Below are 144179 nucleotides of genomic sequence, written 5' to 3'. Positions count from 1 at the left end.
CGCCAAGTGTGAAAAATAGGTGTAAATTTAACACTAAAACAATAATGATCATGCTCTCTCTCTCTCTCTCTCTCTCTCTCTCTCTCTCTCTCTTCATTTTTCTTAGTACTTTCACGAAGGGGTAGCCAATATATTACTTTGTTTAGGACAGACTGCGAAGGAAGACTGGAATGGACTTAGAAATTATCTAGCGGATTTTCCATGGCAGTCTTTCGTCTCCACTGACATCAGTTCAACCCAGTCCCACAACACTGACTTAAAACAAGATGGTATAGAATTGTTCATACCTGTCAACAATTTACTAAAAGATCAGATTCCCCAAAATGGTTCGACAGCAATTGTGCTAGAGCAACGACCCAAGAGTCTGTAGCATATGATTCTTATTTAAAGGCGAAAACTACTGAATCCTTCAGTCACTGTGTAAGTGCTAGAAACCACGCAAAAACAGTAATAAATCTCTCCAACTCAAACTTCCTTCACAACAAAGCATCCAAACTATTAAATAATCGTAATGCCAATGAATGTTCTGGTTGACTCTCAGTTCTTTCACTAGTAACTTTAACAAATCATCACCCATTCCCCCACTAAAATCTTCAAACGTAAAAACTGTAAGTAACCCAGCTGGAAAAGCTAACATGTTCATCAATACGTTTGTCAGAATTCTTCCTTTAAGGAAGTCCAGTCAGACCGTTCCTGGACTAGCACTTGACTCTCCCGAAATTGCTCCAGTAAAGGCAGACTAGATACAGAAACTCTGTCGTAGACAATTTACCAGCCAATTAATTTACAGGTCCAGAAGGAATTTTTCCAATAGTTTGGGAAAAGTGTTTCCCAGAACTTGTTCCTGTTCTAGCTAAATTATTCAGACTATGCATACGAACTTTTTCATTCCCTAATTCTTGTAATGAAACCAAAACCCACCCTATTCCAAAGAAAGGGAGTTTGATCCCTCTGAGTACAGGCCAATAGCTATTACATCTTCGCTTGGTAAGTATTTCAGATTGTAACTGCACGTTGTTAAACATCTTGAATCCAACAACTTGACTAGTGACCAACAGTATGGTTTTTGCCACGAAAGATCCACTGTTGACATACTCAACCATCATTCAATGGACCATCATGGAGAACCCCATGGAATAGCCCTTTGATATTTCTAAAGCTTTTGACAGAGTGTGGCACTGTTCCCTGCTATCCAAACTTCCTTACTAAGGCCTATCATCTTTTGTCCCACTGATTTCGTCATATTTCAGCAACAGAAAGATAAAAGTAAAGGTAGATGATGTATATTCGAATTTTCACTAAATTAATGCCGGCATGCCATAAGGATCACTCGTGGCTCCAACCCTGTTGTTCATTCATATTAATGATGTCTTGTCTGTCACCCATAATCCCATTCACTCACATGCAGATGACTCAACGCCTCACAGTTCCTTCACAGTTAAACACCTCTTCACAAAGTCTGATATATCTAATTCCCAATTCAGCACAACAGTCTCCTTAAATCAAGACATTCAAGACCAGTGCATGAGGGCAAAATAACATTGTCTCATTTAATGCTAGAAAAAACAAATATAATCAATTTACTAACAGACAGGTATTGCGTGATTCCTATATTACCTACAATGAAACCAATATTCCTGTCTCTAAAAGTATTGAAATTCTCGGTGTTTCGCTTAACGATACCCTCAGTTGGGCCTCTCACGTTAGATCACTTACTAAAACCGCCTCGGAGAAACTTGGACTGTTGTGCCGAATCCGTATAACTTTTTCACTGACGAGCAGTTAGCTATAATTTCCAAGTCATGTGAGCTCTCAGCTGGAATAATGCTAGCCCTTGTGGAGTAGATGTGGAGAGGTTGCATTAAAACGACTGGACAAAACTGTGAACAGAGCTATAAGAATAAATTAATAACTTAGCAATTATAAATGAACTACCTCTCCTACAAGTATGACAGAATGTTGCCTCCTTTCCATTATGTTACAGATGCTTTCATGGCATATGCTCAGACGAAGTTGCGTCCAAAGTGACACCTCTCCACGCCTTTCCCCGTCCTACACGGGAATCTGGTAACGCTCATTACGTGACTGTCATACTGTCATATTACTGTAGAACTACTGACTATAAGAATTCCATTTTTACCCAGAGCTTCTTCTCTTTGGAACTCGCTTCCCCAGAGTAGTTTCCTCCAAAGCTTCAACCTAAAGCAGTTCATGTCCAGCTGTTACAGATTTTTTATGAGCAGAGGACACCTATAATTCTGATGCGCAGATTTTTTTGATTTAATTTGTTTCTCCTTGCTCTGTCCATCGTCAGTAAAAAAAAAAAAAAATACATCCGAGCCTCGCTGAACAAGAGCAGGCGTTGTTTTTATTGCGTCCCCCTCCCCCGCTGTGTGTGTGTGTGTGTGTAAGAGAAGGAAGAGGAGGAAGTGTTATGTAATGAGGCGTATTGTTTGCGATCTCACTCTCTCTTTCTCTCTCTCTCTCTCTCTCTCTCTCTCTCTTCTTTTTTGTCTTCTTAGTGTGATATAAAAAATAAACGGTAGGACACTAGTCTTGTTAACAGAGTTAGGGAAATAACCTAGGAATTAGTTGAAGAACAGGGGAGTTTCAGAAAGGGAAGAAGTTGTGTAGATCAGATATTCATCCTAAGGTGCTTAGTGGCAAAGTTTCTAGAGAAGGAATAGAAGTTGTATGCGGCCTTCAAAGATTTGGAGAAAGCATTTGACAGAGTGGATAGACAAGGAATGTGGAAAATATTAAAAATGTACGGAGTAAATGGGAAGTTGTTGAATGCCGTGAAGAGTATGTATGAAGGTGCTAAGGCTGCAGTGCGTGTGGATGGTGAACTGAGTGAATTTTTGTGTCTGAATGTTGGAGTGAAACAGGGATGTGTCATGTCTCCATGGTTGGAATAAAAGAGAAACAAGGTAAGGGCAGTAGGTGTTCGAGCGGCCCTAATGAGAGAGGGCAGCATTTGGAAACTTCCTGTTCTGTTGTTTGCAGATGATACTGTGTTGTTAAGTGAATGTGAAGCGGAACTGCAAGGCTTGATGAATCAGTTTGGGAGAGTATGCAAGAAATGGAATCTAAAGGTGAATGTACAGAAGGGTAGAGTTGTGGTCTTCGAGAGAAATGAAGTCACTGAATGCACTATGAGGCTGGATGATGAGGAAATGAAAAATGTGAGTGTGTTTAAGTACTTGGGTAATGCGATGAGTAAGGAGAGAAGTTTAGAGGATGAAATGCTTGAAAGGGTACAGCAGGGAGAAAGGTTACTGGTTCATTGAAAGCAGTGGTAAGAAATAGGAAAGTGAGCATGGATGTACAAAAGTCGTTGCATGATAGTATTGTGATACTCGCTCTAAAGTATGGAAACGAAGCTTGGACCTTGTTGGAAGGACACAAGTCAAGAGTGAGAGCAGTGGAAATTAGTTATTTGAGAGAAGAATGTGGAGTTGTATGGAGAGACAGACTGACAAATGGACGTGAAGGAGCGTTGTGATGTGGTTGTGGATGTGAAAGTCAGGAGAAATATACTGAGGTGGTTTGGCAATTTGGAGAGGATGGAGAGTGAGAGATTAAAGAGAAGAGTCTGTGTGAGTGAGGTGGAAGGGAGGAGAGGGAGAGGGAGACCGAGGATGAGATGAAGGGATGGAGGGGAGAGGTATATGAGGGAGAGGGGTGCAAGTTGGGGGGGGGGGCATTGAAATGGCAGGAGACAGGGCGACATGGAGGCGATTTGTTTGTGGCCACCCCTCACGTGATTAGGGAAGTTGGCTAAAGACAGATAGTTTTCATATCAAGGATTTTAAAAGTTACGGTCGTAATATTAAAACTTAATTCCCAAAAGTGTGGATAACTCCTTTTTTTTTTTTCCGATCATTTCTCAGACATGTGATGGGATGCAATACTTATAAATCCTCTGTATCATAGCTAACTACACCATAATGTGGGATGCAAGCTGATCACATCCAACAATTGCAGGTATTCCATAAATGACCATCAAAACTCCGGGGCTTCCTTACACTCTCGCACACTCAGTTTCAACAGCACAGTCCTTCCAGCAGAACATACTTAAACTACAGACACATAGGCCAGTATTTTGCGTCGGATAAGGAAGCTCCCTAACACCTCTTCCTTACCATTTTCTTTTCTCTTTTTTCGGACGAGGGATATGGCTGGTTAATATCCTTTTGCACGTTATTTATGCAGAGCATGGCGATGTTTGAAGGATTTATATAACACAATCAGGGGCGTCATTTTAATTTTCCTTGGGGGGGGGATAGGCTATCTAGGAGGCCCCTCTACTCCCACCTCCCCACATGGGTGGGATGGCGAGAGAGCATTTTCAAGCCACATGCAAATCTATATTTAGTGAATGAAAGCAGTAAACAAATATATATATATATATATATATATATATATATATATATATATATATATATATATATATATATATACACTTATTTATTTATTAAACCAATTGCTAATGGATATTCTAGCATTAGCAGTACTTCTGTGTGAAGTTGATTATGTAATTTAAAGTACATGGTAAAGTACATATCAATTGCATTATAATTATGCTAATGACCATGGATAATGGACAAAATAGCAATTAAAACATTTGTATTGGTGAAGGCTTAAACTGACTTCATTCTTATTGCCTAATGAAAATATAATGAATATAAAACTGAGAATGAAAAGTGTAAACTTGAAATTGATTTAAAAATGGAAAGCTTTTAGATTACTAGCCCCAAGAACATCATGAACCATATAAAGTAATGCGAAAAAGTAAGCTCTACACCAAGAGGTGGGAGAAATAAAATGATGGTTTTTAAATTTGGAAGAGGCTCAGGTAAGAAGAGTATATTAATTTCAGAATTCATTAGAGGAAATTGAAAACTAAACTACGTATATTTATTGCATTGAAAAATGAATAAACTACTGCAACAGTGGATATCTCCGTGATCTCTGCTTTGCAAAGTTATCAACCAGGTGTTAAAGTTAAGTTTTTTAACAAGTTCCTTTTCTGAGGCCATAAGTAGCAAGTCACTTAAGCGAACATTTCTCATTGAGCTTCTTAGATATGTCTTGACTAAGCAAAGTACTGAAAAAAGTCGTTCATTGCCTGCAGTAGTTACTGGAAGGGTGATAAGAATTTTGAAAATTTTCACTATTTCTGAAAATGCACAATCTAATGGTTTGAGTTCATATAATTTAAACAGATTCTTTGGCTTGCCACTCTTACTTAGAAAATGTCTTTTTGCGACAGATATTTGGGAAACTAGAAGAATTTCATCTATGTATATATCTTTGTAAGACTGTACTATAATAGGAAGCTTCTCATATTCTAGAAAGTCTCTGGAATTGCAATCAAGTGCATTCATTGCTTCTTTAGGAGCATGTTTTGTGTGAAGCGAATATCAAGCTCTGAGAGATATGTATCTAATATATCAAAATAGGTTCTTTTGATTTCAGTCTTTGGAGCAATACAAGTATTCACCTCATTTCTCCCTAGAGCTGAATCATTTAAGAAACTCTTTAGTCTTGATGATACCTTCTGAATTCTCTTAGGTCTGCCCAACTGATCTGAATTGTCCAAGTTTGTATCAGTCTCATATGTTGAAGCAAAATCTTTAGCTCTGTCAAAAGTATCAGAGAAAGCCTCGTCCTTTCTCAAGACCTGCAATTCTTTAATAGTTGACTGTATGAGAGAGCAAGCTTCAGATAGTAAAGCTTCCATTGCATGAAGCTGATATGACAGACTATTGGTAACTCTAAGGACTTGTTCAATGTAGATACAGTACGAGCCTGAAAGACGCTAACTTTTTGTACAGTCCATTTGCTTCTGTTTCAGCTTCTGAATCAGAACCCTCTATAACTGTATTAAGCACTGATAGCTAACTTCCATAGCGAAGCTTAACCTTCAATATTGACATATAAAATACTAGTAAGACCATCTACTTATAGCAGGTCTTTCTAGTGTCAAAACCTGAAGATCTTCTGCTTTCTGTGCCTCTATGAAAAGTTGGTTCCCTGTGTTACTGTTAGTAACAAATGTGTAAAGTGTGTTAATAACTGAAAAAGAAATGAAGAAAGGCCACTGGTATTCTTTATGCAGTCGCCCTATACTAATTTCAGCCTGTGTGTATGGCAATGTATGTATACTGCTTGGGGAATTTTATCCCGTAGTCTTGCTTGAATCCCGCTAAAGCATCCACTCTTTACACCAGCACCATCATAACACTGAGCCACACACTTATACCAAATTAAACCAGATTGTTCTATCTCTTTATATATTAAACCAGCTAAACTTGCAGCATCAACCTTTTCCATGTGATAGGTTCCAACGACACGTTCTTTCACAATACCCTCACTAAAGTACCGCACAAGAATAGCCATCTGTTCCTTTTTCGACAAGTCTTTCATCAACCATAACTGAAAAGTACTTGGCTTCTTGTGCTTCAGCACAAACTGTGTACTTGATATGTCTTCCAACAAATGATGGCAACTCATTCTGGTACTGAGGATTTGTGTGTTGGCCATATCATTTTTCTAACTTTGTTTTAGAGAGGGATTTGATTCAACAATTAGGTGAAGAATTTCTACAAAATATCCTGAATTTAATGTATCACCACCCTCATTATGTCCACGAGAAGACACGTCTTGCCTTCCCAGTAATGCAGTGATTTTTAAAAGTAACTTTACATGTTCCCTGTTGTCCTCAATTTCTTGTTGCCTAGCTGAAGATAGAGAAGATGCTACAGACTGAGTGGACCTTGACTGAATATCCTTGAAATTAGACCAAGCTATTATACTACTAATGTGTCTTTCATTTCCCTGATGTTGTTTGAGAAGGGTACTGATGTCTTTCCATTTCCCTGTTCCAGCATCAATAAACGGTCTCCTACCTAGTCCTTCCTCCTTACGAACAGATGCTCCAGCAAAGTGCCTATATGGAAAGCACTAATACGCATCTTGCGAGACCGAGTGTTCTAACCATGAAAATCCATGTACATGGATGGGGTAATAAAAGAGGTACAAGGTAGGGTAGTGGATGTTGGAGTGGCCCTGGTGAGAGAGGATAGTGTTTGGAAACTCCCTGTACTGTTGTTTGCAGATGATACTGTGTTGTTGAGTGAAGACGAAGGGGAGCTGCAAGGCTTGGTGGATGAGTTTGAGAGAGTGTGTAAGAAACGGAATCTAAAGGTGAATGTAGGGAAGAGTAAAGTGATGGTCTTTGAGAGAGGTGAAGTTAGTGAATGTACAGCGAGGTTGGATGGTGAGGAATTGGAAAATGTGAGTACGTTTAAGTACTTGGGTAGTGTGATGAGTAAGGATGGAGGTTTGGAGGGTGAAGTACATGAAAGGGTACAGCAGGGAAGAAAGGTTGCTGGTTCTTTGAAAGCAGTGATAAGAAACAGGGAAGTGAGCATGGAAGTGAAAAAGTTACTACATGACAGTATTGTGATACCAACTCTAACGTACGGAAGTGAAGCTTGGACATTGTTGGAAGGACACAAGTCAAGAGTGAGAGCAGTGGAAATGAGTTATTTAAGAGGAGCCTGTGGAGTCACGTGGAGAGACAGGCTGACGAATGAGGATATAAAGGAGCGTTGTGGTGTGGATGTGGATGTGATAGGAAGCGTTATGAGGAACACACTGAGGTGGTTTGGCCATTTGGAGAGGATGGAGGGTGAAAGACTGACGAAGAGAGTGTATGTGAGTGAGGTGGAGGGGGGAAGAGGGAGGGGGATGCCGAGGATGAGATGGAGGGATGGGGTGGAGAGGTATATGAGAGAGGGGGGTGTGAGTTGGGAGCAGGGCAGTGAAATGGCGGGGGACAGGGCGACTTGGAGGCGATTTGTTTGTGGCCACCCCAAACGGGATTGAGGCGTCTGGCAATAGATAGATAGATAGATAGGAACTTCTAAATTTCCTATTATTCTAATTGCTTGGGTAGTTTGGCAATTTTTTTTGACTGGGTTTATCATAGGGGGACTTAGATAAATCAACTACTTGAGTCGCTGGAATTTGTGATGTGGATGGACTGTCTTTTGTATCTTTTTGATCTTGGTTCAGTACAACAGTATGTGCTAATGTGACTTCTGCTTCATCAACAGGAATCAAATCTGAGTCTTGACTAGCGAATGATGTAGTGGCTGAGTCAGTATTGTTAGTTACTTTACTGGTTGAAGAACTTGAAGCTCTGCAGGCATCATCATCCTATAAAGTGGAAACACACCACACACACAGACACAGACACACACACACACACACACACACACACACATATTTCACTCAAAACGTTTTGAGGCCAAACACAAATTATTTTTTATTTCACGGTGTTAACCTTATATTTTTTTCATTAATTGTGGTTGATATGGAGGCCCCCTCAGAAAGCTTGGGGGGGGGGCGAGCGCCCCTCGCTGCCCCCCCAAATGACGCCCCTGAACACAATACAGTACTGTAAGGTGTAATAAGTAAAGTACATCGCTTAAGAAAAGGTGTTAGGAAGCCTTCTTCCCCAACAAGAATACGGACCATAGACATGACTAAAACTTTACCAAGTAGCCATTTCTCGGCTGGTAATAAAATCTATCGCAATAGGTGAGTCAGCATTCTGTACGATTAGGTGTCATTTGTTAAACCTATCAGTTCGAGGATGTCGTGCTGCCGTCAAACGATTTTGTTCAGCTTAGGGGAGATTTTTTGAACTGGATGGGTTACAAATTGCCTTCCTTAACCCTGTCACTGCACAAGGTCTCTCCTAAGCTGGCTAATGTCATTTAATTGTACCTGGAATAAAATGAAAGTGATCCTCGTGTTAAGGGGGTCAAGTATGTAACAACTCAGCTCTTGAACAAGCACTTAACACTCTCATCATCAAAACATTCTAATAACCTATTGCAACTAACAACTGACAATTTTATTCGCTTGAGAGTGAGTAAAGGAGCTCGAGAAGGCAACACTTTTTCGCCTTAACTTGGCCCAGATTTTCATCCTTTTGCAGTCTAGTTCATGTAGTTCAATGGCAGGATATGATACTACCACGGCTCTGTCTTCTTTCCATAGCACTTCTTCAAGACTAGTAGCGCTGTCTAGTGTTAATCTACTGCAGTAACCCGGCATTGAAAATGGGTAGATGGTGATTTTAAACGAAGAGTGAAATTAACATTATTCTCTAGACACGTTTCTAGTAATTTTCATCTAATCAGACGCCAGACGATTTAATTGAGTGAGTGAGCGTATGTATGCGCCAACGCAAGATAGTGCAAGCAGAGAGAAAGAAGAGTTCTGGACAAAATTATGGAAGGGTACATAGAAAAGTTTGAAAGGACTGAGAGAGTGTTTTTGATTGGAGATATGAATGGAAAACTAGAGAATGTGAAGGTGGATGGAGTAGTTGGAAAGTGGGATGTGCCTGCAGAAGTGGATGAGAATGGCAGTGTTCTAGAAGACATTTGTGCATGGTGGGGGGTTGGTAATAGTCAACCCTCTCTAGAGACACAAAATGATCAACAGGTATACGTGGCGAGTGACGAGAAAGGTGAGTGGTGAACTGAATGAACGGAGGCAATGATTAATTATGTGTGTTTGGATAATGGAGTGAGGTGTGTAATGGATGCAAGAGCTGCAAGAGCATACAGAGGTCGGGGAAGTGGACTTTCTGGTGGTGAAAGTCAAGGTTCATGTGAAATGGAGGAGTAGGAGAAGGGAAGGACAGGAGGTAGTAGTCTATACAAGGAGGGTACAAAGGTTGCAAGAGGATGGAAAAAAGGCAAAATATAAGAGAGACGTCAAGGAACGATTGGGTAAATATGTTCTGGAGCAGATGGGGACGTGGAAGTTGTGTGCAAGATATTCACAGAAGAAATCTGTGCAGCATGTGAGGTGGTGTGTGGGGTGCATTGAAAGGAAGACGAAAGGGGGTACAAGGAAAGGCATAGTTGAATAAAGAGGTGAGACAGGCTGTGGAGCAAAAGAAGAAAGCATTTAGTGAGTGGATGAGAAACAGGGGAGTTAGAACAGGCACTAAAACTCTTTCATGCAAACCTCTCGTAGCTGCTTCATTCAGACCTCAGACCTCTCCTTTTAATTAAGGTCTTTCATAGCACCAGCCACTTTCCTTCCCTATGCCACTCCACTTTCCATTTCTTTTGTACATTTACCTCTCATTTCTATCACTGCACCCAATTCAGTCTCTCCATTCACTGTAATATCACACTGGGAATCACATCATCTCTCACCTTCCATCACTTAACTAATTTCTGCACGGCACTCACAGACATATATCTACAAAACTCAGCACCAGTCAAACAAGCGTTTGTCTGCTAACTGAAAGCAGCACTACATCATCTGCATACATAAGATGTGAGATGCTCCATCCTTCACTGTTCATTACCAACGCCATCCCTCTCTCCATTACTTGCGTTTTTACCTCTCATGAGACAGTATGTATGTGTGTATGTATAGATAGATAGACTGATAGATAGACAGTTGGATTGATGGATAGGTAGATACATAGAGAGATATGGATGCATCGCACAGTCTTGCCTCACACCAGCACTATCTTGAGCCATTCGCTTAGACGCACACCTACCACTATGCACGCTTCACCAGCTGCGTAGAATCTCTTAACGACACTCAGCAGCTAACCATCTATACTATACATACGCAGAGTCTTCCACAATCCTTTACTGTTTACCTTGTCGTGCTCTTTTTCCAGATCTATAAATGCCATAAATACCTTATAGTTCTTCTAACAAGTCTTCTCCACTATCTGTCTCATTGAAAATATTTGATCCACGCATCTTCTACCACTCCTAAAGTCACCCTGTTCGTCATTCACTAGGCGCTCTGATTTATATATCTTACATTTCCTTTGATAAAGTCTTCCATATACGGTACTTTTCCTACAAAACTCAGTAGATTAATGCCATGATAATTTTTGCACTCACTTCGCCAGCCTTTTTTATCGTACAGGGGTACAATCACTGCCTTTTTCTACTCCGCTGGTACAGTTTCACTCATCCAGTTATTCCCACATATCTCAACAAACACTTCATTCCACTCTCTCCACTACACTTAATTACCTCCGCCAAGGAGGCTATATTTTACCCAGCGTTGGTTGGTTTGTGCATGAACGGATTTTTTTAAATATTGTGGAAGGATGGGCCATGGTCCAAGGAAGAAAGGATTAAATTTTGGGTCGGATCCGGAGTATGCCGCAGAATATCTCCAAAAGCTCTCAAGAAAGAATTAATTTAATTTGGGGGGAAATCCGGACCCGGATCCGGATCCTCGATTTCTCAAAAAGTTATGAACAGATTTTGACGATATTTTGTGGAAGGGTGTGCCATGGGCAAAGGATGAAATGATTAGATTTGTGAGGGTGGATCTGGATCCGAATCCAGGGTATCCCGCATAATATCTCCAAAAGTTCTCAATGAATTTCGATGAAATTTTGTAGAAAGGTAGGCCATGGACCAAGAAAGAACTGACAAAATTTGGGGGCAGTTCCGGATTAGGATCCGGATCCTACTGTATGTCCACGGAACCGGATCCGGATCCTTTTTAAAGGCAATGGCATTGGCGGAGGTATGCGCTGTCTGAGCGCTTTCTAGTTATCTCTGCAAACACACCATCAAACCTTATCTGTTTCCCAGTTTCTCAGCCACTTCACAGCATTCTTTACTTTTGCCAGTGGTACATTTCCTGGCACAACATTCCTTCTCTGCACACCACCAAAATCAGTCATGTCACAGCCGCCCTGCTCTCACTGTTCACATTCACCAACCTTTCGAAATATTCTTTCCATCTTTTCCTTACTTCAGTTAAACTTAATAGTATTCTTCCACTTACATCCTCACACTTTCACAGTCCTTTCCACTTTCAATTCTACATTTTCGCACCTCTTTCCAGAACTATTTCCTATTTTCAGAATAATTTTCATTCATTTTTCTTCCAAGATCCGCATTTTCCGCCTTCTTTTTCCACTTTATTAGTCTCGTCGCCTGTTTCCTACCTTCCATGTACAGTACTCTCTTCTTTCAGTTGAGTCCCATTCCTGCATTTTCTTATTTTCTTCCACTGCTCTTTCAAAAGTGCATAAAATCGTCAATTTTCACCCGATTTACTCCAAATCTGATATGTGACATCTTTGACTAGATATCCTGTTGTGTTTATATATCAGAGCTAAAATGACTCCGGGGACGGGTTTGCTGTGCCTTGGCGCCGCTTCTTGTTTTTATTTTCTTCTTCGTCTTCTTCATCTTCTTCTCTGTCATTATTTCTATTATTATTATTATTATTATTATTATTATTATAGTCATTTTATTACTTTATTTATTATTTTATTTTATTTATTAACTTTGCTGTCGAAATAACTAAGGCAATGGAATATTCTGCACTTGCCTTGTCTTCCTGCAAAAACGAATACTTGTTACAACAGGGAGCTGTGAAAGTGTATGACGTGCTGCTGCTACATCAGGACTAGTTGTTCACTTCCCATACTCAAAGCAAAAATTCTGGCTGCCTATATCGGTAGGCCTATTTTTGTCACACCCATAGGCTGGCCAAATATAGTGTTTGTCACTAACTGTGTCACTCCCTGCCCACCTCACTCACTTGCTGAGTTACTGCATTTTCTTGAAGGGGTACAGGCCTTATGGGATGAGTGTCAAGGAAGCAAAATTATTCAATATGGTACACCTCTCCCCCGGCTAGGTTTCAGGCAGAGTGGGACCCCCGAGGTCCCCTCCCCCCCAAGGGGACGGCCCTCTGGCACCGCACCCAAAGCCATTAGACACGGTCAGTTTTTTACCTAAGAACACGAATTTTTGCACGACCTTAGAGCTTCGCTCGTGCCAGTTTATAAGCATGCTTGAATCCCAAGAACCGTCCCCCATTGGGGGTGGCGGCCCCTATTGGCCAAAATTGTTTTGAACGGTCAAAGTTTTTAACTGAAGAACATGATATTTTGAATATTTTAGATGTTCACCCCAGCCACATTTTAGGGAGGTGAAACCAGTGAAAGTCGCCCCACGCGGGGAAGGGGGCGACCTTTGGGGGTTCTGGCAAGGCTATTATGAACAGCCATTGTTTTTAAGCTAGGAACATGAAATTTTTAATAAAGGTAGGTGTTTACCCCGACCATGTTTTTGGGTGACTCGTGATGACCACCCGCCACGGACAGGGTGGCGGCCCCTAAGGCGAAGAACGCCATAGTTTTTTTTTTTTTTTTTTTTTTTTTTTTTACCTATGAACATCAAAAATCTTATAATGGTAGATCTCTATTGGGGCCACGTTTTAGACAGGGTGAAATCCCAAATGCCACTCCCATTGGGGACGGTATCAGGGGATTCTGACCAAAGCCTTTATGTACGGCTGTGAACTTTAACCTACGGAATATGAAATTTTGCACACTGGCAGACGTTCACTCCGACCACGTTTTATGTAAGGTGGGAGCCCCAGTGGCCACCCCACATTAGGGGGACTGACGCCAGGTGGACAACGCCACGGTTTTTACCTAAACACACGAAATTTTGCGCAGTACCGGAGCTTCACCGGACCAGAGATTATAGGGAGGGGGATCCCCGGGGCTTGCTTCTCCGCCTCCCCCATAATTTTTTATTTATTTCCCCTTACAATATTGCAAGGGTGGGTGCAGCTATCAAAGGTGTCTTTTGTCGTGTTTCAGTTACAGCGTGACGTACAAATTCCAGGCTTCTTGTACACCACGTCCTTGCATCTCTCTCTCTCTCCGAGAACGATACATTACGGTTACCATCAGTGTGAAGTAAAATTTGAGTTAGTGTGTGAGAGAGAGAGAGAGAGAGAGAGAGAGAGAGAGAGAGAGAGAGAGAGAGAGAGAGAGAGAGAGGCAGGACTGAAAAACAACTGTAGGTAGCGGTACGTATTTTTTCTCCTGTGGCAATTTGTGAGAGGTGAAGAGGAAAGGAGATGAGAGAATAAGGGAAAGAGTGCGTGAAAAGAGGAGGAGAATCTGAAGGAGGGAAGGAGAGCGGAGGGAAGCTGGAAAGAAGAGATGTATACATGCAAAGGAAGGGAAGTAAGAAACGGAGAAGGTAAAAAGGGAAGAAAAGAGGGAGAGGAATTTGAAGGGGAAAACGAGTGGGGAAAAAAGTTTAAAAGCATCGAAGGAAAAGCTGAGGACGTCATTTATATCTTGTTCATGCTACCTATATGATTTTTTCCCGCCAGTGCATGAAACTTTTTGAAACTGAGGCGTTGAATACCACCTTCACTTCAGCGGGTCTGCCAGAATTAAACATCTAATCTGACGGCGCACATACAGTATATTTATCTCTTTGTTTTTATTCTAGCTACCTCCCTCCAGACGACTGTATTCAACACAGGAAAGACCTCTTGTACTGAAGAGAATGGTAACGACTACATCTAACCTTTCTAGTTCGAAAAATCTGTCAAACAAAATAAAACCGTCTGGAGATAGGAAGAATATACTAAAACTATTCATCACTGGAGTGAATGGGTATAAAGAGGGAAGACTACGTAGACTGTGATGAGGAGTCATGGATGGAGCGACGGGAGGGAGAGAACGATACATAGAAACACTAGCAGCCAACAAGGATGAATGACAAAAATATGTCATATTGTGAATGCTTAACCTCGTCACTTCGAGGGGTTCGTCCAAACTTGACTGTAAGTGTCTGGTAGCAGCAAGAATATAGGGAAGAGTTATTGCACTAAATGACTTAACTCCCTCAATCCGATGACGTGCTTTGTGCTTTATTCTTGGTGTCTGCAGACTGCCGTATTCACATTACGATACACTTTTCCAAGTAAAAGGATGAGATTACAGCATTCACTAACCCCTTACCATGTAGGGCGCTCTCTAAACCATCAGAATTGTCATGTAGCATCTCTCTCTCTCTCTCTCTCTCTCTAGCCTATGGAAAGAGAGAGAGTACTGATATGTAAAAAAAAAAAAAAAAAAAAAAAAAAAGGAAAATTTAGGAGACATTCACGAAGAGAGAAGAAAACTCAAGCAGTTAAAGAGGAGGCCAGAACAAGGACATTAGAGGGAGGAAAGATGGCTGACCCAATTCACACACTACTGTAGACACAACGTTGAGGCTCCTGTGACTTACTCGAGTAAACAATATCGACAGTTTAGCTGGAATGGCATACAACCAAAAGAGGACTAGGCAACTGGTGACGGTATTACAGTGTCACGGTTTGGGCAACTCTAATACTCTGCTCCATCTAACGCTTGACAGGTTTGTTAAGCTGAGAGTTATTGTTTTTGATGCTGATTAACCCCAGTATTTCATGCCAAGCAGACTCATCAACGGCAGGCAAGCAATCGTCCCTACAGGGCCGTCCCGTGCAGTGATCCAACGTTCCCCTGCGGCTGACTGAGTCTCGCCACGGCAAGGCACAAGGAAAGTGTGGGGGTTTGGTTCCTGGATGGACGCCGCATTTGTGTCTCTCCACCCAGTTAACAGGGGCACTACAACAAACTCCACTTCTCCCCGTAATTTGGTTATAGGGTTAGGAACCAGAGTTATAAATGGTTGCCTTGGTTACAGGAAACCATTAAGCTTGTAAGTCAGTGTAAAGTTGCTTGAAGTGGAAAGAAGAGTGATAAAAAGTGTCAGGAAGGAAAGGGAGAAGTATGTAGAGAAAGCAGACACAGAGACAGAACGTGAGAGAGAAAGGATGAAATAGGCAGCACTGCATCAAGTAAGTGGATAATGGTCGCCACCATCTACCACCTTAAGCTGAGAGTGAATCACAGAAGCCGAAATGTTGACAACTGCATAAAGGAAAATATAATGGAAAGAAAGAAATGAATAACAGGAAAATAACAATTAATTATGATGAAACTGGAAAGTGGAACAAGGAAATTTTATTTAGTCTAATACGTGAGAATAATTTAACAAAAGAAAAAAAGGAATATCAAAAACTAGTAAAAAAAAAAAAAAAAAAAAAAAGGCAGCCGAAAGCTATTCAGATCTGAACATCCGAATCAATTTTGCCCTGATTTCAATGCGGTCGTAAGAGGTAAGCGAATCTTCAGAATTCACAAAGAAGGATCACTTCCAAAACTGGAAGGCTTGAATGATTAGTGATGGATATTCAGTCTGTTTCAGATGACAATGCTCATCGCTTCCAAACTCATTTAACTTTGCATAAAACTTTCGCCCATTTGTCTTGAATGCTGAGTTGTGGCAAGAGAAAAGCACTCGATGTGACACACGAAAAAGTGCCGTGGAAAAAATGTAGAGCTTATTTCGTGTGTCCACATGAAAAAAGCTGTAATAGGAAGAAACTATGAAACAAATTAAAGTGAAATGAGTACACTTGTGTGTTTTCTTTTTCCCATGTCTGGATCCTGATCGATGCTTTGAAATACAGTGGTTGAGAAAGTGAGTTAAACATTTCACTGTGAAGGTTGAGCTTTGGTAGCTTATTTCAGCTCCTTTAATCCTGGGACTTTTTAAGAACGTAATTTCTAGTCGAATTAAACATTGTAGACCAATAGATATTTTGTAGTAAAAGGATGAATGAAGTACTTCTATCCCCTCCCGAACGAAAATTAGCCCTTTAAAACAAATATATGCTCGTAAAATTATTTGGGGGTAACAAGAATAGGTTGAAAAATGCGCCATTGGATTGAAGAGAGAGAGAGAGAGAGTCCTCATGACGATGACGAATGATGACAGTGATGGTGATGATGAGAGGTGATGATAATGATGATTCGTATTCAGACTACCTAATCTTTTCCTTAGTCACTTTCTCTTCAGAGGTAATTATCAACCATTACGATAAGTATATTAAATACGTACTGTAATAGGTTGAGGAAATTGGGGAACAGAGCGTGACAGCATCAGGCGTCATTATAGTCACGCCAATTACCTCGGGAGAAAATATGTTGGTTGGTCCTTTGACATCAACGTAATGGAAAGAAAATCACATTTGCAAGCTGTTAGGAAGCGTACAGCGGAACACTCTAACGCACGTGTAACTCCCACAACGGTTCAAGCATTACTGACTGCCTCTGCGCCGCAGCCGCTGCAAGGAGTGGACTAGTGTGGTGGTAGGGGGAGTGCGGTGGAAGGGGAGTGGGATGGTGGGGGAGTAGGGAGTGCAGTATAGAGAGGTAGTAGGGTGGAGTGTGGTAGGGATGAAGGAGGGGTAGTAGTGGTGGTGGTGTGTGGTGGGGTATGTGGACTGGTGGTAGGGGAGGTGGATGGTGGTGGTGGGGTGGAGTGTGGTGGGGGAGTGGGATGTGTGGTGGGGATAGGGTACAATGTTAGGCAGTAGGTAGTGGTGGCAGGATGGAGTATGGTTGGGGAGTGGGATGTGGGTGGGGTGGTGGTTGTAGAGTGAAGTGTACCAGAGAGTGGGATGTGGGTGGGGTGGTCATGGCGGTGATGGTAGTGGTGAGGAAATGGGATGTGAAATGGTGGTGAGTGGGAAGAGTGTAGTTGTGACAGCAGCAGTATTCTTAAAAATAATCCCTTCCCTAAATTTCCCCTTCCCGTCGAAGGAGTTCGGTATCCAAACAGATTCGCTTTCCTAAAAAGAAGAAAAAAAGTCCAAGTTTCGAGAGGGAATCGATCGTCCTTTCCTTAAAAAAAAAAAAAAAAAAAAAAAAAAAAAAAAAGCCAGGTTACGAGGGAATCGAATGTAAAATATATGCTCCAGAGTCCCACCACAGTTCCATTGGACGGAGAAATACCATTTCCGTCTCTGGAGAAGTGATCCACTCCCATCCTGGGCTGCTTGTAATTTGAATGCATTTTGAAATAAAGGGTGAGAAGTATTTGTGGAAATTTGTGTGTGTTCGTACCTAATTGTACTTACCTAATTGTATCTTTACAGGAATGAGTCAAGCTCGTACTGTTCCGTGTAGTAAACCATTTTTATCATACATATCCTTAAATCTATGAATAGTTTTGGCACACACTATTTCATTCGGTTGTGCATTCCACTGATCAATTGCCCTATTTGGGAAACTGAATTTCCTTACGTCTTTATCGCCCCTCTTTTTGTGTAGTTTTTTGCAGTGTCCTCTTGCTGATTCTCCCCCATAGGTTATATATTATGACTATTTTCTCAATCCTGAGATGCATTTATATAGCATAATCATGTCTCCTCTTTTCCTTCACTCCTGTAGTGTTGGTAGATTTAATTTTTCTAGTCTTTCTTAGTAGCTTAGATCCCTTAAGCTTGGTACCCATCTTGCAGCTACCCTTTGTACTTTTTCAGTCTTATCAACGTGTTTTTTTAGATGAGGATATCCAGACTTCTGATGCATACTCCAGGGTTGGTCTGATGAATGATGTTATTATCTTTCTCAGCATGTCTTCATTTGTATATGTGAATGCTATTCTCATATTAGCAAGCAGTGTATACATGTTACGTGTGTGTGTGTAATTCACCGGGTCGGTCAGGATCACTTGATGGTCGTGATCATCAGCTTTTACCCTCCCGGAAGGGAGCTGAGAGCTCATATAGTCCGATCTAAGGGCAAGGCTGTGACCTTCACACACGCACACACCCGTCCCCTTGCTCAAGGGGGACAGTAACCACCCACTTCGTCAGTGAAACTTTTCGCAACCTGAGCGAGGCGCGAACTCCCGTCTACCAGATGGCAAGCGAGAACGCTACCACTGAGCCAGCGAGCGGTGTGTGTGTGTGTGTGTGTGTGTGTGTGTGTGTGTGTGTGTGTGTGTGTGTGTGTGTGTGTGTGTGTGTGTGTGTGTGTGTGTGTGTGTGTGTGTGTGTGTGTGTGTGTGTGTGTGTGTGTGTTCTTACCTAATTGTTCTTACCTAACTGTATCTTTACAGGAATGAGTCAAGCTCGTACTGTCTCGTGTATTAAACCATTTTTATCATACATATCCTTGAATGTATGAATAGTTTTGGCACACACTGCTTCATTTGGTAGTACATTCCACTGATCAATTGCCCTATTTGGGAAACTGAATTTCCTTGTCTTTATCGCCTCTCTTTTTATGCAGTTTTTTGCAGTGTCCTCTTGCTGATGCTTCCCCATATGATATATATTCATTTATGTCTATTTTCTCTTTCCCTGAGATGCATTTATATAGCATAATCATGTCTCCCCTTCTCCTTCTCTCCTGCAGCGTTGGTAGATTCAGTCTTTCCAGTCTTTCTCCACAGCTTAGATCCCTTAAGCTTGGTACCCATCTTGTGGCTGCCCTTTGTACTTTTTCGATTTTATCTTTTTTTTTATTTTTTTTTGAGATGAGGATTCCAGACTACTGGTGCATACTCCAGGGTTGGTTTGATGAATGATGTCATTATCTTTCTCTGCGTATCTTCATTTATATATGTGAATGCTATTCTCATATTAGCAAGCAATGTATATATGTTACGTACTTTCTCACTGATGTGATCATCTGGAGATAGTCTGTTACTGATAATTGCTCCTAGGTCCTTCTCCCTTTCTGATATGTGTAGGGTCTTCCTAACTTATAATCCCAATTTGGTATCTTCTCACTTTTACCAAATTTCGTTACATGACACTTATCCACATTAAAATCCATTTGTCATTTATTGCTCCATTCATGAAGCTTGTTCAACTTCTCTTGCAGCTCTTTGCAAGAATCTGTGTTAGTAATTATCCTTTGAATTTTTGCATCATCCGCAAACATATTCAGATAGCTTCCATTTCCAATGTTACTGTCTATGTCATTTATATATACGAAAAACATAATTGGTGCCAGCCACTGTACGTCCCTCAGCTGTTTCCCCCTGCAGCACTGTAATGACGGCCATTCTACATGTTGGGGAAGGAACGGCCACAGGACATACCGGGGTGGGAACGGCCACTGTACGTCCCTCAGCTGTTTCCCCCTGCAGCACTGCGACGACAGCCATTCTACATGTCGGGGAAGGAACGGCCATTGTACATCCTTCTGCTGCAGCTACATCTGGAGCCTGCCTCGGTGTGACGGCCACTGTATGCACACCGACAGGCAAAGGCAGGAAGAGTGGAACTACGACAACAGCCACTGTACCCATCGTGGAGGGAACAACCACTGTACATCTATCATCCACCTCCTCCTACTTGAGTAGCACCGTGGTAATAGCCACAGGATGTACCGGGAAGGGAACGGCCACTGTACGTCCCTCAGCTACTTCCCATCGGGCAGGCAGACCTCCGACGATGGCCACTATATGCACCGGGGAGGGAACAGCCACGTACGTCCCTCATCTGCCTCTTCCTCCTTCGGAAGCAGCCCCGCGGCGACGGCCACTGTATGCGCCAGGGAAGGAATGTCCACTGTACGTCCTTCTGCTGCTAGCCTAAGGGCCTGTGGATCCGCAACGACAGCCACTGTACGTGGTGGGGAAGGGACGGCCACTGTACGCCCTTCGTCCACAGTCCCGAGGGTTCTCCCGGAGAAGATCCCTTGCGCAGCCCGCTCTCCACCCTGCAGCTGTGTGGGGCGCCCTTCTGTCTCTCCCTCCAGGTGTGGTTCCCCAGAGGTGCCGCCATTCTGGGAGTGATGGTGAGGTCCTGTCACTGAAAGTGGGGTCCATGCCCTCCAGCCTGCCCCTGGATGACGCCGGGTCCTGACGGACGCCCCACGGGTGAGTTGCAACAGTCAACCCCTGATGGCACCCCAACCTAGAGGCGACCGCAGTCCCAGGCCTCCCAGGGCCAGCCCTTGGACCCCAGGGCGGGACCGCTTTGGCCCCACCCACCGTTGGCCCTCCACCAGAAGTAAGAAGTGGCAGGCCCGACTCCTGACACTGTTTGGACCCAGCCCCAAGGGCGCCTCACCAGGTCGACGCCCCGACAGGAAAGGGCCTCCCTGCACCCCAGACCAGACATGTGCCCGGGCTGTGACGTCCCTGAGAGCTGTCCCGTGCCTTCTTTAGGAGGGCTCACCAGTAGGACTCTCTCCAACCCCGGGGCGCCTCCTCCAATGAGCCCAGACTTCGGCAGCCCAGTGACCACGCAGCAAGACCCCAGTGTCGTGTTAGAGACTCAACAGTAACAGTGTCTGTATGTGTTACAGAAACTGTGAGACAGGAACACCACTCCTAAAGTGTCTCTACCCCAGTCTACTCAGAGTGCTGTGTTAGTACATAAGTTCCCAGGACCAGAGCAATACCCTGTATACTAGTGTGTGGCGATACCCAAGTGCAAAGAGACCAGTATACCACGCAGAGCCCGTTGGACCGAGTATATGAACAATGTCACCACACCTATGTGATATTCTCTTGTGTAGCAACTCAGGTGTAAGCACAGTGTCTACAGCAGGGGTTCTTAACCTGGGATCCATGAAGGTCAGAATAATTTAGTGATACTGCGTGATGCCTTTTGGCTTTCAACCAAGCTAAATATTTGTCTGAGAACTACCGAAAAATCGCTTAGTCAGGTAACACAATCGTCATCATCGTCAGGTTTTGACTTCTATAATGGTTTTCCATTGAAAGGAATTAAAGAAAATGTACCCTGCCACTACTTATACCGCTGGCAGCGTTTCTGGAGGCCCATGTTTACCATTGAAAGGAGCACCTCACGTCTGTCCATCCTGAAAATACATCGGACAATGTTGATCTTCTTCGTGCGAAGAAGGCTCCATTTGAGAAAGCTGGAACTTTACCAAAATTTGAATTTGCCCCAACACAAAAGCCTTTTGAAGCATCCTACAAGGCTGCTTATTGCACTGCCGATGACACATACGATTAGAGAAACCTTGGTAAAGCCATGTGCCCTTTAAAATGGTTGAGCTGTTTTGTGGCTTTGAGCAGAGGAAGAATATTGAAGCAGTGCCTTTGTCAAGTGACGTCATTCTTTCCAGAACTGTTGACATTTGTTGTATTATTTTGAAGCAAGTAATGGAGAAATTGGCATCTACGCCATTTCCGTTCAGCATGCAACTGGATGAAACTACTGATGACTCTCAGTGCAGCCAGCTCCTGGTTTTCATCCGCTGTATGCATGCTGATGTCATCAATGAAGAATTTCTATTTTGTGAGCCCCTTTTGGAAACTACAAAGGCCATCGACATCGTAGAAATGGCGAATAGTTTCTTTGCCAAGCAATACTTTGACTGGAAGAAAAATCTTGGTACACTGCGCACACGGAGCACCTGCAATGTTTGGCAACACATCTGGTTTTGCTGCTTTGGTGAAAAAAGAAGCTCCTCAGGTCGTTGTGACCCTCTGTTTTTTTTTTTTTTTTTTTTTTTTTACATCGGCATGCGTTGGCACCAAAGACTCTGCTAACAATCCTGAACGAAGTCTTGTCGACTGACTTGAAAGTCGTTAACTTCATCAGAACCAGGGTTCCAAACCACCGTGTTTTCAAGAGGTTTTGTCGAGAAATGGGAGCAGAATATGAAGTTCTTCTCTACCACACAGAAGTTCGCTGGCTTTCCAGAGGACAAATCTTGAAGCGCTTGATTGAACTTCGGGCAAAAGTTTCACTTTTTTTGAGAGAAAAGAATGCCCACTCTCAGAACAGTTTGACAGGGAGGAGTTCATTCATGGCTTAGCTTACTTGGCATATAATGGCCATATGAATGGGGTGAATCATTCCATTCAAGGCCCTGCAGTCACCATTATGAATATATATATATATATATATATATATATATAAATATATATATATATATATATATATATATATATATAAACTCATTATTAGGACTAAACTGCTGTTATATTTGGCGCTTTCCACGAACGAGTTTTGAAAACATTGTCTACGATTGCATTGGATTGCATGAACAGCGGCATGAGTTGATTGTTTGGTGCTGATTTTAAAATTCCCCCATAAATTTGGGCAATCTGTTGATTACTGTGATGGTTGTCAACATATTCAATATATGCTCAAGTAAAAGTTGTCAACGATTTGAAAGCTTTCATAAAGGAAATATATGGAGTCAACTTGAAAGCGCTGGTGTCAGCTGGCCTGTCATGAGTTTGAATCGGCGCCAGTAGATATCCGCGTTAAGATTTTGACGAAAATTTATTCAGAGCAACATTTTCTGTTTCAAATGTACTATAACAAGAAAACAAGTTACGTATTATAAAGACTAAATTGTTTTTATAGTTAACGCTTTCGACGAACTATTTTTGAAAACATTGTTTCCGATTGCATGAACAGCGGCATGAGTTGATTGTCTGGTGCTGATTTTAAAATTCCCCCCAAATTTTGGCACTCAGATGATTACTGCCATGGTTTTCATATTATTTTATATATGGTCAACTACAAGTGAAGTCAATAGTGAGAAAGTTATCATAAAGGTTGTATACGGAGTCAAGTAGGAAGCAATCGGCCAACATAGAGGGCGCTGGTGTCAGTCAGCTGGTCTGTCATATGACTGAGTTTGATTGGTCGCCAGTAGAGATACGGGTCAAGATTTTGACCAATCAAAACTTTGCTTATTTTATCACGTAATTATGCCATATTGTGATTGGGGAGCTTTTATCAGAACTCTTCTGTCAGTAAGTCGCGAACTTGGCCGAGCAGCGGAGTTTTGTCGGGAATATCAACAGGTTGCTGCAGGGAGAGAGGGGTGAAACAGATATAGCTTTGTGTGAAAGGTAAGGTTTGGAGTGAGTTTATTGCATTTAAGTCCGATCGCACAATATTAAATGTTTCTTTGACTATACAAGTGTATATTTATAGTTGTTTATGTTTATTAGAACTATTTGCAACGTAAGATACTGTAGTATTGTAAAGGGATCATCTTAGCGTATTGTTATGGTTTCAGCCAAAACAGAATTACGAGATATTTATCCGTTTTTCAGTATTTTAGACACTTCTATGGTATATTCGTCGCAAACTATTTTTATTTTACTCCTGAAGATTAGGTGAGATTCTGGTTATCTTCAAGAGTTAGATATTATTTTACGGCGAAAATGTCAGAAGAAAAGTGTCAGAAATGTCTAAAAACCGAGAAAACATCAAAATCTCGTAATTCTGTTCTTGTTAGAAACTATAATTTTATCCACCTTAGTTCAACTTAACCTGTTCCATGCCAGAGCTTTTGTTGGCTTTTTGGTCCTCCGTGCCAAGGGTTTGGGAATCTGTGTGACCCTCCAGTCTGGCTATTTTCATTTTCATTTTTTGTTTTCTGTGAATAGACCTGATAGCTGGTTAAAGTAAGCTATGTGATAGTAAAAGTGCTCACCTTGGCTGTTTTCTGCACAAAAGGAGGTGTTATAGTCCAGCACGCACACCCAGATTTGCATCAGATGGCTATTCTCAGATAACTTCAGCGGCTGATGTGGATAGTTAGTCCGTTTTGGTGTGGAGTGGGTTGATACATGAAGTACTTGTAGTAGGAAGACTCAACCTGGTGTACGTAATGCGGCTACAGTTGAACCTGAGATGATGGGAAGTTGGGACTTTGTGTTAATTGTCTATCTATCAGTCTACTGCCAGACGCCTCAATCCCGTTTGGGGTGGCCACAAACAAATCGCCTCCACGTCGCCTTGTACCCTGCCATTTCACTGCCCTGCTCCCAACTCACACCCCCCTTTCTCATATACCTCTCCACCCCATCCCTCCATCTCTTCCTCGGCCACCACCTTACTCATACACACTCTTCGTCAGTCTTTCACCCTCCATCCCCTCCACATGGCCAAACCACCTCAGTGTGTTCCTCATAACGCTTCCTATCATATCCACGCCACAACGCTCCTTTATATCCTCATTCGTCAGCCTGTCTCTCCATGTGACTCCACAGGCTCCTCTTAAATAACCCATTTCCACTGCTCTCACTCTTGACTTGTGTCCTTCTAACAAAGTCCAAGCTTCACTTCCATACGTTAGAGTTGGTATCACAATACTGTCATGTAGTAACTTTTTCACTTCCATGCTCACTTCCCTGTTTCTTATCACTGCTTTCAAAGAACCAGCAACCTTTCTTCCCTGCTGTACCCTTTCAAGCACTTCACCCTCCAAACCTCCATCCTTACTCATCACACTACCCAAGTACAGTACTTAAACGTACTCACATTTTCCAATTCCTCACCATCCAACCTCGCTGTACATTCACTGACTTCACCTCTCTCAAAGACCATCACTTTACTCTTCCCTACATTCACCTTTAGATTCCGTTTCTTACACACTCTCCCAAACTCATCCACCAAGCCTTGCAGCTCCCCTTCGTCTTCACTCAACAACACAGTATCATCTACAAACAACAGTACAGGGAGTTTCCAAACACTATCCTCTTTCACAAGGGCCACTCCAACATCCACTACCCTACCTTGTACCTCTTTTATTACCCCATCCATGTACAGATTGAACAACCATGGAGACATGACACATCCCTGTTTCAGCCCAACCTTCAAAGAGAAAAATTCACTTAGTTCACCATCCACACGCACTGCAGCCGTAGCACCATCATACAGACTCTTCACAGCATTCAACAACTTTCATGCCAGGGAGAAGTACTATAGACGCCATATTTGCTTTGAGAATGGTGATGGGGAAGTACAGAGAAGGTCAGAAGGAGTTGCATTGTGTGTTTATATACTTGGAGAAGGCTTATGATAGGGTACCGAGAGGGAAGCTGTGGTACTGTATGAGAAAATCAGGAGTGGCAGAGAAGTACGTGAGGGTGGTGAAGGACATGTACGACGATGGTGTAACAGCAGTGAGATGTTCAGTTGGAATGACTGAGGGTTTCAAGGTGGAGGTGGGATTGCATCAAGGATCGACTTTGAGCCCCTTCTTGTTTGCAATGGTGATAGACAGGTTGACAGATGAGATTAGACAGGAGCCACCGTGGACAATGATGTTTGGAGACGATATTGTGATATGTAGTGAGAGCCAGGAAGAAGCTGAGGCAGAGCTTGAGAGAGGGAGATATGCACTGGAGAGAAGGGGAATTAAGTAAGCAGAAGCAAGACTCAGTACATGTGTGTAAATGAGAGAGATGACAGGGGAACTGTGACGCTGCAAGATGTAGAAGTGGCGAAGGTAGATGGATTCAGATACTTGGGGTCAACTGTACAAAGTAATGGAGAGTGTGGTAGAGAGGTAAAAAAGAGAGTGCAGGCAGGATGGAGTGGGTGGAGAAAGGTGACAGGAGTGATCTGTGACAGAAGGGTCTCTGCAGAAATGAAAGGGAAAGTTTATAAGACCGTAGTAAGGCCAGCCATGTTGTACGGAATGGAAACAGTACCACTGACAAAAAGACAGGAGGCACAGTTGGAGGTAGCAGAATTGAAGATGTTGCGTTTTTCACTAGGAGTGACGTGGTTGGACAAAAGTAGAAATGAACATATTAGAGGGACAGCACACGTGTCAGTTTGGGGACAAAACTAGAGAGGTGAGACTGAGATGGTTTGGACATGTGTGGAGGATGAATGAGGAGTATGTCGGGAGGAGGATGCTGGAAATGGAGTTACCAGGCAGGAGAAAGAGAGGAAGGTTTATGGGTGAAGTGAAAGAGGACATGTGGGTGGTAGGTGTAAGAGAAGAAGATGCAGAAGACAGAGTAAAATGGAGACGGGTGATCCGCTGTGGCGACCCCTATGGAGAGAGCCGAAAGAAGATATATGTATGTATGTATGTATGTATATATATATATATATATATATATATATATATATGAAGAAGATCAAGTTGGGAAAGGCCCCAGGAATTGATGGAGTGTGGTGAAATGCTGAGGTGTGGGAGTGAGATTGTTGTGGAGCGCATATGGAAATTGTGTAGACTGGCTTGGGAAGAGGGAAGGGTTCCAGAGGACAGGAAATCAGGTATAATTGTTTCTTTATACGAAGGAAAGGGGGAGAGAGAAGTATGTGGTAACCATAGGGGTATTTGCCTTCTTAGTGTGACTGGTAAAATATTTGGTAGAATACTCATTGATAGGGTTAGGCATATGACAGAGGAGCTAGTTGGAGAAGAACAAGGGGGATTTTGGAAGGGAAAAGGGTGTGTAGATCAGATATTTGTTCTAAGATTTTTAGTGGAGAAGTATCTAGAGAAGGGAAAGAAAATGTATGCTTCCTTCATAGACTTGGAGAAAGCTTATGACAGAATAGATAGGCAAGGTACTGTATGTGGAAGGTATTAAGAATATATGGAGTGGAGGGGAAATTGTTGAGTGCTGTGAAGAGTATTGACGAAGGAGCTAGGGCTACGGTGCAAGTGGATGGTGAGCTGAGTGAGTTCTTTTATCTCAATGTGGGTCTGAAACAGGGTTGTGTGATGTCTCCATGGCTGTTTAATATGTACAATACATGGATGGGGTTGTAAAGGAGGTGCAAGGTAGGGCAGTGGATGTGGGGGTGGCTCTGATGAATGAGGGTGAGATTTGGAAGATTCCGGTGTTGCTGTTTGCTGATGATACAGCATTGTTGATTGAAGATGAATGGGAGTTGCAAGGTTTGGTGAATGAATTTGGGACAGTGTGTAGGAGGAGGAAGCTGAAAGTTAATGTAAACAAAAGTAAAGTTATGGTGTTTGAGAGGAATGAAGTCACAGAATGTACAGTAAAGTTGGATGGTGAGGATATGGAGAACGTGAGTGCATTCAAGTACTTGGGTAGTGTGATGAGTAAGGATGGAACTTTGGGGGATGAAGTGCGTGAAAGGGTACAGCAGGGAAGGAAGGTTGTTGGTTCACTGAAAATAATGATGAGGAATAGGGAGGTGAGTATGGAAGTTAAGAAGTCACTGCATGATAGTATTGTGATCCCTACCCCGACGTATGGAAGCGAGGCGTGGACCCTGCAAGAGGGGAACAAGTCAAGAGTGAGAGCAGTAGAAATGAGTTACCTGAGAAGAGCATGTGGAGTGACATGGAGGGACAGGTTGACAAATGAAGAAGTGAAGGAACGTTGTGGGGTGGATGTGGATGTGGTTGAGAAGATTAGGAGAAATACACTGAGGTGGTTTGGACATGTGGAGAGAATGGAGAATAAAGACTGATTAAGAGGGTGTATGTAGGTGAGGTGGAGGGAGGGAGAGGGAGGGGTAGACCGAGGATGAGGTGGAGGGATGGAGTTGAGAGGTATATGAGGGAGGGATGGGTGACAGAGCGACTTGGAGGCATTTTTTGTCTGCAGCCACCCTTTGTGGGATTAGGGCATCGGGCTGTAGATAGATAGATATATTTGTATATATATTTCTACACAGGTAATATAACAAATCCCTGTCTTTACTTGAGCTGATGAGAAAGAAAAAACTAACAAATCAAAACTCACTAAATTTGAAAGCAGGGTAGGGCCTGGTTGCTTTTAAGAATGGTAGGCATATGCCGGCAAGAGGTGCAGCATCTTCACCACTTCAAGTTTGGACGATGCTTCAAACACTCAAACAGACATTCCACTCGTAATTCAGACTCACTCACCAAACAGACCCACAAATCTGCATACATGTGCTCATCAGCTCGAAACTCTGATCCTGGTTCAACTGAGTGTGTACTGACTTAATCCTGACACAGACTGGTCCCATAGATGCCGAATAATTGGACTTTTACTGTACATGTGCAGTGGGAAAGGCAGAACCAGATGCACGGGAGGAACCATGTGTTATATATGAGTGCTATGTTTCTATTACAGGTATTTTTTTCACCAGTGGTGTCATAGAAGAATAGGTGTTTGTAGAGATTAGAGCTGACTGTAGAATGCCCCAAAGTAACAGAATCAGTTATTTACCAAAAATTTTTGCCAGAGATCATTGTTATTCGTGAAGAAATAAATTTCCAAAAAAGATAAAAGGGGACCTACAAAGCAAATGAAAATATTGCGAAGTGAACGTATTCATTGCTTGAAACATGGGCTTCAGATTATTCATTGTTCCCCAAGATTAGTTCCCCCCAAACCTCAACCCACAACAGTTTGTTAAAAGTTTTTTATTAACAGAGGACACCTGTAATCAGGTGTATGGGATTTTTTTATTCTTTGTTCTTCTTTCCTCTGTTCATTATCAATAGAGAGAGAGAGAGAGAGAGAGAGAAACCTTGAATTATCACTGATTTATATACTCACTGTGAAATGGAAAAGTATTCAAAGCCAGTCCACAGGAAGACAATCTTTGTTTAGACATATGCATTGTATGTCCCAACCATAGCCCCTCACATATGCATCTTCCAACAGGTACAATATACAGTAAGGAGGAGCCAGGATGGGGTCAATCTTCAGGAGTGAAGAAATGGCCCTCTGCCAGCTCTTTCTCTCCAGTGAGGCAGCATACAACTGCATCTCAGAGCTGGGAGAGATTGGGCTGGTACAGTTCAGGGATGTGAGTAGTCTGTTAATATTGTATTTTACAAAATATTTTTTGCAATAGCTATATATACTTCAGGTAAAGTATGGTGCAGTACTTGGTAAACAGAGTTTGTTCTTTTTCATTCTAATTTTGGTTAGAGTTTGTATATTACAGTATACTCTGTCTGTTTTCCTTGCTTGGTTGGTGGAAAATATAATGGTATAACAACAGATACAGTAGAATGGGGATGGAAAGGAGAGCCATAGCATGAGATGGAGAAAGGCAGAGCTTTAGTACAATTGATGAGCCATATTTTATTCTCTAAAAGTTTTTATGTCAGCTCCAAGTGTCTTGGAACAACTACTTTCACCTACTTATTTCAGCTTTGGCCTAATAGTAAGTAGTTTTTTTATTTTTTTAATTGTTTTTGAAAAATTGCCAAGTAGAAGTGAAGATTGCCTCAGCTGTTAGTATTGTATATCATTTTATTCTTGACTCTTCTTAATATTAACTTTAGCTCTAAACGTTTTAATTTCAGCTGTAGTTCTAGAATTTTTCGGTGTAGTACCAGTACTTTGCTAACCTACAATTGACTATTCAAAAAATTCAGCATGAATCCTGCCACTGACTATTTGCCGATTCTAAATCAGTAAATTGTTGATCATGGCTAGATGGGAGAATAATCTTATGGCCCCCTCCCCTCATTTATGCAGTATCAACAAAAACTCTTCACTGTTCTGTTATTCCATCTAAGTACATTCAGTCTTTTCAGAATGTTTAAAGAGGAATCCATCCTCTTCCAATGTGCCTGACATTCACTGATGGCAGGTTTTGAGTACAAAGAGGAAGGGCGTATCAGCTCCCAGCTCCTGAACATTTAAATTGCATTTGTATTCATTCCATAATTCTCTTGGATATACAGGATACTTCATGTAACTCAAACTGGTATTCTCCATGCAGTTGAATCCAGATGTCAATGCTTTTCAACGCAAGTTTGTTCATGAAGTACGACGTTGTGATGAGATGGAACGCAAGCTGCGGTACTTAGAGAAAGAGGTTGAGAAAGATAACCTGCCCATCCTTGACACTGGGGAGAACCCTGAAGCACCGCAGCCACGTGAGATGATTGACCTTGAGGTATGGCAAGTCTCAGGATTAGTTTAGTAAAGTAGAGAGGGAGGTTAGTGTTGCTAAGAGTGAAGTAAATTAAGGAAGCACTATTTTTTCTTTTTCTTTTCTTTCTTTTCCTTTTTTTTTTTTTTTTTTTAAATAGAAGATGAACAGAGGAAGGAAATACAAATAAAATAGAATTCTATATAGCAGATTACATGTGTCCTTTGGTCATAAAAAAATTTGTAACAGTTGGATTTGAACTGCTGTAGGTTGAAGTTTGGGGGAAACTAATCTGGGGAAGTGAGTTCCAAAGAGAAGCAGTTCTGGGAATAAATAAATTCTGAAGTTCTGCAATATGGCAGTGTGACAGTCAAGTCACGAGCACTACCAATGCCAATGTAGCAAAGGGAAAGGCATGGAGAGGTGGCACAATGGATACAATTTCGTTTGAAATTGCCATAAAAATATCTGTAAAATAATGCAACGGAGGCAATATTCCATCTTACATGTAGGGGGGTAGTTCATTTGTAGTTGCCAGGTTATTAAATATTCTTATAGCTTTCTGAATTTTGTCCAGTTGTTTTAGTGCAACCTCTCCACATCCAACCCACATGGTTGAGCAATATTTGAGCTGAGAGCACATATGACTCTTGTAAGTATCTAACTGCTCATCAGTGAAGAAGTAACAGATTCTATACAATAATCCAAGTTTCTTTGAAACAGTTTGCAGCATTTGTAGCAAGTGATCAAACATGAGAAGTCCAATTCAGGGTATTATTAAATGAAACCCGGAAAATTTCAGTACTTTTAGAGATAGGAATGTTGGTTGCATTGAAGATAATACTTCTTGACAAGAATTCCAGTTTAAAGAAAAAAATGGGTGTCCCGGGGCAATAATGTGGCATTGATTTCACTTAGATTTTCATTTTGCTTTTAGACGTACAGTTTTTCTGAACTCACTACCCTCTCAACTAATATACTATAGAAGTAGGTGTGTGTGTGTGTGTGTGTGTGTGTGTGTGTGTGTGTGTGTTTGTGTGTGTGTATTTTGGGCAGCCGAAACTACATACTGTATTCAAATTGCACCAAAATTGTCACAAAAATTGCAAAAAATTCACTGATATGGAAAAACTTGGTCCCATCACAATTGAAAAACTTTTACTATATTTAATGAGCGATCACATTTTGACCAAAAAATGCTGCTCCTGAAGCCCGGCATAGGATCTCCGTAGAATTTTTTGCCCACAGGTACAGCTATAGTACCATATTTTGTGGGGTGGAAGACGAACTTTTTTTTGTCTCAAAATCACCTTCAAATATCCCATTGCGTCCTGGAGGCGAGCCTAAGACCTTGGCTCCATTTAGAAGAATCACTTATACAGAGGATCATCTCACTGTTTGGCAATCATGTATTTTTTTTAGTATAAACACCTTTGATTTATTGTAAAAAGTTACATTCACTTGTGTATATACTCAGATTTTATGATTAGAAACTCCCAGGCTCAAGAAAAAATTTGGGGTTTGTTTACAACTGGCCATGTGACGGTCTGGGGGTTTAGCGGTATAGCAGTTTAGCAATTTAGCATCGAGCATACACCCCACTTTAGCAGGCTAACATGATCACTGGTGAACTCCCTGCTAACCTTCTGAAATGCAGTCATGATCACTTTCCTTGCCATCCACTCAGTAACTAGTAAGGGAATCATACTGGAGATGATGGCTAGCATGACATTTGAGTCATTGTAACAGACGTCTGTCTCATATGGAAATTCAATAACCCTTGTTTGGCTGGCTTCTCTTACTGATATTTTGTTTCATTCGGCACAAGAATATAATACAGTACCCTCGCGTCCAGCATGGTAATATTGTCATGCATGGGTCATGTGTTGGACCAAAAATATGTTGGACTAACAATAGAGCTTATGGGGAAAAATGAATTATGTCAGCAACCCTCGGAAAAGTCACCCTACATACCTGCCATATACCTATACATGTATTGGTACTGTTGTAATTTTAATAAATGGTACTGTGCTATGAATGATAACTAACCTTTTAGGATAGTGTTGGTGGGCTTGCTGGGAATGGAAGGTGGTATCCAAGGCTGTAGGTAGTCCTACTGGGTCCCCGGAGGATGGCTGCTGGCGTCACTAGCTGGTAATGGCTGTTGCTCCTCCTCAACCTCCCTCATAAATCCTTCGAAATCAAACCTCCCTCATAAATCCTTCGAAATCATACTCAGAATCACTATCTTCGTCCATTAATCCTCGGCAAAGTGCATGCTTCTCACACTGTTGCCAGAGCCCCATCTCGTGCCTGTGGAAAGTGATCGCTGTCGCTGACTCGGTAGAGAATAAGGAGAAGCAACTTTGTTTATAAACTGGTACGCACGCCGATGAGAAGGGTTTCAACACGATTGATATTTATTCTAAAATATTAATATGTATTCAGTGTCAGGCTAAATGTTCAATGCTGTGGTACAATACATTCTCTATCGAGTCGCCTGGGTTTTGGTCACACTGTTTTGCCCGTATCCTCGGCAGGAATCCATCCAGATGAATTCCAAATGCCCGTGGTATCGTCGGCAATTTTACCACGTTACCGTTCCGATTTACCATCGTATCCTCGGCAAACCTGGTATGAAGTGCCGTGTGATAGCCTTCGGCTGGCAGGATCTTGTCTTAAGATTTTTATTATGATCACGTTGGCTTCATTCATGTCGTAGGCCTTGGCAATGTCAACTTTCCTCTCCCCTTTCTTCTTCCTCTCGATGCATTCTAGCTTGGTGGCCTGAGGGAGTGCCGACGCTTCTTGGGGCTGGTCACTCTCATCTTAAATATTAGGACCAACTTGCCTAGCCCCAGGCTGCTACACTTCTCATGGGGCAACATAAGATTGGATGATGGATGGATGAATGGATGCTTACTCAGTGTTGTGAACTTGCAGAATCCATTTCCGATGGAGTGTATTTTTTAAAATGATTAACAGTAAGGGATGAGTTGTTTCATTGTGCTTAAGTTAAGTAAGTTGTAAAATGAGAATTAATTGTTGCATTTCATTTAAAACTTCTTTGTCTATACATCTCCCTTCAACAGGCAACATTTGAGAAGCTAGAGAATGAGCTTCGTGAGGTAAATGCTAATGCAGAAACTTTGCGCCGTAATGCCTTGGAGCTGACTGAGCTGAAGCATGTCCTTCAGACCACACAGCTCTTCTTTGAAGAGGTTAGTGTCATGTCATCCCCTCTTGTCTCTCCTGATGTCTCCCTTCCTTCTTATACCCAGATCATTCTAGCCCTCAGCATGAAGAATAGTCTCTTGGACTGCCCCTGATTTCACAGCTTTTTTATATTAAAGTTTTCATTTCTTTCAGGAGCATATTGCTACTTTTGTGTATTTGATAGTTGATTTAATATTGCAAATAATAGTTTCCTGCAAGATGTAAGCACCATGTTCTGAATATTAAACTGGGCTTGATAATTAATATAATATTTGTAGTCACCACTCTTAACTGATTTTCAGGAAGTTAAGGGGCATTAAAATTAGAGAAGAAACTTAAATTTCTTTGGGAGAATTAGAGTTGGGATGTATGCTTACTATTTTAAGAAATTTTTTAATGCACCATATACTACTGTAATTGCACATTGCGGTTAGTTTGTATAGTAGTATTTAACCTACGTGATATATAAATGCTTGCCTTTTATAGTCTTTCAACTCATTGATTATTAAATGAAGTATAGAGTATTGTCCTGTTTTATATGTAATCATTAACCCATTCATGCTTTGTCTTAACGTTTGTATTTTGCTTTTATACCTTTGTAGTTTTGTCCTTTTTGTTTTTGTTTTGTCATATATGCTTTGTGCTGATCAGTACAGTAGTTAGATAATGTAGATGCTGATTGCTTTGTGTTTAGATATGCATAGATATGTTGTGGCATTTTATTATTTTGTGTGCTTGTGTTGTATGTGGATAAGTGACATCAGATGAAAGAATGGGTAATACACACTTTAGATGATATGGATGTGACTGCAGTGCTTGAGAATGATGTAGGAGAAAAATGAATTGCAAGGTTTTGTGTGTTTTCCATGAAGAATATCTTCAAGTTCCTTTCTTTACTTTATTTTCAGAATCTTATTTTTAAAGTAATATACAGATTCTCCACTTCTGCAGTTAGAATGGTTTTCCATGTTTTGTAGTATGTGCTAATGCTGCATCTGTTGATGGTAAAGTCAATTGAACAAGTTGTACTTGAGATATCTACAACAGTAGGCAGATTAAGAATTTGATATTAAGTCAACAAAGACTGTAACAACAAGTAGGTGAAGACTGGTCTGTAGATGAGTTTTGAATCATGATGTTGATGCATGGTGACAAGCTTGCTCAAAAACTAATGGAGTAGAGAGGCATACTAGACATCTGTTTTAGTTTAGAATATTCAGTAGGCTGAACCATTTGGCATTGTCATGTGCTCAACACAGGCACTTGAATATAAAGCTTCAGTTGTATAAACCAATCAGCCATCAGTACTGTAGCGTGTCTCCTATATGGCAACATGGGGAAGTGATGAAGCTTATAAAAATGGACATAAGGTTTTGGGAGATGGTGGATATTGGAAGGGATCAGTTGCTCCTTGGACACACCATCATTTGTGTCAGCGAATCATGTTAATGTAATGTTTGTATTCGATCAAGCTGACAGAAAGGCTAACAGCACTACATTGGTGATACTTTTATTTTTTTTTTCTTGATACCACCAGTTTATTTTTTTCAACCTTGGTGAGACTTTTCAAACTAGGAAGGTTAAATAAGTTACAGCCTTCATTAATCCATTCCATACATTAGATCTTTCCTAACTTGAGTAAAATTTTCATGAGGTTGCATGAATAAATGATGGCATAGTGAAGAGGTTATTGAGGAAAATGTTGTTCATGCACCATTTTATCTGTACAGATTTTAGTTTTCATGTTCACTTTGGATTATCATGGACAACTAAGGTGCTGGAAAGAGAGTGTCAGTAATCAGTAGTCGATCCCAGATTGTCTAGAGGGGCACCAACTTGTCTCCCCACCACTACCATCACCTTTTCACCCCTTCACATATCATCTGTCTGTCACCAGCCACCAGACAACCTAATACTGTACATAAAGCTCTATTTGCAGCATGTTATTATTAGTAATACTGTAAATACACAAGAAATTGGAATACAGTACTCAGAAATGTTTAGACTCAGTTTTTTAATGCGTAGGCTAACGTATTTTTTGGTTTGACTTATAGTTGGAGGTGCCCACCATGCACTTATTCGATATAGTGATAATCTACACTGAATGATGACTAAGTGATAACTTGACCATGGAAAACAGTTACTAAACTGGATGGTAAATGCAGTATAGAGCCAACAAATCCATACCAGGTGGTCTGGTGGTTAAAACATTTCACTTAGATGTTGTCCATATGATTGTAAATGTAGGTTTAAATCCATTTGATGGATGGGGTTTATGGCTCGCATAATCCTGCTCAGGGAATAGTGACTAGCCTCTCTCATCATTAATGTGTGAACAGTACAGCATATCAGTGGTCCCCTTCACCTCTTATCAGGGAATAAGGAATTGGATTGTGGATGGATGGATGGATAAATGAACAAAAGATGCTGACAACAAATACGGCATTACCACATTCACAAAATGTGGACAGTACCTGTAACTGCAGAAGAGGTAGTTATACATGTATCTGGGAATTTTTCTATAGCATGGTTCAGATTTATAACTACAAGCAGTTTTGTACAGATTGCCTAACTGAAATTTTAATTAAGGAAGTATTTTGCTATGATGGCCTGCATTCTGTCTGTGTCTCTTCTGCCATCTATGAAGGGCGTTTAGAATTCATTGAGGAGGGTAGTTTATGGTACAGTACCTTTCTATATTTATTTGAACCATACTCTATATTACATCTCTCCACTCCAAGTAAATGGGGGAATTTGGGTAGGATGATGAAGATAAAGTCCTTTTTTTTTTTTTCTATAGAATATTCAGCTTTTATTTTTTGTTCTATCTGTGGTCTTACATGCCTTGCTTTGCTTTACTTTTGTTTCTTAATCCTAGACTGATTCAGAGTATGTTACATACAATAGGCTGTAACTGATGAAATACTGGTATTGACATATACTCATTTTATGCATAATGCCTTCATTGGTACAGTATATTGTTCTAGTAATCATGTTAATACCTGTAAAGGCTGTGTAGTACAATACATATGATGTATTTACTGGGAAGGAAAAGCAAGAGGCTTGAAAGAAAATACTGTATAAGAAAAAAGTAAAGGTTTGGTACCAGAGAGACAGTGGAAATAACAGGGAACAGTATTACAGAATGATAAAGGAGTCTTTGGGATTGATTATTCTTAATGTAGAGACTATATATTGAGACATGGTTAGGATGAAGAATAGTTTAGACCTATTATTACCAGACATAAAAAGCTGAAATTACCTGTTATGGTAGGAAATGGGAGAAAAGGCTGACAGCACAAGAAGCAGCATGTAAATAAGAAGTCAGTAGTCAGAACTGCAGTAAATAAACTCTTATTTGGAAAGACAGCAGGAGAGTATGGTATAACTATGGAAATGCTTGACCCCTTAAGCCTGGCTTTGTCTTTAAAATTTTATTCTAGCCAACTCCTGGCAGTTATATTTGGTTTAAGACATCCTAGGGTTGGAGGGATTAAAGTAGGGATGTGGTAGATGGTAAGCAACATTCATAGAATATATCAGGTGGTATGAGAGAGAGGATAATGTAAAGGTGGAAGCAGACATCAAAATGTGCTTAGCTCTGTGACTTAGGCCTTTTAATTTGTGGTGTGTTGTTCACCTGCTATCCTGGGACACAGGGCTACTTCATCATCCAGGTTGCCACAGTTACCCTCTGTAAGTGTTACCCAAGGTAGTGTATACATTTTACCTACCAGCCCACAAGGGGTGGATGGAAACTTGAGTCAAGTGGCATCATCTGCTTGCACGAAGACACAGCCTTATGGCTACTCAGCCACAGCAGGGGTTGTACTGGAATTATGGAAGAGAGCACTTACTGTACCATAAATATAAAGGGAAAGACATCAGAAAAAGAGTTGTAGAAGAACTGTATACAACAGAGTAACCATGGAAATAGTGCAGATGGTTACTGCTGATAATACACCTGTACGTATACAGTACTGTATATGAATAATATCGAGTGAAGTGAGTAATGAAGTATTTGTACCTTTCATAGGAAAATGGGATGTAGAACAGCAAGATAGGTTGGTATATTAGTTGACTATCATAGACACAGTTGTAGTTTCCAAGATGCATCACTTGCTTATTTCTTCCTTTAAAGACCCTGTCAAAAGCTTCCTGAGCCAACTAGTTGGAGCTGAAGGTAAGCAAGACTGTAGGAGAGCAGTAAGCATATGCACTCATCACCCATTTGTATTATTCCTCATACTGCTCTGTATTGTGGTCATTACTGATATTATTTCTCTTGTCTCTGATACTTTCATAGTGCATTAAAATATATAACACATGAATGCACTTGTTCATACTTAAGTATGCACACTTTTTTAAGTATGCTGTGTATACCTTTCATTGTTGTACTGAATCGTTTTGTTTTCGTGTCATTTTTAATCCCTAAAAGACGGGTGTCTGCATACGAGGGGTGGGGGTACTAGGGTACTAGGGCCAAAAAGATGGTTGTCTGCATATGCTGTCCTGCCCCCACCCCCCCTACCACCACACCTACACACCACCTTCCACCATCTCCACCCCCACCCTCCCACCATCTCCACCCCCACCCTCCCACCACTGCCCCCACCCTCCCACCACTGCCCCCACCCTCCCACTCCCGAACCCCCACAGCCTCCCCAACTCCCTCCACAGCCTCCCAACCCTCTCCACTACCTCCTACCACCCATAACCCCCACCTTCCCACCAACCCCAACTTTCCCACCCCAACCCCCCACCATCCATCCCCCACACCCCCCATCCTCCCACTATCCCATAACCACCTCCACTCCCCCACAATCCCCCTATCCCCCAACCACCCCCACTCCCCGACAATCCCCCAACCACCCCCACTGCCTGTCCTCCATCCCTACCCCCCACTACCTACCCCCACCACCCCTAATGCCCTACTCACTAGCCCCCCTCCCACCCACCCCATACCCTTACCCCCCAAACTGCCCCCACCTCCAAAACCATCCTACCCCTCCAACCTCCACCACCACCCCCACCCCTCCAACCTCCACCCCCACCCCCACCCCTCTACCTATCACCCCTCCCCCCTATCCACCCCCTACCCCCCTATCCACCCCCACCCTACCCCCCATACTTACCCACCACCCTATCCCCCATACTCACCCCCCACCCTACCCCCATGCCCACCCTCCACTCTACTCCCCATGCCCACCCTCCACCTCCCCAAACCACCCAGCCCTCCCCCCTACACCACTCCACAACCCCCCCCACCCTTCCCACCCCCACCCCCCACAAACCCCCTGCTGTATTGTACCTGCTGATTATGCCTGCCCTGAGCGTATGTCAAAACATTCCAGTACCCGTCTTTTAGAGGTTAAAGGATCCAACATGCTTGTATGCACCGGCCCTGGTCACCTGATGGTGGCTTTCCATGTTGCTGAATCTCTGGCAGCTTTCCTTTTCAGTCCCTTATCTCTAAGGTCACACTTAATGACCTTGTCCCAGGTCTTTTTCGGTTGACCTCTCGCAGCCCAACCACTAACATTAACACTTCTCACTTTCTACATCCATTTATCATCCCCCACTCTCTCCACATGCCCAAACCATTTCAATCTACTTCTTCTCACAGAACCAATACACTCAGTCCCATCCTACCTCTCAACTCCTCCATCATAAACCTATGCCCCCAGGCCTTGCACTCAAGGACGTACCGCACATCCACTTAACCATTGTTCTTTCTGTACTTTTGAGCTTGTGAATAGCCTTCTCCTTTACTGCCCAGGTCTCACTACCACACAGCATTACACTTCTGATGCGTGCTGCGTACAAAGGTCCCATAGCACGGAGGGAAAGCCCTCTCATTGTCAGGAGAGGCAACATTTCCCTGAACTTCTTCCAGCCACTCCTCATTCTTGCCACAGAGCTAGCTCCAGCCCCACCTCCAGCACATAACATGTTTCCCAAATAACAAAACTTCCACACACTCAAGAAACTCACAAACAAGATCGGTCCTTTCACGCCTGACAATCTTCACATGCTTTCCTCGACACACTGTACACATGAAATCAGCATTATCTTGCAGTCTGCCTTTTAATACCACTACATCTCTTATGCACCCACTTATCACAAACACTGCACAAGTTTAAATTACTTCTCATGCCTTTGTGGCAAATTGCACAAGGCCACTCTCCCTCCTCTTTGACAGTACTGCCACCAGCCCTAGATACCATCACATCTGTTTTATCTTTATATACTCTTAAGCCCTTGTGCCCCATACGATCTCCCCACTTCCTGAATCTTTCCTCTGCCTCCCTTTCATTCTCTGCAGTCAACACCAGATCACCAGCATGCAGCATCTCCCACCTGAATTCATTTCTGAAGTCATGTGAGAGGGCTTCAGGTACCATGATATGCAACAAGGGGCTCAAATTTGACCCCTGATGCACACCAACAATCACGGAAACTCATCACGCAAATCTCCATTCACCCTTACCCGGGTGTGAGCACCCTCATACTTAGCCATAACCACCCTAACCAACCACTTCTTGATCCCAAGCTTTCTCATTGCCCACTTCACCACCTCCCTAGGGACTTTGTCAGAGGCCTTCTCCAAATCAACAAAAACAAATTGCAGATTCGTTTTCTTTCCTATATATTTTTCCAGAATCTGTTGAACAATGAATATGGCATCTGTGGTCACTTTGCCTGGCATAGACCCAAATTGCATCTTATCAATATTCACTCATTCTGTAATCATACCTTCCAGAACTCTCTCCATTACCTTCATTATCTGGTCCAAAAGCCTTTTGCCTCTAATTTCCTCTTCCAGGGCATCACCCTTCCCCTTGTTCACATTTACAGTTACACTTTTCAGCCATTCATCTGGGTCAGTACACTCATATATAATCATATTTATCAGGTCATTAACTAACCTCATTCCTATATCACCTGAGGCTTTCAGCATTTCAACAGTCAACCTAGACTCACCTCCTGCCTTTCCCACCTTCATCTTGCCTATTGCCCTGCTCACATTAGCAGCATGAATCAAAGGCCAAGGGCAAACACTGGATCTGGTGGCTCCAAACCTTCCCTGTTCCAGTCAAACTTTTCATTTATCATCCATTTGTAATGCAGTCTCCAGGCATCTTAAATATCCCCACTGTTCACCACTATCTTTCCTTCATCATTCTTCACACACTGCTCACTTGTGATATCCCTGTTTTCCCTCTTCATGTGATTTGCCACCTTAAATATCATATACATTCTTTCCACACTATTTACGTTATCTAGTACAAGTCTCTGTGACCCAGGTTTTGTCCTGTAAACCTCTCTTCTAGCCCAGTGTATAGCACCCAAGTATTCCCCTTTGTTAACACCCCTTTTCCATTCCCAGAAAAACCTTATTTTCTCCTAAACTGCAACTTCAACACCCTCATCCTGCCACCTGGTTACTTTATGTCTTGGGAGTGCTCCTTGTCCATACTGAATTTGTAACTCTCAGGAGATTGTTCTTGAGAGCTCTGTACTGTTCATTAACACTTCTGTCAGTGTCTCCCTGTTCAACCACCACTCTACTCATTTTGCATTAGAAGGCATCCCTTACTGCTTGGTTTTTCAACGTCCACATTTTCCTTCTTGGTGCATAGGTCCTCTTTTTCATCACCAGCTCCTTAAGCATCACGTCACATGTCAGTAACTTTTGTTGCACACACTCCTTGCTCCCAGTTACAGTACTTTAACATCCCTCACCAACCTCCTGTCAGCCCTCTTGACCAGGAAATAGTCTATCTGGCTTCTATTTCCCCCAGACTTGTATGTTATCACCCTACTCTCTCATTTCCTAGAATGTGTGTTGCACACAATCATTTTCATTGCCTCCCCAAACTCAAGTATCCTTTCTCCTTCCTCATTCCTTGTACCATATGCACATCTCCCATGTACCACTTCATATCCTTGAGCTGCGTCACCTACATGATAAGTCCCCACCCAAAACTGCAGTTTCATCATCCCCCATACCACTTACCACATGTATGAAGTCATCCCAGAATCTGTCTTCTTCTAAATCATCCAGTCTAGCCTGTGGAGCATAAGTCTATATAATAAAAAATGTGACCCCACCAAAAATTTTCACCACTATTATCCTTTCACTCTCTATACATTCATAACATATTTCACCAATTTCTCCTTAACCCTAGATCACCACCCTGGAAAATAGTACCGTACCACTACCCATGGTAATGATCTTATACACACTTAGGAAATTAAATAAAATTATATGCGTTGAATAGATCTTAAGTTTATTATTTTTAACAAAAACTACAATCGTTTCTTTAAAGAATAATGAGAAAGTTGAACAAAAATTTGAAAATTTGAACAATAGAAAAAAATATTTAAAAATATGTAAAAAGCAAAAAAAAAAAAAAAAAAGTATTCCTCTCTCTCTCTTGTGTCGTCTAACCTAAACCCCTTTTTATGGGATGCCAGTGTTGATCACTTATAGTCTCTTTCACACCTGAAAAATGTAGTTTATTCCTGGGGGGAAAAAAAAAAAATGTGTAACAGTAACACGATAACTTCCTAACAGGAACACCACCCTTGGTCAATATGTTGACCAATAGCACTAGAAATAAACGTTAATGAATGGAGCCAGACGAACGCAACTCACACGAGTAGGAGGCATCTAGCACTTAACACTGCTGGGAGAAGGAGGCTGTACGCCTGTGCATTCGCCAGCACAGTCGCACTGCGTACTGCAAATCAAGATCATTACCAAGGGTGGTGGGGTAGAGTTAACGAACACACCCACACCACCATATCCATCTGCCCTACCCTATCAAAATATCTTGTATCAACAGTCCCTCCCAGCAATCATTTTGGCTGATCCTCCTCTGTGTCTAACTTCCTGCACACATCCAACGTCTAACCACCTCCTACTCAGTGCCTCAACCACTTACATTCCATGATGCCACTCTGATCCCCCTTGAGTGATTTAGTTTCCTAAGGCTTGCGTGATTTTTCTACTTTTTTGCCATAATCGGTATGAAATAATGGGGAGAGACAGACCCCACCCACCCGCACAGTCCCAAGTCTAGGCATGGGACGTGGGACCAATAGCCCACCAGCCGTGACCAATGGTTGTGTCAGTGACCTTGGTGCATCGTGCCAGGAGAGCTACAGGGACACCCTCTAAGCGTGCCTTGGCACTGTAGCTGCCCTGCCATTATTCACCCACTGATAGGGCAGCTTCTTAGGGGGCTACTCCTAGGTTTGGGCCCCACTAAAACATGAAAAAATACTACCTCTTTGACAGCTGTAAATATGTACATCTGTTGGTGCATTTAACACCACAAAAAACAACTAAAAAACAACAGTTTTATCATGTAAGTGAAAAAATTTGTAACGAACATTATTTCATTAAAAGTTGGTATTTTGATGTCAATCAGTTTTGCATAAATAGCATTACAGTACTTACGCAGATTTACCGAGGCCATCTGTGAAACCGCATGCCCTGATTTATGATACTGTAAATTATGTTGCTGACCGTAAATGTTTATACATCACTCTTCTCAAAGGTAGTCAGATAACCTGCATGTACTGAATGGTTACTGAAAGCTAGAGATACATTCATGTTGACACTCATATGGACACTCATTCACAGAGATATGTGCATTCATGTTGTAGGCTGTATGACACTTCTGAGACTGTATAGTATTTGCATTTGTTCTTAAGTTAATCATATTACTGTTTTAAACAGATGGTTTTACATAAATATAGTGTATATAACTAATACAAATTTTTGCATGCATTAGCTGTAATATGCCAGTTAAAAATTACTTCTGTCAAGAATAATGACTACTGGTACATGGTTTATTGTAGTAGACGTCCGTGCACTGGAACATCAGGTATGGTATACAAGTCATAGTCAGGTGTCACTATACAATATTGTGCATTGTGGTGGTTTTCATAACAGTATATTTAAAGCAGTAATATTTTTGTTGATACAGCACTCTCTGATTTGATATGAAATGTGCCACAGTACACCTGTACTGCTGTGCCAAAATTTCCGCTCAGCCATGACAGTTTAACGCAGTTAAATCCTGAGAACCTCTTTCATCTGGGGCAAACCTCTTCCAGTTAAACAACAAATGGATTCTTTAGTATGATACAGTATATAAATATGGTATATACTGTACAGCATACCCTGCTATCAAAGAGAATTGTTTCTTTAATTGAGTTATTACCATTTATTAGATGTAGGTGTTTGGTGTTATGAAATCCTCGGTTTGGAACAGTAAATAGTGCAGAGTTGCTTGAGTGTGTGCTAGTGCCCATATTTATGAGGAGTGGTATACTGTAAATATGCTCACCATCCATTCACTCTATGTAATGCTACTCTCGGGTGCCTGCCCTTTTCTCTCTTCCTTCCTTCCATCCTTCCTCTTCTGTCTTTCTTTCCTTCATTCTTTCTTCTTCTTTCTATCTTTGGGTGATTCTACACTGACTGACAAGCCAAATGGATTCCTGTACAACAGGAAACCATTGACTGTGCTGACTGTTAACCATATAACCAAATTATGGCACCTGGTGGTTTAATGTGCAAGTAAGGCGCTCCAGTCAGATTGAGCCAATGCAAGTTTATATCCAGGGGGTGGTTGGGGTTTACTGCTCATGTAATGCCATTCAGGGATGAATGAGGCTGGTCATTCTCAGCTTAAATGACAAGACCACTTGCCTAACCCTGGGCTTGTACGCACCTCATGGAGCAACACTGGATTAGATGATGAATGAATGAAAGTATGGCATGTTATACTGTTAGTATGAAAGTATGACAGTATTGTATTAGTATGAACAATCTCAGATGAGAGCATTGGATTGGGACTGTTGAGGTTATTTGTGGAGTTGAGAGGAGCATGTGGAGTTACATGGAGAGACACTTACATTCCAGTGAAAAAGAAAAGGAACATTGGTATGGATGTGGATGTGATGGAAGTGTTAAGAGAAATACTTCTGAGATGGTATCATCATGTGAAGAGGATTGAGAATGAGAGACTGACAAGAAGAGTGTATGTGAGCTGGAGGGGAAGATGAGTAGGGGAAGACCAAAGATGAGATGGAGGGATGGAGTCAAGAAATATGTGAGGGAGAGGTATGTGAGTTGGAAGGTGGGCACCCAAGTGGCAGAGGACAGGACAATGTGGAGGTGATTTTTTTGTGGGCACCTTTTGTGGGATTAAGGCATATTGCAATAGGTGAAGATAGATAGTAAACTTGATAGACTGAAAAGTACAGAGAACCATGAACAGTGTGGAATAAGGAATTGTAATTATTGGAGGAAAGATGGCAATGTGCTTAGGTAGAATGATCCCTTAGCATAGATATGATAAGAGTGGTAAGGAAGGTTTATATGAGTGAGTTTGGCTGTAGTAGGAGGCATAGACGAACAAGAAGATGCCTCGGTACGGTAAATGAAAATATGAGGAAGTAGTGTATGGATGATGAAAACACAAAAGAAATGGCAGTCGATAGAGCTAGAAAGGTTAGGTTTGTATGGATATGTGCATAGCAAGTGTTACAACTCATTTTTACTTGCAAGTCAACTGGATAGCTCTACCAAGTAGATGTTGTGAGAGCAACTTTATTATAAAACTGACCTGAAGGGTGCAGCACAGACTTCTTCATGCAAGAATGATAGGTGGATATATGTGGATCATCACTTGGCACTGTGATGTTAGTTTCTCATTGTTTTATGACTTACTGACCCAGTAGGATCCTACCCACCCCTTGTATAAAATGTAATTGGCAATAGGGTTTGAATTGTGATGGATCTTTATACATTGGCTGTACTCTATTGGATTTTTTTTTTTTTTTTTTATGCAAGGAAGAAGGAACCAAAGGCAATGAGCCTGCAATAACAGTTTCCTCCAAGAGAAAAACAAAATACAATAGAGAGCCAAATTCAAGATCCGATCATTTCGAGATGCCTGGACACACTGCGTTTGAAAGACTGGAGATCATAGGCCACAGGAAACACAGACAGAGGGAGACAGTTCCAGAGTTGACCTGTTGCATAAATGAAAGACTGGGAGTAACGGTTAACTCTTGCATTAGAGAGTTGGGCAGAAAAGGGATGAGAGTTTGCTGCTAGACGTGTGCTACGCGCTTATCGTAGAGGTGGAGGAATGCATGCAGACAGTTCAGAGGAGCAGTGACCATTAAAGTAGCGGTAGAAAAGAGATAAAGATGCAACAGTGCGGCGAAGAGACAGAGGTTGAAGGGAGTCAGTAAAAGGAGGAGAGTTAATGAGACGAAAAGCTTTTGGATGTATGCTTTTGCTACTCTGATATTTTTGTACAGATGAAGTAAAAATGTTGTATATTGTGTACCACCATAATACAGAAACATCACCGATTTTTCCACACTTTTGTTTCCAGTGCCTTGCTGGATTAACTTTTTTTTTCCCAACTGAGGTCACATGTCACATATAATAATTCAACAGGGACCATCTGAGGCCACATATAATAATTCGACAATACACCTCTGACCCATTATCCTTGAGGGTAATCACACTCATGTTCAAATTGTATTATAGAACAACTGAGCCTCATTCATTTTCATGCTGTCTGACAAGTCAACTGCATCTCTCCAACACTGCTAAATCCATTGCCTCATCACTCGATTATGCTCAGTACCCTTACCATCTTTCGTGGTTTTTCTAATCATTTGCTCCTTCAAATCAATGTATGCATAGAATATCAGTATTTTTTTCCCTTCTTTATGTGATAAACAGTTAAGAAACTAATATCTTTTGTCAGACAACGTCCACTTGGGAACACCATGGTCCAGTTTTTTCAATAGTTCTACCTTATCCTGTACAGTCAAACCACCTTGATTGCCAGTATCATTATTGTGGTTTTTCTTGATTGTAGTCTTGTGAAAAAATGCATTTCCTTCAATACTGTGAGTAAAATTGCATCAATTGTGGATAAGTTACAAGAAAAACTGAGGAAAATCAAAAGGAGGTGTAGAAATACTGTGGTCCTCCTTTGCAGTGAAAGTGCTAAAACAGAAAAAAATATATTACATCTTTGACAACTGTAAACATTTTCAACATCTGGTGGTGCATTTAACACCATAAAAAACAACTAAAGTGCTTTATTGTTTTTAGCACAATAATTTTTTTTTTCTGCATTAATTCCCTCAGATAGCTACACTATTCTGACTAGATGGGTGAGTCACTGTATACTTTAAAATATGGGTGGCCAGTGCGTTAGGTCACTGGGCAGCTACGTATTAGTTGATATAGGAACGTCATGCCTCGCAGCAACTGGCTTCCCCACACAAACAACTGTGCAATGTAATAACACAAATGTAATAACACTATATGCACTGTACACTCACTTATAAAGTGCTTGAGTAGATACAGTACAGTACAGTATCCATCCATCCATCCATCATCTAATCCTACATTGCCCCATGAGGAGCGTAGGAGCCCGGGGCTAGGCAATTGGTCCCGACATTTAAGATGAGAGTGACCAGCCTCACTCATCCCTGAGTGGCATTGCATGAGCAGTCAACCCCAACCACCCCTTGGATATAAATCTTCACCGGCTCAATCCGATTGGAGCGCAATAATTACCCACTAAACCACCAGGCGCCAAAATTTGGTTATATGGTTACCACCCAGTGTAGTAAATGGTTTCCTGGTGTACTGGAAACCATTTGGCTTGTCAGTCAGTGTAGAGTCACCCACAGGCAGAAAGAACAGGAAAGAATCAAGGAAAGAAAGACAGAAGAGGGACTGTAATGTTACCCATAGGCAGAAGGACAAGGAAAGAATGAAGGAAAGAAAGACAAAAGAGGATGGAAGGAAAGAAGGATGGAGGAGAGGAAAGGGCAGACACCCGAGAACAGCACTACATCGAGTGAGTGGATGTGAGTGCCCCCACCTACCACAAAGTACAGCACCAGTAATGGAAATTAGCTTTTGATTTGACTGTCATAGTAATTTAGATTAAACCGAAGTGGTGATTTAGTATTGAAGAGTAAACCTAACTAAAAGAAAGAAAAATGATATGAGAAGTGTTGTACTCACAAGAACAGAATTTTGTATTCACAAAATGCATTGATTACAATGCTGGCTCACAGAGTCAGTTCAGAGAAATACGAGAGACAACGGTCATCTGGTTCACAATTGAGAGTAGCAAAATCAGTGTAAGCATTGTTGATCCAGTCCCTCCAGACTTTTTATGGGTTAATATTCAGATAATAAAGTTGATTCATGTGGTGGTGATAAAAAAAAATCTGTCTGCAGTTGTGAACAATTTGGTTGGTCGGAGGAATGTAATTGTTAAACCAACTTCTGTATCTGATGCCCAATTGACTTCTGATTTTGCTTCATTTTTTACAAGTAAGATATTTCGCATAAGAAGTGATTTAGACAGCAGTTCTCCTAGTGAAGCATACTCAGTTGACTTCCAGCCACGGTGCACCAGGGATCATTTGCTTTCAGCATTTCATCCGCTGGATGTAAACAAAGTCAAATGTTACATCAGAGAACTTAATAAAACATTTTGCTCACTCGATCCGTGTAACATGTTACAACTGCCTGATGTGTATGTGCACGCTGCAGACTTTATCTGCAACATAATAAATAGATGCTTCTTAGAAAGTAATTTTGTGCAGTCTGAGAAACGTGCTTTGCTTAGGCCCCTAATTAAGAAACCTGGCCTTGATGTCGAGAGCATGACAAATTATCGTCCTGTCTCTAACCTGTCTTTTTTTATCCAAGAATATTGAGCGGGCCATACTCGATCAACTCTTACCACTACTGGAACACAACAGAGTTGTTCCTGTTGTTCAATCAGCATACATTAAATACCATTCAACTGAAACTGCACTAACAAGGATTCAGAGTGACTTGGTGGCAAACACTTGTAGTGGGATGTCCTCTCTCCTAGTTCTGTTGGATCTGTCTGCAGCTTTTGATACATTAGATCATAAACTATTGTTGGATGATCTGTATTTTTATGGCGTTCGTGATAGTGCCCTTTTGCTCCTTAAGTCGTATCTGTCGGACAGATCTCAGAGAGTGGTTGTTGATTACGTTAGCTCTGATTCTGCTCCTCTTCTATTTGGAGTCCCTCAAGGATCAGTTTTGGGTCCAATTCTATTTACTATCTACACAAGTAGTTTATCGTCTCTACTTGGTGCTCATGATGTGTCCTATCATTTTTATTCTGATGACACCCAGCTCTACGTTAAGATGTCAGATATCAACGATACTAAGACAAAGTTTGAATCTCTAATGTCTGATATTAAGATTTGGATGGCTAAGAGGAAACTTGAAGCTGAATGATGGTAAAACTGAGATCATCATCATCAGAGGAAACAGAAGGGGTGATTACACTGACAATGCCCTGGCTTTGAACATTGGCGTTTCACAGCTGCATCCAGTCAGTTCTGTTCGAAATCTGGGTGTTTATTTTAATTCTAAGTTAAATTACAAAGAACATATTAATCAGGTTGTAAGAGGGTGTAACTTGTGTATCAGAAATCTGTACTCTGTGAGAAAATTCCTGAATAGACGGTGCCTCTTAACATTGGTCCATGCAGTGGTCTTGTCTCGTGTTGATTATTGTAATTCACTGTAGGTTGGTCTTCCAAATAATGTACTAAGAAAAGTTCAGTCTGTGTTGAACAGGGCGGCACGGCTTATCTTTGGTCTCCCCCCGAGAACCTCAACTACCCCGTTTCTGATTGAGTTGCATTGGTTACCAGTAAAGGCTAGAATTGAGTTTAAACTGTGTCTTATTACATTCAAGGTTCTTAAGTTTGGTGAACCGAAGTATCTTGCTGAATTGTTAAAACTCCCATCGACACGCCCGGGTGTGATGTTACGCAGTGAAGATGTTTCCTTGCGTCTTGATGAGCCAGGAGCCATTCACCAGTCATCTTTCTCTGATCATTCTTTTGCATATAGAGCCCCTAGATTATATAACAGATTGCCATTGTCCATAAGACAACTCTGTACTGTTGAATCCCTTAAGAGACAGCTGAAAGCCTTTATTTTTTCAAAATGCTATGACCTGGAGAGAGGTACTATGACGGATGATTATAGGGTTTAATTATTGCCACTTTCATGTATATATGATGTAGCTTGTATTATATACAAGAAATGTCACAATTCTTGTAATTGTAAAAATAATGTATGTGTGTCGAGCGCTAGTGAATTCCCAAAAGGAAGAACTGGCGCTTTTGAGAAACAAAAGGCCAGATTATTCTTACTAGGCAAAAAAGTGATTGTAAACTTGTTGGCACTGAACCAACTTATTCCCATATACAGTACCGGTATAGTGTTATTTGGGTTTTGAGGGTTTTCGTCTTTGCAGTAGTTTGGCAGACCAGTTAACCACAGATCAAGGAGGTTTGACTGTATTGAAGTTAATTGCTCTTTACTCAAACACCAACACCGACACTTGCATCTTTTTTCAGTCATATCTAGGGTTAAAGGTGAACCAAGTAAGCTAAGAATCAGATGCAAAACAGAGATCACCACCAAGACAAGCAGTGTAAGCAGTTCAAGTGAACATGCTGTTCACTCAATACGATTTGTGGCCATTTGGTAAACTAGTCTGGCAGGTGCAGAAATTCAGGTACCCTCCTGTAATTCTGTTAGGATAAAAGAGGTGCTGGACCATCTGATGCTGGAATTTCGGTGGTATGCCTGTACTGAAATGATAACATCATCTGATAGACTAACACCTGTGCTGCTACAGTTAGCCTGATGTGCATGGTGATGATGGGCTTGGTTATAAATTGATACACTCACTGAGCCTTTTGTTAAGCCTGATATTGTACTATACTCATTCTGTACAGGATCATCAGTCTTTTATAGTACTTTGTGAGTGTTTAAATCACTTTTATTTTGGTGTGCATGTGTTGCAGATTATTAGAAAAAGCAATAGAATTTTTATATTTTAATGTCTTTTAGGACTTTCAAATATAGCAGAATTCAATAGTGTACAGTAAACTCTCAATTATCCGTCATTACAATATCTGGCACTTTTTGCTCGGCCCTATTAAAGTAATATCCATCGGAATTTGGCAATATCCGGCTCTGCAATGGGAAGCAAGCAGTGGATCTATGCAATATCCGGCATTTGAGGCGTATCATACGGCACAGACAAAGTAGCCAACTGGCATCCAGGAGAACCACGCATCGCGCTAGCCAATCAGAATGCCCACAATGCACCAGCCAGTCAGAGTGCATTGTGGGAGCAGCCCACCTGGCGCGTCGAGCTAAACGTCTCTTTCTCATTCTCTCCCGTGGATCTCATACAGTGAAGACATATCTATGCGCTCGGCTATTGTGACCATGTGGCGGGAAAACCCTAGTACTGTGGCTTACTCTGTGGACTCCCATGCCCTGCTTATCGTTGTTGCAAAGATTGTGGCTTCCAGTTGCTTTGTATCCTAGTTCTCTATTGTGATTCTGAAATTACTGTACACATAATTACTGCCACAAGACCACGTGGGATTAAGTGCACTGTACTGTACTGCATGGTGTACAACTCTACTCTCCATTGATTAAGTGCACTGTACTGTACTGCATGATGTACAACTCTACTCTGCATTGATTAAGTGCACTGTACTGTACTGCATGATGTACAACTCTACCCTCCATTGATGCCAACATTAGGGGAGCACCCAATGTACTGTACTACTGTACTGTATTAATACTGTATTGTTTTTCATGCTTAATTTTTGTCCTGTACGCATGGGAAAGTTTTTGGGATAGAGGGTCGAGACAGATAGCAACATATTATCAGGCTTGATGTCGAATGTTGAGCCAGTGGTGGGGTACTATGCAATATCTGGCATTCTGCAGTATCCAGCATTGGGGTTGGCTGAATTCGTTTGTTCATTTTCAAAGGCTCCAACATGCTTGTGTGTGTTGGCCTTGGTCACCTAATGGTGGCATTCCATTCTGCTTGATCTCTGGCAGCATCCCTGTCCAGTCCCTTATCCCTGAGGTCACACTCAATGACCTCATCCTAGGTCTTTTTCAGTCTACCTCTTGAAACGTCACCCCTAACATTAACACTTCTCACTTCCGACTCCTCATACCCAAACCATCTCAATCTACCTCTTCTCATCACAGCACCAACACCAGTTCCATACTACCCCTCAACTCTTCCATTGTAAACCTAGGGCCCCCCCCTCCCCCCTGCCTCAGCCTCACACTCAGGGATGCACTGCACGTCCAACTAATCATTGTCATTTCTGTACATTTGAGCCTGCGAATATCCTCTTCCTTTACTACCCAAGTCTCACTACCATACAGCATTACACTTCTAACACATGCTGCATACAAAGATCCCTTAGCACAGAGGGAGAGCCCTCTCAGTGTCAGGAGAGACAACAGCTCTCTGAACTTCTTTCAGCCATTCCTCACTCTAACTACAGAGCTAGCTCCAGCCCCACCTCCACCACATAACATGTCTGCCATGTAACAGAACTCTCCCACACATTCAAAAGATTCACCAGCAAGTTCAATCCTTTCATGCCTGACAGTCTCCAACTGCTCTCCCCGACACACCGCACACATGAAATCAGCATTATCTTGCAGTCTACCCCTAATACCACTACATCTCTTATGCACCCACTTATCACAGACACTGTACAAGATGGAATTACTTCCTAAACCCATGTGGCAAGTTGTATACAGCCACTCTCCCTCTTCTTTGACAGTACTGCCAATAGCCCTAGATACCATCACATCTGTTTTATCTGCATTTACTCCTAAACCCTTGTGCCCCACACCATCTCTCTACTTCCTAAATCTTTCCTCTGCCTCACTTTCACTCTGCAGTCAACACCAAATCAAAAGCATACAACATCTCCCACGGGAGTCCATTTCTGAAGTCACATGAGAGGGCTTCAGGTACCATGATAAACAGCAAGGGGCTCAAAACTGACCCCTGATGCACACCAACATTCACGGAAAACTCATAACGCAAATCTTCATTCACCCTTACCTGGGTGCGAGCACCCACATACATGGCCATAACCACCCTAACCAGCCACGCCTCAATCCCAAGCTATCTTTTTGCCTACTTCACCACCTCTCTAGGGACACTGTCAAAGGACTCCAAATCAGCAAAAACAAAGTAAATTCCCTCTTCTTTCCTGTACATTTTCCTGAAGCTGTCAAACAACGAATAATGCGTCATTGGTCTCTTTTTACCTGGCATAAACCCAAACTTCATCTCATCATTATTCACTCTTTCTGAATTTAGCCGGATAATTGAGAGTTCACTTTGCTGTGTCAAAAAGTTGAGCTGGTATCATCACTCAAGCCATTGCTCATTGTTTAATACCAGATGATACAGTTTGGTGTTAATACAAGACTTTTGTCATGATTTTGCATTTCCAGATTTGTGTGCTATTTTATATTACTGTTTCACACTGAACTTGTTGTTGGTGCATGGATTACTAATTTCTGATATTCCTGCATATTGCCAATAATCCTCTTTTTTTTTTTCTCTCTCTCTCTCTCTCTCTCTCTCTATGGGTTAATGAGGATCATTTAAATATGTATATATCCCTAATATTGGAAAGATTTTCAGTGAAGTCTCACACTGTAAATATAACTGTCACTGCTAGTTTCATAAGCTGATGACATACTGCTTGTAACTGCAGAAGTTTTTAGGTTGCAGGATGTTCTAGCTCTATATATGGGTACATTATTCTTTACCATAATCTCTTTGTTTAAACATTACCTTACAGTATTTCATTACTAGGCTTAAATGGTTTGGAATTACCAATTGGCTTGAGCATGATCCAACCTATGAGTACTTAATTGTCACTACAGTGCCACCACGCAATCCTATTACAATAGTGGGTGTCCTCTGAGGAATCATATTGTCATTATTATGTATCAGTTACAATAAATAATTTGTGCATTCAGAGAACCCCTTAACTGTGCATAATTTCTAGCACAAGTCTTTATATTGTTTTCTTGTTTTGAGCAAACATGTTTGTTATGTGTTAATACTAATTTAAGTACAGTAGATATACAATATTTATATTGTTTTATTGAATTCCACAGATATGTTTGTTATGTGTTAATACTAATTTGGGTACAATAGATACCTGTATATGAATTTTTGAGTAACTGAAGAATGCTGACTTTTGTTCTCAGTGTGAGATGAGCCGACTTAATATAGGTGTGATATAAAGTAATTGCTACAACAGTATGTAAATCTTTATTTAGCCTTTCATTTTCATCTTGTTCCCTACGTGTCAACAAATGGGTTGGCGGAGGGTTAGTGCCCCTCCCCTTAAAACCACTAACTCAGAGACAAATGGCAACCCTTCATGGAATTATGGCGTCCAGCCATAGATAGATAGATAGATAGATAGATTTTCATCTTTTTCTAGAAGTCAGGTTGTGTACATTCATAGCCTTTGGTATATTTTCTTACACACACACACACACACACACACACACACACACACACAGTGCACCCCCACCATTTGCATTGTCATCATTGCCTTTTATAGTTTTTCATGATGGATTCTGAGAGAGTATGATTCAGATTTTTGCAGGGCTGGGTATCCTCCCTTAATGGGTGGGAAGCATCCCAGAAGGATATGACAGTGCATCCATTCAGTTTAAGGCTAGGTAAATATTTGAAAAATTTAACAGTATAATAGAAATCAAGAACCCTGTGCATTGTTGTTGTAGTAAAGGCTGGTTAGCAAGTTTGTGCACAAAAAGAACAGCATCATGCAGCAGTACTTTGAGAGAGTAGGAGCTCCAATGTTTATTTACTGATACAGTAGTTATCCTTAGTTGAATCTGGCCACAATATTCATCCTTAGTGTAGTCTGGCCTAGGAAATTTGGCTCATTGTCTTGGCAGTTTGAACCCACATAAATGATATGATTAACCTATGCAACTAAGCATGGTGTCATACTGTAAGTAGGGTATTTCAAGGTGTCAGGTTTTTTGCCTATTTTGATTCAATCATCCTTGAACCCATAATAATTACCATAGCAAAGCTGCATATATTATCCTGGGAAGAGCAGATATTAATATAAGAAAGTACAGTAAATTACACTGAAAATAATCAAACAGCTGAATATCACCCAGAATATAGTTGGCTGAATTCACTGTATCGAACTCTGATGGTCAAAAACACTTGATATTGCTGTAGCTCTGTCTGCATCAGATTCCTGCCCCTCCCAATATGTAAACAACAATTATTTGTGACAAATGTCACGTATTTGTTACTTAATACAGTATATGAGTATGTCTGTTGGACTAAAGTATATACTGTAGTTTGATTGTTACTTAATATTGTGGTTATTCATGGGTAATAAGTAGAATTTAATATCCACTGATCTTATGGGGCACAGCAAGGGATGATGGCAAATACAGCACATATGCAACTGCTATTTATTTTCATGACCACCTGTAAATATTTGGTTTTTGTAAATCATCTCAATATACACTTTAAACTAGTAGATTCTGACATCTGATGATGTTGTAGGGTACTGCAAATGCTTTTTAATCCATTATGTAGTTAAATTAGGGCTCTAGGGGCCATTTGTGGGGTTTTGTATATTTGCAGAGATTCACTTTACACGGGGATCTGTTCTCTCACTCCTGCAAATAGTGGGGAACCATTGTGTATGTTATATCTGTCTGTCAGTCTATATCTATCTGTCATTCTATATTTTTCCATATCTCTTTATCTATCTATCTATCTATCTATAAAAATTATGTATGTAAAATTTTTGAGAAGACTGTGCTTGCTCAGTGGAAGTCTGATTCACAGAGTTAAATAATATGGTATACAGTACTTACACTCTATGCGTAATTATTAGTTTTCTTCAAAATAAAGGGATTGATTAACAGAGTTAAATAAAATTGTATAAAGTAGTTATACCCTATGTGTAATTATTATTTTTCTTCAAAATAAAGGGATTGATTATCGAAAGTGGAATAAGCATATACTGCGTCAGCAAATATTACAACTATTAGGATGCTGGTGGTGCTGGAGTACGATATAATGGACTGTCCTTGCATTGAAGGAAGAAAGGGTTGATAACTAAGTTCATAATTCTAATAATGTAACAGATTTCAGGTGGAGTGCTTCTGTGTATGACTAATGGTTCTCTTATTCTCTCCCCTTCCTCCGGCAATCATCACACGTGTGTGGCGGTCACTCACATCACACCACCTGCTGTTCTTAATGACATCTTTGTGTAAATATGTAATCTTAATATGACTGCCTAACTATGTTAACACTGAAAATTAACTTTGTGACAATACTGTACATGTATTTTGTGTTTGTACTGTGTACATGTGTATTTAACTTTTAAAAAATGTATTACTGTACTTTATTGTATTTTTAACTTGTGTATATATACATAAATGAATTTGTGTATGATGCTGATGAATGTGTAAATGCAAATATGCCTACTGATAATCAATGTTTCGTGTTACTGTGTTGTATTTTTAAAAATTGTTGAAATGTGGCAATATCTGTGAAAAAATATGTGGAATATACTTGCATCTTTGCAATACTGTACCTGGGCATGATGTTGATGTGTTATGCTCCTGTGCCTCTATGTGTACGGGTTCTGCTTTTTGCCACCTTCCCAATCCTTTCCTTCCTGCTTCTTCCTTTGTTTGCTGTTATCAATTTTTTTCTAATTACCTTTTATTTTTGCATTTTTATTCATGATGCTTTTTCTTTTTTTTTCATTTGTGCATATTCCTTATACTCTCCTCCTTCTGGTGTTTATTGCACTCTCCCTCAATTATTATGTATGTTTTTATCACACTCTTGCCATTGCTGCTTCTCTCACATGGTATTATCTCCTCAAACTTCTCATTGTTTCAATTTCCTGCCATTCATCCTATTTCTCCTATTTTCACTTTTCCTGTTGTTTTCAATATCTTCCCATTATTTTCACACCTATTGTGTGCTACATTCTGCCCCATCCTTGCCCTACCCCTATCCCACTCTGCCTCTCCCTTGGCTCTCCCCTGACCCACTCTACCGTTTCTTTGTCCCCTCCCTTACACCACTCTGCCCCATCTTTGGCTCTCCCCTACCCCACTCTGCCCTGTCTTTGACCCCTTCCCTACCCCACTCTGCCCAATCTTTGGCTCCTCCCCTTCCCCACTCTGCCCCACCTTTGCCCCAATAATCAGCAAGAGACCCATTCTTCCCTGCCCCTGGAACAGCGTGATTCCGAGCCCAACAGCAGCATCACTCAGAACCTGCTGCCTGCTGAGGAGGGAAAAGGACCTGTCCAGCTGGGGTGAGTTGAGATTGTATTCTCAATGGCCTAGGAGGCTTTGTGGCATCTCTTTAGCAATTTATTTTTTACATTGCAGCTTATTTTTCTCTTTTATGATGTTTATTTATCCATTTTATCAACATTTTCCATCAGTCTTTCCTCTTCCTTTTGCCTATGGGCAACTCTACACTGAGTGACAAGCCAAATGGTTTGCTGCATGCCAGAAACCTATTTACTATGCTGGGTGGTAACATATAACCAGATTATGGTGCCTGGTGATTTAGTGGGTAATAAAGGCGCTCCAATCAGGTTGAGCCTGTGCAAGTTATATCCAGGGGGTGATTGGAGTGTATTGCTCACATAATGCCACTCAGGGATGAAGGAGGCTGGTCACTTTCACCTTAAATGCCAGGACCAACTTGCCAAGCCCCAGGCTCCTACACCTCTCATGGGGCAACATAGGATGATGATGATGATGATATCAGCACATACTGTATTACAAAAATAGCATACAAGAATGTATTTACATACCAAATACAGACATATACCAGTAAGGAAAAGGTGCTGAGGAGCCTCTTTAGCCAATGTGAGTATTGGGTTTAAACACTTGCATTAAGATGGCATCCATTTTGGATATTGTTGCTTCTGTCAGATTGCGTTACTCAACTTAGGGAAGGCCTCTCATGTTGAAGTGATTTGAGTAAGGCTGTATCAAAACCCATGTTTCCAAAGAAGTATCTTATGCTTCGTAAAATTATTAGGAGATGGCAAGAATGTAATTAGCAAAATAAATGGTCTGACTTGGTTAAACACTTTCATCCAGTGATAAATTATATACAGAAAGTTCTTGTTATATGTTACCCTATTTATTTTCTTTTTTCTATTAACAGTAATTTACAGGAAATTTGTGTAGTATTTTCCATAAGATTGTAAAAAGCTGATTTGCCAGTTTCCCCCAGTTTACAATACAATACCAGTTGTAGGGAATAAGTTGTGGTATTTTGGACTTCATCACCATCTTGTAATGAGGAGTTGGTGTCTTGTTTTGTTTCTACTTCCAGATGAATCATTTCAGCTTTGGAGATGTTTTAAATTAAGGGAGTTAGATATAACCCTCATAAAACTCCGTCAGTACTACAGATTTGTTTTAAGTTTAGTAAAGTTGCTTTGTGGTAGCAAGGAGAAAATGAAAATACACCATGGGATGGAAGTAAGTAAATACTTCTCTGTTGTCAACAATAATTTCCAGAAGTGACCTTTTCCCATTCCCAAGTTGTTTACCTCTGATAGATTTTTCTTTTCAGGTTGAGGCCACTCTTTATGGATCTTGAGGCATATTGATTTACAGTGCAAACACAGTAGTTTCAGATTAATTGAAAGCCATGAAATGTGTTCATTTAAGGACAGTACATTTTTATATTCAAATAGGAATATTAATACTTAACTGTCTTCAGTGCACAGTACTGTCGTGACTAGAGTTATGATTGGGATACTTTAAGTAAGAACTGATAAATTTTAAATTGGTCAGTTTGGTATGGGTTCACCGGGGATATGGTGTAGGTTTAACCCATGGATGTCGGACTAAAATCTGCTTGTGCCTCACCTCAGTACGGAAAAAAAAAAAAAAAAAAGGCTTTTCTTCTAACCTTGATATCTCAGAATAGCATTTAGGGAAATGAATGAAAGACCATATTATTCAACAATTCTTCTTCTTGTGAATGAAATTATCCACAGGTCTCTAGGTCATTGCATTAATGAGTAATGATGAGAGGAAGAGGACCACTTTTTACCATGAAAACAGGATGTGTTCATACAGCAATCCCTCCACTATCCGATGTAATAGAGCCAAAGGCATGTCCGGAAAGTGGTCCCGTCCGGATAGTGGGCCCCAGCCTCCTGGACTTGTACTTATGGACCCTAACCTACCCTGACTCAGAAAAACACCTATACAACTCCCTTTGGACATGCATAGCTCCTATTTAAGACCCAAATCACACCAATAAGGGACATAAATGACTGAAATAAATGCAAAAGAACCAGAGAATGAGATTTTAGGAGTGAGTTTATAAAATATGAAACATTCTGGGTACTTACAACAAGTCCCTGGCTCCTGGATTGGTACTTATGGACCCTAACCTAGCCTAACTCAGAAAAACACCTCCCTATTGCACATGCATGGCACGTAAGACCCTATTCACACCAGTAAGGGACATAAAAGAGTGAAATGAGGTTTTAGAGGTAAGTATGGAAAATACAGTGCAATATGAAACATTCTGGGTACTTACAACAAGTCCCCTGAATTGTTTTGGCACACACTATTTCATTCGGTAGTGCATTCCAAAGATCAATTGCTCTGTTTGGGAAACTGAATTTCCTTACGTCTTTATCACCTCTCTTCTTATGCAGTTTTTTTGCAGTGTCCTCTTGCTGATGCTTCCCCAAATGTTAAGTAATCATTTATGTCTATTTTCTCCTTCCCTGATATGGATTTATATAGCATTATCATGTCACCTCTTTTCCTTCTCTCCTCTAGTGTTGGTAGATTCGGTTTATTTAGTCTTTCTTTGTAGCTTAGATCCCTTAAGCTTGGTATCCATCTTGTAGCAACCCTTTGAACTTTTTCAATCTTGTCTATGTGTTTTTTGAGACTACTGATGCATACTCCAGGGTCGGTCTGATGAATGATGTTATTATCCTTCTTAGCATGTCTTCATTTATGTATGTGAATGCTATTTTCATATTTGCAAGCAGTGTATACATGTTCCGTACCTTCTCACTGATGTGGTCAGCCGGAGATAGTCTGTTATTGATAATCACACCTAAGTCCTTCTCTGTTTCTGATGTGTGTAGGGTGTTATTTCCTAACGTATAATCCCAATCAGGTCTTTTTCCACTTTTACCAAACTTGATTACATGACACTTGTCCACATTGAATTCCATTTGCCACGTATTACTCCATTCATGAAGTTTATTTAATTCTTCTTGTAGCTCTTTACAAGAGTCTGTGTTAGTAATTCTCCTTTGTATTTTTGCATCATCTGCAAACATATTTAGATAGCTTTCATTTCCAGTGTTACTGTCTATATCATTTATATACACTAAAAACATGATTGGTGCCAGCACTGAGCCCTGTGGTACTCCACTAGTCACTTCTTTCCATGATGAGTAATTTCCCCTTAGTACTGTTCTCATTTCTCTTTTTATGAGAAAATCTTGCATCCAACAAAACAGTTTGCCTTGAATTCCTCCTTGATGGTACAGTTTCCATAAAAGTCTTTGGTGTGGTACTGTGTCAAATGCTTTCTTGAAATCTAAATAGATACTGTCCACCAATATATCTCTTTCCTGTATTATGTTTGTTACTCTGTCATAGTAGCTCAACAGATTAGTAACACAAGATTTTCCTTTTCTGAAACCAAACTGTCTTTCTGTTATCATATTGTGTTCTTCTAGACGATTTACCCAAGCTTTTCTTATAAGCTTTTCTAATACCTTGCTTACAACACTGGTCAGTGATACTGGTCGGTAGTTGAGTGGATTTTGTCTATTCCCTTTCTTGAATAAGGGGACAATATTTGCTTTCTTCCAGATATCAGGTAGTTTACCTTGACTCAAGGATTTCTTGAAAATTAAAAATAATGGTTTACTTAACTCCTTTGCACATTCTTGTATCACCCAACATGAAATTTCATCAGGACCATTTGCTTTTCCTCTTGTCTAATTTATTTAACTCCTTCTGTATTACTTTTTCTGATATTTGTGTATCTGATAGTATGTGTGGGCATGCATGTTCCACATAGTCCCTCTCAAAATTTTTTTCTTCTGTAAAAACTGATTGGAAATTCTTATTTAGTGCTTCACAAATATCTTTCTCTTGTGTAAATGTGATTCCCTCGTCCGTAATGGATTGTATTTTATCTTTTACTTTGGTTTTGTTTCTGATGTAGCTGTAAAATAGCATCGGTTCATCACTACTTTTATTTATGATATCCTCCTCAAACTGTTTTGGGGCTTCCCTCCTTATTCTTGTATAATCGTTTCTTGCCTGTTTGTAATTATTATATGCCTTTTCACTATTGTGTCTTCTGTATCTATTCCACAACAAATCTCTTCTGTCTTTTGATTTTTTACATTCTGTATTGAACCATTTCTTTCTTTTCTTATTCTGCTTCTTTGTGCTGTGGGATGTACTTCTGGACTCCTAATTCATAAAATTCACAGAATTTTTTATATACAGCATTTAAATCTTGTCCTCTAAGCTCATTTTCCCAATCAATTTCTAAGAAATACCTCTTTAGGTCATGATAATTTCCCTTTTTATTGTTTAGGCTCATTTTGTAACTTTCATTGCTTTTAACTATGTCATATGCTATCCTGAAGTTGCAATTTAGTACTGCATGGTCGCTTTTGCCGAGTGGAGGGTGATATATTAAACTGTCAATATATGTATACAGTATATGTATGTATGTGTTTGTTGTTAAAACTGAGCGGTCCTTGCTTCACTTTTTCCACTCAGTTTCATCTTATCTTACATACGTACCACTGTACAGTCATATGATCAGACAGCCTTATATACATTCCTCTCAGATCACATGTCACTAATGCACCCAGGCTTTCTTATCTTTACAAGTACATAATTGCATGTAGTATACAATATATGTATTAGATTTTTCATTAAGAGTAATACAGTGTAAGTTGAACAATCTAGAGGTACGTCAGATTTTTTTTATTATCAGTAATACAGTGTATGTTGAGCCGTCTAGAGGTATGTCATATACAATTTTGCCTCTTGTTAGATTGTTTATTTGCCACGGTAAACCAGCTTGAAAGTTTTTTTTGCCTTGTTTTATATTGGTTATTCAGCTGTTTTTATCCATGTTTTTCATTAAATTAGCATAACTGGGGATACAGTACTTCAGTAGTATGACAGTTATTCAATAAGGACAGTGCCCTGCAAGATTCATTCAGCCATAAGCTTTGCTAATGATAAACTGAGTGTTGTGCTCATGATGTATAGGAGTGTCTGCTTATTCCAGCTTTGTAGCAGGCGTGATAAATCGTGAGAGGATGCCAATGTTTGAGCGAATGCTGTGGCGGGTGTGCCGTGGAAACGTGTTTGTGCGGCAGTCGGAGATCCAGCAGCCCTTCATCGACCCTGTCACTGTAAGTCTTCTCAACTTTAGCTGTATAACCACTGCCATCATCATATTACACATATTTCAGTAGAAAGAAAAAGTAGTGTGAGACACAATGGAAAGATGTGTGATCATATTCAGCGACTGGGAGAAAGAACAGAAAATAAAACAGATTAGGATAAAACAGGAGTTGGAAGTGTTATCATTAATAATAAGGGCAGAGATTGGGAACAAAAGACTGAGGAAGTGAGAAGGTTAGGCCAGTACAAGAAGGGGGAGACCAGACTAATAAGAGTGAAACTGAAAATGAAACGAGTTGCCGAGTTTGGCAATTTTAGATGCTTTGTGGAAACTAAGTAATGTTGATGAATGCAAAACATTTTCCTAAAGTGGGATTTAAAACACAAAAAAAGGGAAAGGTAAAGATCAAAATTAGGACAAAAAAAGTATAGTTGTTGCAGGAAGAAGGGAAAAAAAAAAAAATGGGAGAACATAAGAAGAACAAAAGTTTTTTTGGAACGAGATCACATGAGGGTCAAGAGGTGGAATCCTTTATAAAAACAAAGAAGGACAGTAAACATGATATGGATGAACATAATCTTACTATATTCCATCTAAGGTTGCATTGTTTGATTGATTAGTTGCATTGTTTCAAACTTAAGTGAAGTTAACTTAATATGTATACTCATATTTAAATTCATCGTAGCTAGGCTAATGGTTGGAGGAACTTATGTGTGTGGTCTGATGTAGCATAGTGGTTTCTAGTATGTAAGATGGTATAACCCAGATGCTGATGTATGGGTTAGAGATGTGGGCAAGTTATGAAAACTGATGTACCTGTATTCTGAGTGAAATAGAAAAACTGTGAATGTCCAATGCATTGATGATAGATGAGTTTATCTGGAGCAAGTGTGAAGTTGCAGTGATGATGGATGTGATTCTGTATGATAGCCATTTCACAAGGGACTGTCTCAGCTGGCTGAAATGTGAAGATATGTGCATGGATGAAGTGATGTGTGACATTTACAGTATGTTCAATTGTTGTTTCACTAGCAAAAGTGACAGTGTCCTGTGTATTGGAGACCATGATGACTTCTGTTTTGGTGTTGTTGGTGACTAATGAGTCATCTTTTTTTAGAAGGAAAAAGGTATATTTGATAGACCATTAAAAAATCATCTGTTATGAATGGCATATGAACTACCATTGATGTTGGTGTGAGTGTTGCTTCTGAGTATGGAAAATATAACATCAGATTCCTTTCTCAAACAAAGGCTTCAAACCATGCTTAATTACGCCATGGCTGATTATATTTTGACGTAGATTGTTAATTGGAAGTAAATTAATGGTGATCTTACCGTTACCAGCATTACCAGTGTCTTTCATGAAAGCTTGATAATGAGCTGTATTATTGTCTGACTGAAGTATTATTATGTCAGTATATTATTATGTCAGTATATTCCATGACCACTCAGAAGTGTTGGAAAAATATAGTACAGTATTTCCCTCCAGTGCATTTACTTTCTCCACAGTTTCTTGAGTTGATTTCTCCGTCTTTCGCAGGTTCATTACAATCGTCATCATTACAGTGTTCTCGATATCAGCTAGTTTATGTTGATATAAGAGAATTTGTGCAGTTTTGTTAAATTTGTTATTCATATCTTCAAGATCATTTTCTGTAGCCAATCCAAAAATGTTACCCAGAATTGTGCCACTTCGTTTGAACAAACCACGTTTGTCACGTATATTTATGGTGTTGTTTGTTCCTTTAATTGTCAGTCCAGTGTGATGGGATGTCCCGGATCATGGTGAGCATAATGGTCTTAGCCTGTTCTGCTTTATTGGGTAGCTAATCCAGTGATATGAGCAAGTCATGCTAGGGGTGATGATACTGATGATGAACATTTCAATTATCTTGACTTTAATCTGGCTCTCAGAGAAAAATGACCGTGCTCTAAATTGTTCATCGTATTACCTATGAAAGGAGTATAAATCAATTCCAAAATCATGTCAATGCCTTGTTGTGGTAATTGCTGTATTAGTTGCACCTATGTTTGGTATGCAATCATAATCTCTTCCAGTATGTATTAATTTCTTCCGGTTTATTTCCATTTTATGCTAAGAAGGATAATAACATCATTCATCAGACCAACCCTGGAGTATGCATCAGTAGTCTGAAGTCCTCATTTCAAAAAACACATAGACAAGATTGAAAAAGTTCATGGGCCACTACAAGATGGATACCAAGCTTAAGGGATCTAAGCTACGAAGGAAGACTAAATAAACTGAATCTACCAACACTAGAGGAGAGAAGGAAAAGAGGTGACATGATAATGCTATATAAATCCATATCAGGGAAGGAGAAAATAGACATAAATGATTACTTAACATATGGGGAAGCATCAGCAAGAGGACACTGCAAAAAACTGCATAAGAAGAGAGGTGATAAAGACGTGAGGAAATTCAGTTTCCCAAACAGAGCAATTGATCAGTGGAATGCACTGCCGAATGAAATAGTGTGTGCCAAAACAATTCACAAATTTAAGGATATGTACGATAAATATGGTTTAAGACACGGGACAATACGAGCTTGACTCATTCCTGTAAAGATACAGTTAGGTAAGAACAATTAGGTAAGAACACACACACACCCTCCTCTCCTCTCCTTTCAGCTCCACTCCATTCTCTCTCTCTCTTTCTCTCTCTCAAAGAAATTTCATTTGAAGACACAGCCTTAAAAACAGGTAATAAAGACGCTGTTTACTGACCTTTCACATTGTTATCCAGTTTGTATAATTCAAGCCATGTGAGAAGATATCCATCTTTGGAATTTACAGTTTCAGTATCCCTTATCTCCTTCACATTAAATTTTGCTGAAATACTTTGTGTAAGAGATCTGCAGTTATAAGTATCGTCATGGAAACAAAATGATTTGTAGTGTAACTTTTTGAATATTGGTAGTCCCTATTACCTATGTGCTTCAAAGTGACTGCCCTTTTGCTTCCAGTTTCATCAATGGTATACATGTAGTGCATTGTCTGTATTATCTAAATACACTTTTGTATATGTTTGGCAGTCTAGTGACTCAAAACACTCGAACTAGATTTGGCTTACCCCAGATGTAGTTGGGGTTCCTTACCTGTCATACTACTCTGGGACAAGCAGCTGGTTTCCCTTGCCTTGAATGTCTTGAATGAGTAGCATAGCCCTAGGCCTGTGTAATCTTGATGAGGCAGTATTGAATAGAACACTGGATGGATGATGTTTCAATGTTTTAATTCCCTGACTGTTGTCATCCCCTCCCTTTTCACACACCTCAAGATACTGTATATCAGCATCCTAAACAAAAAAAATTGCAGGAGGATGAGGTGCTGAAGACGGTGTTCATCATCTTCTTCCAAGGTGAGCAGCTCAAGACCAAGGTGAAGAAAATCTGTGAAGGTTGCCGGGCCACTTTGTACCCTTGCCCTGAGACTTCACAGGAGCGCAAGGAAATGGGCCAGGGAGTCACTGGACGGCTTAATGACCTTACTACAGTGAGTACATATAGTCTTACCACATATTATATGGCACAGACTTATTCATTAACCTTTTATTGGGCAAATGATCACATGGGTATTTTATTTTAGCCAGTGCCAGATGACATTTTAGTTTAGGGAGAACTGTGTCTGACAAAGGTTGAAACAGTGTTAGGTGGGTTCATTTTGTGACCACCAACACGTTTGCCATAGCAAGCAATGGTTTCAGTGGATGTCAAATATAATTTTTCAGCATAGGATTGAATACAGGTGAAAAAATTGTTACTAGTGATATTCAGATGGCCATTGATGATTCTTTATGGAACTTTTACACAACAAATGGCAGTAAGTGGTAGTGACCATCATCCACTCACTTTATGTAGTGCTGCATGGTTCTTCTTTCCCCTTTCACATTCTGTCTTTGTGTCTGCCCTCCTCTCTTCCAACTTCTCCCATTCCTTCCTGTCACTTTTTATTACAGTTGTCCCTCACATTTAGCATGTTTCAAGTTAGCAGTTTTTGCGTTTAGTGATTGGTTAGAAGAGGTACCAATCTCTCGCATTTAGCAATTGTCATACACGTTTAACGATGTGGGGCATGAAATGCCTTGCCCGTCTGCCACCAGGCGGCCATTGTTATCATTGTTGTGAGTGTTTGGTGACCTTGGGTGCTTTTTTTTTTCTCTCACAGTGCCGAGCATTCGGCGTTTTTTGCTGGTGAGTAGAAGTATAACCATATAGTACTGTATCAGCATAATATATTGCTAATACCCTGTGTTTCATTTTCAGCACTTAAAGTAGGAAATCGGAGGTCAAAAAGGTGACTTGGAGGATGAGCACAGACTAATTGATATTTTTCCCACATAAAGTACACTTTGCATTAGCGATTTCGAATTTAGCAATGGTTTCGCCAGACTAATTACATCACTAAAAGCGAGGGACCACTGTACTCTTCTTTTCACTTCAGGTGGCTCTAGACTTGAGTTACAAGCCTAATAGTTTCATGTAACTCAGAAAACCATTTACAGCACTGGGTGGTAGCCATATAACCAGATTATGGTGTGAAGTGGAACCTACTGTGGTGCCCATGCTAGCTGGGTGGAGAGATGCAAATGTGGTGTCCACCCAGGAACCAAGCCTCCACACTTTTCTCCATGCCTCACCATGGGAAGGCACTGTCAGCTGTAAGGGTACAAACACCCAAAGAAGTGATGACCCGATTCCCAGTACCATTCCCTCAGAAAGTGACATCTGGCAACTGCCTCGGCCTAGTTATATCTTTATTGCACACCGGAAAGAACAGTGTTTAGGTTAGCAACACCAAAAATCAATATATAAGCGTTGCCAATGTGTATATCTCACATTATGTGAAAGGAAACCACAGTATACAGTATATATGAAAGTTGAGGCTCTAGCTGTATGAAAGAATATGAAACGCACAGCCTATTGCTCAACGATTTCAGGGTTAAAATGAGGAGAAACTCTGGTGGTACTTGTTTTACATCATAAATCAACATTGCTGATGGGGAAATGTTGCATAAAATGAAATCTGTAGTTAAAAGTAATGTCCAAATCACGAGTGTCATCAAATCATGAAAAGAAACATCTGAAAGTATATTCTTATCCACATTTAAATCTCTATGCTGGATGAAATTCAGGTGGGAAAACAAAGCCATAAGTGCAAAACTGTGAGCACTGAGAGCAAACAGTGGAGTAATAAAAGGCAACAAAGAAGGCTGTCCTCTGAATTTAGTGAAACTGTGAAATTGTTGGAGAATGACTACACTCTTTTACCTTAACCTGGCCCAGATTTTTGTCATTATGCAGCTTATCTCACATAGTCCAGTGGAGACAAGACAATACTGTGGCTGCACAGTAGTTTCAAGGCACTTCTTCCTGACTAGTATCATAATTTAGTATTTATATGCTGTATTTTTACAGCTCGGCATTCAAGATGGAGATATGGGAATTTCAGACCAAGTAAAATGGGTGGTCTTTTTTGCTGATGATGACATTTCAATATGTAACAGAATCTAAAGGGCAGTCTTATGAAAGAAGATGGAAAGGGAGGTGGTCAAAAGCAAGAGTGACAATGAAGAGAACTAAAGATTAAGTTGACTGTGTTCTGCTGTCCAGTTTGTGAGAAGAGTCACTGTAGATTTGGCTGGGGCTATTTTGAGCCTGTTTGTGGTGAACCACTTGTGTAGTGTGTTGAGGTAAGGTTGAATGATGTGTGCAGCTGTGTTTGCGTTTGGGTGCGTACAGTACACCCTCATTATCGACGTTTTTTTTATTGATGGATTTGATTATCGACGTTTTTTTTCTCCTGGGATTTAAATTATTATTATTAAAAAAATAAAAAAATAAAGAATTGTATTGGCACCTCCTAGCAAGTTTGCGTGCCATCCCGCCAGGTGTCTCTGGCTGCTCGCGGCATGTTCCCGCCGACTCAACAAACAACAGCATCAGTACATGTTTGTCTGTTGTTCTCATATCGTGTTCGGCCACATCTATCGTGCTTTCGCGATCCTCATGGCTCCGAAGCGCCCTTGTAACACTCCAACTGGAAATAAGGCAGCTAAGAGAGCAAGGAAAGTACTTACCTTAGAAGTAAAGAACGAAATATTACAAAAACTTAGAAGTGGAATGAGCTATGCAGTGGTTGGTCGCGAGTATGGCATGAATGAGTCCAGTGTTCGTGGCATAAAACGGAGAGAAAAAGACATTAAAGATGCTCTGGCTTCGTGCACACCAGGATCGGCTAAAGTAACGATGCATGTGAGAGATGGTGCTTTGGTGAAAATGGAAAAGGCACTGAATATTTGGATTGAGGACTTAAACCGTCGACACGTGCCACTAGATTCCCAGTTCATCAGAAACAAAGCAAAACAACTCTATGCTCGGTTTGCTGGTGAAAGCAGTGGTGTTGGTGAAGATAATGGTGATGAAAGTGAGGCAGGTGAAAATAGTGATGATGGTGATAGGCCTAGTAATGTTGGTGCTTCTAGGCAAAAGAAATTTGCAGCCAGCAAGGGCTGGTTCGAGAATTTTAAGAAAAGGTATGGCCTACATAACATTAGGATGACTGGTGAAGCAGCTTCAGCAGATCAGATAGCAGGAGAATTGTACCCACGTGACTTTGCTGAACTTATAAGGGAGAAAGGGTACAGGCCTGAACAAGTGTTTAATGTGGACGAAAGAGGCCTGTGGTGGAAGAAAATGGTTAAAAGAACGTACATTTTGAAGGAGGAGAAAAGTGCGCCAGGCTTTAAAGCAGCAAAAGATCGTGTGTCTGTGCTGTTGTGTGGTAATGCAGCAGAACATATGATAAAATCCATGCTCCTGTATCATTTGTTGTAATGTTAAAGACGAGTTGGATTTTTTGTCAATAAAGGATATTTCTTGCAAAAGTTAAGCAGAGATTAAATATGAAATATATGAGCATAAGGAGAGTTGAATTTTCCTAAAAGAAGATCCTAGCGAAAGCTAGGCTAAGATTCATCTTTGATAGCATAAACTGCCATACAGTCGTGAAAATTTAGATCTGGGAGAAATGGAATATCAAGAATGAAAGGAAGCTCTTGAGAATGAAAGTAAATAGGAGAGTGTGGTCTCTCTGGTATGAGCTAGCAGCACCGCCGTGTGTTGTGAAGATCGGTGCGAACAGCTGATCTAACGTAACACTTGCCTCACACTCTCAGTTATTAGAACGTATGAATGACCACCACTGCTGCTTTCTTTCTTTTTTTTTTTTTTTTTTTTTTACACACGGTTATGTAAACGTATGGATGGCTACAACTGCTGGTTTCGCCTTTTATTTTTAGATGGAGTGAGGTGTAAGTGGAGAGAGAAGTGATGATACAGCAGCCATTACAAGTTGAGGTCCAGTGTACGACCACTATGCATCAACATCAGAGATTATGCTATTTTTTCCATAATTCTTTACCTCATATAAGTAGTTTTATTACGATATTCAGTTTTTCAATTGCCTAACTAATTTATTTCTAAGAAACACTAAAACTAAACTGCATATTACATACGAGTGATTGAAGGGATACTAAAATATATAAACTAAGGGTACCTGAGCAGACAAAAATCGGTATTGACGGTTTTAGGCATCGACGGGTATCTTAGGTACCTAACCCCCGTCGATAATGAGGGTGTACCCATGTAAGTGTTATATCATCAGCATAGGAAGCCATGTGTATCTGTGGTGTGTGGGGTGTGGTTACGTCGTGCATGTATAGGTTAAAGAGTGTAGGGGACAAAACAGATCCTTGGGGGACACCGTTTGTGAAGTTTACGATGTTAGAAGACTGACCGGCAAATGTTACGTGTGCACATCTGCCTGCTAAGTAGTTTGCCAGCCATCTTTTTGTATTATTGTGCATATTTGTGTTGAGTACAATAATCCCTCCAGTATCTGATGTAATAGAGCCAAAGGCTTGTCCGGATATTGGGCCCCAGCCTCCTGGACTTGTACTTATGGACCCTAACTCAGAAAAACACCTATACAACTCACTCTGGACATGCTTTGCACCTATATAAGACCCAAATCTCACCAATAAGGGACATAAAAGACTGAAATAAATGCAAAAGAACCATAAAATGAATGAACACACCACTGTTTGGATGCCTGTGTTGTAATACTGTGGTTATAAATATATCTACCACATGTATGGGACGTTAATCATTATCGATATAATACGTTTACTTGCATGATATTGACTGGAGACCAGTTAGAATTGTACACTGACAAATTATCGCTGGGTTTGTTTCACCAGAACAGCTGACTGAATCTCGAACAAGTTCATAGCTACAACTGTTACCAGATAAAACACCAACATGTTGATGGACTAGGTGGCCTTGAGTCATCTGCTTGCAACTGTACATGTTCCACTTCCATGAGGATGTCATACATTGATTTGTAGTGGCATTTTGTGAAGTATATTTTGTAATGACAAACAGATTTATACCAGCATTGTGATCATGATTTTGATTTGTAAAACCATTATTTCCCTCCCTGGATATCACGAGCTGAATGTATGATTTTGAGAGTCACCAGACCCTCCCTATCAGGTATTATTTTACCTAGTGACATGGGTGGTATTGGATTGACCCTAGATGATAGATATTATGAAGCATGTAAGTGTGGGTGATTATGCCTCTGAGGTAGAGCCTAGATTCCAGTGGCATAAAGGGTGATGATTGAGTGTGATGTGGCCCTTTTAATTGAGATTGCTTTTGATCAGTTCTCTGTCCGATTTTGTCATGTTCTCAGAACCCTACTTCATTCCTTCCACGTCCTTGAGTGGAGGGAGAAAAAAAAAGTCACGATGATTATGATGATGATGATGACGATTTGTTTAAGTCTCTTTCAGTTCACCACCTTATTAATACAGAGGTTCCAAATCCCCATCACAGGTTCTGACCCAGACAACAGACCATCGTCACAGGATGCTGGCAGGAGCTGCCAAGCACCTGCGGACATGGTTCATCAAGGTGCGCAAGATTAAGGCCATCTACCACACCCTGAACATGCTCAACCTTGATGTAACCAACAAGTGTCTCATTGCTGAGTGCTGGATTCCCACTGCTGATCTTGCCAGGATTCAGGGAGCACTAAGGAAGGGCACAGTAAGTAGTGCTGTAAATTGGCAAACAGAAGCCTATTAAAATCAGTGTCTGTATCTGAAGGAAAAAATTATCTGATAATCTGAATTAGTTGAGTAACGATGAAAAATATATAAATATTTATTTTACCCAGCGATCCTATTCTCTAGCACTTATGTTTTCACCATTTTAGGTGTGAACTAACACTGTACACCCATAACCTATTATCCAGCGCATTGATAACTGGTGCTTCACTAGACCGAACACAAGAAATAGAGGAACATTTCCACAATCCGAATAATTTGAATGTCCTTGGCCTCGCTAGTCCGACACCCCACCTCTCCCTAAGTTTGAGACGAGGGTCACTCAGTCCTCCCTTCCTCCCTCCATCCCTTCTCTTCTCCCTTCCCAGTCCCTCCTCCATCTCCCACCACATTCAGCACTGCCAGGCATGTCTTCCTGTCCCTCAGCCTTCCCCCACACCTGGTTGTTTCCCTCCCATCCCTTAACCCTCCCCCACCGCTGCTTGTCTCCCGTGTGTATGTACCTAGTTGTGATATACAGGAAATGAGCTACGCTCATGGTGTCCTGTCTTTGTTTTTCAGTAAGTCAGATTCCTGTAAGCCAGGAAACCATTTACAGCGCTGGGTGGTAACCATATAACCAAACCATACGTGCTCCCTACGTGTCAACAAGTGGGTTGGTGGAGGGCTAGTGCACCTCCCCGTAAAACAACTAACTCAGAGACAAATGGCCACCCCTTACGGGATTATGGCGTCTGGCAATAGATAGATAGATAGATAGATAGACAGATTTTGCTTTAAACTCGTTTAAGTTTTTAGACTCGACGATCTCTTTGTCCAGGCTATTCCACAGGTCTATGCATCTATAAGGAAAACTATATTTCTTGATATCCTTCAAGCAGCTTGGTTTCTTCAGTTTCATTCCCTGTTCTTTGTTACTCTTTTATCCCATACAAACAGATCTTCTCTGTCAGTATTATCAACTCCCATCATGGTCCTGAACACTGCAATCATATTGCTCCTCTCTCTCCTTTCCTCTAAGGAAGGCAAATCCAACTTTTCCAGCCTCTCTCTGTATGACAAATCTGCCAGGCTGGGGACCATCTTGGTTGCTGTTCCTTGTGTTCTCTCAATTTTGTTTATATCTTCTTTTTGTGTGGGGACCACACTACTGCTGCATATTCTAACCTGGGGCGGATCATTGTCACTATCAATTTTTTCATCATCTCCTTATCCATATAATGAAATGCTACTCTTATGTTAGTCAAGAGTTTATATGTCTCTCTAAGGCCCTCCGCACACGAACCACTTTTCAGTGGACGGTGGCTGCCACTTTTTCGTGGCGCCACTAAAAAGTGAAGAGGGATGCTATTACATCCTGCTCACGGGCCACTTTTTCATGGCAACCACAAGCAGTTCCATCATGGATGTTGAATAGGTGGCATGTGTCATTGCTGAGCTCCTCAAAATATGAAAGGAAGACTTGTATGAAAGTACTGGGTGCATCCAATAATCAGCCATAGGCTTAACAGGGGTCAGTTTTATACCCTATTTGAAGACTTAAAATGTACTCAGAGAAGTTACAAACTATTTTAGAATGACCTGTGCCTCTTTTGATGACCTGCTGACTGCAGTTGGGCCTTCAGTTTCATGTCTGAACACAAACATGAGGAAGTGTGTACCAACAGAAGAATAGACTTGCAGTTATCATAAGATAAATACTGTATAGAAAAACACATACACATTGCACAAGAATTTTAATGAGAGAACTTGTGAGTAAATTAACCACATGTCATAAAATAAATGAGACATTCTATTTTTGCAAGTGTAAGGATGTTGCACTAAAATAAACTGTAAAACATAGCAATACTTTCCACAGATATTTAAGATAATGGCTTAATGTTTTGCTTTTCTGAAAATGATGAAACCTAGTGGCAAATATATTGATATTAACAAAGCATGCAACACTGATTTATCAAAGAACTGTGCCACTGCTAGGAAAAATCCGCCAACATGCTACCAATAAATGAAATATGTAAATGAATCAGTCAGACTGTTCAGTTTCGCTTGGAATACATGACATTCTGTCTGGCACTGGGGAAGACACTGACAGCGTTACCTGGTACAAACTGTAGACCTTTGCGAACTTCAAGCTCTGAACGACTTTGTAGTGTGGTGTAACTTTTATTTTAGGAATGATCTTGTTTACGCATGTAACCTTGGGAAGGAAAATGGCCTTGGTTAGGGAGAGGACGTGGGGTAGACGCATGACCTTGGGTAGGGAATGGACCGTCAACAATACCAGTCCATTCACTAGTGCCACCTCAGAGTGGCCCGTGTGTGGGCTGCCATTTGAATTAACAGCACATATCATCGGTCACCAGTGGCGAGCCACCGTGGCGTGGCAGGTGAAATGGACCCGACCCGGTTGCCATTTTTTTGCGGCTGGCACTAAAAATTGGCTCGTGTGCGTGCTTCCATAGAAACACGTGCTTTTTATTTCTTGCCACGAAAAACTGGTAGCCACTGTCCACTGAAATGTGGCCCGTGTGTGGAGGGCCTAACTGTCTTTTTAATGTGTTTTTCATGTGACAAGCTATCCTGGACCAGCACTCCCGAATCTCTCTTTTCTCTTGCTTTTGTGATTGGATCATTATCCATCAAATAATTCAGTGATGGCTTCTTGGTACTTTTGCCCATTTCCAATATTTTACATTTCTTTGTGTTGAATTTCATTTCCCACATCCAGCTCCAGTCATGTATCCTATCCAGATACTCCTGCAGCATTTTACAGTCCTCCTCAACCTCAACCTTCCTCAAGGTCTTTGCATCATTAGCAAACAGACTTGCATAACTGTTCACTCCATCTACCATATCATTTACATAAATCAGGAACACTATTGTCACCAACACCGAGCCCTGTGGGACTCCACTTGTTACTTCCCTCCATCTAGACATCCTGTTCTTTATTACTGTCTTCATTTGTCTCTCTCAAAAAGTCTGTCATCCATTCCAGGAGGTTTCCGTTCAGTCCTTCTATATGCTCTAGTTTCAACATTAGTCTCTTATAGGGTCCCATGTTCAAGGCTTTCTCCAAATCTAAATACAGTATAGGACAAACTTCGGGAAGCGTTTTTTTTTTTTTTTTAAGACATTGTGGTCGAGGTCTCCCCTCCTAACCCCATTTAACTCTTGTTATATCGACCTTGTTATGCGATAATTCGTAATGCAGTAGGTCTTCACTTGACACAACCCTATTACATTACACCCATATCCTGCTGTACGATCAGTTGCTATACAGTACCCCGCCATAGTGATGTAAAAAAATTAACACCCTTCTCCTCCCATCGATGGCCAATCCTTGGTTATCCGATGGGTTTTTATCTGATGGTTTCCTTTCTGACCGATTTTGATGATATTTTATAATTGAATTTTGTGTTTAGGTTGATTTACAAACCGTTTTTAGGCTTAGATTAATGTGCTTTAGTCACGGGTGTGAGGTGAACACTATCATTTTTGTGTACAGTTTACTAAGTTTGATTTTTCTCCAGACTTATTTTTGATGATTTTCAGATTTTATTTTTGGGTTTAGGTGAGTTATAGGCTGCTTTTAGGCTTAGTTTAGCTTGTTTGAAAGCTGTTTGGGGGTTTAGGTGAGCTAGGAACTTGGTTTTAGACCCATTTGGGTGGGTTTTAGGCTTGGTTGGGAAGGGATTCCAACTCTCACTAACACATCCCTATACCTTCTGTATTATAATGTCCCCGGTTAATGATACCCCGGCTCAACAATGGGTTTCCCAAATGCATCTCAGTGTTGTATCCAGGACAGGGTGTACAAGGCTACACTATATTAGTGCCAAGGGTGTCAACTTAGCACAATCTATAAAAAACTCTGAACATTTATGGGAAAGGAACGAAAGTCAGTGTTACGTTTACATGACTGTACTCTACCATCCCAAGCACTCAGGCAGTCAGTTCAGCTTGCATGTTATCATCCATTGGTTTACATGTCATTGGTGAGTGTCTAGTTATTTTATGAATTTTTCCATAAATCATATGATGGGTTTAAGAAGCTAAAAAAACATGTTCCCAGGTGTGCCAGATGATTCTGTTCACATCTGTAAGAAAAAGAAAAAAAATTGATATTCGAAATTCAAAAAAACGATCCCGGTGCCAGAGTGTGGTGCACACTAATGTATTACCTCTTGGCCATTAAGGGATTAACTAAAAGAAGAAATGTTTTGAGAAGTGTCATATTCAGAAGAACAGAAGTTACTGATTAGGAATGGTTGTGAGTAATTCATATTCACTGACAAAATACAGTACATTGATGATAGTGCAGGCTCACAAAGTTGTGAGAAATACGAGAGAAACGGGTTGTCTGGTTCATGATCAAGAGTAGCAGAATCAGTGTAAACTTTATTGATCCACTCTCTTCAGTATGTTTAGGGGTTATTATTTGGGTATTAGGTTAGCATAAATTAGCATAGATAAGGTTAGATTTGGATGATTTAGGTTAGATTAGGAAAATTTAGGTTAGGTATGGGTAGGCTGGGATAAATGAGAATAGGTTAAATGAGCATAATTTGGGTTAGGTTTTCAGAAATCAGCACTGATTAGGGTAAATCAGTGCCAAAATGGCATTCTAAGGTGGCCCATAAGATAGTGTCTGTCTGTCTTGGGCTTTGTTGTTATTATAAACAAAGGTTGTTGTGTCAGCTGTTTGCCAGCATGTTCATGGTGTGTCAGCTGATTATTTAGTTGTTTCAGAGCCTTGTTTTGTTCAGGTATTTCTTTGGTTAGTAAAAGTGCTATTCTTTATCAGAAATTAAACATGTTTAGATGACTATATTAACTTCCAATGGCCTCACACAGAACCTAACCCTAATTTCTCCAGCTTCACACAGAACTTAATTGTACTTTCTTTGGCCTCACAGAATCTAACCTACTTTCTCCATTGAAGTACATGTAATTATATAATGTGAAGATTGTATTTTGTGAACATTCTTAGAACCTGCCTCGCGATATATCCTAACCTTTCTGTATTCTTATTATAATCCACACTGTTCCATATTCCAGGAGAAGTCAGGGAGTTCAATGCAGCCAATAGTGAACCGAATGCACACCACCATAGCTCCACCCACCTTCCACCGCACCAACAAGTTCACTACAGGCTTCCAGACACTCATTGATGCATATGGAGTTGCAAGCTACCGAGAAGTCAACCCTGGTTAGTAGCTTTGGTCATATGTATTTGTTGATATTTTTAGTTTTTTAAGCACTTGATCCATTATTGTTTATTACAGTAGTTTGAATGGTTGTAGTAATGAATTAGGCATTATTTGTATATCATAGGGCTGTATTTATTCATATATTTGAAGCAAGGTTGAGTGTTCTTAACCAATCATTAATGGATCTCAGCATTAATATTTCTCCTCTTCCCATCTTCCTAGCTCTGTACACCACAGCCACCTTCCCCTTTCTCTTTGCGGTCATGTTTGGTGATGCAGGACATGGGTTTCTCATGATGCTGTTTGCTGGATGGATGGTGTTGCGTGAGAAGGCCCTCATAGCTGCCAGGATGTCAGGCGAGGTCAGTTCCTCTTACACTGTACTGTAGAGATGTTTTGGCATTTTGCTGTGTGGGACTGATTTACTTCACCATGAGCTTTACTCAGTTTTTTAGTTCTCATCATCATTGTTATCAGGTTTCCCACTATTAAATGGGATGGGTAGGATTTAGGAGTAGAAACAGCAAAGTCTGAAGTATGAGAAGTGCAAGGCATCAGGAGGCAGTGTATGATTAAGTCATAAATCTATTTATTCTTTCAGACCCTCAAAAATTCTCTTGCTCCACCCTGCAGGTCTGTTTTTTTGATAAGCAAAACATATGCTTCTCAGTGATTAACCCGTTAACTGCGCATGGCGGTTTTTTGGAGGTGTCTGTGGTGCGCAGACATAGGAGTAAAAATGAAACTTCCCAAAGGTCAAATTTTGTCTTAGGAATTGAGAGAACACATGCCAAAGTATGTAGTAACAAAATATTAGCTCAATATTTACCTTGGTAAAGCTATGGATGAACATCAAAGTGTCTGATTCCCTATTGGAATGTATGGTTTTCATTTCTTTTTCAGTTTCGGTTTCGGTTTTGAAGGCTCAAACATGCTTGCATGGGTCGACCTTGGTCACCATGACACTATATTCTAAATTCACCTGCGCAGCCAGGGCTGTATTGAGCAGTTGCACTTGGAACAGCCCAAGCTGTATAGAGCAGTTAATGGGTTAAAGATACTAATTGCAATGGTTGTAGAGAGAGACCATTTTTATCAATTGCCTCTTCGAAAATAGATCCATATCTTGTCATGTAGAATAGCTACAAAAAGTATCTCTGTTAACTCTGTGCAACAGTGTGGGATCAAGAATGATAGATACCAGGACATGTATTTACTTAATTGTCTAATTTTAGTATGCAGTGTGTGTTATTCTGCTTGCATGAGTGTTCCATACATTGATTTGTAGTGACATTTCTGCTGCCCTCAAAGTCAAAATATTTGTAAAGACATTTAGTTTTATACAAGCAAGCTCATCTAGAATTAGATTTGTAAGACCGTTGTTTGCAGCCCCGGATATCATGAGCTGAAATTATAAATTTGGAAGCTGTTAGACTGTTCTAGGTCATTCAATTCTGATAAGTAGCATTGATGATGAGAAAATAGGGATACTGAAGACGAACAGTCTGTGAAGAAATTTCAGTAATTATAGCCTCAGCTTATGATCTCAGGGAGTGTTAAGCTGTTTTCCGGCAGTCCATCAAGCTGACATGTAGATGAGTGTGGCTTCAGAACAACAGTAATAATAATAATATAATTTGTGGTAGGTGGGGACACTCACCATCCACTCACTCATTGTAGTGCTGCTCTCAGACGTCTGCCCTTTCCTCTCCTCCATCCTTCTTTCCTTCCATCCTCCTCTGTCTCTCTTTCCTTCAGTCTTTCCTTGTCCTTCTGCATACAGGTGACTTTACAGTCCCTCTTCCATCTTTCATTCCTTCATTCTTTCCTCTTCCCTCTGCCTGTGGGTGATTCTACACAGAGTGACAAGCCAAATGGTTTCCTGTACACCAGGAAACCATTTACTATGCTGAGTGGTAACCATATAACAATTTTGGCACCTGGTGGTTTAGTGGGTAATTACTGCACTCCAATCGGATTGAGCCAGTGAAGGTTTATATCCAAGGGATGGTTGGGGTTTATTGCTCATGTAATGCCACTCATGGATGAGTGAGGCTGGTCACTCTCATCTTAAATGTCGGGACCAACTGCCGAGCCCCGGGCTCCTACCCTTCTCTGGGGCAACGTAGGATTGGATGATGGATGGATTAATAATAATAGTAATAATAATAATAATAATAATAATAATAATCTGGTCTTTTGTTTCTCAAAAGCGCCAGTTCTTCCATTGGGAATTCACTAGCTCACAATACACATATACATTATTTTTACAGTTACAAAAATTGTGATGGTTCACATTTACAATACAAACTTCATCAGTAAAAGAATGTGAAAGTGGTAATAATTAACCTTATAATTATTCATCACAGTACCTCTCTCCAGGTTGTAGCATTTTGAAAAGAGAAAGGCTTTCAGCTGTCTGTTAAAGGATTCAGCAGAAGAGAATTGTCTCATGGACAACGGGAATATGTTGTATAACCTTGGGGCGCTATACACAAAAGAACAAAGAAAGAAAGATGATTGGTGAGTGGCTCCAGGCTCTTCAAGATGCAAGGAATCATCTTCACTACGTAACATCGCACCTGGGCTTGCTGATTGGAATTTTAGCAGTTCAGCAAGATACTTTGGTTCACCAAACTCAGTACCTTGAATGTAATAAGACACAGTTTAAATTCAATTCTAGCCTCTACTGGTAACCAACGCGGCTCAATAAGGGATGGGGTAGTCGAGGTTCTCAGGGAGAGACCAAATATAAGCCTTGCTCCCCTGTTCAGCACAGACTGAACTCTTGTTACTATATTATTTGGAAGACCAGTCCACAGTGAATTACAATAATCAACACGAGACAAGACCACTGCATGGACCAGTGTTAAGAGGCAATGTCTGTTCAGGAATTTTCTCATAGAGTACAGATTTCTGATATGCAAGTTACCCTCTCTAACTACTTGATTAATATGTTTTTTGTAATTTAACTTTGAATTTGCAATTACTCTTAACAATGTAGGTATTTCGTAGTTACTGTTGGTTTGAAGTAGCTAATTAAACACCTGCACAGCAGATGATTTATTTGAGAGGAACGTGTGGAGTTACGTGGAGAGAGACAAAGAGATAATATGAGGAAGTGAAGGAATGGTATGGTGCTGAAGTTCATGTCACTTATGCAGTAAAGTAAAACCTTGATATAACGGACTTCGATAGACCGTAATTCGCTTTTATCGGACTCGAGGAGCTACCAGACTAAATTCCTATATGCTGGAAAAAGTCTGATAAAGCCAGAGGCAGCCCGGACTGCCTGACCACTTCAGCTGTGTTCACCACAATAGGGTAAATAAAAGACATGTTTATGAGTGTACAGTACAGTATTATTATATATATTATACCATTTGATTAATGTAGTGAAGTTATAACACAGTACAGTACAGCAGTGGTAGTCAGAGCAGTTTAAAAACTGTTCGTGCAATCCGGACTAATGTCTGATATATCGGAATAATTCCGGATTAGCAGGGGGAAGTCCGGATGTCGCTTTTATCGGAATTTCTCATTTTTCGGAATGGCATGGGCCCCAATATGTCCGTTACAGTGAGGTCTAACTGTATGTCATTGTGGGGGAGATAAGGGGGGATATCAAGGATAAGATTGAGGGATTGAGTGGAGATGTGTGAAAGAGGGAGGTGTAAGATGGAGAGAGAGGGCAGCCAAATGGCAGAGGATAGAATGACATGGAAGCAGTTTGCTTGTGGCCATCCTTTGGGACAGTGGCATCTGCCTATAGATAGATAGACAGCATATGGTTGTTGTGTTCACCTCACATGGCAGTAGGGAGAGAAAGAGAGAGCGAGATCCAAGATTAACTAGATTTGGTTTGAATCTGCTCACATGCCAATTGGGTCCCATGTCAGAGCTAGAAGGCCAATTGCTTTCTGTTTCTTAGCCAGATGTTCTGTAATTTCGCGAGATATTGTTTTAATGGAGCTGAGCAAATAGCGCTGGATATTGCATTGGGCCGGATATTGCGATGACGGATAATTGAGTGTTTTTTTTTAAATAACTGTACAGTGATAGCCCAATTATCACACAATATGATGTGAAAGGGTGCCCAAATAGTCCGAAATCATGATTAATCCAGCGGAAACCAAACACCAGGTTTCTTAGATTGATTTAGTAATGGATTGCATTATTGTTTATATCAATAGTCTCATTTTCACACACATGAATGAACAAAAGAATGAGCAAACAAGAGCATCTCTCTAGTATTGGTTTCCCCTCCTTATCAATTGCCCCACCAAACACACCCCGCCACCTTCGAGAGCAGATCACAAATGGGAGGTGTGGATGGGGGGTAGACTCACTCCCGTTTACTCGTTGCTTGCCCGCTAGCAACTGGACACTCACTGTTTAAACAGGAGCTATCATTTGGATAATTTTATGTATTATCAAACCACTGTACTGTATCAGTTGGTCATGGCCCGGATATGCCAAAAACCGGATGTTCTGAGTACAGATAATCAAGCTTTCACTGAATACCTCCGCCCACCTACCCAAAAAACAAGTAAAGCATCATCTGTGGTTGAACTCATACTAAGTTGAGTCAAAGAACTTAAGTCTCAGACTGTATATACTGTACTTATTTTGCCTCACCAAGTCTAATCTTGTTTGCTACTTCAGTTATGTTTATATTTACATATCATAATAACAAATAAGGTCCCATGAGTGTGTTTATTGTTCTTTTGTTGACAATATTGCTTTTCACTGAGCCATGTACTACACTTATAGTACAGATATTATCAGATGGTGGTTATTAGTTCTCTTTTTCTTATAGATCTGGAACATCTTCTTTGGAGGTCGGTACATCCTGCTACTGATGAGCCTTTTCTCCATTTACACCGGCATTATCTACAATGATGTCTTCTCGCGCTCATTCAACATATTTGGGTCGGCTTGGCACATTGGGCCCAATGCGAATGCCACTGAGGAAATCCTTATTGAGCATGGAGGACTCACCTTGGACCCCAAGTATCCAGACATTTACGAGATGAAACCATACCCCGTAGGATTTGATCCAATGTGGCAGGTCAGTTATGGTAATTTTTGTTTATAAAGAATTCTCTCTCTCTCTCTCTCTCTCTCTGTAATACTGTATGTCACCATCATCATCATCATCATCGTCATCATCTGATCCTCTTTTCCCACCCTAGAGTAGGGTGAGGAGTAGCAATGTCCAGACAGCCCAAAATTGCCCAGTCCAATTGGCCACGTTTCCATTCACTTATCATTCAAGCCCCCAGAATCGTGGCTGAATCTGATAGGCCAAAAACATTCACCACATTCTGTAGCTTCACATAAACTTATACGATAGAGTCAATCTGGAAGCTGTCACATTAAAAAGGGGTGCCAAACCCCGGATCATGCACTTCTCCTCACAATATTCATCCAGGCAGCTCAATCTCCTGTCAGTTCCCTAGCCTTACCGACTTCCAAACCTCTCTTCCTGACACTCTTATCCACCATATCCCTCCACCTTCTTCTTGGCCTACCTCACCTCCTTCCTCATTCAGATTCGCTCAGATATACCTTTTACACCACTCTGTTGTTATCTATTTTTTCCACTTGACCATACCATCTCAGAATACTCTCTTCGATTCTAGTGTCCACAGACTTCCTCACTCCACATCTTTCACGAATCATATTATTTCATATCCTATCCACACTCTGTACTCCACATACATTCCTCAGCAGTCCCATCTCCACTGCTTTCCTGAATTTTCATTTTCACGTCACACGATAGTCTCACATCCATATGTTGAAGTTGGCACTAACACTCCTTCATGTAAGCCTCGTGCAGCTGCAACACTCAAGCCTCTGTTTCTTATCAAGGCCTTCATTACAGCATCTACTCTTCTTCCTTGTTTCACTCTACATTCCACTTCTTTTGCACATTTTCCTCTCTTTTCTGTCACTGTACCCAGGTATTTGAACTCTCTCACACATTTCAATCTCTGTCCATTCACTGTAACATCACACTGGGAGTCAGCTTCTCTCTCAATGACCATCACTCTACTCTTTTCTGCATTTACTCTCAAGGCACGATGCGCACAGACATTAGCAAAACTCCGCATTAGTTTACCAAGTTCCTGTCTGGTATTTGCAAGTTGTACTGCATCATCAGCATACAACAGGTTTGAGATATTCTATCCATCACCATTCATTACCAATTACAGTACATATATATATATATATATATATATATATATATATGTACTGTATATATAGGAATTATGGCACTCCAGTCGGATTGAGCCAGTGAAGGTTTATATCCAAGGGATGGTTGGGATTTATTGCTCACGTAATGCCACTCAGGGATGATTGAGGCTGGTCACTCTCATCTTAACCCTCTCAGGCACAGTCATGCGATTCGCGTTTCATGGGGATTGATTTCAAGATAATCAGTCACTTGAATCGCATTTCTAAGCACAAAAAAAAAATAGCCAAAAAAAAAAAGTTTCTGGCAAAATCGCGTCAAATTTGACGCATTGTAGCGACTACTGCATTTTCCAACGGTAAGGCATTGGCAACACTGAACTGCCTCACTGGGCCCAGCACTTAGCGGTAAACATCAGTCTCTTCCAAGCAGCCAGGCGGTGGGTTGCGTTGTGTCTTCAGTCCTTTTAAACTCCTACTAATTCTCCCCCTCCTGCCCGAGCCGAAGCCCCTATGGACTCAGTGTGATAATGCATTATTTGTGAGCATATTTGTATGTGATATTGTCGATGGAACATAGATATATGTCACGAAAAGGAATTGTGTCCGTTATGAAGCGTTAGGCTTATGAGCCGACATGCGTGTTCACTGTTGCTGGGTTTCGCCTCTCGCCCTCCCCAAGGCCCATGGTGTGATTACAAATACTGTACGTATATAATGAAGCCAGTGCCTAAAGTGTATTTTGTGTGAAAGATATTGTGGCTGGCTTGGTGAAATTATGGAACCATAGTGTGGAATGGGGCAGACATCAAGTACATTTTTTATAGTTGGGAAGGAAGAATTAGAGGTGTTTAGTGATGGAATTATTGTGATTCTGATAGTGAAAATGCGTATGGAATTGTGTGAAATATACGTCAAACATGCTGCGGGTGTCCGTGAAGGAGTGTGGTGTGTGCCAGTACAATTGAGTTGCAGTGAGTGTTCACAGAGAAATATTTCATGCATTCACTGACTTAGCTAAAACAAAACACAAGTGTCAGAGACAAGAAACATGCCACAGCCACATATACATACATATGTTGTGCAACGAATGTTCGTGGAGAAATCTGTTGTGTGGATCGCATGTGTTTTAGGCAAATGTATCGCAAGGAGAGAAGAAAATACGCCGCAGCCACAGACACACACACACACACACACACACATGCGCACACACACACTCACCCACATGCACATGCTCACCCACATGCACACGCTCACCCACAGGCACACGCTCACCCACAGGCACACGCTCACCCACACGCACACGCTCACCCACACGCACACGCTCACCCACACACACACATGCTCACACACTACATAACTCCTCATCTTCAAGCAACTGCCAGCATCTCAACACCTCTGGAGGAAGTGAGTTATCCGTATTTTGTTGATCTGTATATTGACCTATTTCTTTAGTTCAATATTTTTTACACAAATAAATAATGTTTTTTTACATACACACATATGAGATGGAAGAAAGTTCAGCTTCTTAGTCAGAACCTAGCAAAAAGACTAGTGGCCATGTCGAGTTTCTGACAGCACTATCAAAAACCTTATGATATTTTACGTATATACTTTGAGTAAAAAAAGAAAATAATAAAACGTAACGAGCGAAAATATGTAGCCATGGGTGAGGTAGGGAAAGAGTGTTTTTTATCTCGCGTGCGAGTGAGGAAGAGTATTCTACGTTTGTCATCCAATTACTCCAAAACTATTGAACGAATCGATTTCCCGTAAGAACCATGATAAAGAGCAGTAAATTCTACTTATGTTCATTTGCAGAATATAAGCCTCTGGGAGCATTTTCTGTTGGAAAAGTTGAGGGAACAGACTTTTGGTAAAGTCGAAAGCGCTCAAAGGAGTAATCTCTTTTTGTCGGCCAATTACTCGAAAACTATTGGACGTATCGATTTCCTATAAGAACCATGATAAAGAGCAGTAAATTCTACGTATGTACACGACATAACAATGTAATATCTATGATAAGAATTCGTTGTTACGTAGGCAGGAATATTGCATATGCTCTGCGCACATCACGAAAGTGACGAACGGACGTGAGTTCCCAGTTGTTTTTGGCCATTTTCTCGAGAACTATGAGGCGTATGGAAACCATGAGGTGCTCATTAGAAAGCTGGTGAAATTCTGCATAATATTATGCAATAAAAACATAACATCTGCGAGAAAATTTCCATATTAGAGCTCCTTGATTTTTTTTCAAAAATGGCTTTCAGTTTTTGGTTATTTTCTCGAAAACTACAAATCGTATCAACACCGGATTTGTCTCTTTGGAAAGCTGATGAAATTCTCTATCAGAACTTCTAATAGCATTTTCCTGTGTGATGGAAAACACTCGAATGGTGGTGTTGGGAAGTGAACGTGATGTAGCGAAATTTTATTCACGGCCGCCTAATGTTGTTTTAGTCATGTTTTCCTGTTTTTTTGTGGTGCTTATCAGCTAGAACAAACATCGATGAATAAGATGACATAGGTTTCATGGCAGTATATTGATGTTTGGGTGACAAAAATAAGGAGAGAATACATGTTATTTGCCGTGCGCGGGCAGCCAGGCCGGGCAGCTTCGCAAAAAAAGTCGTGTGCCGGAAAACTTACTGAAACTTATTGTGCATGAGAGGGTTAAATGTCAGGACCAACTTGCCTAGCCCCGGGCTCCTACACTCCTTATGGGGCAATGTAGGATTGGATGATGGTAATGATGATGATGATGTATGTATGGATATGTGTGTTCAGACTAGGGATAAATGGGCATACAAAGTTCACCAAAATATTTGGTTCTGTACTCTTATGTGTTTGCGAAGGCAAATGTACTGAAATGAAATGCACATACTTTGATACTGATAGTGTAACTTTCATTTTTAGAAAATGAAGAAACAGTAAAACAATTTTGTAGTAGATTTTGCTAGTGAAATCTCAGTGTTTTGTATATCAAAGAATTAAACTGTGATTATGAGGTGACAAATAGTTATTACATATACTAGGGAGGAGAGACCCAACATGTTCATTTCTTTGAAATTTCAGTTTCAAAATGCCGTCCACGTGATTAATGGGCACTTGTGATGTTGAAATATGATAACTGAGAGTGTGTTGAAAATGATCATGAAAGCATGTTTCATTACCATATTTCAAAGCTGACACTGTAGGTACCCCACTTCTGGTGAACATCATGGGTGTCCACTGTTAGTGTGGATGGTCTTTTGTGTTATTATTTTACTAATGATTAATACTCTGTTAGATTTTAGTTTAAGTTTTGTCATCACCATCACCTCCTATGCCTTTCTCCGTAGTACTTTTCCCCCAGTGAGGACCCCAGTCAGTGGAAGTGGCTTAAGAGGATATGTGTGTACTGTACTTTTTGAATATTATGATGTTTAATTTTGTTTGTATAATACAGTAAAAGTCCTCCAATCCGACCACCAATAATCCGAAAATCCCAATACTCCAAATTTGTTAAGGTGAAATTTTTCAAAATTTTATGGGCTTGTTTTAAATTTTTCTGTGCTTTTTTTGAATTTTCATGGCCTTTATCTAAGGATTCTTCTGGTTTGGACTTGCCCTGGGCTTGGATGTGCCTGCCTGTAACTGTTCATCTACTCTTCTATGCATTTCCTGAGTAATACAATAAACCATAGTATTATAAGTGTTTATTTAATGATCATGTACATATTTTTAATGTTTTCAAAGGTCCCTCACAATAGTCTGAAAAAAACAATAATCCGAAAGACCCTAGGTCTCCTGCGGTTCGGATTACAGGGCTTTTGCTATATATATATATATATATATATATATATATATACAGTATACTATATATATTTTAATTTTTTTCTTTCATTTGTTGTTCACAAACAGATAGCAGTAAACAAGATTGCTTTCCAAAACAGCTACAAGATGAAGATTTCTATTATCATTGGTGTGTTCCACATGGTGTTTGGTATCATGGTCTCCCTTCTGAACCACACGTACGTAATGTATTACTGCATACCATACTGTACTTTTATTTATGTGAGCTACTTTACTGTCGCCTTCAAGTTACACAGTTAATGTGTTAACCTAGGGTACTATGTAACTAAGATCATTGAAACCCATTTCATGAAAACTTTTTGACTTTGAGTTAGTTGTTTTATATCTATCTATCTGTCTATTGCCAGACACAATAATCCTGTAAGGGGTGGCCATTTGACTTTGAGTTAGTTGTTTTACGGGGAGGGGCACTGACCCTTCACCAAGCCACTTGTTGACACGTAGGGAGCATGTATAGTTTGGTTATATGGTTACTACCCAGTGTTGTAAATGGTTTCTTGGCGTACAGGAAACCATTTGGCTTGTCACTCAATGCAAAGCCACCTGTAAAGGAAAGAAAAGCAGTAAGAAGTGACAGGAAAGATGGGAGAAATAGGAAGAGAGGAGGGCAGGCACAGAAAAAGAATGGTAAAGGCTAAGAAAGAAGTAGGCAGCACTACGTCAAGTGAGTGGATGATGGTGAGAAATAGGAAGAGAGAAGGGCAGACACAGAAAAAGAATGATAAAGGCTAAGGAAGAAGCAGGCAGCATACATCAAGTGAGTGGATGATGGTGAGAAATAGGAAGAGAGGAGGGAAGGAAAAGAAAAAGAATGATAAAGGCTAAGGAAGAAGTAGGCAGCACTACTTCAAGTGAGTGGATGATGGTGAGAAATAGGAAGAGTGGAGGGCAGGCACAGAAAAAGAATGATAAAGGCTAAGGAAGAAGTAGGCAGCACTACATCAAGTGAGTGGATGATGGTGAGAAATAGGAAGAGAGGAGGACAGACACAGAAAAAGAATGATAAAGGCTAAGGAAGAAGTAGGCAGCACTACATCAAGTGAGTGGATGATGGTGAGAAATAGGAAGAGAGGAGGACAGACACAGAAAAAGAATGATAAAGACTAAGGAAGAAGTAGGCAGCACTACATCAAGTGAGTGGATGATGGTGAAAAATAGGAAGAGAGGAGGGCAGGCACAGAAAAAGAATAATAATGGCTAAGGAAGAAGTAGGGAGCACTACATCAAGTGAGTGGATGATGGTTGCCACCACCTACCACTAATGCAGACCGCACAGTTTTCCCTGGCATTTTTAACCACATTATTGTGCCTGGTGGTTTAGTGGGTAATTAAGGCGCTCAGTCAAACTGAGCCAGTGAAGGTTTATATCCAAGGAGTGGTTGGGGTTTATTGCTCATGTAATGCCACTTAGGGATGAGTGAGGCCGGTCACTCTCATGTGGTCATTGAGTTCCAGATGATAACAGGGAATGTGGAGCCAAGAGACGAGCTTTATAGGCAGGGAAGATACAAGTTTGGGAAAGCAAACTTTACAGGATTGAGAAAATTATTTGAAAATGCAGATTGGAGAAAATTCAGAGAAACAAGAGAGATACAGAGGAAGTGGGATATTTTTCTAGGCCTCTATAATTCGGGAGTAGAAAAATTTGTGCCAAGAGTAATGGGGAAAGAAAACGGGAAAAATGAGTGGTTTAATAGAAGGTGTATGACAGCAAAAAATAGAGACACGGCGTGGAACAATTGGAGAAAGAGAGGTAACAACAGAACAAAGGAAGAGTATAAAAGAACTAGAAATGAATACACAAGCATATGCAGAGAAGAAGAAAGGAATTTTGAAATAGGTATAATAGACAAATGTAAGGATGAACCCAAATTGTTTTATAGATTTGTCAATGGCAAACTGAAACAAAAGGAAGGAATCACCAAACTGAAAGTCGAAGGAGAGGTCTACAAAGATGCGGCAATGCAAGCAGAAATAATGAACGAATGTTTCCAATCAGTTTTCACTAATGAAAAGGAGTTTGTGGAAGGGGAAGGAGTGACTAGAAATGTAGTGATAAAAGATATAAAAGTGGAAGTACAGGAAGTATATAAATTACTCGAAACTCAAGATGTCAGGAAAGCCCCAGGACCAGATGGAATCTCTAATTGGGTACTGAAGGAATGCAGAGAACAACTGGCGGATAAGATTCACAGTTTAATTGTGTGCTTTCTGGGAGAGGGGAAAGTGCCTCACGAATGGAGGAGGGCAAATGTGGTACCAATTTATATGGGAGGAAACAAGGAAGAACCCCTGAATTATAGACCAGTGTCCCTAACCAGCATGTTCGCAAAATTGTGCAAAAGAATTCTGAAAGAGATTTGGATAAAATATCAGGAAGAGATGAATATTTTGGCTGATAGTCAGTTTGGATTTAGAAGTGGAAGGTCATGTGTTTCCAACTTGATGAGTTTTTACTCAAGAGCGATTGACGTGCTACAGGAAAGTGATGGTTGGGTGGACTGTGTGTATTTAGATTTGGAGAAGGCCTTCGACAAGGTACCCCATAAGAGACTAATGTGGAAACTAGAGCATATAGGAGGACTGAAGGGGAACCTCCAGGAATGGACAAGAGACTTTTTGAGGGACAGACAAATGAGGACAGTAATAAAGGATAAGATGTCTGGATGGAGGGAAGTAACAAGTGGAGTCCCACAGGGCTTGGTGTTGGCGCCAGTAATGTTCCTGATTTACGTAAATGATATGGAGAGACAGGCTGACGAATGAGGATATAAAGGAGCGTTGTGGTGTTGATGTGGATGTGATAGGAAGCGTTATGAGGAACACACTGAGGTGGTTTGGCCATGTGGAGAGGATGGAGGGTGAAAGACTGACGAAGAGAGTGTATGTGAGTGAGGTGGAGGGGGAAAGAGGGAGGGGGAGGCCGAGGATGAGATGGAGAGATGGGGTGGAGAGGTATATGAGAGAGGGGGGTGTGAGTTGGGAGCAGGGGAGTGAAATGGCGGGGGACAGGGCGACTTGGAGGCGATTTGTTTGTGGCCACCCCAAACGGGATTGAGGCGTCTGGCAATAGATAGATAGATAGATAGATAGATATGGTAGATGGAGTGAATAGTTATGCAAGTCTGTTTGCTGATGATGCAAAGATCTTGAGGAAGGTAGAGGTTGAGGAGGATTGTAAAATGCTGCAGGAGGATCTGGATAGGATACACAAATGGAGCTGGATGTGGGAAATGAAATTCAATGCAAAGAAATGTAAAATATTAGAAATGGATAAAAGTACCAAGAGGCCATCATTGAAATACTTGATGGGTAATGAACCAATCACAAAAGCCAGAGAAGAAAAAGATTTGGGAGTGCTGGTCCAAGACAGTTTGTCACCTGAAAAACACATAGAGAGACGTATAAACTCCTGACTAATATAAGAGTAGCTTTTCATTATATGGATGAGGAGATGATGAAAAATTGATAGTGGCCAAGATTTGCCCCAGGTTAGAATATGCACCAGTAATGTGGTCCCCACACAAAAAGAAAGATATAAACAAGATTGAGAGAATACAAAGAACAATAACCAAAATAATCCCCAGTCTAGCAGAGCTGTCGTACAGAGAGAGGCTGGAAAAGCTGGATTTGCCTTCCTTAGAAAAGAGGAGAAAGATAGGCGACATGATTGCTGTGTTCAGGACCATGGTGGGAGTAGATAAAATTGACAAAGAAGATCTGTTTTTATGGGATAAGAGAGTAACAGGAGGACATGGAATGAAACTGAAGAAGCCAAGCTGCTTGATGGATATTAAGAAATATAATTTTCCTTATAGGTGTATAGACCTGTGGAATAGCCTGGACAAAGAGATCGTACAGTCTAAAAACTTAAACGAGTTTAAAGCTAAATTTGACTTATTGAGAAACGGGGATGGGACCCCACAAGCGTAGCTCATTTCCTGTATATCACAGTTAGGTAAATACAATTAGGTAAATACACACACACACACACACACACACACACACATTTCAGAGTGAAATAGAAGAAATTAAAAAGCAGTTGCACATGCAGAAAAGAAAAAATGAAAATTTAGTAAAGGAGATTAATAAGAAAGACACAACAATGGATGAATTATCAGTTGAGGTGGGTACACTTAGAAGGAAGATTAGTGAAATGGCAAGCACTGTTGTCAACCATGAGAGTATTATGGAAGAGTTCAGAAATGATACAGAGATCATAAGACAGGCAAGCACTCTGATATTTCATAGCAGTGATACTGAGAAGATAACCCAGGTAAACGAAGCAGTGCAAAGCTACAAAAATAATGTGGAAACCACATATGCTGAAATGGTGAAATGTAAAGAAAGACTTAGAAACAAGTGTGGAAGAAAAGAGCATTAAAAAGGAAGTGAAGGAAATAATCCAAAACAATCCAGAATTGGTCAAAGATTCAGCAGACATCAACAAATCCATAGTAATCACTGGTATAGAGGAGGAAGAAATAAAAAACAAGATTTCTAGAGACCAAAAGGAGATGGCAAATGTAATGAGCATATTGAAGGAAGTGTCAGAGGAAAACTGTAGTAAAGACATAGAGGAACACAAAAGGCTAGGGAAATGTGAGAGAAATAAATCAAGGCCCTTGAAAGTAACCTTCCAGAGTGTAAACATTGTGGAGGAAATACTGAAAAATGCAAACAAACTTATGGAAAAAGAGGACTTCAAAATTGTATGGATAAAAAGATGCCTAACTCAAGAGGAACTTGGATTACTAAAAGAGAAGCAAGGATGCAAGAACAAAGAATGAGGGAAGATCAGAGGAAGAGATGAACACACATTTTTACAAAGTAATCGTATTGCAGGTACGAAAGTGGTACATCAACAGGAGGGAATAAAAAGTAGAAAGGTAGTAGACCCAAGTCATGACAAGTATGTAAACAAGATGATTAAGTTGATGTACTCTAATGTAGATGGAATGGTATCTAAGTTACTAGAGATGAATGATTATATAAAAGAAAAGAAACCACATATTGTTTGCCTAACTGAAACAAAATTAACACCAAGGATATCAAATGATACACTAAACCTAGAGGAATACAATATATGGAAAAGAGATAAGAATTTTAAAAAAGGAGGAGGAATTATAATATTAACAATGGAAAATCTGCAAATAAAGGAAATAGAACTAGATGTACCTTCACAGGTAGAACTGATCGCAGTAGAGATTAGTACGTCTGAAGGGGAAGTAATTATGGCAGATTTATACATGCCACCCAAATCAAACATTTGGGAAAAAGGCAAATATGAAGGCCTGGCAGAGAAAACAATTCAAAGTTTAAGAGCATTACTACATACAGAATGGAGGAGAAATCTGAAAGAATTATACTGACTTGAGATTTCAATGCAAATATAAATTGGAATACTCCAGATATAAAAAGCCAGGAAAGCTGTTGGGACCAAAAGCTCCTGGAACTTGTGCAGGAGTTTTTCCTAACACAGCATGTAAAAGAAAGCACCAGAAAAGAGGACTTGACATACCATCAGTACTAGATCTTATATTTACTGGGCAAGAAAATGATACTGACAATATAATGTATCACCCTCCATTCAGCAAAAGTAACCATGCAGTATTAAATTACAACTTCAGGCTTGCATATGACATAGTTAATAGTAATGAAAGTTACAAAAAGAGCCTTTACTACAAAAAGGGCAACTATCATGACCTAAATGAATACTTCTTAGATTGGGAATAAGAGCTTAGAGGACAAGATTTAAATGTTATATATAGAAAATTCTGTGAACTTTTTGAAACAGGGGTCCAGAAGTACATCCCATAGCACAAAGAAGCAGAAAAGAAATTAAAGAAATGGTTTAATCTATCTATCTATCTATTGCCAGATGCCACGATCCCAAAAGGGGTGGCCATTTGACTTTGAGTTAGTTGTTTTATGGGGAGGGGCACTAACCCTCCACCAACCCACTTGACACGTAGGGAGCACGTATGGTTTGGTTATATGGTTACCACCCAGCGATGTAAATGGTTTCTTGGCTTACAGGAAACCATTTGGCTTCTCACTCAGTGTAAAGCCACCTGTAGAGGAAAGAAAAGCAATAAGAGGTGACAGGAAAGATGGGAGAAATAGGAAGAGAGGAGGGCAGGCACAGAAAAAGAATGATAAAGGCTAAGGAAGAAGTAGGCAGCACCTCATCAAATGAGTGGATGATGGTCGCCACCACTCACCATGCAAATGGTTTAATACAGAATGTAAAAAATCAAAAGTAAAAGATTTGTTGTGGAATGGATACAGAAGACACAACAGTGAAAGGGCATATAACAACTATAAACAGGCAAGAAACGATTTACAAGAATAAGGAGGGAAGCCCAAAAACAGTTTGAGGAGGACATTGTAAATAAACGTAGTGATCAACTGAAGCTATTTTACAGCTACTTCCGAAGCAAAACCAAAGTAAAAGATTAAATACAATCCATTACAGATGAGAGGATCACCTACAAACAAGAGAAGGATATTTGTAAAGCACTAAATATGAATTTCCAATCAGTTTTTACAGAAGAAAATAATTTTGAGAGATATTATATGGAACATGCATGCCCACACATACTACCAGATACACAAATATCAGAAAAAGAAATACAGGAGAAGTTAAGTAATTTAAACAAAGGAAGAGCAAATGGTCCTGATGAAATTTCATGTTGAGTTCTATATGAATGTGCAGAGGAGTTAAGTAAACCATTATCTTTAATTTTCAAGGAATCCTTGAGACAAGGTAAACTGCCTGATATTTGGAAGAAAGCAAACATTGTTCTTTTATTCAAGAAAGGGAATAGACAAAATCCACTCAACTATCGACTAGTATCATTAACCAATGTTGTAAACAAGGTACAGTACATCCCCACAGTACGCGAGTGGCAAGTACACGATCCCCCTTGTACGCGAGCCCCCCCCCCCTTTTTTTTTTTAAGTACGTGAATTGAACTCCTTGTAAGCGAGATGGTCAGGAAAGAGTGGCCCAAATCCGGGGTTACCCCAAGTACACAACATTGACCCCTCAAGAAGCGATAACAGGTAAAGGTCTGTCTATCTATCTATCTATTGCCAGATGCCGTAATCCCGTAAGGGGTGGCCATTTGACTTCGAGTTACTGGTTTTACGGGGAGGGGCACTAACCCTCCACCAACCCACTTGTTGACACGTAGGGAGCACGTATGAGTTAGTTATATGGTTACTTCCCAGCATTGTAAATGGTTTCTTGGCTTACAGGAAACCATTTGGCTTGTCACTCAATGCAAAGCCACCTGTAAAGGAAAGAAGAGCAATGAGAGGCGACAGGAAAGATGGGAGATATAGGAAGAGTGGAGGCCAGGCTCAGAAAAAGAATGATAAAGACTAAGGAAGAAGTAGGTAGCACTACATCAAGTGAGTGGATGATGGTCGCCACCACTTACCACCAATGATTTATTTAGTAAAGCCATGATCTTGTAGGTTTACTTTATCTTAGGTAATATGTCTTAGATAGTTTCCCTGTATAGTACCCTACAATACTTAGATCTGAAAGGTGTCTCAAGGGTTGCCCATGAAGGCGGGTGCTGCCCATATGTAATTTTTCCCATAAGTTTATGTATTCACAGTATGTGAATTCCTAGTACAATATATGACATCCTCTGCTGCTCATATAGGCGTGTACTAGGGGGATGTACTGTGTTAGAAAAGCTGATAAGAAAAGTTTGGGTAAATCATCTACCGTAGAAGAACAGTATTATAACAGAAAGACAGTTTGGTTTCAGAAAAGGAGAATCATGTGTTACTACTCTATTAAGCTCCTATGATAGAGTAACAGAAACATTACAGAACAGAGAAGGATGGTTGGACAGTATCTGTTTAGATTTCAAGAAAGCATTCGACTTTTATGGAAACTATACCATCAAGGAGGAATCTGAGGCAAACTGTATTGTCGGATGCAAGATTTTCTCAAAAAAAAGAGAAATGAGGACCGTACTAAGGGAAAATTATTCATCATGGAGGGAAGTGACTAGTGGAGTTCCACAGGGCTCAGTGCTGGTACCATTTCTGTTTTTAGTGTATATAAATGATCTATCTATCTATCTATTGCCAGACACCTCAATCCTGTTTGGGGTGGCCACAAACAAATCGCCTCCACGTCGTCCTGTCCCCCGCCATTTCACTGCCCTGCTCCCAACTCACACCCCCCTCTCTCATATACCTCTCCACCCCATCCCTCCATCTCATCCTCGGCCTTCCCCTCCCTCTTCCCCCCTCCACCTTACTCACATACACTCTTTTCGTCAGTCTTTCACCCTCCATCCTCTCCACATGGCCAAACCACCTCAGTGTGTTCCTCATAACACTTCCTATCACATCCACATCCACACCACAACGCTCCTTTATATCCTCATTCATCAGCCTGTCTCTCCATGTGACTCCACAGGCTCCTCTTAAATAACTCATTTCCACTGCTCTCACTCTTGACTTGTGTTCTTCCAACAATGTCCAAGCTTCACTTCCATACGTTAGAGTTGGTATCACAATACTGTCATGTAGTAACTTTTTCACTTCCATGCTCACTTCCCTGTTTCTTATCATTGCTTTCAAAGAACCAGCAACCTTTCTTCCGTGCTGTACCCTTTCAAGCACGTCACCCTCCAAACCTCCATCCTTACTCATCACACTACCCAAGTACTTAAACGTACTCACATTTTCCAATTCCTCACCATCTAGCCTCGCTGTACATTCACTGACTTCACATCTCTCAAAGACCGTCACTTTACTCTTCCCTACATTCACCTTTAGATTCCATTTCTTGCACACTCTCCCAAACTCATCCACCAAGCCTTGCAGCTCCCCTTCATTTTCACTCAACAACACAGTATCATCTGCAAACAACAGTACAGGGAGTTTCCAAACACTATCCTCTCTCACCAGGGCCACTCCAACATCACACTACCATACCTTGTACCTCTTTTATTACCCCATCCATGTACAGATTGAACAACCATGGAGACATGACACATCCCTGTTTCAACCCAACCTCCAAAGAGAAAAATTCACTTAGTTCACCATCCACATGCACTGCAGCCTTAGCACCATCATACATACTCTTCACAGCATTCAACAACTTTCCATCTACTCCATATATTCTTAATACTTTCCACAATCCTTGTCTATCCACCCTGTCATATGCTTTCTCCAAATCCATGAAAGCCGCATACAACTTCTTTCCCTTCTCTAGAAACTTTTCCACTAAAGATCTAAGAATGAATATCTGATGTACACAACCTCTTCCCTTCCTAAAGCCTCCCTGTTCTTCTCCAACTAATTCCTCTGTTCTTTCTTTAACTCTGTCAATAAGTATCCTACCATACACTTTTCCTATTATACTAAGAAGACAAATGCCCCCATGATTACCACACTTCTTTTTCCCTTTTTCCTTTGTACAAGGGAATAATTATACCTGACTTCCAGTCCTCCAGGACTCTACCTTCCTCCCAGGCCAATCTGCACATCATCCACATCCATTCTACTACTATCTCTCCCCCATGCTTCAGCATTTCACCACACACTCCATCAATTCCTGGGGCTTTCCCCAATTTAACTTTCTTCATTGCTTCCACAACTTCTATCCTACTGATTTCTTCCTGTCTTCTCACCTCCCTCCTTCTCCCAGCCATTCCCCAGCCACTTATACTCGCATTACTTCAATCCTGTATGTTCAACAATTCCTTAAAGTGTTCTCTCCATCTGCTCACTCTTTCTCCCTACTCCACTAGTAATCTACCATTTTTATCTTTCACTTCCCTGCTAACCTCACTTCCACCCTGTCTTACTCTTTTCACCTCTTTCCAGAACATCTTACAGTCCCTCCACTTTACACTCAAATTCCTTTCAAATTCCTCATCCACTCTCTTCTTACTCTCACTTACTGATCTTTTCATCTCTCTCTTTCTTTCTACATACAACTCTCTCTTCCGCCTCTCAACCTCTTCCACGCCCCTACTTCTCATCCATTCATTATATGCTTTCTTCTTTTGTGCCACAGCTTGTCTCACCTCTTCAGTCCACCACGCTGTTCCTTGCACCCCCTTCCATCTTCTCTTCCTCCCCCTTCCATCTTCTCTTCCTCCCACACACCACATCACATGCTGCACATATTTCTTCTGTAAATATCTTGCACACACCTTCCACCTCCCCCATCTGCTCCAATTCATATTTACCCAATCGTTCCTCCACTTCTCTCTTATACTCTGCCTTTTTCTCATCCTTTTGTAACCTTTCCACTCTCCTTGCAACTACTCCTTCCTCTCGTCTTTCCCTTCTTCTATTCCTCCATCTTACTTGTATCCTAATTCTGGCCACCACCAAGTAGTGGTCAGAAAGTCCACTCCCCCAGCCTCTATAAGCTCTTGCATCCATTACACATCTTCGCATCCTTTCATCCACACACACATAATCAATCATTGCCTTCCTTTCATTCAGTTCACCACCCACCCTTCTCATCACTTGCCATGTATACCTGTGGATCATTTTATGCCTGAAGAGGGTATTGGCTATCACCAACCCCCTCCCAGCACAAATGTCCACTAACGCACTCCCATTCTCATCTGTCTCAGCAGGCACACCCCACTCACCAACTATTCCATCCACCTTCACATTCCCAACTTTACCATTCATATCACTGATCAAAAACACTCTCATTCCTTCCAAACTTTTCCATGCACACTTCCACATTTGTCCAGAACTTCTCTCTCACTCTTCTAGCACGATCTTGCGTTGGATCATACACACACACAATCGCCCACATTTGTATTCCAACTTTCAACTTTACCCACACAATCCTTGACCCAACTGATCCATACTGTCTTATGCTCTTCTTCCATCTTTTACTCACAACTATACATACTCCTTCCTTTGCCCTCTCATTCTCACCTACTGCCGCACATATACCCCATCCATTCTCCCATTCTCTCACACTTTCTCCTCTCCATTTTGTTTCAGTCATTCCACATACATCCAATTTTGCACCCTCAAGCACCTGGACAATCTCTCTCTCTTTCACCTCATCATTCGCTCCTCTTACATTCCACGTAGCCATTACCAAGTCCTTTGTCCGGTCCTGGGTCGTCATCGTTTGGTCAGTCCTTGTCCGAGGCTTCTTGTTTGTTTTTTTAGTTCATTGTTTTCCGGGGAGGGGCACTAACCCTCCGCCAACCCTTTTAGTCGCCTTTTACGACAAGCAGGGATACTGGAGGAGTATTCTTGAAAAAAAAAACCTACCCCCAGGGGTAAAATGATATAGACTAATATTGGAAATGAAAGCTGTTTATATACATTTGCTGATGATGCAAAAATACAAAGGAGAAGTACTAATACAGACTCTTGTAAAGAGCTACAAGAAGAATTAAATATACTTCATGAATGGAGCAATACATGGGAAATGGAATTCAGTGTGGACAAGTGTCATGTAATCAGGTTTGGTAAAAGTGGAAAAAGACTTGATTGGGATTATAAGTTAGGAAGTAAAACCCTACACACATCAGAAAAAGAGAAGGACCTAGATGTGATTATCAGTAACAGACTATCTCTGGCTGACCTCATCGGTGAGAAGTACGGAACATGTATACACTGCTTGCAAATATGAGAATTGCATTCACGTTCATAAATGAAGACGTGCTAAGAAAGATAATAACATCATTCATCAGACCAACTCTGGAGTATGCATCAGTAGTCTGTAGTCCTTATCTCAAAAAACACATAGATAAGATTGAAAAAGTTCAAAGGGCCACTGCAAGATGGGTACCAAGGTTAAAGGATCTAAGCTATGAAGAAAGACTAGAAAAACTGAATCTTCCTGCACTACAGGAGAGAAGAAAAAGAGGAGACATGATTATGTTATATAAATGCATATCAGGGAACGAGAAAATGGACATAAATGATTACATAACCTATGGGGATGCATCAACAAGAGGACACTGCAAAAAACTGCATAAAAAGAGAGGCGATAAAGACGTAAGGAAATTTAGTTTCCCAAATAGGGCAATTGATCAGTGGAATGCACTACCGAATGAAATAGTGTGTGCCAAAACAGCTGGAAGGAGAAACATCACAAATTTTTTGGCATATTAGGCTGACAGTCATTTCTTATCCCTACACTCAGGGTCATGTACTTTGTCATCCATTTACAGTCTAACCTCATTATACGATTTTACATTATGTAATAAATTGTCACAATGATAATTCAAAAGTTATACCCTGTCTCAGTGCAGTGTTAAAAAATTTGTCACTATTTCTTCGGAATGATTTTTTTGACCGCCGCCTCCGAGAATCTCGTGCGGACACAGTGATGCACACAAGCCAAGATGGGCGCCCAGTGTTTACATTTATCGTGATCATCTGCCTTTCGTTCTGTTTTGAGCATGGGAGGCCACTGAAACACCATTGCTCTCACCAAGGCACATTGCAAATGCCTAACAAATAGTGCAGTGTGCAAAATCAAGTAAAGTGATACTTTTTTTGTGTGTGAAATACTGAAACTTGTGACTTAGAAATCGTGTCAACCTTATGTCCACTGCCTCAGCATAATGGGCCTCTAGTCAGCCGCGTAAGCCAAGATGGCCACCCAGTGTTTACATTAATCTCATTTTGTGCATGAAAGGCCACCGAAACATCATTGCAGTTGCCAAATAACGGTGCTTAACAGATAGTGCTGTGTGTGATATTAAGTGAAGTGAAACTGTATTTTTTTATTTGGAGTGAACATCCAGTCCCTCCATCTGTCCCCTAGCCTTGGGGGTGCACCCTTAGTGACAACTCCTGTCAGCATAAGATAAGCTTCGGATGGGTGGCAGAGTTTTTTTTTTTATTGTCATTTTAGGCACTGTGGTTGAGGTCACCCTCCCTAACCCCATTGAACCCATGTTATACATTGGAATCAACAAAATCGCGGTCTTATGAGACTGGGCACAGGCCGCAATTTGAGAATTTCATGAGTTAATCTTATGGGGAAAATTACTTATGAATCTGTCATCTTAGAAAAGTTGCCCCCCTTACCCCCAAACCTTCATCAGACTGGTCAAAACCTATATCAAATTGGTCACCAGTAAACACTAACAACCTGGAAAAGAAATTAGTAAAGCATATTTAATGGAAATTAACAGTAGTTTTAGATTCTTAACTGACTCTGATGACATTGCTTGAGTGGACGTTGGATGGGAGAGGAGTTCCGGACTATCTGGTCATGATCCTGTTAGGCCGAAGACGTTTAGGTTGTACCTAACCTAAACTAACCTATATTTTGGCCATAAGGCAATTCAGCCATTTGCCACTTTAGACCACTATGACCGAACTAGTGTACAGCTGAAACAACTGGGATGCTGGGGGAGAGGTTCTGAGGCTTGAGGCTGACTACAGCTTCTCAGCATGAAGGGAGTGTGCTGCTGCCTCTGTGCCACTTCCTTCTCATCATCCTCTCTTAGGAACTCCTCAGAGTTCAATGTGGAGGCAATGAGAGCAGTGTTGTCGTCACCCTCAACTGTCTCTGCGCCATCATAAGAGTCGTTAATTCATTGAGCTTCCCAAGCGGGCGCGGCCCTTCCATATTTTCTATTGAAATGAGTCTTTCATAGGTTACTGATTATTCCTGGATTGCCACTCCGACTGGACATTTTTATGAACTTACCCCTGAAAGCCATAAACTAGGATTTAGAATGCATGATACACTGACGCATCCAGTTGGAGCATTGGTTGATAAACAATGCTGCAAGTTGGAGAGATCGTTCGTAAACACTGCCAGCCAGCTTTCTTTAATACCGCAATTTTATTTTTTTTTCCATACGTCTTGCAGTCACAGTCCAACAGTTAATATTATTATCTGTATTACATATGTACTAAAATAACTCGAGATCGTGAGTTTGTTGTTATAGGTGGAATTGTTTCCATATTTTCTATTGCAGTGAGTCTTTCACAGGTTACTTTTTATTATTCCTGGATTACCACAGCTTCTTGGCATTTTTATAAACATTCCTCTGAAAGCTATAAATGAGGATTTAGAATCTGCTACACTGACACATCCAGTTAGTGTGGTGGTTGGTAAATAACACGGCCAGTTGGAGAGGTTGTTCGTAAACATTGCCCAAGGTGACCTGTCAGCTTCCTTGAATACCCTAATTTTTTTTTTTTCCACTCACTTCTTGCAGTCACAATTCAGCAGTTAACCATCTGCGTTACATAAGTACCAAAATTACTTAACATGAGATCATGAATTTGTTATTATAGGTGGAATCACTGCTTCCGTCTAGTAAATAATTACGTGGCGTGACGAATTCGTTACCAGACGGGCATGGCCTTTTCCTATTTTCTGTTGAAATAAGTCTTTAACAGGTTAACCTTTATTATTCTTGGATTACCACGGCTACTAGGCGTTTTTATGAACCTACCTCTGAAAGCTGTGAATGTTGATTTAGAGTGCATGATACACTGACACATCCAGTCGGTGCGATGGTTGGCAAACAACAGATATTGCAAACTGTTGCATGCTATTGCCACGTATTATGAATTCACTGTTTAGAAATGTGCGATTTAGGAGATTCCATTGTATTGACCTCATGATGTGGTAAATTGTTATGCGATAGGTTTTCACTTGACACAACTGTGTAATGAGGCCAGGCTGTACTATGGTATTATCACCTGAGGAAGGTTCAAGCATGTTTAGAAAAACTGCTCTGATGGATCAAGTGCAAGATGATGGGTTAAGGGAAGAGGAGGAGGGATTGATGATATTTATTGGAAGTAGTGTGTTGTGATTGAAAGTGGGATTACGAACGTGGGCAATTGTGTGTTGGTATGCATCAACACAAGATCTTGCAAGCAGAGTGAAAGAAGAGTTATGGGCAAATGTGGAAACATGCATGTAAAAGTTTGAGAGGAATAAAAGAGTGTTTCTAATTGGAGATATGAATGGAAAATTAGGGAATGTGAAAGTGGATGGAGTACGGTAATTGGTGGGTGGGGTTTGCCCGCAGAAGTGGGTGAGAATGGCAGTGATCTAGTGGACATTTGTGCAGGGAAAGGGTTGGTGATAGCCAATACTCTCCTTAGGCACAAAATGATCCACAGGTATATATGGCAAGCGATGAGAAGGGTGGGTGGTGAATTGAATGAACGGAAAGCAATGATTGATTATGTGTGTGTTGATGATAGAATGAGAAGGTATATAATGGATGCAAGAGGTTGGGGGAGTGGACTTTCAAACCACTGCTTGGTGGTGGTGAAAGTCAGGGTTCAAATGCAAAGGAAGAATAGGAGGAGGACGGGAGGAAGTAGCCCATACAAGGAGTGTAGATAGGTTGCAAGAAGATGAAGAAATTTAGAATATAAGAGGGAAATGGAAGAGAGACTGGGTAAATATTATTTGGAGCAGATGGGGGAAGTGGAAGATGTGTGCAAGATATTCACAGAAGAAATCTGTGCACCATGTAAGGTGGTGTGTGGGGTGAAGAGAAGACATAAGGGAGCGCAAGGAACAGCATAGTGGAATGAAGAGGTGAGACAAGCTGTGGCACAAAAGAAAGACGCATATAGTGAGTGGATGGGAAGCAGAGGCATGGAGGACATGGACAGATGAAAGGGAGAGTTATATGTAGAGAGGAAGAGAAAGGCGAAGTAGTAAGAGAGAGTAAGAAGAGAGTGGATGAGGAATTTGGAAGGAATTTGAGTGTAAAGTGGAGGGAATGTAAGAAAATGTTATGGAATGAGCTAAAGATAGTTAGACAGGGTGATAGAGTAGTTAGTAGGGGAGTGAAAGATAAAAATGGCAGATTGATAGTGGAGAAAGGAGAAAAAGTGAGCATATGGAGAGAATAAGGAACTATTAAACATAGAGAATGAAAATAGTGTTAGTATAAGTGGCTGGGGAATGACTGGGAGAAGGAGGGAGGTGAGAAGGGAGGAATTGATCAGTAGGATCCAATGGAGTAGTGGAAGCAGTGAAGAAAGTCAAAATGAGGAAAGCCCCAGGAATTGATGGAGTGTGTGGTGAAATGCTGAAGCATGGGGGAGAGATAGTAGTAGAATGGATAGCGAAGATGTGTAGATTGGCTTGGGAGGAAGTTAGAGTCCCGGAGGATTGGAAGTCAAGTATATGTATTCCCCTGTAAAAAAGAAAAGAGGAAAAAGTAGTGTGTGGTAATCATAGGGGCATTTGCCTTCTTAGTGTACTAGGAAAAATATATGGCAGGATATTTATTGATAGAGTTAGGGAAATAACAAGAGGAATTAGTTGGAGAGAGACAGGGAGGTCTTGGGAAAGGAAGACATTATGTACAGATATTCATCGTTATGTCTTTAGCAGAAAAGCTTCTGGAGAAGGGAAAGAAGTTGTATCTGGCCTTCATGGATTTGGAGAAAGCATATGACAGAGTAGATAGACTAGGAATGCAGAAAATGTTAAAATATATGGAGTAATGGGAAGTTGTTGAATGCCGTGAAGACTGTGTATGAGGATGCTAAGGCTGCAGTCCATGTGGATAGTGAACTGACTGAATTTTCCTGTCTGAATGTTGGATTGAAAAAAGGGTGTGTCATGTCTCCATAGTTGTTCAACCTGTATATGGATGAGGTTATAAAAGAGATACAAGGTAGGGCAGTGGATGTTTGAGTGGCCCTAATGACAGAGCGCAGCGTTTGGAAACTTCTTGTACTGTGTTGTTAAGTGGAGATGAAGGAGAACTGCAAGGCCTAAGGAATGAATCTGGGAAAATGTGTAAGAAACAGAACCTGAAGGTGAATGTAGGGAAGAGTAAAGTTATGGTCTTTGAGAAAAATTGTCACTGAATTTACAGTGAAGTTGGATGATGAGGAAACAGAAAATGTGAGTGCATTTAAGTACCTGGGTAGTGTGATGAATAAGGATGGGAGTTTGGAAGATTAAGTGCTTGAGAGGATGCAACAAGGAAGAAAGACTGCTGGTTCTTTGAAAGCAGTGATAAGAAATAAGGAAGTGAGCATGGAAGTAAAAAAAGCCATTGCATGATAGCATTGTCATACCAACTCTAATGTATGAAAGTAAATCTTGGACCTTGTTGGAGGGACACAAGTAAAGAGTGAGAGCAGTGGAAATTAGTTATTTGAGTGAAGCATGTGGAGTTGCATGGAGAGACAGACTGACAAATGAGGAGGTGCAGGAGCATTGTGGTGTGGATGTGGATGTGATAGAAAGCATTAGGAGAAATACAATGATGTGGTTTGGCCCTGTGGAAAGGGTGGAGAGTGTGAAACTAATGAAACTAATGAGGGGAGTGTATGTGAGTGAAGTGGAAGGGGGGGAGAGGTAGGGGGAGGCTAAGGTTGGGATGGAGGGATGGAGTGGAGAGGTATATGAGAGAGGAGGGTGTTAGCTGGGGGAAGGGCTGTAAAAATGGTGGGGTATAGGATGACATGGAGATGATTTGTTTGTGGCCACCCCTTACAAAATTTAGGAGTCTGGCAATAGATGGATAGATGTTGTGTCATGCACTAGTCATTACATACAGTATCAGACTAATTGTCAGCTCAGTCAGGCACTGACAATACTTAGTCCTGCATAGGTAATAGCTGGTTTCCCTCCTGCTGCAAAACTTCTGACCACAATATCTCCATAACTTTAGTGAATTGAGCAAAAATATTTTGTTGGTAGTTGTGCCATGCCATTTCCAAGAACATGTCCATTTGAAAAGATTTTGCATTGGTTGCCAAATTCGTCAGATTACTGCATCTACAATAATTTTGTGACCTCCCTGTACCATAGTCCATGGGTTAACAAACCATATATGCAGAATTAAGCTGGTATGGAAGGGGTGCTAGGGAACATCCTAAGCTGACAGGAGTGCCATCCAACTTAATGATACACTCTGTTTGTCTCCTTTCCAGTTTCTTCAAAAACACAGTGAGCATCATTTGTGAGTTCATCCCCCAGATGATCTTCCTGCTGAGCCTTTTCGGGTATCTGAGCTTCATGATACTCTTCAAATGGGTTGCCTTTGGTTGTGGGGAAGATTTCCCCGCAGACAGGCAGAGCCGATGTGCACCTTCAGTACTCATCTACTTCATCAATATGTTTATGTTAAAACAAGACCCTGTAAGTTCCGAGAAATGTACTTTTATCATGATGTACAGCCCATGACTTAGCATGATGACTGTTGTATTCTTGTCATTATATGCTACAGTGTGAAAGAATATTTTTATACAGTATAGATTAAGACTGCTTTGAAAAAATGGTGAATGGGAAAGACAGGAGCAGGAACTGTGGTGAACAGGATTGGGTTAGATGTTGCACAAAAAAGGAATATGGTGGACAAGAAAATCACAGTGGCTGAAGTGAAGACTGCTATGAAAGGGTTAAAGAATGAAAAAAAATGAATGATATGGCTGAGATACATGCAGATTTGATCAGTGGTAGTAGAGAGAATGTAACAAGCTGTTTGTATGTGCTGTTCCAAAAACATCAGGGTGAGTGGGGTTGTACAAGTAAAGTGAAAGTATCCTTTGAATGTGCTCTTGTATACAAGTTGCTGCTTTCACCCAGTAGATAGGGGCCTGAATCCAGGGGTAGCATCCCAGGAGACTGCTCTATCAGTGAGTGTATAATGGCAGGCCAGTTACATTGCCAAGGTGCGCTTGGAGGGTATCCCTGTAGTTGTTGTGGCAGGATGCCCCGAGGCCGTTGCTACAGCCACAGGTCATGGCCGGAGGGCTAAGGATCCTAGGTCCCATGCTTGGCCTTAGGATTGTGCAGGTGGGTGGGGCCTTTGGTCTGTCTCTCCCCATCTTTAATTTTAATATGAAAAAAAAAAAAAAAAAAAAAATGGGACCCTGATGATACTAAATCACCCAAGGAGATCAGAATGGCATCTTGGAATGTGGCTAGTTTGAAGGGTAAAGCAGGGGAAGTGGTTGAGGCAGTGAGTAGGAGGTGGGTGGATATAGGTTGTAGGCAGGAGATTAGGTACAGGGGAGGGTCAGCCAGAATGATTGTTGAGAGGGATTGTCGGTACAGTATATGATATTTTGACCGGGAAGGACTGATGGATATGGTAGTGTGGGTGTGCTGGTTATGGAAAAATGGGTGGAATATGAATCTAATGAGAGCGAGTGAAAAGATTATAGTAGTGAAAATTTTGCCTGAGGCTCAAAATTTCATTTATATTGACGTATGCTCCAAGGGCTGGCTTGGATGCTGTAGAAAATGATAGATTCTGGGATGACTTGATTTGTGTGGTAAGTGGTATGGGGAATTATGAGATTGTAGTTTTGAGAGGGGTGTTAGGTGGGGACACTCACCATCCACTCACTTGATGTAGTGCTGCTTTGGGTGTCTGCCCTTTCCTCTTTTTGGAAACTCCTTGTACTGTCGTTTGCGGATGATTCTGTGTTGTTAAGTGAAGACGAAGAGTAGCTGCAAGGCTTGGTGGATGAGTTTGGGAGAGTGTGTAAGAAACGGAATTTAAAGGTGAATGTAGGGAAGAGTAATGTTATGGTCTTCGAGAGAGGTGAAGTTAGTGAATGTACAGTGAGGGTGGATGGTGAGGAAATGGAAAATGTGAGTACATTTAAGTACTTGGGTAGTGTGATGAGTAAGGATGGAGGTTTGGAGGGTGAAATGCTTGAAAGGGTACAACAAGGACAAAAAGTTGCTGGTTCCTTGAAGGCAGTGGTAAGAAACTGGGAAGTGAACTTGGAAGTGAAAAAGGTATTACATGACAGTATTGTGATACCAACTCTGACGTATGGAAGTGAAGCTTGGACATTGTTGGAGGGACACAAGTCAAGAGTGAGAGCAGTGGAAATGAGTTATTTGAGAGGAGCCTGTGGAGTCACATGGAGAGACAGACTGACAAATAAAAATTTTAAGGAGTGTTGTGGTGTGGATGTGGATGTGATAGAAAGCATTAGGAGAAACACACACAGGTGGTTTGGCCATGTGGAGAGGATGGAGAGTGAGAGTCTGACGAGGAGAGTGTATGTGAGTGAGGTGGAGGGGGAGAGAGGGAGGGGAAGGCCAAGGATGAGTTGGAGGGATGGAGTGGAGAGGTATATGAGAGAGGGGGGTGTGATTGGGAGCAGCACAGTGAATTGGCGGGGGACAGGGTGACATGGAGACAATTTGTTTGTGGCCACCCCGTATATGAGAATAAGGCTTCTGGCAATAGATAGATAGATAGATAAACATGGGGGATGTGCATACGATACAAGTAATATGGAGGGGGAAAAGATACTCGAGTCTGGGGAGACAATGAACATGACTGTGTGCAACATATATTTTAGGAAAAGAGAGAGTTGGTTGATTACATACGAGTCTGGGGGAAATAGTAGCCGGATAGACTATTTCCAGGTCAGGGGGGCTGATTGGAGGTTGTTGAGGGATGTTAAAGTTTAGGGCACGAAAAGTATGTGCAGGAACACAGATTACTGATATATGACATGTTGCTTAGGGAGTGGGTGGTGAAGAAGAGGACCTATGCACCTAGGAGGGAAATGTGGAAGTTGAAAACCCAGTAAAGGATGCCTTTTGTAGTGAGATAAGTAGAGTGGTGACTGAAGAGGAAGCTGTTCACAGAAGTATTAATGAATAATACAGTAATACCTCGCTATATGATCACCCTTTATGTGATACCCTGCCTTTGTGAAGTAAAAAAAATTCCTTCCCCGCCTATTGATGGCCAGTCCCTGGTTATCCGATGTATTTTTTTTTAACCACGCGCTAGGCGGTCACCTGTGCCCAGCATAGTGGCTGACTTTGTTCACATGCATAGAACTGATTGCACATCGCTGCAGTGGTGTAACCATTGCTGTCTTGTGGCATTGGCTCCAGAGTGTCCTTCTCCCAGCATCAGCAACCGTGTGAAGACCTCCCTTACCCTTGCCTGTTGTTTACCCTTGCCTTTGCTACATCGTGTTACATCACCATCTGGCATTGCAATGTGTCATTGTTGATCATAACTGTGTTCCTACAGTGCCATTGATCAGTGGAATGTGGTTTACTGTAATTTTGAGTGATTTATTGTGTTATTTTTTGGCTAAATAAGGTGATCATATTTGGTAAGTGTGCTGCACCTGGTGGTGCTAGTGGTGGTAAACATGGTTCAAAGTGTGCTTCTGAAGATGCTGGTGGTGATCAGAAGGATAAGCAGCGACATAAAAGCATATCCATGGAAGTGAAGCTGGATATTGTGAGGCATCATGATGAAGGCCAGGGTGTGTGTGCTATCATCTCTACTCTCCACCTGCCACAGTCCACAATGTCAACCATCCAGAAGAAGGATGATGCCATCAAGGCTGCTGCAGGTGAAGTGGCCACCCTGACAGCATCTCACCTTACCAGGAGCTGGGAACCAGTGGTGTAAGAGATGGAAAGGATGCTGAAGGCCAGAACCGGAGGAAGGCGCCCCTTGGCATGCCTATTATCTGCACCAAGGCGCTCTCTCTGTGGGAAGAGCTGAAGGCAAAGCGTGCCTTGGAGGAAAAGGAAGCATTCAAAGCTAGCCATGGCTGGTTAGACTGCTTTAAGAAGTGCTTTTGCCTTCATCACATGAGTTTGTCTGGGGAGGCGGCGAGTTCTGACCAGGAAGCCGCAGCAGTTTACCCTGCTATGCTTAAAGCACGAATTGAAGATGGAGGCTACAACACTGGGCCAGGTTAGGGTATATTTTTCCACACAAAACATGTTCAGTGCAAGTCAGGCCTGTGTAAATTGAGGGTCTGCTCTAGTCCTGTCATTCAGTGTAGAGTCACAACATGAAGCGAGTGGATGATTGATTGAGTGGTTCAGCATCACTATTGGTTTGAGACAAAGATATATTTTGTCTGTATGTTTGTTTAGTGCCTTCTCTTCATCATTCATTCTTAAAATACCTCATCCATTTCTCTGCTTGCTGTTTCCATATCATCATTCCATCATTGTCATCATGTGTATGAAGGTTTCTTTTGTCCAGTCACAGTAATTTCTGCACTGACTTTGATTGCCTATATTTTTATACAAGATTACAGTCACAAGTAATTGGTGAACCCGCCACATGCTGGAGTAGTACTACATAAATGGGAGGAAGGGGAATCATCACAATACATAATTTCTTAACACACTGGAGTCAGAGGGTTTTCATCTCATCAACTTTACTCTTCACACTAATTCTTTCATCTTGTCTGATTTTACTGTATACAGTACATAAACCCATGCTACTTTTGTGCAGTTAGTTTTATGTGTATCCCCTCACCAGTAGTGTGTTCTCTCTCTAACCATACTATATCTGTATCCAGGTTCCAACTGGGTGTGACGTGTTTATGTACGCTGGTCAGTTCGAGGTCCAGATCGTGCTGCTGGTGCTGGCACTCATTTGTATACCCATCATGCTCTTCCCCAAGCCGTTCATCTTGCGTAATCGCCATAGGGCCAAGGTTGCGACCAGGGCATCTGTCAACGAAGTAGAACCAGTAAGCCAGAGTGTATCATTGTTAGAATAATAGCTGGAAAAGAATAACATATTGCTTGTCTTCATTAGGACTAATTAATGTCAATACTGCACAGTCTATTGACACTCTGCATTGTTAATTATGTTGTACAGTATTTAAACTAGTTTTTATTGTATATGGTTAATTGGCAGTATTTTTGCATTGTCATTAGTGTTACATGATGATGTCATTTCAGATGTTTGTCAGTAAACATTATTGTTTGTGATTAAAAAAAAAGAAATCATTGCTCATGCATTGTACATTTAATAGGCCTCCCAAAATTCTCACCAGATGCAGATTTACACAAGGTGTGATTCATGGTGGTAGGTGGTGGTGACCATCATCCACTTACATGATGTAACGCTGTCTACTTCTTCCTTCACCATTATCATTCTTTTTCTGTGTCTGCCCTGCTCTCTTCCTATTTTTCCCATCATTCCCGTCACTTTTTATTAATCATCTGTCATTTTCAGGTGGCTTTACATTGATTAAACAAGCCTGCTGGATTCTTGTAAGCCAGGAAACCATTTACAGTCCTGGGTGGTAACCATATAACCAGCCTATACATGTTCCCTACATGTCAACAAGTGTGTTGCAGGAGGGTTATGCCCCTCCTCATAAAACAACTAACTCAGAGTCAAATAGCCACTATGGCATCCGGCTGTAGATGGATAGATAATGATTATCGTACCTTATAGAGGCTTAAAACTTTTTAACCAGATAATGTAGGTAATGGAAAGAGTTCTAGAGGATATGATTAGGGGAAAGATTGAATAATGATGTGATGCAGTTTGCGTTATTGCCAGGCAAAGGGACCACTGATGCCATATTCGTTGTTTGACAGCTTTAGGAAAAATATATAGGAAAGAAATGGGATCTGTACTTTTTGTTGATTTGGAGAAGACCTTTGGCAGAGTCCACAGGGAGATGATGAAGTGGCCAGTGCAAAAGCTTGGGATCAAGAAGTAGCTGGTTGGAGTGGTCATGGCTGTGTACGTGGGTGCTCACACCCAGGAGAGAGCGAATGGAGCTTTGAGTGATGAGTTTTCTTTGAATTTTGGAAGGTATCAGGGGTCAGTCTTGAGCCCCTTATTGTTTATCATGGTGCTTGAAGCCCTCTCATGTAACTTCAGAAATGGACTTCTGTGGGAGGTGTTGTATGCCAATGATTTGGTGTTGATTGCAGAGAATGAAAAGGAGGCAGAGGAAAGGTTTAGTAAGTGGGGAGATGATATGGGTCACAAGGGCTTGAGAGTAAATGCATATAAAACAAAAGTGATTGGTATCTAAGGTTGGTGGCAGCACTGTCAAAGAAGAGGGAGAGTGGCCGTGTGTGGTTTGCCATAAGGATAGAAAGTAATTCTATCTTTTACAGTGTTTATGGCAAGTGGGTGCATAAGAGATATAGTGGTATCAGAGTTAGAATGCAAGATAATCCTGATTTTGTGTGTGCGGTGTGTTGGGGTGGGCACGTGGACACTGTCAGGCGTGAGAGGATTGATCTTGCTGGTGAGGCCCTTGGGTGTGTAGAAGAGTTTTGTTACTTGGGAGACATGTTATGTGCTGGAGGTGGGGCTGGAGCTAGCTCTGTGGCTAGAGTGAGGAGTGGTTGGAAGAAATTCAGGGAGCTGTTGCCTCTCCAACATTGAGAGGGCTCTTTCTCCATGCTAAGGGATCTTTGGATGTGGCAGGTGTTAGGGGTGTAATGCTTTGTGGTAGTGAGACCTGGGCAGTAAAGGAAGAGGATATTCGTAGGCACAAACATACAGAAATGACAATGATCAGGTGGATTTGCAGTGTCCTTGAATGCAAAGTCTGGGGAGGCTAGGTTTACGATGGAAGAGTTGAGAGGAGGGATGGGACTGGAGTGTGTTGTTGACGTGTTGAAATGGTTTGAGCATGTGGAGAGGATGGGGGATAACAGTTGGGTGGAGAAAGTGAGAAGTGTGAATGTTGGGGGTTGGGTTGCGAGAGACCGACCAAAAAATACCTGGGACGAGCTCATAGAGTGTGACCACTGGGATAAGGGACTGAATAGGGAGGCTGTCAGAGATTGAGCAGCATGGAGAGCCACTATTAGGTGACCAAGGCCAGTGCATGCAAGCATGTTGGAACCATTATAAATTACGTGAATCAAAGAGTAATAGGCTGTAATCAGTTACAGTTTTTATGGGTAACAGAGTGTAATATGGAATAGGCTGGCAAATTCTGCTATGTACTAGTAAAAGATTATATATAGTATTGCTTTATCTGTTACTGTATGTTGCTGTACCTATCAGGAGCTTGAAACATGTCACCATATAAAATATGAAACATGTCATTGTGGTGCCAGGCTGAGCCAACTGAGTTTGAAGCAAAAAAGGCTGATTTGATCAATAGGGTACCTGAATTAGAAGTCAGCATTCATCTTGACCAGCCACAAGGGCAAATTGGGCAGCTCGAGAAATATAACTTTGACTTTTTAGATCTTATAATGGAAGATCCAACTACAATGATACTAGCAGCAGAAGCAGTACCTGTACAAAGTGATGTGAATGCAGTACCTATCATCAACAGCCATGCATTTCATGGGATGCAAACCTGCCGGAGTACTGGAGCAAATGAAGTAACATTCCCAGTCCTGGTTAAACTTGGCAAAGGTACAGCCGACAGCAGAAGTTCGTCCCTCTTAGCGTGCGTGATACGAGCCTGTTGATCTGGTAACACTGTATGAGATAGAGTTGACAGGTACGCTTTAAATGGCTAATATTAAAGAAATGTGTTCGGAGATAAGAACACATTCCCTAATGATAATATTAATTTGTAGCAGGTGGGATAATGTTATTGTGAAATGTTTGACACTGGTGTATGAAGATTCTTCGTTACGGACACAGACGCATAGGATTATTTGGACTGGACTGATGTTGCCAGCAAGTATTATATGAAATATTATAGAACGATTGCAGTCCTAAAGGTGAGGTTGCAAGAAAACACTAATTACGATGTCAGTTACACACTAAACAAACACAGAAACTGACAGTTCGTGTTTTGCCAGTATGCGGTTTAGTTTTACAAGTTAAATCACTTCCTTTTCCGACCTCTCTCCCCACCTGTCTCTTCTCTTCCTAGTCATGCTCTGCCATCATCCACGTTTTATCGTTAATGCTGAATACCGTATGTCTGTAGATAAACTGTGGGAAACAATATAAAAGTGTCAAATGAGCTTCATTTCCTCCTCCATCGCTTGAAATGTTATCCATGACTTGAATATAAATGTTAGTAACATGAATAAATCGTCACTGTGGTGGTTAGGAGACATTACTCGTCACATTATATAACATTTATATAACCATCGTTAATACAGTGCTCCAAATACACTCCCTCTCCACCCCCTCGCCGTCTCCCCCCCCCCTTCCACTGTCTCCATCACTTCTCCCCCCTCCCTTCCCCCCCTCTACCAGTACCCCTTGTTTCCCTCCCTCAACACCCCCAACCCTTCCCAACGATTTCATTTAACTGACTCTGCTTTTGTTTACCTCACTAACTAGATCGGTTCTTCATAATTTGAATAGTTATTACCATTTACAGGACTTTGAGTCTTAATTGTAATGACATTATAAACACAATACTCGTGCATGTTATATTGCCAACTGTATTACACACAAGTAACCAAATTACTTACATAACAATATGTCCATCGTAACTATCAGTGTTCAATACCATCCCCCCCTTGTGGATTCCTTCCCTCCTCGCCTCCTTCCCACTTTCTGTATCCCTCACTCCTCCCTTCACGTTATAACATATTTATCTGTGTCCCAGCTTGTAATATATGTAATCCCTTCCCTCACCCAAAGTATTCCTGCTTCCATAATCCCCTCCCCCCCCACACATTGTGTTCCGCACTAAAGTGAGACCTATGAGATACGTCTACTTATATATAATTTAAAACGATATGCCATCAACATACTTTGATCTGAACTCCCTCAACGCATGATCTTACAAGGTCAGAGAATGCAGTCAGCAAGATTATCCCTATCATTCCATTCCCATAGCTGCATTGCATGGTTAGAACAAAAGGTAACGGCATGGCTGTCCGTCAGCGCCCTGAACATCTGTTCTGCAACTGCCGATGTTATCAATACAGGAGTGACAAGGACTCGGATGGATAGGAAGCGAACCTTTACCATAATTAACCCTTACACTGCGACAATCTCATACTTCCACTTACATCTGCCTGCTGTCCGGGCTCATGACAAGCATATTCCAATAAGGGCTTAATCTACTCATCCAGAGGGGTATAACTTCCCTTCATCGTATATTACGATGATTATGGTAGCCAAATGTATGAGGATACAGCTTTTGTGACTATCATCTATTTTGCTATATTTATTATGTAACTGAAGATCTACAAATTATCACCAAGAATACTGACAGTACTTTTAAGAAAATATTTTCTGGATGCGTGTAGATCATACAACATCTGTCTATCTATCTATCTATAGCCCGACGCCCTAATCCCAAAAGGGTTGTCGCAGACAAAACGCCTCCAAGTCACTCTGTCACCCACCATTTGACTCCCCTCCCCCCAACTCAACCCCCCCTCCCCCATATATTCCTCTCAACTCCATCCCTCCGCCTCATCCTCGGTCTATCCCTCTCTCTCCCTCCCTCCACCTCACCTACATACACCCTCTTAGTCAGTCTTTCATTCTCCATTCTCTCCACATGTCCAAACCACCTCAGTCATACAACATACGCAATGATTATTTTTCATTTTATACTTTCTTTGGTGAAAAGAAGGACGTTTGTGCTTCATATTTTATGTATGTTGGGATTTATAAAATAAGTGTAAGCAAGATATTAATGGCTAGAGGAAGAGAAATAAAATGATCATTAAACTGAGGCACTGACTGCCGTCCTTTGAACAGTTAATGCCTCTTGACCGCCATTGTCACGGTCATTATAATATTACACATTATTAAAGGATACTATACAAAAACATGACCCAAACATCGTTATGTTGTTCGATTCCTGAGACAAAAATGAAAAAGGGAGAGAAAAAGACATTTGAAATGACAAGGGAGAGAAGTTGGGCAGGGTCAATACAATAACACGGTGGGGAGGGATTCGGAGTGTTGCAGGCTAGAAACAAAGGTTACTGGAAATGGGGGCGGAGGGAGGGGGGAGAAGTGATGGAAACAGTGGAAGGGGGAGGGGAGGAGACGGTGAGGGGGTGGAGAGGGAGTGTATTTTGGGCACTGTAAGAACGATAGTTAGGTAAGTGTTACATAAATGATGACGAGAAATGTCTCCTAACCACCACAGTGACTATTTATTCATGTTACTAACATTTATATTCAAGTCATTGATAACACTTCAAGCGATGGAGGAAAAGAAGCTCATTGACACTTTTATATTATTTCCCACAGTTTACCTACAGACATACGATTTTCAACATTAACGATAAAACGTGGATGATGGCAGAGCATGACTTGGAAGAGGAGAGACGGGTGGGGAGAGAGGTCAGAAAGGGAAGTGACAACTTATAAAACAAAATCGCATACTGGCGAAACACGAACTGGCAGTTTCTGTGTTTGTTTAGTGTGTAACTGACATCGTAATTAGTGTTTTCTTGCAACCTCACCTTTAAAACTGCAATTGTTCTATAATATTTCATATAATACTTGCTGGCAACATCAGCCCAGTCCAAGTAATCCTAGGCGTCTGTGTCCGTAACGAAGAATCTTCATACACCAGTGTCAAACATTTCACATTAACTTTATTATCCCACCTGCTGCAAATTAATATTATCATTAGAGAATGTGTTCTTATCTCCGAACACATTTCTTTAATATTAGCCATTTAAAGCGTACCTGTCAACTCTATCTCATACAGTGTTACCAGATCAACAGGCTCGTATCACGCACGCTAAGAGGGACGAACTTCTGCTGTCGGCTGTACCTAACCATACCAGCCTTCTCAGCACCTGTAGAGAGGCTATTGAGCATTGGTGGGAAAGTCTTTCATCCAAAAAGATGTTGTGTATATGACAAAACATTTGAACAGCTTAAGTTCATTCAGTGCAGTGGACACATTGAATAGCATGCATCTGACAAAGAAGCAACAGTATGTTCATGGATTCAGTAAAATAGATTTGTATTATTCTGGTGTCAGGTTGAGATAATTTTGATATGTTCATGGTTTGCCAACAGGTTAATGAGCAATAGTTCTTGATTTTATGTTTTAAACTGAGATAACAGTAATTTCTGTTAGGTACAATAACTTGGTGCTGTACAGAAGTTCATGAATAATGTATAGCTTATTCTTTAGGTAGTGAACTTTGACTTATTTTTGTATGGCAGAGATACATTTACATTAGTGTTTTGCTCATTTAGGAGATTGTTTGTTCATTCGTTTTTGAAGGCTCTAACATGCTTGCTTGTGTCGGGCTTGGTCACCTAATAGCAGCTCTCCATGCTGCTCAATCACTGGCAGTTTCCATACTCAGTCCCATATCCCTGAGGTCACACTAAATGATCTTGTCCCAGGTCTCTTTCGATCTATCTCCTGCAACCCTATCCCTGACATTAACACTTCTCACTTTCTGTTGTGGTAAGTGGCGCTCACCATCCACTCACTCGATGTAGTGCTGCTCTTGGGTGTCTGCCCTTTCCTCTCCTCCATCCTTCTTTCCTTCCATCCTTTTCTTTCTTTCCTTCATTCTTTCCTTGTGCTTCTGCCTACAGGTGACTTTACACTCCCCCTTCTGTCTTCCTTTCCTTCATTCTTTCCTCTTCCTTCTGCCTGTGAGTGACTCTACATTGAGAGACAAGCCAAATGGTTTCCTGTACACCAGGAAACCATTTACTATGCTGAGTGGTAACCATATAACCAAATTTTGGCATCTGGTGGTTTAGCGAGTAATTACGACGCTCTAGTCGGATTGAGCTGGTGAAGGTTTATATCCAAGGGGTGGTTGGGATATATTGCTCACTTAATGCCACTCAGGGATGAGTGAGGCTGGTCACTTTCATCTTAAATGTCAGGACAGACTTGCCTAGACCTGGGCTCCTACTCTTCTCATGGGGCGATGTAGGATTAGATGATGATGATGTAACTGTGATCCAGTAAGACCATAAAATTAACTAGGTAACTGGCAGGACAACATTGGAGGTGTTTATGCTTTGCAGAACTAGACACATCGTTATTGATTGATTGGCTGCATCTGCCATGTGAACGGAATCTTATAAAGTATGTGAGAATATTGATTGGTTGGCTCAAAAAGTTAGTTAATGCAAAAGTTAAGTCGAGGTTCATTATAGAGGGTTTAATGTATTTTTATCAGCAATTAAGAGTTACTGTAGGTGGTGGCGACCATCATCCACTCACTTGATGTAGTGCTGCCTATTTCTTCTTTAGCCTGTATCATTCTTTTTCTGTGCTGGCCCTCCTCTCTTCCTATTTCTCCCATCTTTCCTGTCACTTCTTATTGCTTTTCTTTCCTTTACAGGTGGCTTTACATTGAGTGACAAGCCAAATGGTTTCCTGTAAGCCAAGAAACCATTTACAATGCTGAGTGGTAACCATATAACCAAACCATACGTGCTCCCTACGTGTCAGCAAGTGGGTTGGTGGAGGGTTAGTGCCCCTCCCCATAAAACAAATAATTCAAAGTCAAATGGCCACCCCTTATGGGATTATGGCGTCTGGCAGTAGATAGATAGACTTTCTGTACCAAATTATCATCTCCCATCCTCTCCACATTCCCAAACCATCTCAATCTACCTCTCCTCATCACAACACCAATATGCTCCAATCCCATCCTACCCCTCAACTCTTCCATCATAAACCTTGTCCCCCCAGGCGTCACACTCAGGGACACACTGCACATCCACCTAATCATTCCCATTTCTGTACGTTTGAGCCTGCGAATATCCTCTTTCTTTACTGCCCAAGTCTCACTACCATACAGCGTACATTCCTAACACATGCAACAGGGAGGGCCCTCTTAGTGTCAGGAGAGGCAACAGCTCCCTGAATGTCTTCCAACCCTCTAGCCACAGATCTAGCTCCAGCCTCACATGTTTCCCAATTAACAAAACTCTTCCACATATTCAAGAGGTTCACCAGCAAGATCAATCCTTTCATGCCTGACAATCTCCACCTGCTTTCCTCAACACACTGCACACATGAAATCAGCATTGTCTCTCAGTCTACCTCTAATACCACAACATCTCTTGTGCACCCATTTATCACAAACACTTTACAAGATGGAATTACTTCCCATGCCCTTGTGGCAAATCGCACATGGCCACTCTCCCTCTTTGTCAGTACCGCCATCAGCCCTAGATGTCATCACTTTTGTTTTATCTGCATTTATTCTAAGTGCTTGTGCCCCATGCCATCTCTCCACTTCCTAAATCTTTCCTCCGCCTCCCTTTCATGCTCTGCAGTCAACGCCAGATCATCAACATACAGTATCTTCCACGAGAGTCCATTTCTGAAGTCATGTGAAAGGTCTTCAAGTACCATGATAAACAACAAAGGGCACAAAACTGACTCCTAGTGCTCTCCAACATTCACGGAAAACTCATCACTCAAATCTCCATTCACCATTACCTGGGTGTAAACAACCACATGCATGGCGATAACCACCCTAACCAGCCACTCCTTGATCCCAAGCTTTCTCATTGCCCACCTCCCCACCTCTCTAGGGACTTTGTCAAATGCCTTCTCCGTATCAACAAAAACAAAATATAGTTCCCTCTTCTTTCCCATATATATTTCCTGAAGCTGTCGAACAATGAATGTGGCATCAGTGGTTCCATTGCCTTGCATAAACCCAAGCTGTATCTCATCAATAATCAATCTTTCTCTAATCATACCTTCTAGAACTCTCTCCATTACCTTCATTATCTGGTCTAAAAGCTTTATGTCTCTACAATTTCTCAGAGCATCACCCTTCCCCTTGTACACATTTACAGTTATACTCTTCAGCCAGTCATCTGGGACAACACACTCATATGTAATCGTATTTATCAGGTCAGTGATGGGACTGGAGTGTATTGGTGTTGTGATGAGGAGAGGTAGATTGAGGTGGTTTGGACATGTGGAGAGGATGGGGGATGATAATTGGGTGAGGAAGGTGAGAAGTGTTAATATTGGGGGTGGGGTTATGAGGGGTAGACTGAGAAAGACATGGGACGAGGTCATTAAGTGTGACCTTAGGGTTAAGGGACTGAACAGGGAGGCTGCAATGGATCGTGCAGCGTGGAGAGCTGCCATTAGGTGACCAAGGCCGACACATGCAAGCATGTTGGAGCCTTTAAAAACGAAACGAAAACGAGTGACTAACCACACTCATATATCTCCTGAGGCTTTCAACATTTCAGCAGTCAACCCAGACACACCTGCTGCCTTCTCCACCTGCATCCTGCCTATTGCCTTGCTCACAGTAGCAGCATCAATCAAAGGCCAAGGGCCAAACACTGGATCTGCTGGTTCCAAACCTTCCCTGTCCCAGTCAGACTCCTCATTCAACTGCTGTAATGCTCTCTCCATGCATCTTATATATCCCCACACTATCACCCTTCCTTCATCATTCTTCACACACTGTTCACCCATGATATCCCTAGTCTCCCTCTTCATCTGATTTGCCACCTTAAATATCATATTCTTCCTTTCCACGTGATTTAGGTTATCAAGTAAAAGTCTCTGTGATTCAGAGTTCATCCTGTAAACCTCTTTTCTAGCCCTATGCTTGGCAGCCAAGTATTTATCTTTATTACCACCCTTCTTCCATTCCCAGAAAAGCTTTCTATTCTCCTTAATTGCAGCTTCTACACCCTCATCCCACCACCAAGTTACTTTATGTCTCAGTGGGCTTCTTGTCCATCCACATACTGAATCAGCAACTCACAAGAGGTTGCTCTTGAGGGCTCTGTACTGTTCATTAGCATTTCTGTCAATGTCTCCCGGTTTAGCCGCCACACTCCTGATCTCGCTATAGAGGGCATTCCTTACTGCTTGGTTTTTCAGCTTCCATATTTTCCTCTTCGGTGCATAGGTCCACTTTTTCATTACCCACTCCTTAACCCCTTACCTGTGGGGATGGCTGGACTACACTGTGCCCCTCCTGTGGGGATAGCAGGAAATCTAGACAATACTAAAAAAATTAGGTACATCCAGGTCAATGGAAGTATCACTTAGCCTTTTTCCTTTTTTTTTTTTAATATATTTTTTAATATGAGAATAGGTCATAAGGGACATTTCAGTGAATAATGAACAGGGAATATTAGCGACCAAGTGCACGTGGGTTGTTGCCAGGTGATAAATTAGCAACTCCATGGCCAATGGCAGTATCAATTAGCCTTTTCTCTTTTTTTTATATATTTTTTTAGTATGAGAATAGGGCATAGGGCACATTTCAGTGGAAAAAGTGAATGGAAAAAAACCGGCTAGAAGTAGTGTTGCACGGCCAGGCTGTAGCTAGGCGGGAAAGGGATTAAGGGAGGGGAGGTGGGGAGGCAAGGCAAACTCAGAAAAGAGGCTAAATTGGTAACACTGGATGCGAGTATTAGTGTTATTAGCAGCGCTGCCAATAGCTGCACACTGGCGGTACTGATAGATGACACAAGACCACACTTGAAAGCCTGGGCGATTTAAGAAATCCCTGGATCACAGAAGTGATTGCCTCGCGGTATGGTGCTTATGTAACGAGCGTCACGGTAGTGACGGCCAGCGGGTAAGGGGCTAAGCACCATGTGGGAAATATCTTCCCCCAGAGCAGTTGTGCTCTCTACTTTTATCATAGTTATCCCTGGTTAAAGGCAGAGGAAAACTTGAGACCATTGTTAATTGTTCAAGCGGTTTTTATAACCTAGAAATTACGTTCTCTTTAATAATTCTTGTTATTGATAAATTAAATGCTACTGCGTTTAACCCTCGTGGACAACTATACATTGTAAATACATGTAATTATATGGAATTTTCCACTGACCTAAACTGCGTCTGCGCGTTAGATGACGTGGCGAGTAGGGAAAGATTCTTGTGTTAAGCAGATGTGGAATTAAGATATTTACACAGTTTAAGGGAATACAACAGAGTTACGCCACCACTGCCTCACCCACAACTGAGTCTGGCTGCCGCTCCCTCACTCTCCCGTCCTTACACACGTGCACACTGCCAACACACATTTTATTCCTAAATTCAAGCACTTTTCATACTTCATCATACAATGAAGTTTACTGTAAATTACTGCCGTAAAATATGAAATACCAACATCATTACCAGCACTATAATGTAAGCATTTCTGACATCAAGTTTGACGGCTTTTTTTTTTTCTCACTTGGACAGCAAAATTATTTCAGTGATAAAATGACCGATTACTGTATGGTACTGTAATAAATATGCATACTGTATGTCACTACATACCTTCTGACAACATCAACTTGACTTGTTACTGGGGTTGCGATGTGGAAGGCACTGCATCAGGGGAATCGGGCCGGAGTAGGGGAGTCCAGGGCTGAAGCAGGGGAGTCAGGGGCTGAAGATAGGGAGTCAGGGGTTGACGATGAGGATGAGGTAGCAACTGGTGGTGAGGTTGTGGCTTGGTGTTCAGTTCTCTTGAAAAACTGGAGAATTGAATACTGCTTGGGGCATATTTCTTTTCGTCATAGATTTGACAATAACAGGACACTGCATCCTCAATTCCCCTGTACACTTTGGCAGACCTCTCTGCATTTGGGTCCTGATCTTCAAATGCAGCCATTGCTTTTTCTAGGAAGTCGAAAGCATTTGCCATTTCCTTAATCTTAAATTGTCTTAGCGGGTTCTGCCTCATCACTTTTTTCATCATTTTCCATTTGTTTTCCTAGGTATAGCAAGTCTTCATTACTCAGCTCTTGATCATGTGAATCAACAAGTTCATGTACATCACTCTCGTCTATGTCCAGATTTAGATCGTTTCCAGTTTTCACACAGTTGCGCTTGACTTCATTTATACTGTCTTCATCAAATCCTTTAAAGTCATTTACGAGGTTAGGACACACTTTTTTCCACACTCCGTGCATATTTGTCTCAGTCACTTCAGCCCAACATTCTCCAATATTTTTAACTGCCTTATAGATGTTGAAATCTTTCCAGATTTCTTTGAGTGTTATTTTACCATTTTCTGTAGCTCGTATTGCCTGTCTGAATGTTTTTCTCAGGTAGTAAGCCTTGAATGCTCTTACTACACCTTGGTCCATGGGTTGTAGGATTGATGTTGTGTTTGGTGGCATAAATACAACTTTTACATTAGGGTGCAACTCTGTCAGGCTCGAAGGATGACCAGGAGAATTATCAATAATGAGAAGAGCTTTGAATGGCAGATTCTTCATAGCACAATACCGTTCAACCTCCGGCACGAAACACTTTGAAAACCAGTCAGTGAAAATTGCACTCATCACCCAAGCCTTTAAATTACTTTTCTAATAAACTGGTAGGCTAGCTTTAAGGATCCCCTTAAGAGCTCTTGGATTTTCTGAGTGGTACACGAGTAGCGGTTTAAGCTTGAAATCGCCTGCACAGTTTCCCCCCAAAAGTAGCGTTAGGCGCTCTTTGGATGCTGTGTGACCTGGCATGGTTTTTTCTTCTTTAGCAATATAGGTTCTGTTAGGCATTCGTGTCCAGTTTAGTCCCGTTTCATCAACATTAAAAATAAGTTCTGGAATGTAGCCTTCCTTCTCAATCAAGTCCTCCAACTCTTTAACGAATGTTTTTGCTGTCTCGTCATCTGCACTAGCTGCTTCTCCGAAAATTCTTCTGCTGGTTAGGTTTGCTCGAGCCCTGAAACAAGTAAACCAACCTTTTGATGCCACAAATGTCTCGTTGGTCTCACTTTCCTCACTTTTTTCGTTCTTAAGGTCTTGGTAGAGTGTGTGTGCTTTTTCACAGATTAACTGTTCACTCAGAGGCATGCACCATTGATTATTGTCCTCAGTCCACAGCATTGGCATCCGTTCCATCTCAATCAACAGTCCTGATCTTTGCTTGGTAATCACAGTTGATTGCATGGGAGTTACACCTTTAACGTGAGTCAAGATACGTTCCTTGTCTTTGAGGATGGTAGCTACGGTAGTACGGCTCATCCCTAGCGCACGCCCAATTGCTGATGCCTTTTCTCCTTTCTCATTATGCTTAACCCTTTAACCGCGGGCATTGTTTTGCCCCGACTGGCCTCTCCCGCGGGGGTTCCAGCCAAAATGTAAACAAACTTTAAACCTTTATAACTCTGCACAGAATAAATCTAGAGCGAAAAATAAGGTACCATTAGAAAGTACTAACCTTCGGCTTTGCATTGATGTAGGTTTCATGATTTCGTTGACTATCACTGGATGGGCAGTGCCATTAGAAGTGAGCGATCTAAAATCACTATTTTTCGCTCACACACCATTACCAAATGCCAACCTCATTCTGATAATAATACTATAAACATATATGAACACTGCACATACAATAAACACCCACTCTGTGTTCACTGAGGCAGGTAAAAGGCACTGTAATTGCCCGCACTTCACTGCCACATCAGCGGTGTTGTAATCACTATTTTTCGCTCACACACCATTACCAAATGCCAACCTCATTCTGATAATAATACTATAAACATATATGAACACTGCACATACGATAAACACCCTCTCTGTGTTCACTGAGGCAGGTAAAAGCCACTGTAATTGCCCGCACTTCACTGCCACATCAGCGGTGTTGTCACACACAGCTGGACAGATACTGATGCGTGTTTGGTCAGGGATGGGGTGGGGAGCCCGGGGGGTGGGAGGTGGGGGCCCGGGGGGTGGGAGGAGGGAGGTGGGAGTTGGCTGGAGTGAAAGAACTTAATGGCTACTCTCCCTTGAAACAGTTGGTGCACGGAAAAAACGCGCGGTATTCAAAACATTCACAAACATTCGAGAATGACACCCGCGGTTTGGTCCGGTTTTTGCAATGTCATTCTGGGATGACACCCGCGGTTAAAGGGTTAATAATATCAACTTATTCACGTAATGTGATGGTCTTGCGTTTCTCGGAGTCGTTATGGTCACTAGGAAGCTGTCTCTTAGGCATCTTGAAATCAGGATGGCGAAAAACACAAGAAAATGACGGTATCACTGTATCAGGCGGTGGTAGCAATGAGACTGAGAGCGATTGTTGGTAGTCAAGCGTGAGGCGGGAAAACTCCAGAGACATCTCGCGGTACACAGCAACACTTTAAAACCCGCGCTTTACGTATTTTTTCTTTATTTTCTTATATTTCCTCTCACGGACCGACTGTCGTAACCTTGAATTGACGTAAGTCGATACTGACATAACCCGGGACCTTACTGTATAAGACATTGAAGATGTTATGGCCAAGAAGTTGACCCGTTAGAACAACAGGTTAAAGGTCACTGTCACAGAACATGGTCAACTTAAACAGCTTTGATCTAATTATGACCAAACTGTGCGAAAAGATTCAAGGTGAGGCAAGGGTGCAAGGAATCAGTTTTGAGAACAGTCAACCAGAGGTCAAAGTCATAATATGTCAGCATTTGTTGTGGTTGCATGGACTAGTTTATAGAGACTACAGATAACAGATGTGAGAATGATGCCTTACCACAAGACTGAATTCATGAAGCTAAAATGTGTGAGTTGCATGAGAGCACAATACAGTAAACTCAAAAGTATCTGTCATCACAATATTTGGCCCATCGCAGTATCTGAGGCTGTTGACTTGGCTCTGTTAAAGCAAAATCTGACAAAATTATACAACATCTGGTGCCAAAACAGGATGTAACCGTCAGTTCTGTGCAATTTCCGGCATCGAGGTGTATCAGCTGGCTCATAAGCAGTAGCAAACCGGCACCCTGGAAACCCCCAAAATGCACCCGCCAATCAGAATCTGTTTTGGGAGCAGCTCACCTGGTGCACTGAGCTTACCTCTGCTTTCTCATTCATGCCTATGGATCTCGTATACAGTAGTAAAGACATGTCTGTGCACTCCACTCTTCTGAGCACATGGTTGCAAGACCCTAGTGCTGTGACTAACTCAGTGAAATCTAATTCTAATTGTTGTTGCAAAGCTTATGGCTTGTCAGTGCTCGTATCCTAGTGCTGTATTGTGATTCTGAAATTATGACTGCATTTGGTGCATTACAGTGCTGTACTGCACAGTGTACAACTCTACCCTCCATTGATACCAACACTTCGTAGGGCTTGGCTGAACTACAACAGATAATTGAGAGTTAACTGTATTATGATTTGTTGTCTCATGTTTACACATTGGCACAATATTTATCACATATCTAACACTACATTTCATGATCCCTTCAAAATACTGTGCCAGTATTCTATACTTCACCTAACCCCATTTTTTTTACCATGTGTCATGTATGTGATTATGACTAAAATATTCATTACTGTAACTATTTTGCCTGCTTGCAGTTTCCCTCTGCTTAATATAATTGTCTGTCAGTAGCCAGAATGGCAACCTCATTGTATCCAGCTGTTTGGGAAACTGTTGATATACCTGCTCTTCACTCTGGTCACTTGTGTATCTTCCCTGCAGTTACCACCTATCCATCTTTATTCATGTGTATCATCCTAAGTATAGTGCAATACTTACTATAGTATATTTTCTGGTAGTTTGCAGTATGCTAATGTCCAGTTTAGTATGATCACTAATCCACCTTGTTCATCCACCAAACCTTCCAGGGAAGCTCAGCCACAAACCATGGAGGCGAGGAGGAAGAATTTGAGTTCAGTGAGGTCTTCATAGAGCAAACCATCCATACTATAGAGTTTGTCCTGGGCTCAGTCTCCCACACTGCCTCCTACTTACGACTCTGGGCTCTCTCCCTGGCCCATGCTCAGCTCTCAGAGGTTTTGTGGAACATGGTCATGCACATTGGATTAGCACAAGTATGTATTCTTACTGTTGCAATTCTTTCAGTTTAACTTTTCATTCTAAGCTTGCTCTCATGAACTACTTCATACATCATAATTATGTAGAAGAAAAGAGTTGTGAGTTTTTTTTTTGTCATTTGTGCAGGTTTCCCTCATTGCTTGTGGGTGAATAATAGGTAACTTTCATTTTCTTCTTGTTCTATTAAACTAGCTCTCTCATATTTCTACAGTACTGTTTGTTAACCTTGTAACTGCACCAATTAGCATATATTGGTTCACTCAGAGCACTTGGTGGTAGATGGTGGCAACCATCATCCACTCATTTGAGGTAGTGCCATCTGCTTAATCCCCTATCTTTCTCATTCCTTTTCTGTGTCTGCCCTTCTCTCTTACTTTTCTTCCTATCTTTCCTATCCTTCCTCTCACATTTTACTACTCATCTTTCCACCTCAGGTGGCTGTACACTGAATGACAAGCCTAATAGTTTCCTGTAATCCAGGAAACCATTTACAATGCTGGGTGGTAACCAGATATTCAGATATGGGGTGATATGGAGCCTGCTAGGGTGCCCCTGTAAACTGAGTGGAGAGATGCAAATGTGGTGTTCTTCCAGTAGTGCTGTAAACCAGCAAGCTAAAGCTGATTAATATTGGAATTGGTATCAGAAGGCAAAAATTATCGGATAATTAGACACTTCATCAGATCCTGTTTCAGAAATCTGCCACTAGGTTTGCTTCCGTCGCCCAGGTCTGATGCGAGGTAGACATTGAAAAAGTAGCCAGTGCTTAATTTCTTTTAAATTTTGGCACAAAGTAAAACACCCCAAAACATATTTTACTTATCAAATTACTGAGATGGCATGATATGCCACAAAGGAATTACAGTATGGGATCCTCTTGATTGTATATAATGTATTATAAGTGTCATTCATCTCAGAGTTCATTAACCAAGAAGCTCTGATCTACATCTGCTTTTCCTAGGAGGGCTGCAACTTAATTCTTGGGTGTTTGGCTGAAAAATTGAATCTAAAATTGTTTTTTTGTGCGTTATGACTAAACTAGAGTAGATACTGACAGAAATTAGCAGTATTTTAGCATACCATCTTTCATCCCATATTCATAAAACTGGTCATTGCTTATTTTTTTTGCCCTTGAAAAAGCTGGTACCACTGGGACACTGTTGCAGCTAATGTGTTACAAATTGACCTAAAAATTGTTATGCGTGCTGTACATTTGCTCACAGAGAGCACATATGGCCCCAAAAACAATATGTTAAAAAGAAAAAAAAATTAATGGGAGAATCTCAGACCTCCTCCCCCCCACACCAATGGCTTGGTAGATTTTTCTTAAGCTACAATTTACAGGTTACCGGTACATCTGAAATTTGCTAAAGGAACAGTTGTTAGAGAGTTTACTTAGCGCTGTTTCATTTTCTCCTGAAAACCACGTAAATAGTTCAACTAATTCTTCTGCATCTTTTTTCCTTCCAGTCATCAATTGTGGGGTGTATAGTGCTGTATGCAATCTTTGCCTTCTGGGCTGTGCTCACCATTAGCATCTTGGTGATTATGGAGGGACTCTCTGCTTTCCTCCACACTCTGCGTCTCCACTGGTAAGTTAACATACTGTGTGATGGAATGTAGTAGTTAAAGCCGTCACTTCCCTGTGGTTTAATAGCTGTTGCTGGAGTTTGGTGGTTGTGGTAGTTTTTGCTGCTGTAATTGTACTGTAGTAGATAAGGTTATAGTGGTTTGGTTGTGGAAACATCTTCACATGGAAGTGATACTGGAGGTTTAAGCTTTATATAAACAGTTGCTAATACAGTATTCTCTGGAATAGAAGAAAAATTTCTTTAAAATTTTTCGGATTGTGATCATACTCTTGACTTAGACTGAAATACAAAAGATCATTTAATGATATTTTACTAAATTTTGATCTCGTTTTGGAGTCTGTTTTTGAACACTTATGCTACCAGGGGAACCTCACCAGTCACAGGGCATTCATAGCCCAACCATAGTACAAAGCCGAACTGTGCAGGCAGTGCCACATGGGGGTTCCTTACAAGGATGGTGTAATGAGGCAGATGGGCTGGCACAGCGCTCTGGATAAGAACAGGCTCCCGAAAGGGACAACCATCCGGTTCCAGCACGACTACTCCTTCGATCTCCATTAGTCGGGGGAATTCATAATTGGCTGGCATACACAGGAGGTTATAGTGACTTTTTTTTTTTTTTTTATGCTAGGAAGAAGGAACCAAAGGCCATGAGCCCGCAAAAACTGTTCCATCCAAGAGAAGAACAAAATACAAGAGAGAGCCAAATTCAAGATCCGATCATTACGAGATGCCTGGACACACTGTGTTTGAAAGACTGGAGATCATAGGAAGCAGGAAATACAGACAGAGGGAGACAGTTCCAGAGTTGACCTGTTGCATAAATGAAGGACTGGGAGTAACGGTTAACTCTTGCATTAGAGAGTTGGACAGAAAAGGGATGAGAGTTTGCTGCTTGACGGGTGCTACATGCCCGTCGTAGAGGTGGATGAATGCATGCAGACAGTTCAGAGGAGCAGCAACCATTGAAGCAGTGATAGAAAAGAGATAAAGATACAACAGTGCGGCGAAGAGACAGAGGTTGAAGGTCACACTTAATGACCTCGTCCCATGTCTTTCTCGGTCTACCCCTCATAACCCCACCCTCAATATTAACACTTCTCACCTTCCTCACCCAATTATCATCCCCTACATTCAACAAATCCTCAAAGTGCTCCATTCCATCTCCTCATTTTCTCTCTCTTCTCCACCAACAATCTATTATTTCCATCTTTCACTCCCCTACTATTTCCCCTTTCACACTGTCTTACTTTCTTTACCTCCTTCCAAAACAATTTTTTACTCTCGCTCCTTTTCACACACAGATTTCTCCCAAACTCTTCATCCAGTCTCTTCTTACTCTCCTTCACCAATCTCTTCACCTCCCCTCTCCTGCTCACATATACCTCTCTTTTCTCTCTCTCATCTTGTCCCCTACCTCTACTCGCTAACCAGTCACTATATGTCTTCTTCTTTTGTTCCACAGCTCATTTCACCTCATCATTCCACCTGTCCCTTGCACACCCCTGCATCTCCTCCTCATTCCACAAACCACCTTGCACGCTGCACCTATCTCTTCCATGAATATCTTGCATACTCTGTCCACCACTTCCATCTGCTTTAACTCGTACCTTCCCAATCCATCTTCCGCTATGCTCTTATACTCTCTCATTTTCTCACTCTCTTGCAACTTCTCCACTCTTTTCACAGGAGCTGTTTCCTCCTTTCTTCCCCTTTGTCTTTTCACCCATTTTCTTTGCAGCCTTACCTTGGCCATCAGTAAATGATGGTCTGAGATTCAGTTTCCCCACCCTCTCCACACTCTTGCATCCAGCACTTGTCTTCTCATATGCTCATCCACACACATGTAGTCTATCATTGCCTCTTGTTCAACAAGTTCACCATCCATCCTCCTCATGACTCTCCAATTATACCTATGGATCATCTTATGCCGGAAGAAAGTGTTGGCTATTGCCAACCCCTTACTAGCGCAGATGTCCACCAAAACACTACCATTCCTATGTACTTCAGCTGGCACACCCCACTAACCAACCACTCCATCCACTCGTACATTCCCAACTTTACCATTAATGTTAATATTTTGCTACATGAGAGGGCAGTTAAAATATGGATGAGACTACAAATAATTGACCCTGAACTTTTGCAAAGAAGTGGCTCAGTTTGAAGATCCATTAAGCATACAGTAATCTCTCAATTATACATCTTTGCAATATCCGGCCCAATGCAATATGCAACGCTTTTTGCTCCGCTCCATTAAAACAATATCCAGCGAAATTAGGCAATATCCGGCTCAGAGACGGAAAGCATTCGGCAGTACTTTGCATTTTCCAGCGATGATGTTTATCATCTGGCTCAGACATGAGATCCCAATTGGCATGTGGGCAGACCCAGCAACATGCCAGACAATCACAGTGTGTTGTGGGAATGGTCCACCTGACATGCCAAGCCTACCGTCACTCTCTCAGTCGCTCCTGTGGATGCTGTATAGTGAGGACGTATCTGTATGTTGTGTATTTGTGACCCACATGGTGGCTACCCCTTAGTGCCACAACTGAGCATGTGGCCCTCCTGTGCTGGAGTAATCTTTGTGGAAGCCATTCACTACTAGACCACATGGGATTAAGTGCACCATACTGCTTTACCCTCCATTGATGCCAACACTATGTGAGTACAGCATTGTATAATTATGTACTGTACTGTACTGTGTAAGTGTACAAAATGTACTGTATCAATACTGCATTTTATTTTATGCATTAATTTTAATCTTTTACTCATGGATAATATTATAGGAAAGTTTTTAAGATGGAGGGTTGAGATGGATACCTTAGGGTAGTTACACATTATCCGGCTCAATGCCAAATGGATAGCTGACTGGGGGTACCTACACAGTATCTGGTGTTCTGCAATATCTGGCTTGGGGGTTGGCTGAATTACGTCATGTAATTGATCTGGTACAATAGTTGGTTTCCCAAATCAAAGAGGAAGAACCAAAATATCTGCATGATGATTTGGACATGTGGAGAGAATGGAGAATGAAAGACTGACTAAGAGGGTGTATGTGGGTGAAGTGGAGGGAGGGAGAGGGAGGGGAAGACTGATGATGAGGTGGAGGGAGGGGGGAATGAGTTGGGGGGAGGGCAGTCAAATGGTGGGTGACAGAGCAACTTGGAGGCGTTTTGTCTGTGGCCACCCATTGTGGGATTAGGGCGTCGGGCTATAGATAGATAGATGGATAGATGATTTTCATGGCGAAGGATAACATGTTGCGAGATGGAGTTTGAGGAATAACTGAACGTGTGGATGTGAATCAGATTATGGAGAGTGAGGTAAGGTTAAGTGATTGTAAACAAGTGTGGAAGATGAGAATACATAAAGAACATAAATTACGTTGAGAGTACAAATGAGATTCTGTGAGCGTGTGTGTGAGGTTAGGTGTAAAATACTAAGAGGATAACTGAAATGAGTGTGAGTGGATGTTTAAGCAGTACAGTAAAACTTCACTATAATGGACAAATTGGGACCCATGCCATTCCGAAAAAAGCAAAATTCCAATAGAAATGACATCCAGACTTCCCCCTGCTAACCCAGACTTTTTCGGATATATTGGACATTAGTCCGTGTCACAGCAACGGTTTTTAAACTGTTTTCACTACCATTGCAGTACTGTACTGTAGTATACATTCACTATATTAATAAAATTGTATAATATACAGTACAGTACAGTACCCTCGCGTCCAACACGCATTAGTCCAGCACGATTCGGGTCCAGCACGGAGAGCAATTAATTAGTATTATTTAATACGATTTAATTACTGCAACACGAGTGTGTTAGCTTAACACGCACAGAGCTCCGAGAAGTGGGCGAAATCCGCAGAGTTCACTCTAGCACGATCACCCCCGGTCCAACACGGTCATACTGGACAGTCCCATGATGATGATAACCAATGAAAACTTCTGATCAAGTAGCCTTCCCCGCCCGCTATCGTGACGTGATCGTGATGCCGCCCAATTAAAAACGCTTCTGGTGTCACGTGATGTTTTGTTTAAATTTCTCCCGCCACAGCACCACTCAGTCGCATAATTGCATTGGAAGGTGTTTTTTTCTTGCTGCATTTTCTGCCCTTGTTACTGCATTTTACCCTGCTCACAATGCCTAGGAAGCCTTCTGAGAACCCCAAGAAGCATCGGCACCTCCCTCAGGCCACCAAGCTAGAAAGCATCGAGAGGAAGAAGAAAGGGGAGAGGAAAGTTGACATTGCCAAGGCCTACGACATGAATGAAGCCAACGTGATCATAATAAAAAACTAAGACAAGATCCTGGCAGCCGAAGGCTATCACATGGCACTTCATACCAGGCTTGCCGAGGATACGATGGTAAATCGGAATGGTAACGTGGTAAAATTGCCGACGATACCACGGGCATTTGGAATTCATCTGGATGGATTCCTGCCGAGGATACGACGGTCAAAACAGTGTGACCAAAACCCAGGCGACTCGATAGAGAATGTATCGTACCACAGCATTGAACATTTAGCCTGACACTGAATACATATTAATATTTTAGAATAAATATCAATCGTGTTGAAACCCTTCTCATCGGCGTGCGTACCAGTTTATAAACAAAGTTGCTTCTCCTTATTCTCTACCGAGTCAGCGACAGCGATCACTTTCCACAGTCACGAGATGGGGCTCTGGCAACAGTGTGAGAAACATGCACTTTGCCAAGGATTACAGTGCTAGGACAGGCAGAAGCAGGACCTTCCATGGCTGTGGACGAAGATAGTGATTCTGAGTGTGATTTCGAAGGATTTATGAGGGAGGTTGAGGAGGAGCAACAGCCATAACCAGCTAGTGACGCCAGCAGCCATCCTCCGGGGACCCAGTAGGACTACCTACAGCCTTGGATACCACCTTCCATTCCCAGCAAGCCCACCAACACTATCCTAAAAGGTTAGTTATCATTCATAGCACAGTACCATTTATTATAATTACAATAGTACCAATATATGTATAGGTATATGGTAGGTATGTAGGGTGACTTTTCCGAGGGTTGCTGGCATAATTCATTTTTCCCCATAAGCTCTATTGTTAGTCCAACACGTTTTTGGTCCAACACGTGACCCATGCATGACAATATTACCGTGCTGGACACAAGGGTACTGTATATAATAATACTGTACTATACACTGATAAACATGTCTTTTATTTACTTTCTTGTGGTGAACATAGCTGAAGTGGTCAGGCGGTCTGGACTGCTTCTGGCTTTATTGAACATTTTCTGATGTACTGTATAAGAATTTAGTCTGGTAGCTCCTCGATTCTGATAAAAGCGAATTCCGGTCTATTGAAGTCTGTTATATGGAGTTTTTACTGTAGAATGAATGGTGAGGTGTAAATGGGGGAATGAATGTGAATTGGTACGGTAATAGGAATGTAAATAAGAATGTATGAGGAATGACTGAGGAGATTTTATTTTTAAAAATAATATAAATGAAAACACAAAATAAAATAAAAAGCTAAAAAAAAAAAATCTACAGTATATACATAATGTACATAACTAAACTGTAACAAGCAGACCTGATGTTAACATGTGCTATGCCAGCAGAGATGGCGAGTCTCCTGTGGATATAACCATTGTTAAGAGTGCCTGAGCCCAACCATAGCAGCATGACGTCAGAAATACAATTAAAAGGGAAGTGAGGAATAAGGAAATATGTTTGAAAGGAGAACAACAGTCAGGGTGGTAAACCCACCATCTTTTAAGTCTTTGACTCCTCCGCTTCTAACTTTTCTTCATCTGTTTACTTGTCATTCTAGCAGGTGAGGAGTGTAATCATCTCACTGACATAGCTTAGGAGATGTGATTTTAAGAGTGGTGTTATCAGATGGCTGTATTGGTTCTGAGTGATTTTTTTCATGATGAAGCATGAAGTCACTACAGGTACAGCACGTAAATTTTACTGTGCCAATTTTTTACTCTGTGATATATGATTTCCTCGTGGCTGCTCTCAGGTACACATATGAGTCTTTGATAACCCAGTCATTCAGATAATATTTCCTTTTAATCTTTCACTGTACTGATTATTTATTGTACAGTATGTAATTCATCATGACTGCTAACAGGTACTCTTGTGAGTGTTTGATTACCCAGTCATTCAGATAATATCCTTTTTTAAATTCTGTTTGAATTAACAATTCTTGGACTTTTGTAGGGTGGAGTTCCAGTCGAAGTTCTACAAGGGTGAGGGATATGCCTTCGTCCCACTCACTTTCAAGCACATCATCAATGGCGAAGAGGAGGGAGAAGGTTAAGACATGCTGCATTGACAAAACTTACTTGAAAATTTATGACAGTTAAGTAGTTGAGAGTTGACTGTATTTGAAATTAGTATGTGCTTGCTCATGTAGTTCTGTATAACATGAATAACGATGAAAATTATTTTACATAAAGATACAGTGCAGTACAGTAATAGTCTGAGGCTTGTGATTAGAATACATTACAGTATTTATATCGTAACAGTCAGGTGTACAGGTACTGGAAATGCGTTAAGTTGTTAAAAATCAGTTTACTGCTATTTTAAAGTATTTAAAGTTTTATCATAAGGTCATTTGTGTTAGGCTGATTTTTTTAACCTTCTCAGGAATAATGATGCAAATTGTATCAAATCAGTGTTGGGCTGAATAGTAACTGATGACACAATTTGCGCCATTTTCGACAAAATTTTTCACCAGAAATTAAGTTTTAGCAGTAAGTGCATCAAACTTGGATGGGTTACAGGGAAGGGTGTACATAGTTTGCATACATGTGCATAATTTACATATATAGATACAAGTTCAGTTATAAGAAAAGGTGAACAATTCATCCGGTTTAGGCAACTTTAAAGTTTTTGACGATATACTGAAAAACTATTGGTTGTATCAAAATTCCGAAAACACCAAGAGAAAGCTCATGAAATTCTTTATCTACAGTAGACATATGTTTTGCTCTTGCATGGCATGGGCAGAATTTTAAGCCAGGATGTTGGGAAGTTATTTGAAGCTATTTTTACTCTTGCAAAAGTTTATTCTCACTGCATTTCTTTTCTTTTACTTGTCATTTTTGTGGACTTTTATTAGCTTACAGTATAAACAGCAGCGAAGGTGATGGTATATAATTTATACCAATATTACCAATTTCCTGGGGGTAATCAGGTGTACAGGTACTGGAAAAGCATTGAGTTGTTAAAAATCAGTTTACTGCTATTTTAAAGTATTTAAAGTTTTATCATAAAGTCATTTGTATTAAGCTGATTTTTTTAACCTTCTCAGGAATAATGATGCAAATTGTATCAAATCAGTGTTGGGCTGAATAGTAACTGATGACACAATTTGCGCCATTTTTGACAAAATTTTTCACCAGAAATTAAGTTTTAGCAGTAAGTGCATCAAACTTGGATGGGTTACAGGGAAGGGTGTACATAATTTACAAATATGTTAGTTACAAGTTCAGTTATAATTAAAGGTGAATTAATCATACAGTTTAGCTTTTGTAAAGTTTTGACGATTTACTAAAAAACTATTGGTCGTATCAAAATTCTGAAAACGCCATGAGAAAGCTCATGAACTTCTTTATCTAGACATATGTTTTGCTCTTGCATGGCATGGGCAGAATTTTGGGATGTTGGGAAGTTTTTTGAAGCTATTTTTACTCGTGAACAAGTTTATTCTCACAGCGTTTCTGTATTTTTACTCATCAGTTTGTGTACTTTCATTAGCTTATAGTATATACAGCAGCGAAGATGATGGTATATAATTTATACCAATAATACCAATTTCCCGCAGGCAAATTTGGCCATGGAAATATTTTTCTTTGTGTGCACCCAGAGGCACCTATAGGTGGGTTATCCTCTCTGTTCATGTCCCTGAAACTTTTTGAAAACATACAGTTCCCGAGAGGGTTAAATTGACATTGTGATTAATATTAGTATTTTATGGTATATATACAGTATATGTGTTAAATTTACAACATTTTAAATTGGAGTACTGTAAGTACACTTTGGTAAAAGAGACAAGAACTTGAATACAAATATATTAAAGCACAAGCACAGTACATACAAGAGGTAACTGGTCATTTTACAGGTTGATTCAGATTTACTAAAGTTAGACAGCAGTGTAGATACTTTTGTAGCACTTTTTTTTTTTTTTTACCCAGTCCAGAATATTTAGATTAACTGCGTGTCACACACTCACTGGTTGTCTTTGTTGATCGTCTGATTGAAGTGAGGGAAATTATTATAATAATAATTATTATTATTATTATTATTATTATTATTATTATTACCTACTGATATGTTACCAAAAAAAAAAAAAAAGAAATGTAATTAATTCCCAGATTCTCAGGGTTAAATCAAGATTGGTTCTTTCCCTGAGGATATGCAAATCAGTTTGTTTGATCTTTCTGGAACTTTAAAAGCCATAACTGTAGATTTCATTTAAATACAAAAGCAGTTGGGTGACTGTCAATACAGTCATTGTTTCGAGGTAAACATGTCATCACATTGAAAGGGTTATACTGTAGATATTGTTTGTAACCACTTCATGGTGAAATGTCTTCCCTATGATGAATAAAATAATGTAATCTGGTACTAACAAGAGTAAAATTTAAAAAGATTTTGTTGTAATGAAAGGGTAAAACTTGGTGCCAATGTAATGTGTACTCAACAGTAGTGTTCTTGTGATAAAGTTCACTACTGTTCATTCCAACTGGAAGTCTCTGTTGGCCACACTCTCATCATTACATCATCCGTGCATAGCAAGTTGGCATTTGTAGTGTGGTTGGCAGTGCCTCCTTGGCACTAGTACTATTTTCAAACCATAACCATAGGAGTAACATCACCAAAGCTTTTCATGTAAATGCAAGACTACTATCTCTCTGTATTTAATCCTTAATTTTCCTTATTATTCTAGCTTTACGGCAAGCTGCCATAATCTGTGATCCATTTACCTGCCAATTATGGCAAGTCTGTGGCACCAGGAGGCCTGCCGGGACTGTTTGCAAATTGCCATCCTCCCCCATTGTAGGTCAAGTGATAACTGGCTTCTGGCATAATTTTTGGCTCAACTCCCCAAACATTCACAGTGGACTGACCCACTGGTCTGTCATCTATCCATGGTAGAACTGTTCTTTGCAGTTTTTTGTGTTATTTGATATGTTTTTATTTTAATGGAACTCGTTCAAATCTAAAGAAAACTTAAGATATAACTTAGGACAAAAGTACACCAGTCACTGCCTGCCTAGTCTTGGCAGGCCTGCTGGTGCACGTAGACTTGTCATTATTGGTGGCTAAATGAGTCAGAGTATAGGTGCTTACCATAAAGGTAGAATAATAAGGAAAATTAAGGACTGTGTACACAGAGGCAGTAGTCTTGCATTCAGACAAAAAGCTTTGATGTTCTTACAGCTGTCAGTTTGCTAGTGGTGGTTGTATCATGCAGGTGTTGCTGGCTGTACAACAACAGCCAACCAAGCATGGATGATAAAAGGATAGTTGTGTGGCCAACATATTTCCAGTTAGAATGGACTGTAATTAGCTAACCTGTTCAGCCCAAGGAGATTCTCCTTATATAATTCTTGCTATTTCTAGATGATTTTAGTCTGCCTAAGAGATTTTTTCAAACTATTGGGCTTAGATATAGTCATCAGGAACTCCTTCAGTATGAGAGATCCTTCCTAAGTTCAGTAAAATATTTAGAGGTAGGAAGAGTAAAACTAGGACATCATCATAGTGAATGGGCTAAAGAGTCATTACATACTTCTTGTGATACTTAGGCTGTTGATGGTGATGGGACAAGTGCAAGCTGTTGTTGTGGTGGTCTGAATTCTGACATTGTCATATGTAAAATACACTTTTGGCGTCCCATCAAGCTGCTGAAATATGGTTGTACTTTTGAAACTAATTTTCAAGGTTGTGGCAAGTAGATTAAGAGAATTTACTGTTTATAACTCCTTAATTTTCAGTATGATTTTTTATTCCTAATTTACTGTGGTGTGAGAACTCTCACTTGGATTGAATTATGAGCTAACATACACTGTACATTTGACATTTACTATATAATTGTTTAATTGTAAATTTGGATTTATATTCGACTTTTGCTTCTGTTTTGACCCATATTAAAAAAATTTAAATTTAAATTGTCTTTAACTTGTTGTTCCTGAACTTCTAATAAAAATAATTATCCAGGAAGATTATCATAACCCTATTTAGGGTGAGAAGATGAAGAACCTATGAGACTTCCACTGAAGGATAATATATCAGCATTATTATTGTTATGCATCTGGCTTTCATGGGAAGTGAGCTTGGATGGGATAAGCAGCTCATATCCCAGCTATGGCTTATTTATCTGATCCTAGCTTACTTTCCCATGAAAGCCAGCTTTATTGAAATATTTTGTCATGTGAAATGAACCAGTTGCTTCATATTACTTGTAGATACGGCTCTTCTGCCTCATAGTAAAAATGTCTAACACTTGTCATGGCGTCTCCATGAAGGCTATACAGTGATCCCTTGGTTATCTTGCATAGTTGGAGTTGAACATGGTGCATGATAATGGAATTGCACAATAACAAAAGCACAAAACCTATGGGATTTATCCTAATTGGCACCAGACCTCCCAAATGCAAGCATATTTTGTCCCTTTTATGACAGTTTAGACCCAATAGACACATACATACTGTTATGGTATCAGAAGTACACACAGGCATGGTTAGGTTAACAAACAGTGGTGAAAAGGTCACAGTACAGTCAAGTCAGAGGCAATATGGTTCTGAACCACTGCCTTGCTTTAGAATTTCCATGGTTTATAAATAACATAACTTCCATCCATCCATCTTCCAATCTGACATTGCCCCTTGAGGATAACATAACTTACAGGAAACATTACTTATGGTTCTGGTCTCTCATCAAAGTTGCCACATATCACCCTACCTACACCCAACCAGTCACCAGTGAACACTAGCACACACTCAAATATTTACAGTATTCAGTCCATGTACACTGTTACTGGAAATAAAGAATATAAAACATAAAAAAAAGCAATATTCAAGGGTCTTACCTGACTCTGACCGATGACATTGCTTAAGTGGAAGGGGTAGGGGTGGGGGGTTCCAAGGCTGGAGGCAAACTAGGGCCTCTCAGCATGAGGCAAGTGTGGTGGTGGTGCCTCATGCTGCCGCTGCTTCAGTCCCGCTTCTTCCTCCCCAGCCTCTCTCAGGAACCCCTGAAAGTCCACTGCAGAGGTAACTGAAGTGGTGTTGCTGTCATTTTCAACTGTCTCCATGTCATCAGGTGAATGCGAAGGCCCAGGCTATGGCTCAGGTTGTGCTCCTACCCAGGCAAAATAAAGGGTGATCAGCTTCTGGTGACACCCGTTAACACACCTGTTATACATTTCCTTGTAAAAGGCCACCACTTTTTCCATACAGGTCACAAACTCATTTTGCCTTTCTTCATTTTTCTCTCCATTATCGATGTGATGAATATCATCCATTTTCTGGTCATATTTAATTTTTTTTTTTCTGTCCTTTTTGTGACGAAGTCTTTGGCCGTTTGTGGTCTGGCATTGTATCGCGCTGAAAGAGCAAGTGAGGGAACAAAAAAAAGGGCCAGGTAGTCCTCAGAAACCACGCTTGTGGCCACTCACGCATCGGGTGGTGCAGGAATAAACTATAGGAGGGAAGTCGTGCGGGCACTTTCCACCAGGAAAGGGTTATGATTGGCTTCTTATTGCTTGTCATGCTTGCCTGTGAATGGCTGATGGTTGCGGTATGTGGCACAAACACACGCCATGGAAATCTCAATGGAAATGAGTCACTTTAGCACCGAAAGCCCGTGCTTTAAGCATATAACCATGGCTTCTACTACTCTCGGTTCTGAGTGGGAACCATGCCATGGATTAGAAAACCTGTGGCTTTCAAACACGAGTTTTATGTGACTTAACTGTATGTAAAAAATATGTACCACAGAGAGACCAGAGATGGGCTTGAAGTAAGGGGTTCCAAGGCTAGGGGGTGGAGAGTTTGTGGTCTCCAAAACCTGAGATTAACTCCTTGGGTAGGGCCTCATCTTTGAATCCCTAAAAGCTATCAGACACCATAGGTGCAGCACCATCATTGTTCGCAGAAACCAACTCTGGTGCGTGATAAGGATGTTTTTGAGCCAAAAAAATGCGCGAAATTGGAAGAAGTGTAGATTTTCATTTCGCTATGATAATGAAAACCACTATAACCAAGGGATCACTGTATTCCTTCAGATCTATTCCTGCAATATAACCATATCGTCACATCACTTCCTTTTCAATTTACTGTAAACTCTCATTCTAATGGACAGATTGGGAGGAAGGGCAGTCCATTAGAACCAATAATCTGTTAGTTCTGAATGTTGTCAAAATATTAAACAGTACTATGCACATTACATACACACTGCTGGTTATGAAATCATTTAAAAATCATTACAGAAAAAGAAAGAGAGGGAAGAAGCAAAAATAATGGTTGGTGGGTGGATGATTGAGTTGGTGGGTGGGGCTGGGCTGGTGGGTGAGTGGGCAGGCAGGATGGGATGGGGTGAGTGAGTTGGATACATGATTTGGGCAGATGGATGGGGAAGTGTATGTGTAAGTTAGCTTCTCAGATGATAAGCCAGGAGATGAGCTTACTACTGGGTGAGTAAATTGGTATAGTCATGCCTTGTTGTGTGTTGAGGTTATATCAACTGAAAACTCATCGCACAATGATTTATTGTTTAGCAAAGTTGATATAACATGGGTTCAATAGGGACAGAGTGAAGCCTATGACCACATAACCTAAAATCTAAAAAAATAAATAAATAAATAAAATTACCCTTTTAGGCTTACCCTTGGCACTGTCAGTAGCACCATACTTCCCACTAGGAGTAGCATCCCTGCCAGATACAATTTTCCAAGTTACAAGTTTCAGTAAGTTACAGTATTTCATGCACAAAAAGTTATCACTTCAATTAATATCACACACTGCACAATTTGTTTTGCATCTGCACCATTATCTGGTGATAGCAATGGTGTTTCAATGGCCTTCTATTTATCTATCTATTGCCAGACGCCTCAATCCCGCATGGGGTGGACACAAACAAATCGCCTCCACATCGCCCTGTCCCCCGCCATTTCACTGCCCTGCTCCCAACTCACACCCCCTCTCTCATATACCTCTCCAACCCCCCGGCCCTCCATCTCATCCTTGGCCTCCCCCTCCCTCTTCCCCCCTCCACCTCACTCACATACACTCTCCTCATCAGTCTTTCACCCTCCATCCTCTCCACATGGCCAAACCACCTCAGTGTGTTCCTCCCAATGCTTCCGATCACATCCATATCCACACCACAGCGCTCCTTTATATCCTCATTTATCAGCCTGTCTCTCCATGTGACTCCACAGGCTCCTCTTAAAAACCTCATTTCCACTGCTCTCACTCTTGACTTGTGTCCTTCCAACAACGTCCAAGCTTGACTTCCATACGTTAGCGTTGGTATCACAATACTGTCATGTAGTAACTTTTTTACTTCCATGCTCACTTTCCTGTTTCTTATCACTGCTTTCAAGGAACCAGCAACCTTTCTTCCTTGTTGTACCCTTTCAAGCACTTCACCCTCCAAACTTCCATCCTTACTCTTCACACTACCCAAGTACTTAAACGTACTCCCATTTTCCATTTCCTCACCATCCAGCCTCACTGTACATTCACTGACTTCACTTCTCTCAAAGACCATCACTTTACTCTTCCCTGCATTCACCTTTAGATTCCATTTCGTACACTCTCTCTCAAACTCATCCACCAAGCCTTGCAGCTCCCCTTCGTCTTCACTCAACAACACAGTATCATCTGCAAACAACAGTACAGGGAGTTTCCAAACACTACCCTCTCTCACCAGGGCCACTCCAACAATCAGTGCCCTACCTTGTACCTCTTTTATTACCCCATCCATGTATAGATTGAACAACCATGGAGACATGACACATCCCTGTTTCAACCCAACCTTCAAAGAGAAAAATTCACTTAGTTCACCATCCACACGCACTGCAGCCTTTGCACCATCGTACATACTCTTCACAGCATTCAACAACTTCCCATCTACTCCATATATTCTTATCACTTCCCACAATCCTTGTCTATCCACCCTGTCATATGCTTTCTCCAAATCCATGAAAGCCGCATACAACTTCTTTCCCTTCTCTAGAAACTTTTCCACTAAAGATCTAAGAATGAATATCTGAACTACACAACCTCTTCCCTTCCTGAAGCCTCCCTGTTCTTCTCCAACTAATTCCTCTGTTCTTTCCCTAACTCTGTCAATAAGTATCCTACCATACACTTTTCATATTACACGAAGAAGACAAATGCCCCTATGATTACCACACACTTCTTTTTCCCCTATTCCTTTGTACAAGGGAATAATTATACCTGACTTCCAGTCCTCCGGGACTCTACCTTCCTCCCAGGCCAATCTGCACATCTTCCACATCCATTCTACTACTGTCTCTCCCCCATGCTTCAGCATTTCACCACACACTCCATCAATTCCTGGGGCTTTCCCCAATTTAACTTTCTTCATTGCTTCCACAACTTCTATCCTACTGATTTCTTCCTGTCTTCTCACCTCCCTCCTTCTCCCAGCCATTCCCCAGCCACTTATACTCGCATTCCTTCCATCCTCTATGTTCAACAATTCCTTAAAGTGTTCTCTCCATCTGCTCACTTTTTCTCCCTACTCCACTAGTAATGTACCATTTTTATCTTTCACTCCCCTGCTATCTTCACTGCCACCCTGTCTTACTCTTTTCATCTCTTTCCAGAACATTTTCTTACAGTCCCTCCACTTTACACTCAAATTCCTTCCAAACTCCTCATCCACTCTCTTCTGTACGATAAAAAATATAACATGTAAGATAATACAATAATTTGCAATTTTGTACGATAATTTACACTTTTCGTGCACTAATTCCTGATACTGTAATAAAATTTTCAATATACCCATTAACAAACCATACTTTTTCCCAAAGACCAAACCAAGTTAATATGACATAATGACAATTATTATTCATAGTCGTTTAGAATAATCTATCACTAACGAACATCACTAAAAACTGGAGATAACTCGATATGGTACGCGGGTAGCGATTCGGCCAAGTCCAGGACACGTCCGTCCAGTACCGGTACCGGTGGGAGCGCAGATAGCCCAAGCAAAGTTCACTTGTCAGTGTGCGATTCACTTCCGCTGAGGACTCTCTGCATAACTTGACTGGCCATCTGCTGAGTGTTTTTCATCCCTCACATTCTCAAATACTGTACCCAGCTGGTGAAGAATGTGATTCTGACTCTCCGGAAATCGATGTGGAATCAGCCACTAACCATTAAACCGGTGAGTAGCCTTCCGTTGCATTATGATATTCTTAATGTTAAGAAGAGAATGCGTTATTGATGCTTAGTGTGCCAAATATACCTTTCTGAAGTTTTATCCAAGTGAAAAGAAATGAAGGAATAATAATATTGGTATGATGCACGTGAACTGAAGGTGTACGATAATCTAGCTCAAAATAAGATAATTTTTTGTGGTTTGTGTACGATATTTTCAACACTGAAATCTGGGAACGCTGCCACGAACCCGGAACCTCAGTCGCCTCCCTAACTCCGGAAGGGTGGGTATTGGCGTGAAGGGTGGGTATTGGCATGGACTGCAACTACTAGGCTCCTACTAAGTAGTAGAGGCTTTGCAACAACTCTTCCATAAGAATTTAGTCTCTACAATGCAGAAGAAAATCTTGTCTATTTCTGATCCAAATAGAAGCTATAGGCATCAACGTTTGTATTTTTTTTTTTTTTTTTTTAGGGTGTTTTTTTTTTTTTTTTTTTTTTTTTTTTTTTTTTGTGTCCGACTCTGGGCAAAGGCTTCATGGCCTATATCTCGGGGGCAGTAGCCTATCCCAAGGCCCAGTAGTCCTCCTACACCTCCACATGTCACCACTTCGGCGCTAACACCCACCGTCCATATTGAATACATGCTAGGGCTGTCTCATACAGGACTGGTGTATTGGTATTAGCGGGGGTACTTTTTTGACATGTCGGCGGGTCATCTGGTAGATCAGGAAAGTCTGCTTTTATGAAATTCAAATCCTTAAACTGTTCCCTGCCCCAGCCGGGATTCGAACCTGGGTCCATCAGGACTGCAGGCCGCCTCTCTACCGATTCAGCCTCGCGCGGCGATGACAGGCAGGCAATGTAAAGGAGGTGACATTGTAAGGTGCTGCCTTCACGCGGCGATGACAGGCAGGCAATGTGAAGGAGACGACATTGTAAGGGCTGCCCTCACGCGGCGATGACAATTGACGATGCGATCATGCGATGCGTTGACAGACAGTCGCTTCTCTACAGCGTGGGGGGATAGATGATGTTTGCCAGTGGGGAGGTTGCTTTGTAGGGCATTGAGAGAAGAGAATGACCTAGGACCAGACAGGGTACGAGAGAGGGATGGAGGAGGATGAGAGGTAATAAAGAGAGAAGTGGAAAGAAGAGGAAGTCGGAGAGGTATGTGAGAGAGGGGGGTGTGAGTTTGGAGCAGGGCAGTGAAATGGCAGGGGACAGGGCGACGTGGAGGCGATTTGTTTGTGGCCACCCCGTATGGGATTAAGGCGTCTGGCAATTGATAGATAGATCTAAGACGTGACGAGTGGGACGGAGGGTTCAGTGGGTGGGATGTCTGGGTTGGGGTAGATTCTGCCGCTCTGAGTAGTTCGGTTGCAGGGCTTTCTAGCAGATAATGTAATAGGGGAAAAGAAGAGTTTGCGTTGGAGTGTTTGCAGTTTTGGTATTGTTCGTCGATTATATTGGGAAGGGGGCGGTGTCCTAGCCGTAACCTTCGCATCAGTGAATGTGCGTAGTTCGTGGCGGTTGGGATATGCTAGGGGTGCGTAGTTCGTGGCGGTTGGGATATGCTAGGGGTGCGTAGTTCGTGGCGGTTGGGATATGCTAGGGGTGCGTAGTTCGTGGCTGTTGGGATATGCTAGGGGTGCGTAGTTCGTGGCGGTTGGGATATGCTAGGGGTGCGTAGTTCGTGGCGGTTGGGATATGCTAGGGGTGCGTAGTTCGTGGCGGTTGGGATATGCTAGGGGTGCGTAGTTCGTGGCGGTTCCATACCAGGTGGCTGTTGGGGAGCCTTCATTTACACAGGTTTCGTGATCAGCTTGGTTGTGGGCTGATGCTTTGTTTAATATTTTCTTTTTGATTTGTGAGTGGCTAAGTGTGACTTCGATATCGATGTGGGGGCAGTTTGTGGCTTGTTTGGCGGCGTTGTCTGCTTTTTCATTTCCGCTTATGCCTACGTGGCTGAGGATCCAATGTATGATTATAGTTTTTCTTGCTGATATTTGGTATGCCGTGTTGACAATGGTGCTGCAGATGTTGATATTGTCGTAACGGTCTGGTTGGCGTAGTACTTGTATTGCAGAGAGGGAGTCAGTGTGTATAATGATAGCTGGCGATACAGTGGTGTTTTTGGCGTCTATTAGGGCTTCACGGATAGCTACGAGTTCTGTAAGGAGGGTTGATGCTCCGTCTGTGATTCGCTAGGCTGCTGTCTTGTTCCCCCAGATGAAGGCGGCTCCTGCTTTGGGTGGATTAACAGATCCGTCGGTGTAGTATGTGATGAAGTTGGGTGGAGTGAGGTGAGCGATGAGTTCTAGGCT

General features: G+C 41.1%; 1 protein-coding gene across 1 annotated transcript; it reads left to right on the top strand.

Moving 5' to 3' along the window:
• Positions 1-29130: 29130 nt before the first annotated feature.
• LOC145409643 (V-type proton ATPase 116 kDa subunit a 1-like) lies at positions 29131-132837 on the top strand. The gene is made up of 17 exons (XM_080279994.1): positions 29131-29247; positions 30175-30351; positions 33420-33548; positions 56771-56880; positions 61896-62022; positions 65352-65528; positions 70934-71146; positions 76225-76375; positions 76599-76738; positions 81196-81447; positions 86478-86587; positions 104349-104556; positions 108732-108887; positions 110521-110553; positions 124632-124838; positions 126313-126434; positions 132647-132837. Exons 1-17 carry the CDS (start codon positions 29131-29133, stop codon positions 132744-132746), a joined length of 2529 nt encoding a protein of 842 aa, XP_080136120.1. The 3' UTR covers positions 132747-132837.
• Positions 132838-144179: the final 11342 nt, after the last annotated feature.

The sequence above is a fragment of the Coenobita brevimanus genome, chromosome 82 (assembly GCF_032717465.1).
Source record: "Coenobita brevimanus isolate Jiangsu-jjx chromosome 82, ASM3271746v2, whole genome shotgun sequence".
Classification (NCBI taxonomy): domain Eukaryota; kingdom Metazoa; phylum Arthropoda; class Malacostraca; order Decapoda; family Coenobitidae; genus Coenobita; species Coenobita brevimanus.
Note: the sequence above shows the minus strand (reverse complement) of the source record. Positions and strands in the feature narration are given on the sequence as shown.

Bases quoted from the DNA above. Each gene is read 5' to 3' on its own strand.
- LOC145409643 (XM_080279994.1), top strand. From the start codon at position 29,131: ATGGGGTCAATCTTCAGGAGTGAAGAAATGGCCCTCTGCCAGCTCTTT. The intron at 71,147-76,224 runs GTAAGTAGTGCT...TCCATATTCCAG, and splicing joins GAGCACTAAGGAAGGGCACA to GAGAAGTCAGGGAGTTCAAT. The intron at 81,448-86,477 runs GTCAGTTATGGT...GTTCACAAACAG, and splicing joins GATTTGATCCAATGTGGCAG to ATAGCAGTAAACAAGATTGC.